A 144,179-nucleotide genomic window follows, 5' to 3' on the forward strand; every position below is an offset into this window, starting at 1 on the left:
TTGTGCCTGTAAGGAGGACTTTTTTTAAAAGTTAAAGGTTTCCCTTGTTCTGCCAGTCTTGAAATTTTTGGCTTTGACAGCTTAGATCTATGTCGCCTTTGATATGATGTAAATGTAGTCCATAAAATCTGTATATCTGTATAGTCTGGAGGACAGAAGGGAAAGGGGGGACATGATTGAAACATTTAAATATGTCAAAGGGTTTAAATATGTCAAAGGGTTAAATAAGGTTCAGGAGGGAAGTGTTTTTAATAGGAAAGTGAACACAAGAACAAGGGGACACAATCTGAAGTTAGTTGGGGGAAAGATCAAAAGCAACATGAGAAAATATTATTTTAATGAAAGAGTAGTAGATCCTTGGAACAAACTTCCAGCAGACGTGGTTGGTAAATCCACAGTCACTGAATTTAAGCATGCCTGGGATAAACATAGATCCATCCTAAGATAAAATACAAAAAATAGTATAAGGGCAGACTAGATAGATCATGAGGTCTTTTTCTACCGTCAGTCTTCTATGTTTCTATGTTTCTACCACAATGTCCTACCTGTCAATGACTAATACTTCACCTTCAACTGCAACAATACACAAGCACACAATAGATTCAAACTTAATGTAAACCACTTGAAACCCGACTGCAGAAAATACGTCTACTGCAACAGAGTGATGAATGCATGGATTGCACTACCTGACTCTGTGGTTTCTTCCCGAAATCCCCCAAAATTTAACCTTAAATTGTCTATAGTCACCCCATTCCTAAGAGGTCTGTAAGGGGCCTGCACATAATAATAATAAAACAAATAATAAAAATAAATTAATTAATTAAAGTTGTGTTTAACTCTAGAGGGTTGAGGAAGTCAACCCTATCCAAAGACAATTTCTTTGGACTTCTTATATTTTCTATTGCATTGATTCTCTTATAGAAGCCGCCCTGAGTCCACAGGAGAAGGGTGGCCTAGAACAGTGTTTCCCAACCTTGGCAACTTGAAGATATCTGGAATTCTGGGAGTTGAAGTCCAAATATCTTCAAGTTGCCAAGGTTGGGAAACACTGGCCTAGAAAGCCAGATAAAAACATAGATAGATAGATAGATAGATAGATAGATAGATAGATAGATAGATAGATAGATAGATAGATACTGTAGATAGATAGATAGATAGATAGATAGATAGATAGATAGATAGATAGATAGATAGACAGACAGACAGACAGACAGACAGACAGACAGACTAGATAGATAGATAGATAGATAGATAGATAGATAGATAGAGAGAGAGAGAGAGAGAGAGAGAGAGAGAGAGAGATAGAGAGATAGAGAGACAGACAGACTAGATAGATAGGCAGGCAGGCAGACTAGATGGATGGAAGGAGGGATGGATGAATAGATGGACGGACGGACAGACAAGACAAGACAGACAGCTAGATAGATTTCCCTGGTCATGTGGTCTACAAAGGCTGTTACCTTCCCACTGAAGGGGTATCTATTTATCTACTGTCATTTGCCTGCTTTCAAACTGCTAGGTTGGCAGGACCTGGGATGAGGATGGAAGCTCACCCCATTGCACGTTTGCGACTCCAACTAACCACCTTCCAGCTGACAACCCAGCAATGACTTCCTGCTGCTTTATTCCTGGATGAGCATCCAAAAAAAGGGGGACAACATCAGGAAACTAAGGAGAAACTTGCCTGACAATTAGAAAAACACGCCAGTGGAAGAGCTTGCCTTCCGAAGTTGTTCGTGCTCTATCGCTGGAGGATTTCAAGAGGAGATTGGACAGCCACTTGTCTGGAATGTAATATTTGTAATCCTGTTTGAATAGGGGTTGGACTAGAAGGCCTCTGGGGCATAGTTCCCTCTAAGCTGAGCAGTGAGCAATCGCTCACTTAAAAATCATCATCAACTCAGAGTTTTCCAAACCTGCCCAGAAGCTGAGAGGGAAAGAGTGAGAGGGAAGGAGAGAGAGAGGAGGAGAGGAAGAGAGAGAAACAGATATAAAAAAGAGAGGAAGGAAAAGAGAAAGAAAAAAAATGGGAGTAAGGAAGAGAGAAAGAAAATCAAAATCTAGCTTGAAACTAGCTCAACTATTTAAGTGGCATTTTGATATTGATAGAGTTGCCCTATTATGAGCTCACTGTTATAGACACACAGTACAGTATTTTATTTTGAAATTCTCTGAGCCAAAACAGGGTAGGTTTTCTATTTGTTTGTTTGTTTGTTTGTTTGTTTGTTTGTTTGCTTGTTTATTTATTTATTTATTTGTTTGTTTGTTTGTTTGTTTGTTTATTTATTTATTTATTATTTCTGTGCCGCCCAGTCCCAAAGGGACTGCCACTCAGACACTATACTTTTCCGCCCACACCCCAAAAAATTAGAGGGAACACTGCTCTGGGGTCCCTTCCAATTCTGATATTCTATTTTCTAATGTTATGAAGACATTGCACACACAGAGAGAGAGAGATTGCCAAGGCATATTTTATTTATTTATTTATTTTATTTATTTATTAGATTTGTATGCCGCCCCTCTCCGAAGACTCGGGACGGCTCACAACAATAAAAAAGACAATGTAAACAAATCTAATATTAAAAATAATCTAAAAAACCCCAATTTAAAAAACCAATCATACATACAAGCATACCATGTATAAATTCTATAAGCCTAGGGGGAAGAGAATATCTCAGTTTCACCATGCCTGACGACAGAGGTGGGTTTTAAGGAGCTTTCAAAAGGCAAGGAGTGTGGGGGAAACTCTGATATCTTGGGGGAGCTGGTTCCAGAGGGTCGGGGCCACCACAGAGAAGGCTCTTCTCCTGGGTCCCGCCAAACGACATTGTTTAGTCGACGGGACCCGGAGAAGGCCAACTCTGTGGAACCTAACTGGTTGCTGGGATTCGTTCGGCTGAAGACGGTCCCGGAGATATTCTGGTCCGATGCCATGAAGGGCTTTATAGGTCATAACCAACACTTTGAATTGTGACTGGAAATTGATCGTTGCATTTCAAGTGGGGAAAGGCCCATAAGTAAACTTTAAGCCAGAACAGCAAAGTTTTAGCTCAATACAGTATTTTCCTGACCTCTTCTGCTAGTTTTATAGCAGCTGAAATGTTAGCTGCCCTGATTTTTTTTCCGTCCCAAAGGGCTGAGGAAATGCTCATGAAGCGTTCAAAACTGCAAGTGGATTTATGAATTATTGGTTGGAAATCTATCCCCATCTTTAAAGCTCCCAGAGCAGCTAGGAAAAATCTAAACGCCGCTGTAAGGAAGATCGATGAACTGCCATGAAAGGGCAGCCGGGGGGAGTGGGTAGCATTCGAAGTAAAGAAGGCTTGAAAGTAAAAGGATTTTCACATTGAGGGTTGAGGCCTTGGCCACAAAGGCTTCTGCAATTGGAGGGTGGCTGTGGGACCGTTTTGAGGCACTCGCCTCAGAGCAAGGTTTGGTTTCTGTACATGCGCAGAAAGCCAAATCTTGCAAGAAGACGTGTGTATGAGAGAGATTTTGATGATTTTTGGCGATTTTTTGCTTCCGCGCATGTGCAGAAGTAAAAAAAAAAATCAAAGAAATCTCGCACCCCTGTATGTCTTTATTTATTCATTCATTCATTTATTTGTTTGTTTGTTTGTTTATTTATTTATTTATGTAAGTTTAATCAGCTGAATTTATCCTACTTGCTAAAAAATGGAAGACACAATAATTAACCCACTCATCCATCCCAATGTTAATATTTTATAATGTTCTACATTGCAAGTAGAAACAAGGTAACAGCCCAGAACAATGTATTTCATATTCAGTCATAGGTTATTATTGTTATTATGACTTATACATCTCTAATATTTCCAAATCTGATAAAAAGATGACTCATTTTTTTGAGTTGTTAGTATTTAAATTTTATGATATACTTTTATCACTGAATTTTATTATATCCCAAAACCATTGACCTCACTTTTAGCATGCCAATTCTTCAATGATTTGATTGGCATGCTTATTTGGAAATTTGCAATTTTGAACATTCCTTTTCTTCAGTGAGTTATTTCTCTCAAAAACTATAATTATTCCTACTTCGGAATATATTTCACCTCTTGTTTGGTTATTCTTCTAATTTAATCTGTTTCAACTTTGGTAATTTTAAGCTGTATGGAATTCAGTTCCCAGAGTTTCCCCAGCCAGCTTGTTGACTGGGGAATTCTGGGAATGGGCATGGAGTGAGGTATCATCAGTACGCCGATGATACCCAGCTGTACATCTCCACCCCATGTGCAGTCAATGAAGCAGTGGAAGTGATGTGCCGGTGCCTGGAGGCTATTAGGGTCTGGATGGGTGTCAACAGACTCAAACTCAACCCTGATAAGATGGAGTGGCTGTGGGTTTTGCCTCCCAAGGACAATTCCAATTTCCCTAGGGATGCCCATGTTACACCAATACTCCACAGTCTGCCTTGGTTGCCGATCAGTTTCCGGTCACAAGTCAAAGTGTTGGTTATGACCTATAAAGTCCTTCATGGCATCGGACCAGAATATCGCCGAGACCACCTTCTGTCACAAGAATCCCAGCGACCGGTTAGGTCCCACAGAGTTGGCCTTCTCTGGGTCCCGTCGACGAAACAATGTCATCTGGCGGGACCCAGGGGAAGAGCCTTCTCTGTGGTGGCCCCAACTCTCTGGAATCAACTCCCCCCGGAGATTAGAATTGCCCCCACCCTCCTTGCCTTTCACAAAACCCACCTCTACCATCTGGCATGGGGAAAATGATTACCCTGGGCTGTTTCCATTTTACGCAAGGTTTGTCTGAGATGTATGATTGTTTTTATACTAAGGGTTTTAAATTGCTTTTTATTGTTGGATTTGTACCGTGTTTTGTGTTGTGAGCCGTTCCGAGTCTCCGGAGAGGGGCGGCATACAAATCTAATAAATAATAATAATAATACTACTACTAATAATAATAATAACAACAACAACAACAACAGCAACTGACTCCTCCACATGCTGTCTAGGGAATTCTGGGAATTGAAGTCCACACATCTTCCAATTGCTGAGGTTGACAAACTCTGTTCCACCTTTCTCACCCCTATTTAGCAGTGGATGCAACTCCAAAGCTCACTTTGAAAAGAAGATCTGCAGTGGAGCCTTGCCCCAAGGACTTCCCAGGCGAGATTAAATTTTTATTATTTATTTATTTATTTTGTCCAATACACAATACATATTGAAGAGGATAGACATGAAGTATTATATATAAAGAAAAGATATAAAAGTAGAGGAGAAGATATATGAAAGGAAGAAAAGATATATGGGATATGAGATAAAGGAGAGACAATTGGACAGGGGACGAAAGGCAGGCTAGTGCACTTATGTACGCCCCTTACTGACCTCTTAGGAATCTGGAGAGGTCAATCATGGATAGTCTAAGGGAGAAATGTTGGGGGTTAGGGGTTGACACTACTGAGTCCGGTAATGAGTTCCATGCTTCAACAACTCGATTGCTAAAGTCATATTTTTTACAGTCAAGCTTGGAGTGGTTGATATTAAGTTTGAATTTGTTGCGTTCTCTTGTGTGGTTGCGGTTGAAGCTGAAGTAGTCATTGACAGGCAGGACGTGCAAGTGGCAGGTCACTGCCATCCTGCCCCTGCCTGCCAAAGAAGGATTCTGCGATGGGGTGATTCAAAGGGCCTGGTGCCTGCCTTGATGGGTGACGCCATTCCTCTCTGCTCCCAGGGCCTTCTTTTGTGATGCTCCGGTCCATCCCCAAAGTCTTTCTGTCTGCTCTTCCCTACAAGGGAATCTGGGAAGATCTGGAGCCTTGACTGCCATGGGAGGCTGCACCACACAGGGTTTGGGCTCCTTTTGAGAGTTGACCACAGTTGACCTCTCCAGAGGTCAGAAAGGGGTGAGCATAAGTGCACTAGTGTGCCTTCCGTCCCCTGTCCAATTGTCTCTCCTATATTTTATATATCTTTTCTCCCATTCATATATCCTTTCCTCTACTCTTCATTGATGTATTCTATTCTCATATCTCTTCTTCTATCCCTTCCCTGATATTTACTACTACACGTTTTATTCTCTTTAACTTTCAATTTGCATTGGACAAAATAAATAAATAAATAAAATAAAATAGAATGCAGCCGCATCGCCCTCCCCTTGATGCCAGAGGAAGATTAAAAAAAACCCTCTCCCCCATTCCAGCAATTATGTTCTGGCAGTGGCCCTGATGTAATTAAGTTGTTTATTCTGTCAGGATTTAATAAATTCCAACCTTCCTTCTTAAAAGACTCCTTGAGTCATGCCCTTGCAAGAGGGGCAGACATGGCTATGGCTGTTAAAACCCTTTCGCATTAACTGGTGGATTCAAGTGATACATATTTTGATGACGTTCAGTCTAGGACTTCTTTCTTTGTGATTTTGGCAGTCCGTGGGATACCTGCGGGTCATCAATCCTAGGTCTAGAAAGCTTAGAACTACCACGCCTCAAACACGATCTAAGTATTGCCCACAAAATCATATGCTGCAACGTCCTGCCTGTCAATGACTACTTCAGCTTCAACCGCAACAACACAAGAGCACGCAACAAATTCAAACTTAATATTAATCGCTCCAAGCTTGACTGTAAAAAATATGACTTTAGCAATCGAGTTGTCGAAGCGTTGAACTCATTATCGGACTCAGTAGTGTCAACCCCTAAACCCCAACATTTCTCCCTTAGACTATCCATGATTGACCTCTCCAGGTTCCTAAGAGGTCAGTAAGGGGTGTACATAAGTGCACTAGCCTGCCTTTCGACTTCTGAGCTTTTGGATTCGCGCTAGAGCCCTTCAGAGAAAAATAATAATAATAATAATAATAATAATAATAATAATAATAATAATAATAATAATAAGCCAGTCAAAGTGGTCCCAGTGGTACTTGGCACGCTGGGCGCAGTGCCAAAGGATCTCAGCAGACATTTGAAAACCATTGGAATTGACAAAATCTCCATCTGTCAATTGCAAAAGGCTGTTTTACTGGGATCGGCAAACATAATTCACCGCTACATCACGCAGTCCTAGGTGCTTGGGAAACATGACTGGGATAAACATAGATCCATCCTAAGATAAAATCCAGGAAATAGTATAAGGGCAGACTAGACGGACCAGGAGGTCTTTTTCTGCCATCAATCTTCTATGTTTCTAAGGGACCTTGGAGGTCTTCTAGTCCAACTCCCTGATTAGGCAGGAAACCCTACACTACTTCAGACAGATGGTCTGAGATGGTTATCCAACATCTTCTTTAAAACTTCCAGTTTTGGAGCATACACAACTTCTGGAGGCAAGCTGTTCCACTGATTTAAGTGTTCTAACTGTTGGGAACTTTCTCCTTAGTTCTAAGTTATGTCTCTCCTTGCTTCGTTTCCACTTCTTTCACACTAGAGTATGGATTTTGGGCTATACATAGTGTTTATATGGTCACCCCACTACAAAAAAGACTCTGGAAAGAGTGCAGAGATGAGCAACCAGGATGATGAGGGGACTGAATGCTAAAACATGCAATGAACGGTTGCAGGAACTGGGCATGGCAAGTCTAGTGAAGAGAAGGACCAGGGGAGACAGGGTAGCAGCCTTCCAATGTTTGAGGGGCTGCCATAGAGAGGAGGAAGGGGGTCAAGTCTACGGAGAGGAGCGGCATACAAATCTAATAAATAATAATAATAATTTAAAAATAAGCAGGGGTGGGCTGCTGCCTGGATGGGGGGAACACAGTGGAGTAGCGTAAATGGAGCTCCACCCCAGAGCACCCAATTTGCATTGAAAGATGTTGAAAGAAAATGCAGGGCGTCCTGCATAAGCGACACCCACAGTGTGATAGTAAAAAATTTGGTAGCCGTTCACTGGGGTCAAGCTATTCTCCAAAGCACCAAAGGAGGAGGAGGAGGAAGAAGAACAAGAAGAAGAGGAGGAAGAAGAGGAGGAGGAGGAGGAGGAGGAGGAGGAGGAAGAAAAAGAAGAGGAGGAGGAGGAAGAAGAGGAGGAGGAGGAAGAAGAAGAAGAGGAGGAGGAAGAAGAAGAGGAGGAGGAAGAAGAAGAGGAGGAGGAAGAAGAAGAGGAGGAAGAAGAAGAAGAAGAGGAGGAGGAAGAAGAAGAAGAGGAGGAGGAAGAAGAAGAGGAGGAGGAGGAAGAAGAAGAGGAGGAGGAGGAAGAAGAAGAAGAGGAGGAGGAAAAAGAGGAGGAGGAAGAAGAAGAAGAAGAGGAGGAGGAGGAAGAAGAAGAGGAGGAGGAAGAAGAAGAAGAAGAGGAGGAGGAGGAGGAAGAAGAGGGGGAGGAGGAAGAAGAAGAGGAGGAGGAAGAAGAAGAGGAGGAGGAAGAAGAAGAAGAGGAGGAGGAGGAAGAAGAGGAGGAAGAAGAAGAGGAGGAGGAGGAAGAAGAAGAGGAGGAGGAAGAAGAAGAGGAGGAGGAAGAAGAAGAAGAGGAGGAAGAAGAGGAGGAGGAGGAAGAAGAAGAGGAGGAGGAGGAAGAAGAAGAGGAGGAGGAAGAAGAAGAGGAGGAGGAGGAGGAAGAAAAAGAAGAGGAGGAGGAGGAGGAAGAAGAGGAGAAGAAGAGGAGGAGGAAGAAGAAGAAGAAGAGGAGGAGGAAGAAGAAGAGGAGGAAGAAGAGGAGGAGGAGGAAGAAAAAGAAGAGGAGGAGGAAGAGGAGGAGGAGGAAGAAGAAGAAGAGGAGGAGGAGGAGGAAGAAGAAGAGGAGTAGGAACAAGAAGAAGAGGAGGAGGAAGAAGAGGAGGAGGAGGAAGAAGAAGAAGAGGAGGAGGAAGAAGAGGAGGAGGAGGAAGAAAAAGAAGAGGAGGAGGAAGAGGAGGAGGAGGAAGAAGAAGAAGAGGAGGAGGAGGAGGAAGAAAAAGAGGAGGAGGAAGAAGAAGAGGAGGAGGAAGAAGAGGAAGAGGAGGAAGAAGAAGAGGAGGAGGAAGAAGAAGAGGAGAAGAAGAAGAGGAGGAGGAAGAAGAAGAAGAGGAGGGGGAAGAAGAAGAAGAGGAGGAGGAAGAGGAGGAAGAAGAAGAAGAGGAGGGGGAAGAAGAAGAAGAGGAGGAGGAAGAAGAGGAAGAAGAAGAAGAAGAAGAAGAAGAAGAAGAAGAAGAAGAAGAAGAAGAAGAAGAAGAAGAAGAAGAAGAAGCTGTGTTTATTTATAACCATTATTTTATTGCAAAATAAAACTGGACAAAAATAAACAGCTAGAATAAGCAGAAGCCTTCATTTTTTTCTGAAAAGAGAAAACAATGACCCTGAAAGGCCGCGCCAGCCAAGGGAGAGGCAGCCGAGTCTACATTTCCCTTTTGACTTAACGGCTCCAGACTGTTGTCTCCATGAGGTGAGTCCCTGCTTGCATGATTCATTACCGAGATGAACTGATCAACAAATTGCAACTTGCATGCCCATCTCGGCTCTCCGCAGGATGATTGACTTCTGCCAGGTTTGCCTACCGCAGGGCACCAGCAGAGCCTATTGCCACCCTCAATGGCTGGCTTGCATTTAGACTCGAGTCTTCCCCCAAAGGGCTTCCCTTCACACACGCTGGGGGTGCCCCAAGCTTTAAACCCTGGTTTGAGTCAGTCTGCTTTATTCAACAGGCCAGGATGGGGTGGGTTTCCACCACAAGGGATTTCGGGATCGTAATTTGCAAACCACAAGAGTCAAAGAGCATCACAGTGGCAATGTTGGTGCAACACGGAAGGCCCAAACCAGCTCCACTTACAACCACAATTGAGCCCAACTTTTCTGTTGCTTCTCCTGCCACAGTTGTTAAATGAATCAATGCCGTTGTTAAGTTAGTAACATGGTTGCTAAGTGAATCTGGTTTCCCCATAGGAATAGAATAGAATAAGATTAGATTGGATTGGATTGGTTTGGAATAGATTAGAATAGGATGGAATGGAATGGAATGGAAAGGATAGGATAGGATACGATAGGATTGGAATAGAATAGAAAAGAATAGAATAGAATGGAATTTAGATTAGATTAGATTAGAATGGAATAAGATTAAATTAAATTAGATTATATTAGATTGGAATAGAATAGATAAGAATATATTAGAAGAGAAGAAAAGAGAATTAGATTAGATTAGAATCAGATAAGAATAGAATCAGATAAGAATAGAATAGAATAGAATAGCAGATTTAAGTCACAATTTTACTTTAAGTAATGTAAAAGGTAGAACCTAAGAAGAGCCCTGCTGAATCAGGCCAAAGCCCATCGAGTCCAGCATTCTGTGTCCCACAGTGGCCCACCAATTGTCCATCGGGATCTTGAGCAGAAAGAGAAGGCAAGTCCCTCCCTTTTCCTTGACCCCAAACAAATGGGACCCAAGGGAATCCTGCCTTTTGAAGAGAAGAGGAGAGGAGAAAAGAGGAGAAAAGAGAAGAGAAGAAAAGAAAAGAGGAGTTGGAAGGGACCTTGGAGGTCTTCTAGTCCAACCCCTGCTCAGGCAGGAGTACCTATACTATTTCAGACAAGTGATTTAGCTTGTCAGAGGGTCACCAAAGGGAATCGCCTGAGTCGGTTGAAAAGGGCGGCATAGAGGTCTAATAAATACATAAAATAAAATAAAATCACATGACCCGGGGGCACTGCAACCATCATAAAAATAAATCTGTTGCTAAGGGTCCAAATTTTGATCCCGGGACCACAGAGATGCTGCATGCAACGGTTGCAACTTGCAAGGGTGAAAAACACATAAATTCTGTTGCAGCCTACCAATAGTGTCTGAATATTGGGGCTGTCCGATGTGTGAGTGTTGTTTCTGTGTGTTCCCTTTTCGGAGGCTGGGTGGGCGAGCGCATTCCAGGCTGCATTTGTTGCTTCTGCCCGCCCGGCTGGTGCTTTGCCTGGGCCGCCTCTTTTCTAAACAATTCTGCTTTGAAAGGGAAAAAGCTGCAGCCAGTGTGTCTGATTCCTTCGTCCGGACAACATCCGACCGGCCACATTATCAGGTCTTGCGGGGACTTATCAACAGACGGAGTTAAACAAGCTTGTGTTTATCTGGGAGAAGCTGTATCAATTGCGCCGGGGACAAAGAACTCGCTGGCACCAAGCAAATCTCTTGCTGGCATGGGAAAGGGACAGGACGGGCCCAGCAAAGAAGGGACCGGCGGAGAAAATCCCCAAGAAGCAGGGCTGCGTTCCCATCACACACACACACACACACACTCACACCGATTAGATTAGATTAGATTTATTGGATTTATATGCCGCCCCTCTCCGCAGACTCGGGGTGGCTCACAACAATGGTGAAGAACAGTACAGAGTAACAAATCTAATATTTAAAAATCTAGATTACAGTTTTAGATTAAAAAGTCCAAAAAAGAAACCCCAATATATAAAATAACAACACACAATCGAATCATACACAAAAACTACATGGGCAAAGGGGAGATGTTTCAATTCCCCCATGCCTGATGGCAGAGGTGGGTTTTAAGGAGTTTACTAAAGGCAAGGAGGGTGGGGCAACCCTGATCTCTGGGGGGAGCTGGTTCCAGAGGGTCGGAGCCACCACAGAGAAGGCTCTGCCCCTGGGTCCTACCAGACGACAGGCAGTTCTGAGAAAGGGGGGGGGAGCGGTGCAGAAGTCTCTTCAATCCAGGGGCCGGTGGTCGCAAAGGCACTTTTTCAAAAGAATAGAATAGAATAAAATTTTATTGGCCACATGTGATTAGACACACAAGGAATTTGTCTGGGTGCAGATGCTCTCAGCCTACATAAAAGAAAAAGATACATTTGTCAAGAATCCTGTGGTACAACACTTAATGATTGTCATAAGGGGTCAAATAAGCAATGAAGAAACAATCAATATTAATAAAAATCTCAGGCTACAAGCAACAAGTTGCAGTCCTACAGTCCTAAGTGGGAGGAAAAGGATGATAGGAATGATGAGAAAAACTAGTAGAATGGAAGTGCAGATTTAGTAAAAAGTCTGACAGTATTGAGAGAATTATTTTTTTATTAGAGTGATGGCGTTCGGGGAAAAACTGTTCTTGTGTCTAGTTGTCTTGGTGTGCAGTGCTCTGTAGCGACGTTTTGAGGGTAGGAATTGAAACAGTTTATGTCCACCCTCTTTGTGACTCGTGCAGTCTACAGGTCCTCAATGGAAGGCAGGTTGGCACTTTCACTGGCTTATGCCAGAGTCGTTGCAGCTCGATTTTTAGATCTTAGTATTTCACTAATTTCTCTAGCTGCTTCTCCTCAATTCTGCTGTCTCCTGGGATTGCGATGTTGATGATCCATACTTTCTATTTCTCCACAATCAGGATGTCTGGTGTGTTATGCTTCAGAATTCGATCAGTTGGAAGTCCCACAGTAGTTTTGCTTGCTCATTTTCAACCACTTTTTTGGGCTTATGATCCCACCAGTTCTTTGCCACTGGTAAATGGTAGTTCCGGCACAAGTTCCAGTGGATCATCTGTGCCACAGCATCATGTCTATGCTTGTAGTCAGTCTGTGCGATCTTTTTACAGCAGCTGAGTATTATTATTACTTTTATTATTAATTAATTTTATTATTTTTATTTTTATTTTTATTTTTATTTTTATTTTTATTTTTATTTTTATTTTTATTTTTATTTTTATTTTTATTTTTATTTTTATTTTTATTTTTATTTTTATTTTTATTTTTATTTTTATTTTTATTTTTATTTTTATTTTTATTTTTATTTTTATTTTTATTATTATTATTATTATTATTATTATTATTATTATTATTATTATTTTCAGCCTCTTCGCTCCTGCCTTCACAACCCAGCCTGAAAAACAATTCATCAAGTTTTGCTACCAGGTATAATTTAATGTCCCCAGCTCTGACACAGGATTACATAATGCTCACCTGTCATTTGCTTTTAAAGCATCAACGAGATGGTTAAACGGAGATGGGGGACTATATTTTCAGGCTAAAAATGGGGGAAGAAAGAGGATGAAAAGCTTCCTTGTTTTACTAGCTGTCTATCGCTGTCCTAATCCATGCTGTAATCAACAGTATATTTTTGTGATGTAAAAGCTGTTTTGCCAAGCCAACAAGAAGCGGCCAATTTCAGCAAGCTGTCTAAAAATACCCAGCTTATAATTTCAACAAGTCAACAAACCTCCTCATTTGCTCATCTTCTCCCCAAACCACATCAAAGAAGGAGTTGCTGGGAAAGCAACAAGTTGAAAGCCTAGCTGACGGCTCTCAATTCGTGTGACTCCATTCGTTAACAGATAAAAAGAATTGGAAGGGACCTTGTAGGTCATCTAGTCCAACCCCCTGCCCAAGCAGGAAACCTACATGATTTTTGACAGAGGGCTGTCCAATCTCTTCTTGAAAGCTTCCAGTGATAACTCTAACCAATAATCAATTCTGTTGTATGTATGATATACTATGAGAATAAAGGCTTTGACTTTCATGAAGCTCCCATAACATCCGAAGGCAACTTCTGTTCCATTGGTTGATTGCTCTCACTATCAGAAAATATCTCCTTATTTCCTGGTTGACTCTCTCCTTGTTTAGTTTCCATCCATTATTCCTTATCTGGCCTTTGGGTGCTTTGGATAATAGCTTGAACCCCTTCTTCTCTGTGGCAGCCCCTCAAATACTGGAAGACTGCTCTCAAACTGCCCAAGGAGCTGCTGATACAGTTCTACAGAGGAATCATTGAGTCTGTCATCTGCACCTCTATAACTGTCTGGTTTGGTGCTGCAACCCAACAGGACCGATACAGACTTCAGTGGACAATCAGAACTGCAGAAAAAGCAATTGCTGCCAACCTGCCTTCCATTGAGGACCTGTATACTGCATGAATCAAAAAGAGGGCGGGGAAAATATTTACTGACCCCTCACATCCTGGACACAAACTGTTTCAACTCCTACCCTCAAAACGTTGCTACAGAGCACTGCACACCAAGGCAACTAGACACAAGAACAGTTTTTCCCTGAATGCCATCACTCTGCTAAACAAATAATTCCCTCAACACTGTCAGACTTTCTACTAAATCTGCACTTCTATTCTATAATTTTTTCTTATCATTCCTATCACCCATTTCCTCCCATGTTGACCGTATGACTGTAACTTGTTGCTTATATCCTAAGATTTTTATTAATATTGCTTCTTCATTGCTTATTTGACCCCTATGACAATCATTAAGTGTCGTACCACATGATTCTTGACAAATGTATATTTTATTTTATGTACGGTGAGAGCATATGCACCAAGACAAATTCCTTGTGTGTCCAATCACACTTGGCCAATAAAAATTCTATTCTATTCTATTCTATTCATGTCTCCCAGTATTTCAGGCAGGAGGTGGTCCTGTAAATAATGGGCCCTGAGTATTCTAGGTTTAGTCTTACTCAGGCTTTATAGAAGGGTACAGTGATACCTCTACTTATGAACTTAATTCGTTCCATGACCAGGTTCTTAAGTAGAAATTTTTTTAAGACGAAGCAATTTTCCCCATAGGAATCAATATAAAAGCAAATAATGCTTGCGATTGGGGAAACCACAGGGAGGGTGGAGGCCCTGTTTCCTCTCAGAAAATTCCTAGAGAGGCCCCATGGAGGCTTCCCCTCACCTTTTGCGGTCCAGTTTCCTCCCAGGAGATTCCTAGAGAGGCCCCATGGAGGCTTCTCCCTGCCTTTTCCAGTTACAGTTTCGGAGACTCGAGTTTGTAAGTGGAAAACGGTTCTTGAGAAGAGGCAAAAAAATCTTGAACACCCGGCTGTTATCTAGAAAAGTTCGTAAGCAGAGGCGTTTGTAGGTAGAGGTACCACTATATTAGTACTTTAGAAGTTGCTCTCCTCCAACTTTAGACCATTATCCCCAGCACGGATGTGGCTACCGGGGGTCCCGAGAAGAACGGGGTGCTTTGGATATTGCAAAGTTTATGGCTTCTGTCTGGACGGTGTTTGTCTCCTGTCCAGACCAGTCCACGTATGGATGGAGAGAGAGCAAGAGAGAAAGGAAGGAAAACCAACCAGGGATTGGCCAAGAATCTGTCTATGCAAACTTTATTCCTCTCGAATGGACTCCTTTGCATTGTAACTCTGGCCCCAACATTTTCTGCCAGGATTTCTTGGCGTGGCTCCAACTGGCCCTCGGCCAGGAAGGAGACAGGATTAAGAAGTTCTTAGCCAGGACTGTACTGAAGTTGGGTTCCCCACCCCACCCCTTGTTTTGTTACCATTTAAGGGGACCCTCGAGTTACACCTCTTCATCCTCTTTCGATTAGGACTGTTATTTTTACTTTCGTTGTGAGACACCAACTTTCCAGCCCCTCTCAACAGTCAGCGGCCAATCTGAGAGCGGTCAGTCTTAAACAAACAAGCAAAACCTTCAAAGGAAATCTTCAACTGGAAATTGCTGACTTGCAGCTTTTGGAGAAAGTGAGGGTTTGCTCTCTCTCTCCCTCTCTCCCTCTCTCGTTCAGATGGTCTGAATTAAGATAATGACTTTGCATTTCACTATTGGTGGAACTTGGTTTCAACCACAGGATGTTTGCAGAGTCTTCGGTGAAATGGGTCGGTGAAGGAGGTTTGCACACACTTATTCCAGGCGTGTCTTGATAGAGGCAGAAAAGGCAACAGGCAATAATAGACAAAATAATAAACTGAATGAAGCAACAGGCAATAATAAGCAAAAGACCAGGATATCTGCGAGACCGCCTTCTGCCGCACGAATTCCAGCGGCCGGTTAGGTCCCACAGAGTTGGCCTTCTCCGGGTCCCGTCGACTAAACAATGTCATCTGGCGGGACCCAGGGGAAGAGCCTTCTCTGTGGCGGCCCCGACCCTCTGGAACCAGCTCCCCCCAGAGATTAGGATTGCCCCCACCCTCCTTGCCTTTCGTAAACTCCTAAAAACCCACCTCTGCCGTGGGCTGCTAAGGTGGAACGGTGATGTGTGCTCGCCCCCGGGGCTCTGAGTGCTTGCGGAGTCGAGCGCAATTCTGCTACTACACCTTATTTATGGGAAGAAAGGATGTTAACAGCTTTGGTTTGTGACAGAAAGAACTTTTGAGAGAAAAGACTCTTGAACTGATTGACGGGGACATGACTATAAAACTGGCAAAAGAAAGATGTGATGCAAGAAAGTCAAGTATACGAAAATACTGAGGATTATTACACAATGGATACAATGGCCACAAGGGGACCAAAGATATGACTTTGCAACATGGAACATGGAAATGAGAAAATATGGATGGCAGCAGCATTTTTAAGATTTGGACAATGATAAAATTATTGAAGAATTCTTCCTCTCCCTGCCCCCCCCCCAGGGGGCACACCCCACTATTTGAGAAGCACTGGACTAGATGAACTCCAAGATCCCATCCTGCTCCACTCCTAATCCATTCTGTTCCATTCTCTACGTAATTTGGGCAAGTGTCTCAGACAAGGCCCACTGGAAGGACACTTGGACAAACGCCTGAAGGAGCAGGGGGCATCTTCCAAGCTCGGCCCTGCTCTCAGTTGGATGCTTCGTTCTCCCCCTCGACTGTGAGTTCATCAGATTTTCCCCCCGAAATAAAGTTCTTGCACTACCAGAGCCAAGATTCCTTCCCCATGAAAAGTGCCAACAGGCCCAGGCCTCCCTCTCTCTCTCTGCTGATATATTTTTGTAAAGATATTCTTTTTGTCTCCGTTGATGTGGGAAAATGTACTTTCCACCACACAATCATAAATTATTCTTTGAGGAAAAAAAAGTTTGGAATTCAGAAGTCTGCATTTTAACGGTCCAGCCTTTTGGCAGCTGTGATGGGCAAATGCTGGGGGAGAGAGAGAGGGAGGGAGGGAGAGAGAGGGGGAGGGAGGGGGGAGGGAGAGAGGGACAGCGGGAGGGAGGGAGAGAGGGAGGGAGGGAGAGAGAGGGAGAGAGAGAGGGAGGGAGAGAGACAGGGAGAGAGAGAGAGAAAGAGGGAAGGAGGGAGAGAGGGAGGGAGGGAGAGAGGGAGGGAGAGAGACAGAGAGAGAGAGGGAGGGAGAGAGAGAGGGAGGGAGAGAGAGAGGGAGGGAGAGAGAGAGGGAGGGAGAGAGAAGGAGGGAGGGAGAGAGGGAAAGAGAGAGAGGGAGGGAGGGAGAGAGAGAGGGAGAGAGAGAGAAAGAGGGAGGGAGAGAGAGACAGAGAGAGAGGGAGAGAGAGAGGGAGGGGGAGAGAGGGAGGGAGAGAGAGAGAGGGAGGGAGAGAGAGAGGGAGAGAGAGAGGGAGGGAGGGAGAGAGAGGGAGGGAGAGAGAGAGGGAGAGAGAGAGAGGGAGGGAGGGAGAGAGAGAGAGAGAGAGAGAGGCGAACAGGAACAGCAGCAGCAGCAGGGAAGGGAGAGGCCTGGAAGACGCTGGGCTCCTTGGTGGCAGGGGAATCATGGGATCATTTTTTGGAAACTCCAGAATTGCCAAAATTTATAATGAAGTGGGCCAGCACTGCGTTGACAGAAAAATCAATGGAATATTTCAAGTCGTTAAAATCCAACTTTGTAGCCCAAGGGGGATCGAATCATATGCAATATTCAAAATCATTTCATTTTGCCAGAAGGGAATTATGGGGTTTTCTCTCTGGTCTCACTCTCTTCTAGCACTGATAATGTTACCTTGTTGGACAATGAAAGGTTTGCAAACAGCCAAGCTCAGAGAGCACTAAGGATAAGAACCAAAGAACCTAAGAAGAGCTCTGCTGAATCAGACCAAAGCCCATCGAGTCCAGCATTCTGTGTCATACAGTGACCCACAAATTGTACATGGGGATCTTGAGCAGAACGAGAAGGCAAAACCCTCCCTTTCCCTTGACCCCCAACAAAGGATTCCTCAAGGGAATCCTGCCTGCCTCAATCAACATAGAGGCGGCACATGGAAATCCATTTCGATAACCACCAGTATACTTGGCATCCATGAATCTGTCTAATCATGCCTTGAAGCTATCAAGGCTGACAGCTGTCACGACCTCTTCTGGAAGGGAATTCCATCAACCAAGGACCCTCTGGGTGAAGAAATATTTCCCTTGATTTGTCCTCACTTTCTTACGTAGGAGCTTTAGGGAGTGCCTCCTCGTTCTAATATTGTGTGATACAAAAAATATTTTTTCTCTATCCACCTTTTCTATCCCATGCATAATTTTATACACTTCGATCAGGTCACCCCTTAAACGCCGTCTTTCCAGGCTGAAGAGACCAAGGTGTTGCAACCTGGTTTCCTAAGGGAGGGGCTCCAAATCCTTGATCATTCTTGTTGCCCTTTTTTGCACCTTTTCCAGTTCCATTATTGAGGTGCGATGATCAGAACTGTACAAAGTACTCCAAGTGTGTACTCCACATAGTCCTCCTCCTGTACCTCCTTCTCCTCTTTGCAAATCCTACTCCCTTCTGGTAATGATGATGTTACCTAGTTTGGCAATGAAATGTTTACAAAAAACAAGCAAGCTCAGAAAGCACCAAAAAGCCATAAATATCTTCTTCTGTTGGTAAAGTTGGGGGAAAGATCAAAAGCAACATGATAAAATATTATTTTACTGAAAGAGTAGTAGATCCTTGGAACAAACTTCCAGCAGACTTGGTAGATAAATCCACAGTAACTGAATTTAAACATGCCTGGGATAAACATATATCCATCCTGTTGTGATTCAGCCTGAGACTGCTCAGGGACCGCCTGCGTCTCTGCTGGATCCAGGCCCGGAGGAGGACAGTGAACAGGAGGGGGAGGACCAGGCAGACGGGGGAGAGGAAAGTCAGGAAGAGGATGAGGGGGAGCAGCCTGAGAGTCCCGGGGGGGGGGGGGGGCTCTTCCCAGCCAGTAGCCTGGCCTCATTGGATGAGGAAGCACAGGCTATAATTGACATGAGACAGGGACGTGCAGCTCAGAGAATGGACCAATTAGAAAGGTATTGGCATCACTGAATTGGCAACAGCTGGTTTTGGGTGTGGTTCTCCTTAGCAGGGTTTAAAAGGCAGGCAAGCCTTTTCAGCCATGTGGAGTGTTATCAACTAGAAGTTCTGTGACCCTGCTTTGCTTCTCGGCGTCTCTGATCTTGGCTTGTGGCCTAGAAGACTGGAAGACTTGGGGGAGGTGTATGTTTGTTATCTCCAGCGTTGTTTTTGACAGCAAGAATCCTGTTTTACTTCATGGCCTTCGTGAAACATCTTTGAAGTTTCAGCGTGTTCCTGTTTGTAAGGACATTTTCTGTTACCTGTGTTTGCTTTGACTTCTATAAACTGCCTTTGATTTTTACCAGTGTGTCTGGCTTCTCTTTTTGGGTTGGTGTTTGCCTCTGGAGGGACCCAGACAGAACACATCCTAAGATAAAATACAGAAAATAGTTTAAGGGCAGACTAGATGGACCATGAGGTCTTTTTCTGCCGTCAGACTTCTATGTTTCTATGTTTCTATCACTGTTACCCCTCAAGGCTGGGGACAAGGTGGCGGTCAAGATGTAAGCACCGCAGAGAAGCCACTTCTGGGCACTGCAGAGGGAAATGCAAACCCCCATCTTAAGCATCAGCTGAAAAACTGACCCAAAAGATGCTGAGACACTACAAAATGTAGCAGAAGAGCAGGAAAGATGGTTAGGGGATTGGAAGCTAAAACATACGATGAACAGTTGCGGAAACTGGGGATTTCTATTCTAATGAAGAGGAAGATTAGGGGACACATGAAAGCAATTCTCCAGTATTTGAGCAGCTGTCAAAGAGAAGAGGAGGTTGATTGACCTATTTTCCAAAGGACCTGAGGGTAAGACCAGAAGTAACAGGTGGAAGAACATTAAAGAGAGACCCATCCAACCCACAACTAAAGTATAATTTTCTTGACTGTGAGAACAATTAATCAATACAATAGTTTGGCCTCCTGAAGTTATGGATCGTCCATCATTGGAGGCCTTCCAGAAAAGATGGAAGGGTCATTTGTCCAGGCTGGTCTAAGGTCTCCTCCCTTGGACAGGGAGTGGGACTAAATGGACCTCAAAGGTCCCTTCTAGTCCTCAAGGTTCTCATTTTGCAAAGCTGCCCAGAGAAAAGTCCTTGTTCTTCTTTGCAAAGGAAGCCCAGCTGAGCTGCAAACTTTCCCCTCGGCTCCCCCCAGGCGGGAGGGTGGGAAGAGGAGCCCTGCTTGAGCAAAGGGGGGGGGCAGATTGCCCACCCCCGCCTGAGGGAGGCTGGCTGGCGGCAGAGCAGAGCAGAGCCAGAGGCCAGGGCGGAGGGAAGCCTCTTATCACCAGCCGGTCTCCTGGATGTCTGGGCTGGGAGGGGTGGGGGAGGCTGCAGAGCCTGCGGGTGGAGGAACAGAACTCCAGGAGGGAGACGGGGCTGCTGGGGAAGCTCAGGCCTGGCCAGGTGGATCCCCCACACCCTCTAAAAAGGCAGGCAGCCCCCCCCCTAGGAAAAGAGTGGTCCCGGGGAGGGCCCCAACCATCACAATGCAAGAGAGGGAGGGAGAAAAAGGAGGAAGAGAGAGAGAGAGAAAGGAGGGGAAGAGAGAATTAAAGAAGGGAGGGAGGGAGGAAGAAGGGAAAGGGAAAAAGATAGAGAGGAAGGAGGGAAACAGAGAAAGAGGAGGGAGTGGGAGAGATAATTAAAGGGGGGAAAGAGAGGGAGGGAGAAGGAAGAGAGGAAGGCAGAAAACAGAGAGAGAAGGAGGAAGAAGGGAAAGGGGGGAGAGAGTTAAAGGAGAGAAAGAGACAGAGGGAGGGAGGGCAGAGGGAAAGGGAGAGAGAGAGGAGGGTGGGGGAGAGAGAGAGGAAGGAGAGAAAGAGAGAGAGAAGGAGGAAGAAGGGAAAGAGAGAGGAAGAAGGGAGAGAGAGTTAAAGGAGAGAAAGAGAAGGAGGGAGGGAGGAGGGAAAGAGAGAGAGAGGAAGAAGACAAAAAGAGAGGAAGGAGGGAAAGAGAGAGAAGGGAATGGGAGATAATTAAAGGAGGGGATGAGAGAGGGGGAGGAGGAGAGAAAGAGAAGGAGGGAGGGAAAGAGAGAGGGAATTAATTAATTAAAGGAGGGAATGAGAGAGAGCGGGGGTGGAGGAGAGAAGGAGGAGGGAAAGGGAAAGAGGGGGAAGGAGGCAGGAGGCCAGGCAGCGCTCTCTCGGGGTGTCCCCGCCGCATTCCAGCCGGGCGTCTTTGGTGGGGCGACCTGGGAGTCGTCGAGCCCCCCCCCCCCCCCCCCCGACGCCAGGCGCTCCCTCCGCCTGGGATACCCAGATAAGGCGGCCAGTCCCGCGGCCTGTCACGGAGCCCGGGCCGGCGGGTTCTTGGCGGGGGCTTCCCGCAGACGCCCCCCCCCCCATCCCACGGCCGGAGCCAGCGAGCGGATAAGAGGCTGCGGGGAAGATAAGGCCGCCTCCCAAGCCCTCAGCGCCCCCCACCCCACCCCGCCCGAGCTGCCCAGGCAGCCCGAGGCTTCTTCTTCCTGCGGCGCCTTTGGACTGTTCTCCCTGAGTGAGATCCGGGAATGGAAAGGGATCCCCGACGGCGAAAGCGCAAAGGCCCCCCGGGAACCTTTGATGGTGGGGATGATGATGATGATGATGATGATTTTTATTTCCATTTCCATGTTTGTTTGTTTGTTTGTTTGTTTGGTTGGTTGGTTGGTTGGTTGGTTGGTTGGTTGGTTGGTTGGTTGGTTGGTTGGTATGCCGCCCCTCTCCGATGATGATAATAATAGTAAATAAGTAAGTAAGTAAAAATAATAATAAATACTTTATTGTCGTTGTATGTATATATCCCTCGCTACTTCATGGTTCATCTTTCATGGATTTGCTATTTCACAGGTTTTCAAAGGGGGCTTATATTCATTAAACCCATTAAAAATTTTAAATCCATTGAAAATTCATAAAATTCCCTACAATGCTACTGTACTCTATTAAAGAAACTGGTAGAATATCCCATGTAGTTCGAGTTGAGAAACATTATGGAATGACTGTTTAATGCAAAGGGTGGGTTTTAAAAGTTCAAATACTCACTAAATACATAAAAAAATATATTTCCTCTACTTCACGGAAATTCGTTTTTCACGGGTGGTCTTGGAACGCATCCACTGCAAAAAACGAGGGATCAATGTATACCCATGCAACGAAATTCGTATGATGCCAAAGACCAGTCTCAACGTACATAACAATCCGAAAGAACATGCTCAACCCACCACAATTTCCCACCTGAACTCTCCAACTTCCACACAACAGACCAAGTAGTATTGTCCAGCAGTTCACTGATGGTGACCCCTAGTAAGTGCAATTTTATAATAATTAATAATAATGATAATAACAATAATACAAAGATCTGAAAACCAAGCTGCAATGACTCTGGCATAAGCCAGTGAAAGTGGTCCTGGCGGTCCTTGGCAGGCTGGTCGCAGTGCCAAAGGATCTCAACAGACATTTGAAAACCATCGGAATTGACAAAATCTCCATCTGTCAATTGCAAAGGCCACTTTACTCGGATCCGCACATATAATTCACCACTACATCACGCAGTTCTAGGTGCTTGGGAAGCGCCCGACTGGTGATGAAATATGAAATCCAGCATAGTGACCTCCTTTGCTGTGTTGTATTGTTAATAATAATAACGATGATGATGATAAAGTGTTTGACTTGTGATATTGTGATACAAAATCCAGCATATCAATCTTGTTTGCTGCATATTACTATTTTTGCAAATAAAATAACAAGAACAGAGTTCGAAGGGACATTGGAGGTTGTCTATTCTAGGGGTAGGCAAAGTTGTCTTCTATGACTTATGACTTATGGACTTCAACTCCCAGAATTCCTGAGCCAAGGCTCAGGAATTCTGGGAGTTGAAGTCCATTTCTCATAGAAGAGCCAACTTTGCCTACCCCTGGTCTAGTCCAACGGCCTGCTTTTCATATCTCGCGCTTTCTTCTCTCCGGTTTGACTCGTTTTCTGTCCCGTTTTTCAACCATGATCCTTCCAGCCCCTGCAATAGATATAGGGTGGGAGAGACAACCCTCACTAGCTGCGCTAAGGTTCTGATTGGCGTCTGGGGAGCGCTGGGGAAACCCGTTGGTGGAGATTCCTGCCTGTCTGCTGAAGAGCTCTGTGCCATTTGAATGTCTAGACGATTCCAGACAGAGAGGGCCCTAAATAGCCTGGATTCTTGCAGCTGGGAGGTGCTTCGGGATTTCTGCTGAATTTTATTTTATTTTATTATTTTATTTTATTTTATTTTATTTTATTTTTTATTTCATTTCATTTCATTTCATTTATTTTATTTATTCATTCATTCATTCATTCATTCATTCATTCATTCATTCATTCATTCATTCATTCATTCATTCATTCATTTTGTCCAATACACAATAATACACAATGAAGGTAATAGAGAATTGTGGCAGAATTGTACCTGCACCTGGGCAGGTAGCAAAATCACAGGTGCACCCATGGTGTCCTTGCGCAATTTCACTACCTGCCCAGGTGCAGTGGCAGAATTGTGCTGGACTCCGCTAGCACTCAGAGCCGCGGGGGCGAACACACATCGCCCTTCCACCTTAGCAGCCCACCTCTGGCTGTGAGGTGTGGACAGGAGCTCTCAGATACAGATTAACAGAGTTGGAAGAGACCTTGTAGGTCATCCAATCCACCCCCCACCTACCCAACACAGGAGACCCTGCACCATTTCTAGCAGTGAGTCCAGTCTCTTTTTGAAAACCTCCAGTGATGAAGCTCCCACAACTTACGAAGGCAACTTCTATTCTACTAGTTGATTGTTCTCACTGTCAGAAAATTCCTCCTTATTTCCAGGTTGAATCTCTCTTTGTTCAGTTTCCATCCATTGTTCCTTGTCTGGCCTTTGAGTGCTTTGGAGAATAGCTTGACCCCTTACTCTCTATGACAGCCCCTCAAATATTGGAAGACTGCTATCATGTCTCCCCTGGTCCTTCTCTTCACTCGACACTAGCCATGGCCTAGTTCCTGCAAACGGTCATAGTACACTGCTCAAAAAAATAAAGGGAACACTTAAATAACACAATATAACACCAAGTAAATCAAACTTCTGTGAAATCAAACCGTCCACTTAGGAAGCAACACTGATTGACAATCAATTTCACAGGCTGTTGTGCACACTCAACTTTGTACAGAATAAAAAATTCAATGAGAATATTTCATTCATTCAGATCTAGGAAATAATAATAATAATAATAATAATAATAATAATAATAATAATAATTATTATTATTATTATTATTATTATTATTATTAATTGGATTTGTATGCTGCCCCTCTCCGTAGACTGTTCTTTGTTCCCTTTATTTTTTTGAGCAGTATATATTTTAGTTCTCTGTGCTCTTCTTTGCACTCTTTCCAAAGTATCAACATAACACAATAACAGAGTTGGAAGGGACCTTGTAGGTCATCTAGTCCAGCCCCCCCACCCAAGCTGGAGACCCTACACCAATTCTGGCAGATGAGCCATGCCCAGTTCCTGCAATTGTTCTTCTTCTTCTTCTTCTTCTTCTTCTTCTTCTTCTTCTTCTTCTTCTTCTTCTTCTTCTTCTTATTATTATTATTATTATTATTATTATTATTATTATTATTATTAGCATGCATTAGCTGACTAAGTGAAGGAGAGCAAAGATGGAGGTCAACAATAGGAAGCTTCTCAAGGTGAAGCAAACTAAGGACCAGTACAGAAAAACTAACTCAGTGTCGCAGTGCCAAAGGATCTCAGCGGACATTTGAAAACCATCGGAATTGACGAAATCTCCACCTGTCAATTGCAAAGGCCACTTTACACTTTACATATAATCATTCCTGCCTCCCTCCCCCCCAGCCCCCTGGGATCCCTCTGCCCCTCTCTTCTGTGTCCCAGGCAGACAGACACACCCTGATTTGCAACCACCCTCCGTTCCCCTTTTCTTCAAGGGCCTGCAGGGATTATGCGAAGCTCAGATAATGCTGGAAGCTTTGTTTGCAACAGGCCACAAGCTTCTAATGTATCTATAATCTTTTTTAAACCAAAGGACAAGCCAGATGGGGCCAGCAGCCAGAGAGGCTCCCAGGACAGGCTGTCTTCAAACCCCACGGCCCCAAGCCACTTATCTTAAGTTTTGAATTGGAGATTTGGACATCAGGCCTCCTTTCTAAAGTAGCCGGCTCCTTTGGTTTCAGCAGACTCGAGACCCGGGTTGTATTCCCATTGTCGGTCACTGTTTTCAAGTTTAGCAATTTTAGGGTATATGGGTGGCATTCAGCACTCAGCATGCTGGCTGGGGAATTCTGGGAGTTGGAAGTCACACGTGCTGGCTGGGATCTTCCTTCCTTCCTTCCTTCCTTCCTTCCTTCCTTCCTTCCTTCTTTCTTCTTTCTTTCTTTCTTTCTTCTTTCTTTCTTTCTTCTTTCTTTCTTCTTTCTTCTTTCTTTCTTTCTTCCTTTCTTCTTCCTTTCTTCTTTCTTTCTTTCTTTCTTCCTTTCTTCTTTCTTTCTTTCTTTCTTTCTTCTTTCTTTCTTCTTTCTTTCTTCTTTCTTTCTTCTTTCTTTCTTTCTTCTATCTTTCTTTCTTCTTTCTTCTTTCTTTCTTCCTTCTTTCTTCTTTCTTTCTTTTGTCAAGTACATGTTGGAAGTATGTAACAACATAATAATATTTATATACATGATACTAGGAAGAAGAAAATAAGAAAATATTAGATATGGAATATTCATATATACGACATTAGTAAAATAATATAAAGAAACCTTAGGACAGGGAACGGAAGGCACGCTGGTGCATTTATGCACGCCCCTTATTGACCTCTTAGGAATCAGGAGAGGTCGACAGTGGATAGTCTAAGGGTAACGTTTTGGGGGTTAGGTGATGATACTATAGAGTCAGGTAGTGAGTTCCAGGCATTAACTATTCAGTTATTAAAGTCGTATTTCCGGCAGTCAGGTTTGGAGTGGTTTACATTAAGTTTGAATCAGCTGTGTGCTCGAGTGTTGTTATGGTTGAAGCTGAAGTAGTCATTGACAGGAAGGATGTTGTAGCAGATGATTTTATGGGCTGCACTTAGATCGTGTTTAAGGCGACGTAGTTCTAAGCTTTCTAAGCCTAGGATTGTAAGTCTAGTTTCGTAGGGAATTGGAGGTCACAAGTGCCGGCTGGGAAATTCAAGGTCATACTTGCTGGCAGGAGGAGATTGTGGGTGAGGAGTGGTTGGAGAAGGAAGAGGGAGAGAAAGTTTAAAAAGGTAGAGGGATGAGGAGGAGGAGGAGAGAAAGGAAGGCTGAGTGAATAGAAAATAGAAGTTCAGACTGGCAGATTTTGGTACTTCAGATTGAAGTCTAAGCAAGATTATTATTATTATTATTATTATTATTATTTATTATTATTATTATTATTATTATTATTATTATTATTATTATAAGATACTTTTGGCGTTTTCTTTTTCTATTATCATGTTTAGTTTATATGGATGCAATTGTTTGATGCATGGTGGAGAAATATTTTTTTTTTTTAAAAGGAAAGTCACATGTGTTAGCTGGGGGATTCTGGGAGTTTGAGGGTCATGCATGCTGGCTTGGAAATTTTGGGAGTTGGTCCACATATCTTAAAGGAAGAAAAGATGCTGTAGACTGAGCGATGAGAAGGCAAGAGAAAATTCAGAGCCTTTTTGGAGTGCCACACAACTGCTTATTTCTGAATAACGCCTGCACTAAAAGAGACACAAGATTGATGAGCCAAGGTAGCGCAGCAAGTAGAGTGCTGTACTGCAGGCCACTGAAGCTGACTGTAGATCTGTAGGTCAGCGGTTCAAATCTCACCACTGGCTCAAGGTTGACTCAGCCTTCCATCCTTCCGAGTTGAGTCAAATGAGGACCCGGATTGTGGGGGCAATAGGCTGGCTCTGTTAAAAAGGGCTATTGCTAATATGTTGTAAGCCGCCCTGAGTGTAAGGAGAAGGGCGGCATAAAAATCGAATGAATGAATGAATGAATGAATGAATGAATGAATGAATGAATGAATGAATGATAAATAAATAAATAAATAAAAATTGCTTCAGTTTCTGCAACAGACTTTGCTAAAAGAATTCAACTTTTTTTTTTTTTAAGTAGGGGCTGAGTTTCCTTTCCTTGGACTTGGGTGCCTGCCTTGAATGGAGCTGCTGGAAAGGACTTCGGGCTTTGAATGACCATTCTTGGTTCATAAAAGAGATTGCAAACAGGGAGTGTTCGCCGTGCCCGCTTGAAAGGTTTCTGAGCTCTTTTGTGAAGGACTATCTGCCTCTTCCATCTCGGCTCGGCTTCCTGTGGGTCTCCCCAGTCTCGGTTCTCTTCCATTGTGAGCCGCAACTTTTGGAAATGACCTCAGGCGGGACCAGAGACGGCGACTCGGGGCCGGAGGGCCTAACCCAGCCCTGTCTCCAAGCCGTCCAACGAGGGCAGACGTTGGAATGGGGAGAGACAATCAAAGAGGCAGACAGGGAAACTGCATAAGAAGAGCAGAGGGTGGAGGAGGAGGAAGAGGAAGAAGAAGAGGAGGAAGAGGAAGAAGAAGAGGAGGAGGAAGAGGAGGAGGAAGAGGAAGAAGAGGAGGAAGAAGAGGAGAAGAAGAGGAGGAAGAAGAAGAGGATGAGGAAGAGGAAGAAGAGGAGGAGGAAGAAGAAGAGGAGGAGGAGGAAGAGGAAGTGGAGGAGGAGGAAGAAGAGGAAGAGGAAGGAGGAAGAAGGAAGTGGAGGAGGAGGAAGAAGAGGAGGAGGAGGAAGAGGAAGAGGAAGAAGAGGAGGAGGAGGAGGAAGTGGAGGAGGAGGAGGAAGAAGAAGAAGACGAGGAGGACAGTAGGAAAAGGGGGGACATGATCGAAACATTTAAATATGTCAAAGGGTTAAATAAGGTTCAGGAGGGAAATGTTTTTGATAGGAAAGTGAACACAAGAACAAGGGGACACAATCTGAAGTTAGTTGGGGGAAAGATCAAAAGCAACATGAGAAAATATTTTACTGAAAGAGTAGTAGATCCTTGGAACAAACTTCCAGGAGACGTGGTTGGTAAATCCACAGTAACTGAATTTAAACATGCCTGGCATAAACATAGATCCATCCTAAGATAAAAAAGAAAAATATTATAAGGGCAGACTAGATGGATCATGAGTCTTTCTCAACTTCTTCTATTTTTAATTGATTTCTAATTCCAAGACAAGACAAAGACACATACAAAAACACATAACATAAAAAAGGAGCCCAAGCTGCTCCATACTTTTCAGAAGTCTAAGAAATTTAAATGCAAGTCTTGTAGATCATATTAAGGAAAGGTAATAAAAATAGTGAAAGGAAGAAAAAAGTATAAACTATCACTAATTACTATTTACAAAAGTTTGCATAGTTTTGTACCATCTGATATACGTTACAATATTTACAATACCACACGAATCCCAGCGACCGATAAGGTCCCACAGAGTTGGCCTTCTCCGGGTCCCGTCGACCAAACAATGTCATTTGGCAGGCCCCAGGGGAAGAGCCTTCTCTGTGGCAGCCCCGGCCCTCTGGAATCAACTCCCCCCCGGAGATTAGAACTGCTCCCACCTCCTTATCTTCCGTAAATTACTCAAGACCCATCTATACCGCCAGGCATGGGGGAGTTGAGACACCTTTCCCCCAGGCTTTTTTATATTTATGTTTGGGTATGTATATGTTGTTTGCTTTTTTAAATATGATAGGGTTTTATGTGCTTTTTAATATTAGATTTGTTTTCGCTGGAATATTGTTTTTATTATTGTTGTGAGCCGCCCCGAGTCTTCGGAGAGGGGCGGCATACAAATCTAATAAATTGAATTGAATTGAATTCTTTTATCCAGCCACTCATGATAGAACTTATACCAAACTTTGTAATATTCAGATTCTTCTTGTCTCTTTAACTGCCTTGTCATCATGTCCATTTGAGCACAGTCAGTGATTTTATTTATTATTTCTTCTTCTCTTGGAATTTCGGTAGCTCCCACAACTTTTGGTAGCTCCCACAACTTCTGAAGGCAACTTCCGTTCTAGGCAAGCTGGTCTTCACCTGGAGCTATTTCACCCGGAGGCAGGTAAGGGAACATCCCTTTACAATCTTTTCCCTTTGCAGAGATGGAAAAAGAAATGCAGTTGTCGCGATGCTGCTAATTCTTTTAAAATGAAAACCTTATGAATGATGCTGTTATGAAGGGCACGAGCGACACTACAAAAGGCCATTGTGGCCTGTCGCTCCTGCCAGAGGTTAAAGCGACAGACAATGGGGCCATGGTGAGTTGGAGAGCTGGGAAGTGGGCCACACAGTTTTACTTGGAATGGGGGGGTAGGGGCTTCCTATGCTTCTACTTACATCACGCATAGGCTCCGAGTACCACAAAAGACAGATTGTCTCCTGAGCGATGCGCTGTTTGCTTTGGGTGCTAATATGGAATAACAGAGTTGAATGGGACCCTGGAGGTCTTCTAGTCCAGTCCTGTGCTCAAGCAGGAGACCCACTAGCATTGTGGAGCGGGACTCACTGCTCACAGTCACTTATTATTATTATTATTATTATTATTATTATTATTATTATTATTATTATTATTTATTGGATTTGTATGCCGCCCCTCTCCGCAGACTCGGGGCGGCTAACAACAATGATAAAAAAAAACCGCAGCATGTAACAATCCAATTAATAAAACAACTAAAAACCCTTATAGTAAAACCAAACATACACACAAACATACCATGCATAACTTGTAATGGCCTAGGGGGAAAGAATATCTTAACTCCCCCATGCTTGGCGATAAAGGTGGGTCTTGAGTAATTTGCAAAAGACAAGGAGGGTGGGGGCCATTGTAATCTCTGGGGGGAGTTGATTCCAGAGGGCCGGGGCCGCCACAGAGAAGGCTCTTCCCCTGGGGCCGCCGAACGACATTGTTTGGTCGACGGGACCCGGAGGAGGCCAACTCTGTGGGACCTTATCGGTCGCTGGGATTCGTGCGGTTGAAGGCGGTTCCGGATGTATTCTGGCCCTATGCCATGTAGGGTTTTAAAGGTCATTACCAACACTTTGAATTGTGACCGGAAACCGATCGGCAGCCAGTGCTCTCGCGGCCGCATTCTGCACGATCTGAAGTTTCCAAACACTTTTCAAAGGTAGCCCCATGCCCTCATCACTCATGCCCTCATCACTCATGCCCTCATCACCTCGAGGCTCGACTACTGTAACACTCTCTACATGGGGCTACCTTTGAAAAGTGTTCGGAAACTTCAGATCGTGCAGAATGCAGCTGCGAGAGCTATCATGGGCCTTCCTAAATATGCCCATGTCACACCAACATTCTGCAGTCTGCATTGGTTGCCTATCGGTTTCCGGACACAATTCAAAGTGTTGGTTATGACCTATAAAGCTCTTCATGGCATCGGACCAGAATATCTTCGAGATCGTCTTCTGCCGCACGAATCCCAGCGACCAGTTAGGTCCCACAGAGTTGGCCTTCTCTGGGTCCTGTCAACTAAACAATGTCGTTTGGTGGGACCCAGGGGAACAGCCTTCTCTGTGGCGGCCCCAACCCTCTGGAACCAACTCCCCCCAGATATCAGAGTTGCCCCCACCCTCCTTGCCTTTCGTAAGCTCCTTAAAACCCACCTCTGTCGTCAGGCATGGGGGAACTGAGATACTCTTTCCCCCTAGGCATTTACAATTTATGCATGGCATGTTTGTTTGTTTGTATGTATGATTAGTTTTACAATAAGGGTTTTATAGTTGTTTTAGTATTGGATTTACATGCTGTTTTTTATTATTGTTGTTAGCCGCCCAAGAGTCTACGGAGAGGGGCGGCAAAGAAATCTAATAAATAGATAGATAGATAGATAGATAGATAGATAGATAGATAGATAGATAGATAGATAGATAGATAGATGACAAATGCTTATCCAATCTCTTCTGGAAAATCTCCAGGGATGGAGCACCCACAACTTCCAGAGGCAAGCTGTTCCGCTGGTTAATTGCTCTCACTCTGTAGTTCGGAACAGCTGGTTAATTGCTCTCACTCTGTAGTTCTAAGTGGGATCTCTCTTTGATAAGGTGACCAGATTTAACATCGGTAAAGTGGGACACCATTGACACAGGGGTGTTCTTGATTAAAAATTTGGTCTATATGTCGGAAGTGTCACTTTCAAGGCCAACCTTTTGCCGCCACTATAAAATATAAATAATACGAGTGCTGTCTGCTGAATTCAAGAAAATTTATGTATTTATGAAATAAATAAATAACTTACCTAAATTATCTGAATAGCTGATTTGTTGACATTACGTGTTTAACTAGCACTAGCACACAGTACGGTGTGTATCCTCTGAGAGACAGTTACAAAATGTTTTTGTTGTTGCCAATGCCAAAAAATGCCATTGTTCATTAAGTCCAAACAATGGTGGTTGAATTCTAACAACTGATCAACAATGCAAACTTTGATAAGCAGTGCTCGGCAATCAGTTCTCAACAATTATTTGTTATTATTAAAGTTGAACATTATAAAATTAACAAAAATAATATAAAACTCATATCCTGGCGAAATAGCCATAAGGCCGCCAAAAACCATATATTCCCTCCCTGTTCTCCCACCGTTCCTTAGCTTGTCATGCAAAAGGCTCACAGGATTGGCCTTTTCCGGGTCTTGTCGGTCAGACAGTGTCGGTTGGCGGGACTGCATGGGAGGGCCTTCTCTGTGGCAGCCCCGGCTCTCTAGAACCAGCTGCCTCCAGAGATCCGCATCACCCCCATCCTCCTGGCCTTCCAGAAAACCATGAAAATGTGGCTCTGCCGACAGGCCGTTGAGCAATACCATTTAGCTATGACCAAGAAGAAATGAATGATTTTATTTTTAGGGGTTTAAATTGTTTTCATATTGTTTTTATTGTTGTACGTCGCCCAGAGTCTGGAAGGAGTTGGGGGACCAATCAATCAATCAATCAATCAAGCCACCACTTGTGACAGTGAAGATCAAGACTGGGCCAGCTGTGTTAAGTCCCAATGGTAGCCTTCGAGGTTTTTTGGCAATTGTCCAGAAGCCATTTTGACACGGCCTTTTGGGGGATTTTTTAAAACAATTCTCAAACTAACTTTTGGTCTTCACATTTGCCATCTAAATCCTGACCCTGTTTACCTTCTGAGCCCCGAGATCGCCACCCAGCCATATAAGCCGAGATGTCCACCCAACTTGGAAGTGAAGCGCTTGAAATAAAAGACTTTTCCAGCTCAGTCTGGTCAAGCAGCCCTAGCTGATGGCCGAATTCTGAGCTGCAGTCGCCTGGTCGAAACACCTGGGCAGATGCTGGCTGTTCTGGATTTTTTTCTTCCCTTGTTCTTTGCCCCTCGAGCCTGGCGAAGACTTCTGCAGGAGGCAAAACCTGGCACATCCTTTGGTGCCATTTTGTTGCCAATAAAAAGATAACCAGTGCTGGATTTTGCATTCTTTTTCTCAAATATGATTTTTTAAAAAAAAACAACCAATGTCCTTTCCAATATACAGGGGTTTCATTCTGAGATGCCACTGTGGGTTTTATTGCAGTACAGTATTACCAATTACAGTATTAAAACTGAAGGGCGTAAAATACCTGGAATTTTAAGAATTGCAGAATTCCAAAGCTTTTGAGGATAAATGCCTCATCTACCGCCTAGTGGAGAGAGGTGGTAATACAGCAGCAGTGATCAGGTATCTTTAAACATGGTCTATAAAAGAGAATAGAATAGAATTCTTTATTGGCCAAGTGTGATTGGACACACAAGGAACTTGTCTTTGGTGCAGATGCTCTCAGTGTACATAAACAAAAAGAGACATTTGTCAAGAATCATAAGGTACAACACTTTAATGATTGTCATAGGGGTCAAATAAGCAATCAGGAAACAATCAATATTAATAAAAATTTTAAGGATACAAGCAACAAGTTAAAGTCATAGGTGGGAGGAGATAGGTGACAAGAATGATGAGAAAAAATGAGTAGTAATAATAGTGCAGACTTAGTAAATCGTTTGACAGTGTTGAGGAAATTATTTGTTCAGCAGAGTGATAGCGTTTGGGAAAAAATTGTGCTCCATACAGTTTGGGGGTAGGAGTTGAAACAGTTTATGGCCAGGAAGTGAGGGGTCAGTAAATATGTTCACAGCCCTCTTTTTGACTCCTGCAGTATACAGGATATATTATACAGTATATATACTGGACATTAAGATAGTGAAATGGGACTCTTTTTTCCAATAACCCTGCAGTGCAGGTTGATCTGGAAATGACAAGTCAAAACTCCAATCAGTGAATTTTGATGGCTGAGTGGAGATGAGAACTTACTTTTCTTGTCATATTAACTGTCTGGTGTTTCTATCATTCAACAAGTATTAGCAGATGACCTGGATCACTTATTTAGAGCTGGGCTGGCGCAGCGGGTAGAGTGCAGTACTGCAGGCCACTGAAGCTGACTGTAGATCTGTACGTCAGCGGTTCAAATCTAGCCAGTTCTGAGTCTTGCCTTGCAGAATGTCTTATGAAGATCAGAAAATCCGAAGCAATGTGAGAAAATATTATTTTACTGAAAGAGTAGTAGATGCTTGGAACAAACTTCCAGCAGACATGGTTGGTAAATCCACAGTAACTGAATTTAAACATGCCTGGGATAAACATATATCCATCCTTGTTCTGTCTGGGTCCCCCCAGACGCCAACACCAACCAAAAAGAGTATCCAGACACACTGGTAAAAAGCAAAGGCAGTTTATATAATTCAAAGCAAACACAGGGAACAAAAACTGTTCTTACAGACAGGAACACTATGAAGCTTCACAGAGGTTTCACGAAGGCCAGGCAATAAAACAGGATTCTTGCTGGCAAAAACAACGCTGGAGATAATAAAACCCACGCCTCCCCCAAGTCTTCCAGACTTCAAGGCCACAAGCCAAGATCAGAGACGCCGAGGATCGAAGCAAGGTCACAGGACTCCCAATTGATAACTCTCCACAAGACTGTAAGGGCGGGCCTGCCTTTTCAACCCTGCTGAGGAGAACCACACCCAAACCCAGCTGTTGCCAATTCAGAGATGGAAATACCTTTCTAATTGGCCCCGTCTTTGAGCTGCTCGTCGCTGCCTCATGCCTATTATAGCCTGTGCGTCTTTATCCAATGAATCCAGGCTACTAGCTGGGGAGAGCCCCCCCCCCCGGGGGTCTCAGGCTGCTCTCCCTCCTCCTCTTCCTGACGTTCCTCTCCCCCGTCTGCCTGGTCCTCCCCCTCCTGTTCACTGTCCTCCTCCTCTGGGCATGGATCCGGCAGAGCTCCAGCCGGTCCCTGAGGAGCCTCAGGCTGAATCACAACAATCCTAAGATATAATACAGGAAATAGTATAAGGGCAGACTAGATGGACCATGAGATCTTTTTCTGCCGTCAATCTTCTATGTTTCTAAGAACTGAAGATTTTTAGACTGATCTTGTGTCGGGCATCAATCACACTATTGTCAATATAACAAGCCAAAATTCTGCCTGGCTCCAGTAAAAACACAGCAACAGTTAGCCTAAGCATGACTAATTTGCTCATATGGATTCTTTTTTTAAAAAATTAATTTCATTAACTTTACCTTTGTGGATTGACTTTCTTTGATTTGTGGAGTAAGCACTCTGCTTCTGCTAAGTTCTCATATAATTTTACATGGAGCTTAATGGCTCTGCTAGCCATAACAATAATAAAAATTTTATAAGAAAGATTAAAAAAAACGTCTGGATAGGGGACACGGCAGTACCTGGAGACAGCAGAAGAGAAAGGACTGGAGAAAAATCACAAAATACAAAGACCTACAAAAAAAGATATAGATTAGAAAGAAAGAAAAGTAAATGCCAATAATAATAAGGATCTTGGATGCAATTCCAGAATACTGGAAGCACATTGGAATATCAGCGGCATTGACAAAACACAATGGCAGTCAATTGCAAAAGGCAATTTTACTTGGAACAGCTTACAGTCTGTGACAAGAAGCCCATCAAGCAACAGATGTTTATTCTAGGTTCTTGGGAAGGACCCCAAAAGTGGACCAAAAAAGCCAGTCTAAAATTTGGCTGCTGGATAATTGGGTACAATTAAGATGTCAGCCCAGTGCAAAAAAAAACAAAACAATTTCCATGCTTGGCATGATTAGGAAGGGAATTGAAAATAAGTCAGTAAGTGTTGTATTGCCTCTATACAAATCAATGGTGAGACCACACTTGGAGTACTGTGTACAGTTCTGGTCACCGCACCTCAAAATGGATGTAATGGAACTGGAAAAGGTGCAAAAAAAGGGCAACAAGTATGATCAAGGAAATGGAGCCCCTCCCTTATGAAACCAGGTTGCAATGCCTTGGTCTATTCAGCCTTGAAAGACGGTGTTTAAGGGGTGACTTGATCGAAGTGTATAAAATCATGCATGGGATAGAAAAGGTGGATAGAGAAAAAATATTTTCTCTATCACACAATACTAGGACGAGGGGGCACTCCCTAAAGCTCATAGGTAAGAAAGTGAGGACAAATCAAGGGAAATATTTCTTCACCCAGAGGGTTGATGGAATTCACTTCCAGAAGAGGTCGTGACAGCTGTCAGCCTGGATAGCTTCAAGGCAGGATTAGACAGATTCATGGATGCCTGGAATTAAGGAGAAACTTCTAACAGGGAGAGCAATTAACCAGTGGAACAGCCTGCCTGCAGATGTTGTTGGTGCTTCTCATCAGTGGAGGTTTTAAAGAAAAGGGTAGACAGACACCTGTCTGAAATGGTATACGTGGCGAACCTCTGGCACATTGGAGAGCATGTGAGGCATTGCCCGAGGTCAGCTCTAGTGTGCTTGCATTTACTAGTTGATTTTTGGCCGTTTTTGCTCTTCTCCAGGCTTCAAGAAAGCCTCCTGAAGCCCAGGTATGACAAAAAACAGCCCAACAGGCCAATTGGAAGTGTGTTGCTAAAGTTCTGGTTGGCCCATTTAGCCGTTTTCACCATCCCTGGGCTTGAGGAGTCCGTTGTGAGTAGTGTGCGCATGTGCGGGAGACAGCAGGAGTCCTCAAATGCCCCGGGGGGGCAGTGGGGGGGGCGGTTGTGCGCATGCATGGAGGGCATGGGTGACAAAAGAAAGAAAAGTAAATGACAATAATGATAAGGATCTTGGATGCAATTCCAAAATATTGGAAGCACCATTGGAATATCAGCGGCATTGACAAAACACAATGGCAGTCAATTGCAAAAGGCAATTTTACTTGGAACAGCTTACAGTCTGTGACAAGAACCCCATCAAAGCAACAGATGCTTATTCCAGGTTCTTGGGAAGGACCCCAAAAGTGGACAAAAATGCCAAAGCCAGTCTAAAATTTGGCTGCAGGATAATTGGGTACGGTTAGTCTAGCGCAGAGCTCTTCAAACTTGGCAATTTTAAGACTTGTGGATTTCAGCTCCCAGAATTCTCCAGCCAGCTATGATTAGCATGATTGGCTCAGGAATTCTGGGAGTTGAAGTCCACAAGTCATAGAAGAGTGGGGGGTGGTCTCCAACCTTGGCAACTTGAAGCTGGGGGATTCTGGGAGTTGAAGTTCTCCAGGCTTAAAGGAGCCCAGGTGGGAGAGCCCTGCTTCCAGCCTGGCCCAACGCTCAGCAGCCCAGAGAAGGCTAGAAGCCCAGCGCAGCTACAACGTCTCCGGCCGCGGCCGCTCCTCCATTCAAAAGCCCGGCGGCTGGTTGCGCAATCGCTGGGCGGGGCGCCAGGGACCTTTCTTTCATTCAGGAGCAATCCGCCGCCTTCCCGGCGAGGAGGGGTCTGCTGGAACTCCCGAGCCAATCAACGCATCCGAGGGGCGGGGCGGCTCCCTTCCGAAGGCCAATCGGGGCTTCCAGAGCCTGAACTTTTGCTACCCTGAACAAGTTAATCAACCCCGGGAGGGGGGGGGGCGTGGCCCGGCCTCTGGGACCTCGGCGTGGAAGGGGGGGGGGAGAGAAAGAGGCGGTTTAACTCTTGGCGCGCCGGAGGATTTTTTTTTTTTAACTTGAGGGATTTATACTCCGCTTTTTCTACGAGGGCTCGAGGCGGCCTTGCAGAGATGCACGTTTCACGTTTGGATTCTGCAAGGGGCGAAATAGGGGATATATTTATTTGTATTCATTCATTTATTTATTTGTATTCATTTGATGAGCTCATCTCCATGTTTATACTTATTATACCTATTATCTCATACATGTCCGACAAACTAAATACATAATAAATACACAAATAAATAAATAAATATAAATAAATAAATCGATCAATCAATCAATCAATCAAGTGTTGTGGGTCTGCACAACCCCACACTTTCAAGATTGCAAAAAAGAAAGACAAAGAGAGAAAGAAAAAAGAAAGACAGAGAGAAAGAGAGAGAGAAAGTAAGAAAGAAAGACAGAAAGAAAGAAGGAAAAAGAAAGAAAGACAGAGAAAGAAAGAAAGAAAGAAAGAAGGAAAAAGAAAGAAAGAAAGAAAGAAGGAAAAAGAAAGAAAGAAAGGCAGAAAGAAAGTAAGACAGACAGAAAGAGAAAGAAAGACAAAGAGAGAGAGAGAAAGAAAGACAGACAGACAGAAAGAGAAAAAAAGAAAGACAAAGAAAGACAGACAGACAGAAAGACAGACAGAAAGAGAAAGAAAGACAAAGAGAGAGAGAAAAAGAAAGAAAGTAAGACAGACAGAAAGAGAAAGAAAGAAAGAAAGAAAGAAAAAAAATTCAACCTTGGCCACTTGAAGATGTGTGGACTTCATCTTCCAGAATTCCCCAACCAGCATGGCTGGCTAGGAAATTCTGGGAATTGAAGTCCACAAAACGTTAAAGTTGCCAAGGTAGAAAGTTGCCAAAACTGAGCTAGGAAAATGTTGCCCTTTGTCAAACAATCTTTATGTTCTCTGGTGTCTTCTATCCACACACACAAATACACTTTTTATGCAACCACTCAAAAGCTATTTGACATTGGTGTTTCTTTATCCTTTTGATTTTCCCAAGCTAGCCTCAGGCTTCCTGTCTAAGAACTACACTAACTATTTCCATCACTTTAACAGATCAATTAAGTCTGTCTGGATCAAGGAGGGGACATTTCAAGAATGACCACATCAAGGACACCCTCCCCACCCACCCCATTTTCAGGCAACATTTTTCTCAACTCTTAGCAAACTGAAGAAGTGTAGACTTTTGTGATTCCCAGAATTCCCTTGGTGGCATGACTAATTCACACATCTTACAAAGTTGAGAGGTTGAGAAACACTTTTACAGCAATTAAAATCTGAATTTGGCTGGCATTAACTGCAGGAAAGCCATTTACAGGGAGTCCTTGATTTATGACAATTGGGGACAGTATTCCATTGCAAGGGAGTCATGCCCAATTTTGTGCCCAGCGACTGTCCTTCTCCTCTTCTTCCTCCTCCTCCCCCCCACCCAAATTCTGACCTTTTATTTCTTTACTAATGGATTTGCATGCATTGTTTGCTTTTACATTGATTCCTTTGGGAAAAATAGCTTCTACTTACAAACTTTTCTACTTAAGAACCTGCTCACGGAAGGAATTAAGTTCTTAAGTAGAGGTACCACTGTATTGTATTTTCCCAGGGTTCAAAATAATTTAGTCCCAGTAAAGTGACTGGATTCCTCTCTGTAATTTGGGAACCAAATAAGGTTAGTCTTGAGTTTACATCCAAATACAACGGGACTTTTAAACATGCAGACACATAGAGAGAGACGCTTAAACAGACTGTTCCACTAAGAGAACAACTCCCAAACCACGCAAGATCCAAAATTTGCATGTTGGGTTATTTTAAAAGTCTGTCTCCCTGGATTCCTGTCTGTGGGCAGCCGGAGGGCCCTTTCCAGCCCTGCTTTCCAAGGTCAAAAGCTTCCGAGCTGTTGCTTCCTTATTAAGTCAGGCCTGGTGTCACCACCTTTGTTGACAGTGCAGAGTTTGTAATGAGATGTTAGGGAGGCTATAAAAAAACAGCAGAGCTTGGCTTTGTGAGCTGAAACAGAGAGAGAGAGAGAGAGAGAGTCTGCAAGATTATAGGCTATGCCTGCAATGGGGATGGGGTGAAGAATTAGGAGTGGAGGATCAGAATTTCCAAGAGACCTTGGGATCTTTTGCAGAAAAAAGATTATAAATGCCACTCCTTTAAAACCAAGCAACCGTACAGATAGCCCGCAACTTACAATACTGCAATGCTCTCTACATGGGGCTACCTTTGAAGAGTGTTCGGAAACTTCAAATTGTGCAAAATGCATCTGCACGAGCGGTATTGGGTCTCCCGAGGCATTGCCATATCTCATCATCACTCCACGGACTGCATTGGCTGTTGATCGGTTTCCAGACACAATTCGAAGTGTTGGTTGTTATTATTATTATTATTATTATTATTATTATTATTATTAATTGGATTTGTATGCCGCCCCTCTCCGCAGACTCGAGGCGGCTAACAACAGAATAAAAACAGCATGTAAATCCAATACAAAACAGCTAAAAAACCCTTAATTCTAAAACCAAACATACATACAATCATACCATGCATAAATTGTAAAGGCATAGGGGGAAAGAATCTTTCAATTCCCCCATGCCTGACGGCAGAGGTGGGTTTTTAGGAGCTTGCGAAAGGCGAGGAGGGTGGGGGCAATTCTAATCTCCGGGGGGAGTTGGTTCCAGAGGGTCGGGGCCGCCACAGAGAAGGCTCTTCCCCTGGGTCCTGATTATGACCTATAAAGCCCTACATGGCATTGGACCAGATTATCTCCGAGACCGTCTTCTGCCACACGAATCCCAGCATCCGGTGAGGTCCCACAGAGTTGGTCTCCTCAGGGTCCCATCAACCAAACAATGCCGGTTGGCGGGACCTAGGGGAAGAGCCTTCTCTGTGAAGGCCCTGGCCCTCTGGAATCAGCTCCCCCCGGAGATTCGCACTGCCCCCACCCTCCTTGCCCTCTGAAAGAGTTTGAAAACTCATCTTTGTCACCAGGCCTGTGTTTTAGAATTTTTAAGTTTTTAAATTGTATTAATTGGATCTATTGTACTGTTTGTCTTCTATATATGCTGTGAGCTGCTCCGAGTCCTCGGAGAAGGGCGGCATGCAAATCCAATTAAACTTAAACTTAATAGTTCATTTAGTGACAGTTCAAAGTTATAACGGCATGGGGAAAAAGTGACTTATAACTGTTTTTCAGCCGACATCTCGATGGAATGGTCACATGATCAAAATTCAGACATTGAGCAACCGACTCCTTGAGCTGGGGTGGCGCAGTGGTTAGAGCGCAGCACTGCAGGCTACTTCAGCGAACTGCTAGCTGTAGTTCAGCAGTTCAAATCTCCACACTGGCTCAAAATTGATTCAGCCTTCCATCCTTCCGAGGTGGGTAAAAGTCAGCCTATTAGCCACCCATTTAGAGAGGGCTGTAAAAGATTGGTTGATTGGATTTGTATGCCGCCCCTCTCCGTAGACTCGGGGCGGCTAACAACAGTGAGAAAAAAAAAAACAGCATGTAACAATCAAATATTAAAACAACTAAAAAAAACCCCAGCCCCTTATTATAAAACCAAACATACATACAAACATACCATGCGTAAATTGTAAAGGCCTAGGGAGAAAGAGTATCTCAGTTGCCCCATGCCTGACGACAGAGGTGGGTTTTAAGAAGCTTACGAAAGGCAAGGAGGGTGGGGGCAATTCTAATCTCTGGGGGGAGTTGGTTCCAGAGGGCTGGGGCCGCCACAGAGAAGGCTCTTCCCCTGGGTTCCACCAAGCGGCATTGTTTAGTTGACAGGACATGGAGAAGGCCCACTCTGTGGGACCTAACTGGTCGCTGGGATTCGTGCAGCAGAAGGCGGTCCCGGAGATAATTATGAATCGGTATGATGTTCTCCAAAGTAGAGCAGAGAAGGATTCCCCCTGATCCCAGGCCTTCCTTGGAAAGGAAAATGCAACAAGAGAAAGGCAGGAGGACCATGCCAGTTATAAATCAGTGTTCCACAGCCATGACAACTTGAAGATGTGCGGACTTCAACTCCAGGAAAACTGGACAGAGGTGTTAAACAGGCCTAAACGTAAACACTGGAGCCAATGGGGTCTCCTTTGCTGCTTTTACCCCTTAGCTTTTCCTATCTAGCAGGACTTCCCTGAAATCAAATTTGGGAAGGGGAATGAATACCTATTGCAATTTTTTTTAAAAAAACCCCAACTTTAAAAATGCTGTCCAGAGAATTCTGAGAGCTGAAATACACATCATAAAGTTGTCAAGTTTGAAAAAGACTGACTTTCGACATTGCACATTCTTGTATGCACAATGAAATATAAATGAAAGCATTCTCCTAGAAGGTGGAATGATAAATAGCAGTTAATTATGTTTATGAATGGAGAATATGTTGCCGATTCTGATATACATCATGCAATAAAATAATAAAATGATAATAAGTAGTTTTTTGTGCATGATATGACTGTATGTATGTTTTTATATATTGGGGTTTCTTGTTTTTAGACTTTTCAAATGTATTATTGTTATTTTAGATTCTAACTATTAGATTTGTCATTATATATTGTTTTTATCATTGTTGTAAGCTGCCCCGAGTCTACGGAGAGGGGCGACATACAAATCTAATAAATAATAATAATAATAATAATAATAATAATAATAATAATAATAATAATAATAATAAAAATTAATAATAATGTTCCAGAGAGCAACAGCAATTTTTCTCCCAAGTCTCCCCTTATTCCAATATCATTTCTCCCCCCACCCCCCGCATTGTAACTCTGTCCAAACAAAAGAAAAACTCCCATTGCTGTTCGCTTGCAGGTTTAACTTGTTGCTCAAGAGATCCATTCTAAAGGGTTGCACAAATCAGCACACTGACTATATTGGCTGGATTCATGCTATGCAATAAACCAGAAATTAACCAGCACTAAAACTTGCCCAAATGATTAGGTTTGCAACAAAACTGGTTGAGAGGTTAATTCAGCCTTTCTGACTCTAGAAAACGGGGTTCAAGCCAGAGTTTTCTGTTCTGTTCTGTGCTGAACTTCACAAGTTGCTGATTTTTTATTTATTTTTATTTATCTATTTATTGGATTTGTATGCCACCCCTCTCCGTAGACTCGGGGCGGCTAACAACAATAATAAAAAACAGCATGTAAATCCAATACTGAAACAACTATAAAACCCTTATTGTAAAACTAATCATACATACATACAAACAAACATACCATGCATACATTGTAAAGGCCTAGGGGGAAAGAGTATCGCAGTTCCCCCATGCCTGATGGCAGAGGTGGGTTTTAAGGAGCTTACGAAAGGTGAGGAGGGTGGGGGCAATTCTAATCTCCGGGGGGAGTTGGTTCCAGAGGGCCGGGGCCGCCACAAAGAAGGCTCTTCCCCTGGGTCCCGACAAATGACATTGTTTAGTTGACGGGACCCGGAGAAGGCCCACTCTGTGGGACCTAACTGGTCGATGGGATTCATGCAGCAGAAGGCGGTCCCTGAGATAATCTGCTCCGGTTCCATGAAGGGCTTTATAGGTGATAACCAACACTTTGAATTGTGACTTTGGTTCTACCTGCCTAAACTGAGACTCAAAACGCCTTCTGTCACAAAGCGATATGGATGGATCTTGACAGACTTGTACAGTGGGCCCAAACAAACAAAATGAAGTTCAATGCAGAGAAAAGTAAAATCCTACACCTAAGTAAGAAAAACCCAAGACATAAATATAGACTTGGTGAAACCACACTCAACAACAATGACTGTGGGAGAGATGGTTATGACCTATAAAGCCCTTCATGGCACCGGACCAGATTATCTCCGGGACCGCCTTCTGCTGCACGAATCCCAGCGACCAGTTAGGTTCCACAGAGTGGGTCTTCTCTGGGTCCTGTCAACTAAACAATGTTGCTTGGCAGGGACCCAGGGGAAGAGCCTTCTCTGTGGCATCTCTGGCCCTCTGGAACCAACTCCCCCCAGAGATTAGAATTGCTTCCAACCTCCTTGCCTTTCGTAAGCTTCTTAAAACCCACCTCTGCTGCCAGGCATGGGGGAACTGAGATACTCTTTCCCCCTAGGCCTTTACAATTTTATGCATGGTATGTCTGTATGTATGTTTGGTTTTACAATAAGGGTTTTTAACTGTTTTAATATTGGATTGTCATATGCTGTTTTACTACTGTTGTTAGCCGCCCCTAGTCTACTGAGAGGGGCGGCATACAAATCCAATCAAATCAATCTTGGAGTCTTGTGCAGCAGCGGCCAAAAAAGCCAATGCAATCCTAAATTGCATCAACAGAGGGATACAGTCTAACACTAGGAAGCTACTAATACCACATTGTAAAACCCTAGTTAGACTACTCCTAGAATACTGCATTCAGTTTTGGTCACCCCACTACAAAAAAGACATTGAAACTCTAGAGAAAGTGCAGAAAAGAGCAACCAGGATGATTAGGGGACTGGAGATTATAGCATAAAAAGAGTGGTTGCAGGAACTGGGCCTGGACATAGATGAAGAGGAGGGCCAGGAGGGACATGATAGCAGTCTTCCAATACTTGAGGGGCTGCCCCAGAGGGGAGGGGGGTCAGGCTGTTTTCCAAAGCATCAGAAGGCCAGACGAACAACAGATAAAAACTGACCAAGGAGAGATTCAACCTGGAAATAAGGAAGAACTTTCTGATGGTGAGAGCGAGGGAATGGCTGTGGAGGTTTGAATGCTCCAATGCTAGAGACTTTCAAGAGCAGACTGGACTGCCATTTATCTGGGGTGGTAGAAGCAGAGGTGGGTTGCTAAGGTGAAACGGTGACAGGTGTTCACCCCCTGGCTCCGAATGCGAGCAGAGTCCAGCGCAATTCTGCTACTGCACCTGGGCAGGTTGCGAAATCACGCGCGGACACACAGATGTGCCTGTGCTAGTGGAGTCCAGTGCAATTCAGCTACTGCACCTGGGCAGTAGCGAAATCATTTGCAGACCTGCAGGGGTGCCCATAGCTCTGAGTGCTAGTGGAGTCCAGTGCAATTCTGCTACTGCACCTGGGCCACAGGTGCACCTGCGTGTCGGGGAGTGATTTCACTACCTGCCCAGGTGCAGCACCAGAATTGAACTGGACTCTGCTAGCACAGCCACAGGTTCACCTGCATGTCCGTGGGTGATTTCGCTAGCTGCCCAGGTGCAGTTGCAGAATTGTATTGGACTCAGCTAGCATTCATCACAGGCCACCGTTCCCCCTTAGCAGCCCACCTCTGGCTAGAGAGTGTCCTGCCCCAGCAGGGGGTTGGACTAGACGACCTCCAAGGGCCCTCCGCGCTCACCCCACCCGGGGCTCCGGCGGCCTCCCTGTCCTGGGCGGCTGGGCCTCCTTCCCCGGGGCCGGCGGAGCGAGCGGGGCCGCGGCGCAGAGCGGCGGGAGGCAACCGGAGGCGTTTTCCTTTAAGAGGGAAGAAACCCGAGCGCTTGTTTGCGCAACCCTCCCGCGCCGCCAAAGTGTCTAGACTGGCACATGATGGGAGGGAGCCAATGACTCCGCGCGCGCCGAGGGGGCCCCCAGCGCTCCGTGCGCCAGGACACAAAAGGCAGCGCCAGCCAGGACGGCCAGGGAGCGCCCGCCTCGCCTCCGGGGAAGCCCCGCCGCCCGACCCGGCTCCAGCGCCCGATTCCAACGCCGCCCCGCCGCCACCGCCGCCGGGCTTCACTCCGCGCGCGGACCCGACCCGCCGCCGCCGCCTCACTCCCGCCCCGGGACGGGGAGAGCCGAGCCGGCCATGCCAAGCTCCGCCGGCCCGCGTCCGAGCGCGGGAGGCGGCCTGCTGCTGCTGCTGCTGCTGGTCCGCGGCCGAGTCCGGCCAACTTCGTAAGCGGCCGAGGGAGCTCCAGCCAGCCCGCCGTCGAGGGGGCCCGAGCGGGAGCGCAGACGCCGCGTGGAGGCCGTCTCGGGCTCGGCGTCTCCCCGAGAAGAGAGCGAGCGAGAGAGTCGAGGGGGCCGGCGGGGGCTTCGGCCGCCCCTCCCGCGCCTTCGGGGGGGCTGCCGCTCTATGCCGTGGCCGCGCTCCCTGATGCGACCCTCGGCGCTTGGCTGGGCCGGCCGTGCGAGCCCTTGGTCCGGGCGCCGACGCCGCCGACGCCGCGGCGGTCACAGCAGCAGCAGCCGTCGGCGGCTTCCCCTGATGCGGCGCCCGTCCGGGAGGCTCTGAGCCGGAGCCAGCCAAGGGCAGCCCGGGCGGAGCGCATGTTCAGGTCCAAACGGGCAGGGCTGGTGCGGCGCCTTTGGAGAAGCCGCGTCCTCCCCGACGGAGACGGAGGACCGGCGGCGGGAGGAGGAGGAGGAGATGCGGCCGGCAGCAGTCTCCGAAAGACCGAGGAGCCCGGCGCGAGGAGCGAGCGGAGGCGGCCGGTGAGCACCGGAGGCGCCGTCGAGGAGCCGGCCGCTGCGGAGGGCTCCATGGTGCGCGGAGACGGCGACCTCCTGGCCGAGGAAGGCGAAGCGGCGGCGGCGCAGGAGGCCGAAGAAGGCGGCGGGCGGGCGCCGGAGAGCGACGCGCGGACGGTGAGCTGCTGCCTCTTCAAGGAGCGGGGCTTGGACGTCCCCGACGGCCGCCCCCTGGACCAGGAGCTGAAGAGCCTCACCTACTCGCTCCTCAAGCGCCTCAAGGAGCGCTCCCTCGACAGCCTCCTGGAAGCCGTCGAGTCCCGCGGAGGGATGCCCAGCGCCTGCGTTCTGGTTTCCCGGGCCGAGCTGGAGGTCAGGCTGGGCGGCCAGCCGGCCCCGCCACAGCTGCTGCTGGGCAAACTCTTCCGCTGGCCCGACCTCCAGGGCCCCGCCGAGCTGAAGGCGCTGTGCGAGTGCCGGAGCTTCGGACTCCCCGACGACGGGCCCACCATCTGCTGCAACCCCTACCACTTCAGCCGGCTGTGCGGGCCAGGTAAGGCACCTTTCTTCAACGGGCGGGGTGGTGGCGTAGTGTGTCCCCCTGGAGGGGGAAGCCCACCGGTGCTGTGCCTGTGGCGCCCCTACGTGTCCGAGCATGATTTCACTACCTGCCCAGGTGCAGTGGCAGAATTGTGCTGGACTCTGCTAGCACTCAGAACCACACACCTGCCTGTCCGTGCGTGATTTCGCTGCTTGTCCAGGCGTAGTGGCAGAATTGCACTGGACTCTGCTAGCACTTAGAGCCACACACCTGCCTGTCCGTGCACGATTTCATTACTTGTCCAGGTGCAGTGGCAGAATAGGGCTAAACTCCACTAGTACTCAGAGCCACACACCTGCCTGTCCACACGCGATTTCGCTACCTGCCCAGGTACAGTGGCAGAATTGCGCTGGACTCCGCTAGCACTCAGAGCCACAGGGGGTGAGCACACGTCACCGTTCCAGCTTAGCAGCCCCCCTTTGGGCCGGGCTCTTGGGCTGGGGTTGTGGGTCTGCATTCCTTAGGGTGAAGTTGTGATGCAGCCTGGCCCAGACTAAACAAATCTTGTTGGGAGCAGCTGCTTGGGCTCTCCCGAGACAGAAGGTGGGTTAAGTGGGGCAGGCTGGGAGGAAGGTGGCCTAGACAGATTCTGCCTGGGCTTAGCCAGCTCTAATGCCAGGGGTCTCCAAACTTGCTGGCTGGGGAATTCTGGGAGTTGAAGTCCACCAGGCTTAGGGGCCAAGGTTGGAGACCCCCTGCTCGAGAAAAAGTTGTGACTCCCACAAAAAACCCATTGAGGATATGCAGGGCAGAAGCCACCTCTGAAGATGAAGCTGCTGATGGGCCTTGTCCAGACTCTGTTGGACCACACCTCCCCCCCCCTCAATTATCTGTGCCACCCCCCTTTTGGTTCTGGGCTGGCTCCAACCCAGAAGGTGGAGAGGAGAAGGTGGACTGGAATCCTCACCTCCTCTTGCACTCTGAACCAGGAGGAGAGAACCCACCCCCCTCCTCGGTAGCCCCACCTCCCTTGCCTCCAGACCCACCCACCTTGGGAATGCTGAGACCCCAACAGGTCTGGACAGGAGGAAGATTCTGCAGTCCTGCCTTGAGGGCCTCCCTCGCCAAGTGCGTAAGGCAAAGGTCCCCAAACTTGGCAACTTTAAAACTTGTGGACTTAGCTGCCTGGAGAATTCTGGGAGCTGAAATCCACAAGTTTTAAAGTTGCCAAGTTTGGGGACCCCTGACATAAGGGGTGGGTGGGTTTTATTGATTGATTTTTGTCCAATACACAATGAGGGTTTTAGTGGGTATACACATAGTAAAATACAGAATGAAGGTTATAGAGGATATACTATTATTACTATTACTATTACTATTACTATTACTATTATTATTATTATTATTATTATTATTATTATTATTATTATTAATTAGATTTGTATGCCGCCCCTCTCCAAAGACTCAGGGCGGCTCACAACAGTAATAAAAACAATATAGCAGTGGAACAATTCTAATATTAAAAAACATATAAAACCCTATCATTATTTAAAAAACCAACCAGCACATTCATACCAAACATAAAATAAAGTATAAAAAAGCCTGGGGGAAAGGTGTCTCAACTGCCCCGTGCCTGGCGGTGTAAGGGAGTCTTGAGTAGTTTACGAAAGACAGGGAGGGTGCGGGCAGTTCTAATCTCCGGGGGGAGTTGGTTCCAGAGGGCTGGGGCCGCCACAGAGAAGGCTCTTCCCCTGGGGCCCGCCAAACGGCATTATTTAGTCGACGGGACCCAGAGAAGGCCAACTCTGGGACCTTATCGGTCGCTGGGATTCGTGCAGCAAATATAGTAAATATGTATCTATAGTAAATATATATCTAAGAAAGAAGAGAAGATATAGGAATGTGCCACAATGTGATTTCCATCTCTGACAAGCTCTTGACAAGGGCACCTGATCTGGTAAGGATTTAATTGTGCTCCGAAAGTTGACAAAGTGGCTCTTTTGCACGTCTCAATAACCCAAATGCATTTGAAGAATGTTCTTCTGAGGATTCTTCCAAGAAGCCTCGGAGCTGCTTCAGCATCTCTTTCGTGGTAGTTGGCAGCTTCCTTGCTTTCTTCAGCTGGAAATGTTAGCTTTCAATTTACATTGCCCACTCCATGAAAATTAGAAGTGATGGTTTCTGGCAAGTGGCGTTTAAGAATAGTAGTTTTGGAAGTCTCTTGTAAAGACTCCGAGATGCCTCCAGCAAGGGGTGACCTTTCTACTTTTCTATCATCTCAAATTCCCTTAAAAGAGGATCTTGAGTGGCAGATGCCTTCAGAAATTTGCCATCTCAGCCCCTGAGTCCTTAGTTCAGTTTTGCTCTGAACCAAGACTTTTTCATACGTGGAGATTCTTCACTTGAGAACTGGGACATCTAGTAACATCTCCAAACCTGGCCACTTTAAGTGGACTTCAATTCCCCACATTTTGGGAGCTGAAGTCCATAAGTTTTAAAGTCACCAAACTCGATCACTTTAAGACTTGTGGACTTCATCTTCCAAAACCCGCCAAGTCTTAAAGTGACCAAGTTTGGAGACCTCTGCAGTAGCGTCTTGGAGGGGTGAATTACATTGCTGGTGGAAGCTGCCATCCTTTCCTGGTGGCAGAGAACTTCTTCCATAAACACTAAGCATGTTAGAAGTATTTAACCCCATAACAATTGTCTGCTGTCATTTTCTGGTACTATAGGTCAGAGGTCTCCAACCGTGGCAACTTTAAGCCTGGAGAACTTCAATTCCCAGAATTCCCCAGCCAGCAAATGCTGGCTGGGGAATTCTGGGAGTTGAAGTCCAGATATCTTCAAGTTGCCAAGGTTGGGAAACATTGGGCTAGGGAATTCTGGCACTTGAAGTCTGCCAGGCGTAAAGTTGCTAAGGTTGGAGACCTCTGCTATAGGTTACAGTATACAGGTAATCCTCAACTTCCAACAACTTCATTGACCATTTAAAGTTACACCACTGAGAAAAGTGGCTTGTGACAGTTTTTCACACTTGCGACCATTGCAACATGGGCCATTCTTTGTCAAGTGAACCAGGTAAAATTGAAGCCTTATTTGAAAAGAAACCATCACAAAAACAACATATATGATAGAAAAAAATGTGTTCTTTCTAATGAAATAAAAATGAAGATGATTGAAGGTGAGAAAACAGAGAGCAGTAGAAAAAACTTGCTCTTTCTAATGAAGATGATTGAAGGTGGTGAAACAGCTCTCTGTTTTCTCACGTTCAATCGTCTTCATTTTTATTTCATTAGAAAGAGCACTTTTTTCTTTCATGAGTGTTGTTTTTGTGATGGTTTCTTTTCAAATAAGGCCGCAAAAATCAGTCAAGTGGACACCTGGTCCACTTGACAAAGAATGACCCACATCCCTATGGTCACAGGATCAAAATTCAGATGCTTGACAACTGATTCACATGACTGTTGCCATGTCCCGGGGATCATGTGATCAACTTTTGCAGCCTTCTGAAAAGCAAAAGTTCAATGGAGAAGTCAGGTTCATTTAACAATCGTGTTACTAATTTAACAACTGCAGTGATTCACTTAACAAGCAAGAAAAGTTGTAAAATGGGACAAAATTCATTTAACAACTATCTCACTTAGCCACAGAATTTTTGGGCCCAGTTGTAGTTGTAAGTTGAGGATTATCTCTACCGTGGTTTCTTTTAAGGGAGGTTTGTTGAATGATGGTCTTTTATATCTCTGGATACTTTTTATATCTTTAGATACTTTTTATATCTTTAGATACTTTTTATATATCTAGATACTTTTTATATCTCTAGATACTTTTTTGACTTTTGAAATGATTGTTGTCGGTGAGATGGGAAGACATTTCCAACTCTAATAATAATCTAGACCAGTGTTCCCCAACCTTGGCATTCGCTGGCTGGGGAATTCTGGGAGTTGAAGTCCAAATATCTTCAAGTTGCCAAGGTTGGGAAACACTGATCTAGACAAAGGCAGAATTGGGAAACCAGGCTTGATCCTAACAGAATTGGGAGAATTGGGAAACTAGGCTTGATCCTAACATGAAGCCATGGTTTGTATGGGTGGAAAATTACGTCTCCAGAGAACTTTAAAACCCCAAGTCCCACACTGCTAATGTGCTCTCAAGGGCTTTCAACAGTTTGAGAGTCACCCAATTCTTGTGAAATCAAGAACGAACATGCATAATCCCAGATGGAGTCCTTAGTCATGACACTACTTGTGGCAACTGTTTGGTTTTATTCCTTCACTGAATTGAGGTCCTGCCTTTTCCCTAAGTTTATTTCCCCCAACAACAGCCTTGGCAAAAGGATTAAGGAAAAATAATATGATTGGCCCCAAGTCACCTTCCTGGGTTTCTGTGTCTAAGGTTGATGACCTAAGTCCTAGGTCAAGGTTCCTCTATTTTGACAACTTGAAAATGGGTGAACTTCAACTCCCAGAAGTCCCCAGCCAGCATAGTTGGCTCAGTGTAATGAGTGTAGCTGGCTGGGGAATTTTGGGAGTTGAACTTCAAGTTGCTAAGATTGAAAAACACTGTCCTAGGTCATTACCAGCAACTGACAGCATCTTCATAGCACTGCCCAGCCACTGTTGGTGATACAAAGGTGTCTACCACAAAGGTTGGATGACTTTAAAGGAGCATTTTCCAGATGTGGGGACTTCAACTCCCAGAATTCCCCAGCTGGCCAAGTTTGAGAGACATTGCTCCAGAAGATTCTCTAAAGTCACTAGTACGTGAATGATCTTTATCCAATAATTGGACCAGTGCTAAACTTGGCTCTTTGGCTGCAAGAACCAAAAGTAAGAATGGACAATGTTTGTATATGTTCTTTAGGAACTGAGCACCAGTTTGTGTTGTGTTAAAGAAATCACTCCCACTTCTAACAAGTTCACACCTGAAGAACACGAGGGCCCTAAGAGATCTCTGCACTCTGCATATCTCCTGAAGTTGCCACCTGATTGCAATTTTTAATCTGAGATAAGAAAATTGCTCAGTGTAATGAGACTTAATTGCAAAAAATAATTTTACCAAAAGCCTCAGTGAGTTTTTGGAGTGCATTTTAAATCTTCCTCCATGAAGGTTACAAATCTGGGAACTCAGAAGACCATTCATCCCCAATATGACATGCGTTTATATTTATTTATATCTCTGTATTTGATCTCCTCTTGGTTTTATGGTCTTCTTGAAACTGGGTCAGTCTTGAGCTCTTTAAGAATCCAAGGTCAGTCTATACTGTGGCCATTGTTGCAGTGAGTTTTACACACAACAGTTAACTCTTGGTCGGTCTTTGAGGAATTCCCAGATAAAGTCTGTCGTGTTTCAGAGATTTGTTTTGTGGGGAATTTGTGGCTGCGGGTCCCATGGCTTGAAGGGGCACTTGAATATTGCCAGTATCTAAAGAAAAGAGGGAGGGAAGGAAGAATAGAGAGGGGAGGGAGAGAGAGAGAGGAATGAGAAGGAGGGAAGCAGGGAAAGAAGGAGAAGAGGGAGAAAGGGAAAGATAAGAAGGGAAGGAAGGAAGGAAGGAAGTTAGATAAATGACATTATTATACCATCCAAAAAGTCCCGCAGCAAATGGAACACAATATCTTTCTATACTCTGTGTAAGCTGGAGGAGTGATTTGGGATGAACATTTTATCTTGTATATTTTCTATCTGAAAATATGTCAGAATCTGATTTGTTGTTTCTGGTGATTAAAACATCATCATCAAGAAGTTTGGATAAATATTTGGAGCCTGCAAAAATTGCCTGAAATCCCCAAAATGATTACGAATGGGTCATTCTGTTCTAGCTTTCCCCAAATAGGAAACTCACTTTTCCTCCCATCTCCTCTTTCTGTTTGGGATTTTGCTTCTGGGTTCATGAAAATTCATCAAGGGTTTTGACACTGCTTGTGCAGGGCCCAGAACACACAGTTTAGACTGAAAAGTCTTCAGCAGCGGACGGGGGAATTCCACACAGTCCCCGTCTGGCTGCAGACAATAACTTCAACATGACCATCAACAAGGTTGGGGGCCTTGCAGATGTTGCTGGACCACAATGGCTAGGAATCCCTCCTCACTGGTCCAGCTGGTCTGGCTCCTGTCTCTCTGACTCAGCACCCCTTGGGTGGCCATCCCTCCCCCTCTCCCCTTTTGCACAATCCACGGACTTTGGAACTGGTGGTTGAAGTAGGACGAAGGAAGAGTTCTCCATTGACCTTAGCTGGCCAGCTCTTAAACAGAATAACAGGCTTGGAAGAGGGACTTTGGAGGTCTTCTAGTCCAACCCTTCCTGTTCAAGCAGCAGACCCGGTGATGGTGAACCTATGGCATAGGTGGCACGCAGAGCCATATCTGCTGGCACACGAGCTGTTGCCCTCGCTCAGCTCCAACATGCATGTGTGTGCTGGCCAGCTGATTTTTGCCTTTCACAGAGGCTCTGGGAGGGCGTTTTTGTCTTCCAGAGAGCCTACGGGGTGGGTGGGTGATATTTTTACCCTGCCACAGCTCCAGGGAAGCCTTTGGAGCCTGGGGAGGGTGAAACACAAGCCTTCTGGGCCCACCAGAAGTTGGGAGACAGGCCGTTTTCAGCCTCCAGGAGATGGGGCAAGCTGTTTTTGCCCTCCCCAGGCATTGATTTTATTTTATTTTATTAATTAGATTTGTATGCCGCCCCTCTCCATAGACTTGGGGCGGCTAACAACAGGAAAAAGACAATATGAACAAATCTAATATTAAAAGTAATGTAAAAAACCCCAATTTAAGAAACCAATCATACATACAGACATACCATGCATAAATTTTATAAGCCTAGGGAGAAGGGAATATCTCAGTTCCCCCAAGCCTGACGACAGAGGTGGGTTTTAAGGCGCTTACGAAAGGCAAGGAGGGTGGGGGCAACTCTGATATCTGGGGGGAGTTGGTTCCAGAGGGTCGGGGCCGCCACAGAGAAGGCTCTTCTTCTGGGTCCCGCCAAACGACATTGTTTAGTCGACGGGACCCAGAGAAGGCCAACTCAGTGGGACCTAACTGGTTGCTGGGATTCATGCGGCAGAAGGCGGTCTCGGAGATATTCTGGTCCAGTGCCATGAAGGGCTTTATAGGTCATAACCAACACTTTGAATTGTGACCGGAAACTGATTGGCAACCAGTGCAGACTGCGGAGTGTTGGTGTGACATGGGCATATTTAGGAAGGCCCATGATAACTCTCACAGCTGCATTTGCCCCCCCCCCCAAACTTCTAGTGGCAAGCTCTTCCACTGGTTAATTGTTCTTCTAACTGTCAGGAAATTTCTCCTTCGTTCTTGGTTGGTTCTCTCCTTGGTCAGCTTCCATCTGTTACTTCTTGTCCTGCCTTCAGCTGCTTTGGAGATTAGGTTGAAACACCCCCACCCCTTTTTCTTGGTGGTAGCCCCTCGAATATTATGCATCCTGTCACGCATAATCCTTCCTTTTGTTAAGACTAGACACACCCAGTTCCTGCAACCATTCTTCATCTGTTTTATCCTCCAGTCCCCCTGTCTCTTTTAGGGTCCATGCATTAAATGAACTTTGAGCCTTTGAGTGGTCCATTGAAATGCAAAGTATGTTTTGTGTTTATTTGCATTTTACTTTGCGGCTGGTCAGTGGTCCCCTGTCTGGCAGTCTCCCCTCCCTGGAAATATCTTTTTCCCCCCCCAAATTCCTAAAGGCAAAGAATGTAAAACCTGCACCCGCCGCTGGATTCCAGCCAGCAAAGAGTTAACTTTTCTATCAGGGGTTGGTATTATAAGAAAGAAAGTAACCGATTTCCTTGAGAAGAGGGGTGAGGGGAAAACTTGCAGGAATGGGATCTGTTAGATTCCAGGCTGGCTGGGTAAAAGGAGACCCATCTTAAAGGCCCGGAAGCCAGAAGGATCCCAGCTCCTACTTATGTGCAATTAGATTCTTTTCTTGGGGCTGAACAAGAAAATAAAAATAATAATAATAATCTTGTTTGCTTAGTTGAAAGTTTTTGCAGCGCCTTGCAGAAGGGGCAAGTAGATCGAAGGAGGGAAAATTTGCAGAATGCAACTTTTGCACACACACAAAAAAAGATGCTTTCCCCCTTTTCCTGCTCAGGGTTGCCATGGGAACAGCTTTGCCCCCCCCCTCACTGCCCCCAGCCCCTGCAAAGGCGGCTGAAGCAGAATAGCTTCTGTTCACTGGAGCAAGGCTAAATCCGAGGGAGGGGAAGGGGAGGCAGGCAGGCTGACCGACTGACCGGGGCTTGTCCGAATTCATCCCTTGCTTTGGCAGCAAGGAGCCCTTAGACCTGGATTGGTCATTTTTTTTGAAAGGTGGCCTCCGAGAGAGAATCAGAATAATGCTGGAAAAGGGATCTTGGAAGTCTTCTAGTCTAACCCCCAGCTCAAGCTGAAGACCCGATATCATTTCAGCCTCCAGTGATGGAGCACCCACAACTTTGGAAGGCAAGCCGTTCCACTGGTTAATTGTTCTCCCCGTTTCTCCTTAATTCCAGGTTGCTTCTATCCTGGATTAGTTTCCATCCATTTCTTTCTTGTCCTGCCCTCTGGTGCTTCGCAAAATCATTTGGTTCCCACTTCTTTGTGGTAGCCCCTCAAATGCTGGAAGACTGCTATCATGTCTTCTCTTCTCTAGACTAGCCGTGCCCAAATCCTGCAGCCATTCTTCGTATTTTTTAGTCTCCTGGCCTTTGGTCATCTTCAGATGCTCTTCTCTGAACTTTTCCCAAGGTCTTTTTTGTAGTATGGTGATAAGAAATGGATGCAGTGTTCCAGGTGTGGTCTTACTAAGGATGTATAAAGTGGTACAGTTCGAAAGAGTGAGTCTCTTGGTTTTTCCCCAGGCTCTTCAAACTTTTTAAAACTTTGAAGAATAACTCCTGGAGCCCACCCACCCCCATTGTAAAATTGTAGCCCTTCCTTCCTTCCTTCCTTCCTTCCTTCCTTCCTTTCTTCCTTCCTTCCTCTTATCACTTTCCTTCCACCTCCCTTTCATCTCATTATTTTCCTTCCTTCTTCTCTCCCTCTATCCCTTCCTCCTTCTTTCTTCCTTCCATCCCTCCCTCCCTTCTTCTCCTTATGTCCTTCCTCTCCTTTCTTCCTTCCCTTCCTTCCTCTCCTTCCTTCCTTCCTTCATCTCCTTCCTTCCTTTCTCCCTTCCTTTCCTTCCTTCCTCTCCTTGCTTCCTTCCTTGCTTCCTTCCTTTCTCCCTTCCTTTCCTTCCTTCCTTTCCCTCCCTCCCTCCCTTCCTTCCTCTCCCTTTTCCCTTCCTCTCCTTCATTCCTTCCTCTCCTTGCTTCCTTCCTTCCTCTTCTCCCTCCCTTCCTTCCTGTGGCAATTATATCCCGAAAATTACAGGTAGTCCCAGACTTGCAACAGTTGGTTTAATGACTGTTCAAAGTTACAATGGCATTTTTTAAAAAGTGACTTGTGACCATTTCCCCCACTTAATGACAGTTGCAGCATCCCATGGTCACATGATCCAAATTCACTTGGCAACAGACTGGTATTTATGACAGTTGCAGTCTCCTGGAGCCAGGTGATGATCCCCCTTAGTGACCTTCCGACAAGCAAAATCAATGTTGAAGCCAGACCGATTCACTTAACAACCGTGTTACTAACTAAAGTAACATGGCATCGGACCAGAATACCTCCGGGACCGCCTTCTGCCGCACGAATCCCAGCAACCAGTTAGGTCCCACAGAGTTGGCCTTCTCTGGGTCCTGTCGATGAAACAATGTCGTCTGGCAGGACCCAGGGGAAGAGCCTTCTCTGTGGCAGCCCCGACCCTCTGGAATCAACTCCCCCCAGAGATTAGGACTGCCCCCACCCTCCTTGCCTTTCGCAAACTCCTTAAAACCCACCTTTGCTGTCAGGCATGGGGAAATTGATTCCCCTGGGCCGTTTCCGCTTTACGTATGGTGTGTATGAGATGCATGATTATTTTTTATATTACGGGTTTTAAATTGTTTTTAACCATTGGATTTGTACTATTTTGTTGTTGTGAGCCGCTCCGAGTCTCCGGAGAGGGGCGGCATACAAATCTAATTAATAATAATAATAATAATAATAATAATAATAATAATAATAATAATAATAACTGAGCTGCAGTGATTCACTTAACAACTGCAGCAAGAAAGGCATAAAATAGGATAAAACTCACTGAACAAACATCTTCGCTTGGACCAGTGTTTCTCAACCTTGGCCGTTTGAAGATGTGTGGACTTCAATATCCAGAATTCCCCAGCCAGCAACGCTGGCTGGGGAATTCTGGGAGTTGAAGTCCACACATCTTCAAATGGCCACCGTTGAGAAACACTGGCTTAGACACAGAAAGGGGGGAATTCTGGGAGTTGAAGTCCACACATCTTCAAACGCCACGTTTGAGAAACACTGACTTAGATACAGAAAGGGGGGAATTCTGGGAGTTGAAGTCCACCGGTCTTAAAAGTTGCCAAGGCTGGAAATCCCTGGATTATACCCAAAAGAAAGAAAAGGGGTTTTTTTTTGGAGATAGAGAAAAAAAAGTGCTTTCTTCAGCCAAAAACAGATGGGAATTGGAGAGAAAACCCACGTAGGCAAATCTCTCTCTCTTTCGGACTGGCGTTTATTATTCCCTTTCAATTGAGATCATTTTCAAGTTGGGCTTGGCAAGAAAGCTTCCCCCCTTTCTTTCTGAAGGAGTTTCTCCCCCACCCCGCCCGCCCCCCTAAACCCACTATTTAGGTGAAGAAGTGGTGATAATATGCAGTTTGCATTTGGCTGGCGCCAGCTTGACTGGCCCTTCTATCTGACGGCCTGTCTTAAAGCAACAGCGCCCCTTATTTTTAAAAGCGGATCTTTATGGCAAGCCAGGGATTTTTGTTGTTTTTTTTTCTTTTTTTCTAAAAAAAAAAATTCCTCCTTTTGCAAACATGTTTTTCAAACTTGCCAAACCTGTACCGAAGAAGAAGAACCAGCTTACCTGAGCCTGAATGTCTTGGGGTTTTTTTAAATGAATTTTTCCTCTTGCTCCAGTAATATAATGCAATTAGATGCGAGTAAGAATCCAGGAAAATGTTTCTTGGATGCAACTTGTCATTGGTTCCATTTCATGAGCATGTTTGTGAAAGGGCAGGGAGCTGCTTTCTGTCTCTCTCTTTTTAAAAGTCAATTAAAATGGGAGGGGGGGAATGACCCCAGAGACCCTAACATTGCTGTTAGCAATTTCCCTTTTTCTTGGTTCTGCAAGGTGAATTAGGACAGTTTATTTATTTATTTATTTATTTATTTATTTATTTATTTATTTGTTTATTTATTTATTTATTTATTTATTCATTTGTCCAATACACAGATACATAGGAAGAAAAATAGACATGTAGTAATATATATAACGGTAAAGTGAACTTATAGGAGAGGATATATGAAAGAAAGAAAATACAGTGTTCCCTCGATTTTCGCGGGTTCGAACTTCGCGAAAAGTCTATACCACGGTTTTTCAAAAATATTAATTAAAAAATACTTCGCAGGTTTTTCCCCTATACCACGGTTTTTCCCACCCAATGACGTCATATGTCATTGCCAAACTTTCATCTGCCTTTAATCAATATTTTTTTTAATAAACTTTAATAAATAAACATGGTGAGTAATAATCTGAATGGTTGCTAAGGGAATGGGAAATTGCAATTTAGGGGTTTAAAGTGTTAAGGGAAGGCTTGTGATACTGTTTGTAGCCAAAAATAGTGTATTTACTTCCGCATTTCTACTTCGCGGAAATTCAACTTTCGCGGGCGGTCTCGGAACGCATCCCCCACAAAAAGCGAGGGAACACTGTATATATGATAAGTGAGAGAAAGGAAAGACAATTGGACAGGGGACGAAAGGCACACCAGTGCACTTATGTACGCCCCTTGAAGATATTTGGACTTCAACTCCCAGAATTCCCCAGCCAGGAATGCTGGGAGTTGAAGTCCAAATATCTTCAAGTTGCCAAGGTTGGGAAACACTGAATTAGGAGATGAGCTTTCCTTCGGGTTTTTTTTAAAAATTTGTTTGTTTTGCAATATCAATTTCTTTTCCTGTTATGCTCTGAATTCAGCCTTTTGTCTCTTTCCCATCGGGAGTGATGGAATTCTGTCCCTTGACTATTTACTGGGACACCAAATACCATGTTCCTTGTAACAGAGACACAGAAACTTAAAGGGGAAAGTTTTGGCTGTCTTGAGCATGGCTGGACGTATCCGGAGGAAGTATTGCTTTTGCCAAAAAAATGACAGTGTTGTTAGGAATGTTTCAGCTTCAGAGTTAAACCAGTTTTGTTTTGGTAGCCAGTTTTGGCTATTTTAGTTCCCTGCTGAGTTCTGGGGCTGTGTTTACCCAATGCAAAATAATACGTGGTTTGCTGAATTAACTCCATCCACACAAATTCTTTAAAAATACCTGAACCATCCATCAAACCTACTGGATCTGGATTTGCACAACATATCAATCCTTTAACCTAGTGCATTTTAGGCTGTGTGTTGTGCAAAAGCCAGCTCTGTTGTTGTAGTCATGGTTTGAATGAGCTCAAGGTTTTGGGAACTGTCCCGTGGGCCATAATTAAAGTCCCTTTGAGCCTCTTGCAAGGAGGGAAAATTTCTTTCTTTCTTTCTTTCTTTCTTTCTTTCTTTCTTTCTTTCTTTCTTTCTTTCTTTACTTACTTACTTACTTACTTACTTACTTACTTACTTACTTACTTACTTACTTACTTACTTACTTACTTACTTATTAGATTTGTATGCCGCCCCTCTCCACAGACTCGGGGCAGCTAACAACAGTAAAACAACAACGTAAACAAATCTAATATTAAAAAATATAAAAACCCCACTTTAAGAGATCAGTCATACATATAGTCATACCATATATAAATCTTATAAGCCTAGGGGAAGGGAATATTTCAAGTCCCCCATGCCTGACGACAGAGGTGGGTTTTTAAGACCTTAGGAAAGGCAAAGAGGGTGGGGGCAACTGATATCTGGGGGGAGTTGGTTCCATAGGGTCGGGGCCGCCACAGAGAAGGCTCTTCCCTTGGGTCTCACCAGATGACATTGTTTAATCGACGGGACCCGGAGAAGGCCAACTCTGTGGGACCTAACTGGTCGCTGGGATTCGTGCGGCAGAATGGCACTTACTAGATTCACATGTTGTCCTAAACACCCTGATTCCATTTGTTTAGTCTGGATCTGGTGCATGGTCTAAATTAGGCTTCTGTCTCTAATGAATCATGCCCTAGTATGGCATATGGACATGCCATTACAGTGGTACCTCTACTTAAGAGCCTAATTCGTTCCGTCACCAGGTTCTTAAGTAGAAAAGTTTGTAAGAAGAAGGAATTTTTCCCATAGGAATCAATGTAAAAGTAAATAATGCGTGCAAACCCATTCGGAAAGAAATAAAAGTTCAGAATTTGGGTTGGGAGGAGGAAGAGGAAGAAGAGGAGGAGGACAGTCACTGCTGAAGGAAGAAGGTGAGGGGAGGGGAATAAAAAAAATCCAAAACTTTAAGGCTTAAAAATAATTCAAAAGAAAAGGATTTAGGGGTAGTGATTTCTGACAGTCTCAAAATGGGTGAACAGTGCAGTCAGGCGGTAGGGAAAGCAAGTAGGATGCTTGGCTGCATAGCTAGAGGAATAACAAGCAGGAAGAGGAAGATTATGATCCCGCTATATAGAATGCTGGTGAGACCACATTTGGAATACTATGTTCAGTTCTGGAGACCTCACCTACAAAAAGATATTGACAAAATTGAAGGGGTCCAAAGACGGGCTACAAGAATGGTGGAAGGTCTTAAGCATAAAACGTATCAGGAAAGACTTAATGAGCTCAATCTGTATAGTCTGGAGGACAGAAGGAAAAGGGGGGACATGATCGATACATTTAAATATATTAAAGGGTTAAATAAGGTCCAGGAGGGAAGTGTTTTTAATAGGAAAGTGAACACAAGAACAAGGGGGCACAATCTGAAGTTAGTTGGGGGAAAGATCCAAAGCAACATGAGAAAATATTATTTTATTGAAAGAGTAGTAGATCCTTGGAATAAACTTCCCGCAGACGTGGTAGATAAATCCACAGTAACTGAATTTAAACATGCCTGGGATAAACATATATCCATCCTAATATAAAATACAGAAAATAGTATAAGGGAAGACTAGATGGACCATGAGGTCTTTTTCTGCCGTCAGACTTCTATGTTTCTATGTTTCTATGTTTCTAAAAAAAAAAGAGGGACTCTGAGACAGCGCCTAGAGAAAGGAAAATGCTCTGTTCGCTCTGGGTTTCTGTGAGCGTCTGATCAGTATCCTATCCTTTGTTCAACTAAAAGTGACTTCATTGAGATAGAAACCACCTTTCTAAAACCTTGGATGATGGCTCATTTCCCTCCCTTGTCTTTTTCAGAATCGCCACCCCCTCCTTATTCCCGGCTGTCTCCAAAGGATGAGCAAAAGCCATTGAGTAAGTATGTTCTCCACCCCTCCTGCAGTTTTCTAAGCATTAGCAAGAGAGGCCCACTTGGGATGTTCACAACTGGAGGCCTATATTTCGTGGGCAACTTTTGTCTCTTTTCCAAATGGAAGATGGCCACCTTTGGCTTCTCTCTCTGTGTGTAATACAAAGTGATAGCAATAGCACTTAGGTTTATATACCGCTTCACAGTGCTTTACAGCCCTCTCTAAGCGGTTTACGGACTCAGCCTCTTGCCCCCAACAATCTGGGTCCTCATTTGACCCACCCCAGAAGGATGGAAGGCTGAGTCAACTTTGAGCCTGCTGTGATTCGAACTGCCAAATTGCTGGCAGCTGGCAGTCAGCAGAAGTAGCCTGCAGTACTGCAATCTAACCACTGGCCCACCGTGGCTCATAATGTAGACCTAAAACATAGAATAATAGAGTTGGAAGGGATCTTGAAGGTCTTCTAGTCCAACCCCCTATGCCATTATGGATAAATGATTGTCCAATCTCTTTTTGAAAGCCTTCAGTGATGGAGCACCCACAACTTCTGGAGGCAAGCTGTTCCACTGGTTAATTGTCCTCACTGTTATGAAGTGTCTCCTTAATTCCAGGTTGCTTCCCTCTTTGATTAGTTACCATCCATTGTTTCTTTTCCTGCCCTCCACGCTTGAATACTTTGATTCCCCTCAACCCCCGAATCTTGAATGGCTTGTACTGTGAAGTCCATATCAATAGCAATAGCAAAAAGACTTATAGACCGCTTCATAGTGCTTTTACAGCCCTCTCTAAGCCGTTTGCAGAGTCGGCCTCTTGCCCCCAACAATCTGGGTCCCCATTTTATCCATCTCGGAAGGATGGAAGGCTGAGTCAAACTGGAGCTGGTGAGAACTGAACTGCTGAACTGCGGCCAGCAGTCAGCCGAAGTAGCCTACAGTGCTACATTCTAACCACTGCACCAGCTCGGCTCAGCGAGTGTTTTTGTAGATTTGTTTTTTAAAAAATATGTTTACTGAATATATACATTAAAACAGGATACAAAAAAGCAAAAAGGGTATATATAATGTACATTCTAACAATCATAATCAACTTATCTAAAGAGGATGGGGGGAAGAAGGCCAGGAAGAAGGAAGAAAAGGGGAGAGAGGGATGGGAGAGAAGGAGAAGAGATAAAAGAAAAGAAGAAGAAATAGAAAAACAGAAAGGAAAGGAGAAGTAAGAAGAAGAAAAGAGGGGCCAGCATTAGAGCTGGGGCTTTAATGCTTTACAGCCTGTAGTACAAACATGTGGGTGGTGTAGATTTCCCTAGGGTTTTAACCGTGCATTTTAGCGTAGTTGTTAGTTCCAATAACTATCAGTAGTTTAAGGGTTTATTCACTCAGTTTATTTAGGGTTCAGAGTTTGTATCCATCTGTATTTGCTGTCAATCGTATCAGTTAGATATTAGTGTGGTTGTAGATTATGCAAAGGGTAGCAAAGTATCCAGGATGAGACTCTCATGTTACCCATTGCAAAGTCAGTGAGAAGACTCTGCTCAAGGTCTGGTCCTCACAACAATCATGGCACAGACTGAATTATCAAAACCAGCATAGCAAAAGTGGTTTCAAGAAGCAACAAGGCCTCTTCAGTTTATTGGAGGTTTTGTTTCAGTATTCGAATAGGTTCAGACAAGTCCTTGACCTACAACTATTCGTTTAGTGACCATTCAAAATTACAACGGCATTGGAAAAAATGACTTACAGCCATTTTTCACACTAGGACTGTTGCAGCAATAATCAGAATTCGGATGATTGGCAGCTGGGGTGTATTTATGACAGTTTGCAGTGTCCCGGGGTCACGTGATCTCCTTTTGTGACCTTCTGACAAGCAAAGTCAATGAGAACTTGCCAAACTAGAGATATCAAAAGCAGGAAGAGGGTGATTGTGATCCCGCTGTATAGAGCGCTGGTGAGACCACATTTGGAATATTGTGTCCAGTTCTCAAGACCTCACCTACAAAAAGATACTGAAAATATTGAACGGGCCCAAAGACGGGCTACAAAAATGGTGGAAGGTCTTAAGCATAAAACTTATCGGGAAAGACTTCACAAACTCAATCTGTATAGTCTGGAGGACAGAAGGGAAAGGGGGGACATGATCGAAACAATTAAATATGTTAAAGGATTCAATGAGGTTCAGGGGGAAGTGTTTTTAATAGGAAAGTGAACACAAGAACAAGGGGGCACAATCTGAGGTTAGTTGGGGGAAAGATCAGAAGCAATGTGAGAAAATATTTGACTGAAAGAGTCGTAGATGCTTGGAACAAACTTCCAGCAGACGTGGTAGATAAATCCACAGGAACTGAGTTTAAGCATGCCTGGGATAAACATATATCCATCCTAAGATAAAATGTAGGAAATAGTATAAGGGCAGCCTAGATGGACCAGGAGGTGTTTTTCATCTTCTATGTTTCTATGTTTCTAACCATGGTTTAGCCACCTGGTTTACCGAATGAACTGCCATTGGTTGAATTCACACAGCACACAAAATTAAGTGTGGGCGTGTGCTTTTCTGAAGCAAGGGCCTTTAAATAGCCTCTTTGAAAACTAATGGCTGGGACCAGAAGAGTGAGTTTTACAGTAAACTGCAATGACATTGGAATTTCAACGGGCACTTAGTGCCCGATGAAAGGATATAAGTTGTAGAATATTGATATTGTCATGAACATTTCATTATTTCTCATCATGGCAATCGTGATGGTGCAATTAAACTTCATCTGGTTTTTATGTGGATCCCCGTAGAGGCCAGACAAAATGTTCAGTTGCCCTCTTATGAATGCTACCTTGATTTTTTTTAAAAAATTTGACCATCCCAATGGAAATTTCTATACTTTTGCGGTTCTACTTAGGCTTTGTGATGCACTAGAGGAGAAAAGACGAATCCCAAGTCTTGGTGATGGTGAATCGGTTGGGGGGCGGTAAAAATGCAAGAAGTGCCTTGGAGAAATGGCAGCAACCTTGTTTTAAATGCTTGGGAGGTATTCCAACCCCCCCCCCCCCAAACTCTCCTGCTTTGTTTTCTTAAGCATCAAAGAAAACATAGTCAAAGTAACAAGGGATAAAAATGTGACCTACTTAAAAACTGAGATGTGCCAAAGATAGTGTTGTGGTTAGCTCTGGCCCAGCTCCTGCCCCAAGGACTGTGGATGTGGGGGAGACATCCACATGCTGCTGGCCTGTTTTGCTCCCGGTGGGATCAGATGATGAAGGCTCCTCTGACCAAGAAGACATGAGTGACAGAGAGGAGGAGAGTGTGGCAGACAGCTCAGAAGGAGATCAATTATCTAGCTCCTCCTTGGATTCGGAACAAGAGTTAATGATACAGCCACGCATGCGGAGAGCGATGCATAGGCAGCAACAACTGAGAGATTATTATCAAAGAAAATGAGGCCACCTGTGGTTGGGTGAGGCTGTGGTAGTTAGTGTTGCTGCTATAAAGAGCAGCCTGTGGGTTTGGCCATTGTGGAGGATTATCTGATCATTGTGTTTCGTGCCTGCTTTGCTGACTTTGACCTTTGTGTGCTGATTTTTCCCCGCTTTGAAACTAAACCAAAGCAAAGTGTGTTTCACTTTGTGAAAGAAGAAGGACTGTGAATTGCCTCACAGCTGCAATCTAAGTATCACAGAACTGATAAGGGACTTGTACAAATTACCAGTTTGTTTGGAGATGAGTGCTCTTTGCTATACAAAAAGAGGGCTTAGTTTAAGTGAATTTTCATTATAAAGAACATTGTTTTGAATTTTCAAACGTGTGTGTGTCTGAAATTTGTATCTGTGAATTTTCGGGAGGATTCTACCAGAGAGCTCGACAGAACAAATAGCAGCCTTCCAAAATATATATCAAAAAGAAGAACTAGGGATGAAACTATGGCAGTGTTCCAATATTTGAGGGGATGCCCAAAAAAAAGAGGAAGGTGAAAGTTACATTAGGATTCCCAGTTCCCATGCGCCAGGAAGAGACTTCTGACCAGTGTGAAATAGAAGAGTTACGATCACAATTGAGTCCCAATATTCCTGTGGCTAAGCAAGGCAGGTGTTTAGTGGGTTGCGTCTTTTTTGCCATAGTTGTTGAGCAAATCGTAGCAGTTGTTAAGTGAAAATCATGTGGCCGTTAAGCGAATCTGGCCTCCCCCACTGTCTTTATATTATTGTACTATTTTATTGTTGCAAGCCGCCCTGAGTCCCATGGGATTGGGCCACATATAAATAAAATACATTAAATTAAACTGAACTTAGTTATTAGAAGCTGAATGGGAAAGGTACAAACGGTGACCCAATGACCTCTGGACAGGCCAGTTGCCCGGGCCTTGATTTTTGATCAGTTTTGATGCAGCACCAGTCATAGGTCCGTACAATTTTGAAGATAACTTTTCATTTGCAAAATAAGAAATTAGCTACAGATAATCCTCGACTTACTACAGTTTGTTTTAGTGGCCATACTTATAATGGCACTGGAAAAAAATGACTTAAGGCCAGTTTGTGTGTTTACAACTGTTGCCCCATGGTCACGTGATCAAAATCCAGACACTTGGCAACTGACATAGGCTTATGACTGTTGCAGTGTCCCAGAGTCACATGATTCCCTTTTGTGATCTTCTGACAAGCAAAATCAATGGGGAAGCCAGATTCACTTTAGCAATTGTGTTACTAACGTAACAGCTGAAGGGATTCACTTAACAACTCTGGCAAGAAAAGTCATAAAATGGGGCAAACCTCACTTAACAATTGTCTTGTTTAGCATCATAAATTTCGAGGTCAATTATGGTCCTAAGTTGAGTATCGTGTCCACCCTGGATAATAATGGTTTATTTGGTAGACAGGAAACTCTGAATTCGTGTATTGGAACTTTGCTTTTTCAGCAAACTGTGTTGAAAAAAACCGGGGGGGAACGAACAAAATAATTAATTGAATTTGGACCCGGCTTTTGGAGCATATTTTTAAATAAAGTGGCACAAGTGAAGGAGAGAGAGGGAGAGACTCAACAAAAGACTTTTAACTTGTTAAAACAAAGTTTTCTTGGTCTCTACAGGGGAGGAAGGAAGGAAGGAAGGAAACAAGAATAAACAGCTTCAAGAATTTTAATAGTGATAATTAAGTATAGTAACAATGAGTTGTTTGGAGGCTTAGTGTAACTTTAGCCATGGCGCTCCAAGTTCCTACTTGTTCAAACCACTCAACCTTGGTTATTTTTGGAGTGTTTGTGCATTTGGAAAAGAGAACCACTGCTCTTCATTCGTATCTGCCATTGGTGTGCCGTGGTTAGGTGAAAAGCTTTGGTGAACTGCAGCTGCATATCCTAGCAAACAAGACAGACTGAACTTATCTTCTAGGGCAGTGATGGTGAACCTTTTTTCCCTTGGGTGCCAAAAGCACATGCCAACACCGACAATACAGTGCTCCCCTACTCCCAACCCCGTGCATGAATTCATGACCTCAGGGACCGCCTTCTGCTGCACGAATCCCAGCGACCAGTTAGGTCCCACAGAGTGGGTCTCCTCCGGGTCCCGTCAACTAAACAATGCTGCTTGGCGGGACCCAGGGGAAGAGCCTTCTCTGTGGTGGCCCCGGCCCTCTGGAACCAACTCCCCCCAGAAATTAGAATTGCCCCCACCCTCCTTGCCTTTCGTAAGCTACTTAAAACCCACCTCTGTCGTCAGGCATGGGGGAATTGAGATACGCTTTCCCCCTAGGCCTTTACAATTTTATGCATGGTATGTCTGTATGTATGTTTGGTTTTTATATTAATGGGTTTTTAATCATTTTTAGTATTGGATTATTATTGTACACTGTCTTATTATTGCTGTTAGCCACCCCGAGTCTCCGGAGAGGAACAGCATATAAATCCAATAAATAATAATAATAATAATAATAATAATAATAATAATAATAATAATAATAATAATAATATAATGACCACCACCACCACCGCATTCTCCCATTTCCCGACTTCCGGTGGGCCTGGTAGGCCTGATTTCTGTCCTCCCCGGGCTCCAGGCCAAAAACAGCTTCCCATGCTGCCTGGAAGCCCTCTGAAGGCCAGAAACAGCACATTTTCTGACTTCCAGTGGGCCTGGTAGGCCTGTTTTTCGCCATCCACAGGCTCCAGGCCAAAAACAGCTTCCTATGCTGCCTGGGAGCCCTCTGAAGACCAGAAACCGCACATTTCCTGACTTCCGGTGGGCCTGGTAGGCCTGTTTTCTGCCCTCCCCAGGCTGCAGGCCAAAAACAGCTTCCCATGCTGCCTGGAAGCCCTCTGAAGACCAGAAACAGCACATTTCCTGACTTCCGGTAGGCCTGGTAGGCCTGTTTTTCACCATCCACAGGCTCCAGGCCAAAAACAGCTTCCTATGCTGCCTGGAAGCCCTTTGAAGGCCAGAAACAGCACATTTCCCAACTTCCGGTGGGCCTGGTAGGCCTGTTTTTCACCATCCACAAGCTCCAGAAGCTTTCCTGGAGTCTAGGGAGGGTAAAAACAGCCTCCCTCGCCCTCCCGGAGACCGAAAATGCCCTCCCAAAGCCTCCATGTGAGCCGAAAATCAGCTGGCCTCTTCACACATGTGCGCTGGAGCTGAGCTAGGGCAACGGCTCGTGTGCCGGCAGATATGGCTCCGCATGGCACCTGTGACACATGTGTGCCATAGGTTCACCATCATAGTTCTAGGGCAGTGATAATCCTGTTACTACCTTAACCGTTGCAATGATTCAGGCCAAAGCCCATCGAGTCTAGCATTCTGTGTTCCACAGTGGCCCACCAATTGTCCATTGGGATCTTGAGCAGAAAGAGACGGCAACCCCCCCCTTTCCCTTGACCCCCAGCAAATGGGTCCCAAGGGAATCCTTCCTGCCTCAACCAACATAGAGGCGACACAGGGAAATCCATTTCAATAACCACCGATACACTTGGCATCCATGAATCTGTCTAATCCTGTCTTGAAGCTATCCAGGCTGACAGCTGTCATGACCTCTTCTGAAAGGGAATTCCATGAACCAAGGTCCCTCTGGGTGAAGAAATACTGTAGCAAAGGTCATAAAACAGGGCAAAAGTCACTTAACAACTGTATTGTTTGCAATGGAAATTTTGGGCTCAATTGCAGTCATAATTCCATCTGTACACTTTCCCCCCTCTTATTGATGCCTTAAGGGCTAGCCAGAGTTATTATTTTGTGCTTACTAGGAAAGAAGCAATTCTTCCTTTGGGAAAAGTCTGGAGACTTTTCTGGTAGGTAGATCTTTTAATGTGCAGGATTCAATGTCGATTTTGGCAAGACTTTCCGAAGAAAAATACCTTGTGCACTAAATACCTATGGAGATTCTCAGCTAATCCAGTTTATGGTTGTCCCAAAGGTTCTTTTTCAAAAGGCAACTGGACTGTCTTTGTTTCTGCTTGAAGATATTTTGCTTTTCATCTAGAAAGCTTCTTCAGTTCTCCAGAAGGGCTGGAAAAGGCTTTCTTAAAAGGCTCCTGCAAAGATAAGGATTGGTTGCTACTATTACGTGTCATTTCTCCCCCCCCCCCCCCAACTTCCTTGCTCTTTCCTTTAAAAAGAAAGTAGTATTTTGTTATTGGGGATGAGAACACGTTTTATAGAACATATTGGGGTTGCATGCAAAGGAGATGAACTCACTTAAGAATATTTTATACCAGTATTTCACCTTTGTTTTAATGCAAACCTTTGCATGAGTCATATTTTCATGTTCCATTATTTAATCTTAGACTATCATACTGCATTTTAACTCACCTCATTTAAGAATACACATTGGTTGGACTAGATGACCCTTGCAACTCTGTTTATCTACCGTATCTATCTAATCTATTCTCCAAAGAACTAGAAGGCAAGGAAAGGAACAATAGTTGGAAAATAATCAAGGAGAGAAGCAATCTGGATTTAAGGAGAAACTTCCCAATAGTGAGGATAATTAACCAGTGGAACAGCTTGCCACCAGAAGTTGTAGGTGCTCCATTGCTGGAGACTTTCAATAAGTGAGCTGCTCCAAGTCCTCGGAGAGGGGCGGCATACAAATCTAATAAATTATTATTATTATGTCAGTACAACACAGCAAACGAGATCACTATGCTGGATTTCATATTTCATCACCAGTCTGGAACTTCCCAAGCACCTAGGACTGCGTGATGTAGCGGTGAATTATGTTTGCCGATTCCAGTAAAGCAGCCTTTTGCAATTGACAGATGGAGATTTTGTCAATTCCGATGATTTTCAAATGTCCGCTGAGATCCTTTGGTAAAGCGCCCAGTGTGCCAAGAACCACTGGGACCACTTTCACTGGCTTATGCCAGAGTCGTTGCAGCTCGATTTTTAGATCTTCGTATTTCACTAATTTCTCTAGCTGCTTCTCCTCAATTCTGCTGTCTCCTGGGATTGCGATGTCGATGATCCATACTTTCTTTTTTAAATTATTATTATTTTTCATTATTATTTTCATTATTATTTTCATTATTATTTTATTATTATTATTATTATTATTATTATAATATATAATAAGAATAAGAAGAATTATTATTATTATTAGAAGTGGGTTGGACTAGAAGACCTCCAAAACCCCCTCCCCAAGCTTGTTCTGTTCTATTCTATTCTACTCTACTCTACTCTACTCTACTCTACTCTACTCTTTTCTTCTCTCTGCTTCTATGTGGCTGCTTTATGGGGAAGGAGATAAGTCGCATGAGTGCTCCCTCCTACAGCTGTGTAAGCCCCTTTGGGGAATTGAATCAGAACCATTGCACAGCCTTTGTGAGCCTGGTAAAATTACTGGTCATCAAATAACACAAGCCTGTGTTTCCTCTGCTTCCTAGACCTTTCAAATTCCACATTGTCCTACACTGAAACGGAGGCCACAAATTCACCCAACATCATCGCCGGAGACTTTTCTGGTAGGTGGATCTTTTAACGTGTGGGATACAATGTTGGTTTTGGCAAGACTTTGCAAAGAAAAATTACCTTGTGTACTAAATGTCTATGGAGATTCTCAGCCATCTGGGTCATGGTTGTCCCAAGGGGGTTTTCTCAGAAGGCAACTGAACTGAAGAAGCTTTTTGGATGAGAAGCAAAATTTTTTCAAGCAAATAAAAAACCAATAGTTTAGTTGCCTTCTTAAAAAGCATCTTTGGGACTTTGTATATTAAAGCTGCAACAAAAGTGGTCTCAATATTAAATAACAGGAATCAAAACACCTTCACAAGAAAAAGCTACTTAATATACAGGTAAATCCTTGATCTACAGCAATTTGTGACTATTCAAAGTTACAACAACATTGAAAAAAGTGGCAGGTCTGTTTTTCCCAGTTGTGACTGGTAGGAAAGAAAAGAAACAGAAAGAAAAGACATAGATTCAATGTATTTGATGGTGGTGCTGAAAATCAGTAAGCAATCTTTTATCTTTCATTGCCAATGTTTGCTCCTCAAATACATTGCAGATGTATTTTGTGTAAATATTTCTATTTGTCTGAATAATTGTTTCTCCAAAAATTGCTTGAAAGTAAGCTTCACCTCTTTCTATCCTGAAGCTTGATGCTTGAGAAATTTCTCTGAAATATTAAAAATCTGTTTACTATTTTCAGGAAAAAACAATTCCCCAAAGCCCTCTCTGTATATCACACAAATTGCTAAAAAAATTTCCAACTGAATATCGTAGTTAGTTAATTTACTTCATTGATTTATAAGCCATATCAAAGTGCAGAATTCCAAATTATTATTAAAATCCAATGTAAAATGGAATTGGAATAAAATACATTGCTCAAAAAGATAAAAGGAACACTTAAACAACACAATGTAACTCCAAGTAAATCAAACTTCTGTGAAATCAAACTGTCCACTTAGGAAGCCTTCTGCCGCACGAATCCCAGCGACCGGTTAGGTCCCACAGAGTTGGCCTTCTCCAGGTCCCGTCGACTAAACAATGTCATTTGGCGGGACCCAGGAGAAGAGCCTTCTCTGTGGTGGCCCCGACCCTCTGGAACCAGCTCCCCCCAGATATCAGAGTTGCACCCACCCTCCTTGCCTTTCGCAAGCTCCTTAAAACCTACGTCTGGTCGTCAGGCATGGGGGCATTGAAATTTTTCCCTTCCCCCTAGGCTTATAGAATTTATACATGGTATGCTTGTTTGTATGATTGGTTTCTTAAATTGGGGTTTTTTAGATTATTTTTAATATTAGATTTGTTTACATTGTCTTCTTTATTGTTGTTAGCCGCCCCGAGTCTTCAGAGAGGGGCAGCATACAAATCTAATAAAAAATAAATAAATAAATAAATAAATAAATAAACACTGATTGACAATCAATTTCCCATGCTGTTGCACACATTCAACTTTGTACAGAACAAAGCATTCAATTAGAATATTTCATTCGTTCAGATCTAGGATGTGTTCTTTGAGTGTTCTCTTTGTTTTTTTGAGCAGTATACAATTTAAGATGAAATGGGAGTAAAATACAATAATTTAATATGTAGATAAATAATATAGTACGTTACTGTTTTGAAACACATGCCAATGCACGTGTGTGCGTGTAAAATCTATACGTACAGAAATATATGTTTCCTGTCCCATTTCACAAAGTATTTCTGCCCTGTTTAGCAACGAGTCCAGTAATGGCCTTCCTGTTTTGCAGGACTTTGTTCGCTCAGGAACTTTGATAACCTCGTTCTCACCCCTCTCTTGTTATTGTTTGTGAAACTGCTAGTGTAGGGAAGTAGGGAAAAATTAACATTACTGATTGTTGAACCTTTTTTTAAAAAAAGTTACTTTCCAGGTTTGTGCGTGGTTTAGATTTAGAGTTTTCACTAAGATGCACGTGGCTCCTTATACAGTGGTACCTCTACCTACGAATGCCTCTACTTACAAATTTTTCTAGATAAGAACTGGGTGTTCAAGATTTTTTTGCTTCTTCTCAAGAACCATTTTCCACTTACAAACATGAGCCTCTGAAACTGTAACCGGAAAAGGCAGGGAGAAGCCTTTGTGGGGCCTCTCTAGGAATCTCCTGGGAGGAAACAGGGCCGGAAAAAGCGGGGAGAAGCCTCTGTGGGGCCTCTCTAGGAATTTCCTAGGAGGAAACAGGGCCGGAAAAGGCAGAGAGAAGCCTCAATGGGGCCTCTCTAGGAATCTCCTGGGAGGAAACAGGGCCGGAAAAGGCAGAGAGAAGCCTCCATGGGGCCACTCTAGGAATCTCCTGGGAGGAAACAGGGCCGAAAAAGGCAGGAAGAAGCTTCTGTGGGGCCTCTCTAGGAATCTCCTGGGAGGAAACAGGGCTGGAAAAGGCAGAGAGAAGCCTCCATGGGGCCTCTCTAGGAATCTCCTGGGAGGAAACAGGGCCGGAAAAGGCAGAGAGAAGCCTCCATGGGACCTCTCTAGGAATCACCTGGGAGGAAACAGGCTTGGAAGAAGTGGGGAGAAGCCTCCCCGGGGCCTCTCTAGGAATCTCCTTGGAGGAAACAGGGACTCCACCCCCCTGTGGCAGAAAGCAGTCCTGTAAGTAATGTGGTCTGAATTGAAGTCCACAAGTCTTAAAATGACCCCCAGCTTAAGGGCACTTTGGTGCGTTGAACACAGATGGTCTAACAGCTTCTGACATTGGAAATGAACGTCAGAACGTGCAGGTGGTCCTTAACTTTAGGACCACAATTGAGCTGGAAATTTCTGTTGCTAAGTAACAGTGGCTAGATGAGCTTTGCTCTTTTTTACAACCTGCCTTGCCAGGGTCGTTAAGTGAAAGACTTCAGTTGTTCAGTTAATCTGGCTCCCCCATTCATGTTTATTATTTATTTACTGACTGACTGACTGACTGACTGACTGACTGACTGACTGACTGACTGACTGACTGACTGACTGACTGACTGACTTACTTACTTACTTACTACTTACTTACTTACTTATTTATTAGATTTGTATGCCGCCCCTCTCTGTAGACTCGGGGTGGCTCACAACAACAACATTGCTTGTCAGAAGGTCACAAAAGGGGATCATATCACACAAACACACACAAACACACAAACAAACATACCAGGACACTGGGAAGGCCATAAATCTGAATCAGTTGGCAAGTATTTTGATCCCATGATCACGGCAATGCTCCAAAAGTTGTAACTGAAAAATGGTCTTTAGTCCTCTTTTTTCATTGTAACTTCGAACAGTCATTAAACAAACTGTTATAAGTCAAGGACTACCTATATCCTTTTTTAATTTCCCAAACATAGGCATATGGTATTCCACTAAATTATACTTCATCAATTGTCAGAATTCCTTTTCTGTGTGTGAACTTTCCTTTATCCACCCTGGATCGTTTCCTACTTAATTGCAAGTGGCTCCTAAAAGCTGCTCGAGCAAAGGAACTCCTTACTCTAAAAGATGGTCGGAATTTAAGGTCCAAAAATGGAGCTGGGCCCATTTCCCACAGCCTCTCGCGCGCAGGAAACAGCAAAGGCTTGAGTGATGCTTGTACTTTCTTCTCTCAAGATGGATTGTGTGCCAGCTCGGAGAGGAAAGGTTGAGAAAGCTTCCAGAAATTTGATTCCAACGTGTAGGAATGTGAGATATTTTGTGGGCCTCAGGAAGGGACATGTGCTTGCGTGGTAGAACTCGGCCTGTCTTGGCTTCTGACTCAACTCTGAAGCTCAAATAAATACAGTTTCTGACCACTGACCTAGAGGGAGGGAAGGAGGGGAACACCGTGGGACCTCTACTTAACGCCTCTACTTAAGAACTTTTCTAGATAAGAACCGGGTGTTCAAGATTTTTTTGCCTTTACTTAAGAACCATTTTCTACTTAAAAAGCCGAGCCTGGAAAAAATTCCCAGGAAATTTGAGAGCGGCATGAAGGCCTGGACAGTTTCCTGCCATTCCCCCTTTAATCCCAGCCATCTCGGGCTTTTCTGGGCTGCCAGAGGAGCCTTTCGGTGGCGCTTAAGGAGGCTTTGGCAGTCCAGAGTGAATGAAGCATTTTCCTTTCTCTGGGCGCTTGGAGAGGGAATAAACCACTTCACTGTGGTGACTCCCTCGCACTGCGTCCAATACACCCGGTGCGAGGTTGCTTCCCAGAGCGTCTGGGCGTGGAAAGGCAAAAGGGTGCGCTCACCTCACCTTCTTCCTTCGGCAGCGACTGTCCTCCTCCTCTTCCTCCTCCTACCCAAATCCTGAGCTTTTCTTTCTTTCCTAATGGGTTTGCACGCATTATTTGCTTTTACATTGATTCCTATGGGAAAAATTGCTTCTACTTAAGAATGTTTCTACTTAAGAACCTAATCACGGAACGAATTAAGTTCTTAAGTAGAGCTACCACTGCATAAGGTGCTTTTACTATCAACTTTTCGGCTGTGAGTTCTGACCCACCTCCCAATTTTCTCTCTCTCTCTTTAAATGAGCTGTGGATGATTGGTCCAAATGCTCTTTACTTCCAGGGCAAAAGGTGATGGTTTCATGTGGCGTTTTACCTTTGCATAACCGTCAAAAGCACACACATACACAAAAAGTGGGCTTAAAACTTTCCTGCTAGAACAAAATAACGATCACTTGGTAACCAAAATGGTAGTGTAATTGGATATTCCCAACTCCTACTGTGGAATTTCAAGCGGCTCAGCTTTTCATAAGAGTCTAATGTGGGTTATTTATCTTTCCCCAGTGGGCAGGGTTACATCTATAGGATAAGAGCCGGGCTGCGGCTTAACCCTTCAGTGGCCAGACTAAAGCAACAGTTGGTATCCGAGATTGGTTGCCGAGATCAGCTTTCCCCGATCTGGGAGGCACCAGATGTGCTTTGGCTGAAGTTGCCTGAATTGGCAAGACGGATCGGACAGAGGCTGGCGCTCAATTGGTGGGACCATCACCCCGAGTTTCTTAGATAGGGCTGCCCTTTAAGTTGATTCCTAGCAAGGTCCATTGGATGAGTCCGATGAATAAGTGGGAGGAAATCAGCGATAGGATTGATGGGGAAAAAAATAGTAGAAAAAAAAGTGCAGACTTAGTAAATAGTTTGATGGAATTATTTGTTTAGCAGAGTGATGGCGTTCAAGAAAAAACTGTTCTTGTGTCTAGTTGTCTTGGTGTGCAGTGCTCTGTAGCGACGTTTTGAGGGTAGGAGTTGAAACAGTTTGTGTCCAGGATGCGAGGGGTCAGTAAATACTTTCCCCGTCCTCTTTTTGACTCGTGCAGTATACAGGTCCTCAAGGGAAGGCAGGTTGGCAGCCATTGTTTTTTCTGCAGTTCTGATTCTCCTCTGAAGTCTGTGTCAGTCTTGTTGGGTTGCAGAACCAAACCAGAGAGTTATAGAGGTGCAGATGTCAGACTCAATGATTCCTCTGTAGAACTGGATCAGTAGCTCCTTGGGTAGTTTGAGCTTCCTGAGTTGGGGCCAGAGGAACATTATTTGTTGTGCTTTTTTGATGACGTTTTTGAAGAGCTGGTGTCCTCCATGGAGATGTTGAGGGTTTTGCTTTCTTTTCTGGATGGGAGGGCTGCCTGGCCTTTTGCCCACCATCCCAATTGCTAGCTGGAGAATTCTGGTCATTGAAGTCCATGCATCTTAAAAATTGCCAAGATTGAGGTAACTATTTGAAGATCTCCAGCAAAAAGGAATGGAGGTCCTCAGGTTTGAGAATGGTATTAAACATTTAATTTGACCACCAGGAATCCAATAAAAATGCAAGTCAAAGAGAGGCAGGGCAGAAGACCTTGCCGGTGGGTTTGTGGTCTCCTCCCCTTGGCCTATCACTTTCTATAATATGGTGAGGAGAAAGCAGAAGGAATTCCACTTACCTTTCTCTTGTTGTCTTTCATGTGTTGACCCGTCTTTTGGAACTGTTGCATCTTGGACCCTGGAAACGTCCTTTCCTTTCCCCCTGCCGCCAAATAACACCCCACTTGAGAGAAGAGCTAAATAATGCAAATTTGAGAGCAAGTTGAAGATTCCCTTTTGTGGACCACATTTTGTCCTTGGCAGAATGTTTATGGGTTGCTTAGTTTGCACCAAGTGTCAATACAAAAATATACCCTTGGATTTCAATTTGACTTGACAGTCTATGAAGATTGTCCAATACTAACTGGCAGATTATTATTATTATTATTATTATTATTATTATTATTATTTATTAGATTTGTATGCCGCCCCTCTCCATAAACTCGGGGCGGCTTACAGCAATGATAAAAACAATATATAATGACAAATCTAATACTTAGAATCTAAAATAACAATAATACATTTAAAAAGTCTAACAAACAAGAAATCCCAATATATAAAAAAGATACATACAGTCATATCATACACAAAAAAACTACATAGGCAGGGGGAGATGTTTCAGTTCCTCCACGCTTGACGACAGAGGTGGGTTTTAAGGAGTTTACGAAAGGCAAGGAGGGTGGGGGCAGTTCTAATCTCTGGAGGGAGCTGATTCCAGAGGGTCAGAGCCGCCACAGAGAAGGCTCTTCCTCTGGGTCCCACCAAATGACATTGTTTAGTTGATGGGACCCAGAGGAGACCAACTCTGTGGGACCTAACCGGTCGCTGGGATTCATGCGGCAGAAGGCGGTCTCGTAGATACCCTGGTCCGGTGCCAAGAAGGGCTTTATAGGTGATGGCCAACACTTTGAATTGTGACCGGAAACTGATCGGCAACCAATGCAGACTGCGGAGTGTTGGTGTAATATGGGCATATTTGGGAAAGCCTATGATTGCTCTCGCAGCTGCATTCTATTGGACAAAGTCCAGCAATTCCTTGTTCTCTGCTTGTGGCCAATCCTGGTTTTTCAATTCAGACTATCTTGCACATTTATTATTATTATTATTATTATTATTATTATTATTATTATTATTATTATTATTATTTATTAGATTTGTATGCCACCCCTCTCCGAAGTAACATTTGCGGTTACCAGTAATCCTTACAACCGATCAATTAGGGACCGTTCAAAGTGACAACAGATCCTCTCCAAAGTAGTAGTAGTAATAACAATAACAACAACAACAACAGAGTTGGAAGGGACCTTGGAGGTCTTCTAATCCAACCCCCTACTTAGGCAGGAAACCCTACACCACTTTAGACAAATAGTTATCCAACAGCTTCTTTAAAACTTCAAGCGTTGAAGCATTCACAACTTCTGGAGGCAAGCTGTTCCACTGTTGTTCTAGCTGTCAGGAAATTTCTCCTTAGTTTTAACTTTTGCTTCTCTCCTTGCTTAGTTTCCACCCATTGTTTCTTGTTCTACCCTCAAGTGCTTTGGAGACTAACTTGACTCTCTCTTCTTTGTGGCAGCCCATGAGATATTGGAACGCTGCTATCATGTCTCCCCCAGTCCTTCTTTTCATTAAACTAGACATACCCAGTCCCTTCAACTGTTCTTCATGTGTTTTAGACCCCAATCCTGTAATCATCTTTGTTGCTCTTCTCTGCACTCTTTCTAGAGTCTCAACATCCTTTTTACATGATGGCGGCCAAAACTGAACGCAATATTTCAAGTGAGGCCTTACCAAAGCCTTTTAAAGTGGTATTAACACTTCACGTGTTCTTGATTCTATCCCTCTGTTAATGCAGCCTAGAACTGTGTTGGCTTTTTTGGCAGCTGCTGCAAAAGGGTGGCTCATATTTAAATGGTTGTCCACTAGGACTCCAAGATCCAAGTGCTCCAAGTACAGTGATACCTTGTCTTACAGATTAATTGGTTCCGGGATGAGGTTCTTAAGGTGAAAAGTTTGTAAGACAAAACAATGTTTCCCATAGGAATCAATGGAAAAGCGATTAATGCATACAAGCCCAAAATTCACCCCTTTTGCCAGCCTAAGCGCCCATTTTTGCACTGCTGGGGTTCCCCTGAGGTTCCCCTCCATAGGAAATCCCACCTCCAGACTTCTGTGCTTTTGCTATGCTGCAGGGGAATCCCAGCATCGCAAAAACAAACGCTTTGCTGGCAACGGAGTGGGGTTTCCCAGCGAAGGGAGCATCAGTGAAATTGCAGCATCGCTAAAACACCGAAGTCCTCGAAACCCCACCTCTGGATCTCTGTGTTTTTGTGATGCTACGATTTCCCTGAGGCTCCCCTCGCTGGGAAACCCCACCTTCGGACTTCCGTTGCCAGCGAAGCACCCATTTTTACGCTGCTGGGATTCTCCTGCAGTATTACAAAAACACGGAAGTCAGGAGGTGGGGTTTCCCATGGAGGGGTGCTTTGCTTGGCAACGGAATCCCAGCAGTGGCAGTGGGTTTGTAAGGTGAAAATAGTTTGTAAGAAGAGGCAAAAAAATCTTAAACCCCGGGTTTGTATCTTGAAAAGTTTGTATGACAAGGCGTTTGTAAGACGAGGTATCACTGTACTTGCAAACTGGTTCCAAAGTTGCAATGCGCCTACTCACAAGACTGCATTTTTGGGGCCTTGGCAGCTGCCCTGAATTCATGGTCATTTGCATCAACCACATGACTATGATTTACAATGTTTTTGCTGAAAACTGGCATTTACCTCCGGGGTTTGGCAAAAAGGCCTCCCTAGCAAGCAATGGGGCTTCGCTTAATGATTGCAACAGTCACTTTACAACTGTATCAAAACAAAGTCAGAAAATTGGGTTGGTCCCATGATGATCTGCTTTATGACTAACTTGTCCTAATGGGAAGTCTCCTTTATGGCCATATAATTTGATGGGCAGGATTGTTGGTGCCATAAATTAGCTGACCTTTTTAATTGACGCTTCTTGCAGTGTTCTTGAAAGGGTCTATAATTTGTGAATTTCCACTTACATTAAGTTTACTCAGTTTCATCGTGAAAACAGAAACAAAACCAGCAAGCTGCTTCAGGTGCAAGTTGGACAGAATCCTTCACCACGCAAGAGGCATTTTCAGCCAGAAAGCCTGTTTGTATGGGGATTGTGTCTCCAAATGTTTCTGGGATGCCAAATTAGGAAATGCCGCCTTCTGCCGCACGAATCCCAGCGACCAGTTAGGTCCCACAAAGTTGGCATTCTCCAGGTCCATCGACTAAACAATGTCGTTTGGCGGGACCCAGGGGAAGAGCCTTCTCTGTGGCGGCCCCGACCCTCTGGAACCAACTTCCTCCAGAGATCAGAATTGCCCCCACCCTCCTCACCTTTCGTAAGCTCCTTAAAACCCACCTTTGTCGTCAGGCATGGGGGAACTGAGATATTCCTTCCCCCCTAGGCCTATATAATTTATACATGGTATGTTTGCGTGTATGTTTGGTTTTTTAAATAAGGGTTTTAAAAATTATTTTAAATATTAGATTTGTTACATGCTGTTTCATTATTGTTGTTAGCCGCCCCGAGTCTACGAAGAGGGGCGGCATACAAATCTAATGAATGAATGAATGAATGAATGCAAAACTGGGCCGTCCTTGACTTACAACGTTCCAAAGTTACAAATGGCAGTGGGAATAAAAGGGGACGGATGACTGTTTTTCATACAACCATTTGTGTCTACATCAGGGGTGTCCAACCTTAGCAATTTGGCCTTCAGAAATCATGGACGTTCCCATCACTGGAGGCTTTGAAAAAGAGACTAGAACAGTGAGGGGGAACCTTTTTTTCCTTCGGGTGCCAAAAGAGCGTGCGCACGCATTGTCGCGCATACATGAGTGCCCACATCCATAATTCAATGCCTGGGAAGGGCAAAAACAGCTTCTCCTGCCTCCTGGAGGCCCTCTGGAGGCTGGAAACGGCCTGTTTCCCAACTTCTGGTGGACCCATTAGGCTCGTGATTTGCCCTCCCCAGGCTCCAAAGGCTTCCCTGGAGCCGGGGGAAGATTAAAACACACTCCCCGTCCACCTGGAGGCTCTCTGGAAGCCAAAAACGCCCTCCCAGAGCCTCTGTATGAGCCAAAAATCAGCCGGCGGGCACGCACATGCATGTTGGAGCTGAGCTAGGGCAATGTCTCACATGCCAGCAGCTATGGCTCCGCGTGCCACCTGTGGCACCCATGCCATAGGTTCGCCATCACTGGACTAGACAGTCACTTGTCTGAAATAGCATAGGACCGTGATGGCGAACCTAGGGCACGCCTGCCACAGATGGCACACGTAGCTATATCTCACACAAGGTGTCCTCTGTTGGATTCAATGTGCACCTGTGCCCTGGCCAGCTGATTTTCAGCATTCTAGAGAGTGGGGGGAGGCCATTTTTGCCTTCCCCAGGCTTTTGGAAAGCCTCCAGAGCCTGTGAATGGCAAAAAATGGACCCAACAGGCCTACCGGAAGTCCAGAGGCTTTAGTGAGGCCTGCACACTTGCGTGGGGTGGAGGTTGTGTGTGTATGCGTGGGAGGGAGGGCATTGTATAATGGATGGCCACACATGTTCATGCTATTGTGCACTCACACACACTTTGGGCACCAGAGCAAAAAAAGGTTTGCCATCATGGGTATAGGACAGTGATGGCGAACCTATGGCACGGATGCCACGGGTGGCACGCAAAGCCATATCTGCTGGCACGTGAGCTGTTGCCCTAGCTCAACTCCAATGTGCATGTATGGGCCAGCCAGCTGATTTTTGGCTCACACAGAGGCTCTGGGAGGGCGTATTGGGCTTCCAGAGAGCCTCCAGGGGGATAGGGGAGGGAATTTTTACCCTTCCCTAGCTCCAGGGAAGCCTTTGGAGCCTGGGGAGGGTGAAACATGAGCCTACTGGGCCCACCAGAAGTTGGAAATGGCCGTTTCTGGCCTCCAGAGGTCCTCCGGGGACAGGGGAAGCTGTTTTTACCCTCCCCAGGCATTGGGTCATGGATGTGGGCACTCGCGCATGCGTGATAGTGCACATATGCTCTCTTTCGGCACCCGAGGCAAAAAAAGGTTCACCATCACTGGTATAGGATCTCCTGCTTCAGTAGGGGATTGGTCTAGAAGAGCTCCAAGGTCCCTTCCAGATTTTATTCTATTCTGTTCCTATTCCCATTCCCTTCCATTCCAGTTCAGTTCTAGTTCAGTTCTAATTCTATTCTATTCTATTCTATCCAATATTCTATTCTATTTTATTCTATTCTATCCAATATTCTATTCTATTCTATCCAATATTCTACTCTTTTCTATTCTATCCAATATTCTATTCTATTCTATCCAATATTCTATTCTATTCTATCCAATATTCTATTTAATATTCTATTCTATCCAATATTCTATTCTATTCTATTCAATATTCTATTTAATATTCTATTCTATTCATTCTATTCTGACTTCAACTCCCAGAATTCCCCAGCCAGCCACGCTGCCTGGGGCATTCTGGGATTCGAAGTCCACACAGGTCTTAAAGTTGACAAAGGTGGACATCCCAGTCTTAAAAAAAGAAAAGAAACAGGGAATCAGAAGTTGGAAGGATCCTTTGTAAAAAGAAAAGAAAGCAGAAGATGAGAAAGATGAGAAAAAAAGTTTAAACTTTCCAAGTCCAGCGGACAAGAGAGACTCTGAAAACCAAATGCTTGGTGACTCTCCCCCCCCAACCTTCTGACCTGAACAGAGGCTGCTTGTGAAGATTCGGCTCTGGGAAACGGCACACCGACGGCTTCTGGTTATGCTCTCAAAGCCGTGGACCAGCTGAGGGACTTGAGGGTGGATTCCTGGCCTGGCCTCTGAGCTCCTCCAACCTCGCTCCGCACTCTCCACCCGTTCCCCTTTCAGGGGGTTTTTTTTTTTCTTTTGCAAACCAAAGAAGCCAAAATATTTGGAAGGCGAAAAGGAGCTTTTAAAGGCGGAAATATATTACTCAAATTAACGCCCTGGATGCCAGCATCCCTCTCTCTGTCTGACTGTGGTGGCGAGAGCCAGCCGGTCGGGGGAGGGGCAGAGTAGGAAAGAACATCAAAGGCTCCGGATAAACCTTTGAACGTTTTCATTTGCCCCCTTCACGCCTGGTTTTCGTAGCATAGAAACAGAGAAGATTGACGGCATAAAAAGACCTCATGGTCCATGTAGTCTGCCCTTATACTATTTCCTGTATTTTATCTTAGGATGGATCTATGTTTATCCCAGACATGTTTAAATTCAGTTACTGTGGATTTATCTACCACGTCTGCTGGAAGTTTGTTCCAAGGATCTACTACCCTTTCAGTCAAATAATATTTTCTCACGTTACTTCTGATCTTCCCCCCAACTAACCTCAGATTGTGTCCCCTTGTTCTTGTGTTCACTTTCCTATTAAAAACACTTCCCTCCTGAACCTTATTTAACCCTTTGACATATTTAAATGTTTCGATCACGTCCCCCCTTTCCCTTCTGTCCTCCAGACTATACAGATTGAGTTCATTAAGTCTTTCTTGATACGTTTTATGCTTAAGACCTTCCACCATTCTTGTAGCCCGTCTTTGGACCCGTTCAATTTTGTCAATATCTTTTTGTAGGTGAGGTCTCCAGAACTGAACACAGTATTCCAAATGTGGTCTCACTTTTGAGTTATTCCCTTTCTTACCCTCCCCCCCGTCCTTGGACTCCACAAAATCTTTGATAATGGGCTCTCTCTTTCCGTCCTGCATAATCAGGGTCCTTAGGTGGCCCATCACCCTGGAAGACCTCTGGCCACCCTCTTGCTCTTTTGGCCCAACTGTTGTCATTTTAGGACCAGAATTAACAGATTAACAGTTGAAAGGAACCTTGTAGATCATCAACCCATTGGGGAGGTTAAAATAAACCTCTTGGATTCCTGGGAGAGGTTGGGGCAGAAATGAAATAATTAAATAACCAGTGAGATATCAGAAAAGGGCTCTTAAAATCCTTGCAGAATGTTGTATGTGAGATATTATTATTGTTGTTGTTGTTTGTGAGATATTATTAATTATTATTATTATTATTATTATTATTATTATTATTATTATTATGTCAATACAATGCAACAAATGAGATCACTATGCTGGATTTCGTATTTCATCACCAGCCGGGCGCTTCCCAAGCACCTAGGACTGCGTGATGTAGCAGCGAATTATGTTTGCCGATCCCAGTAAAGCGGCCTTTTCAATTGACAGATGGAGATTTTGTCAATTCCGATGGTTTTCAAATGTCCGCTGAGATCCTTTGGCACTGCGCCCAGCGTGCCAAGGACCACTGGGACCACTTTGACTGGCTTATGCCAGAGTCGTTGCAGCTCGATTTTTAGATCTTTGTATTTCACTAATTTCTCTAGCTGCTTCTCCTCAATTCTGCTGTCCCCTGGGATTGCGATGTCGATGGTCCATACTTTCTTTTTCTCCACAATCAGGATGTCTGGTGTGTTATGCTTCAGAATTCGGTTAGTCGGAAGTCCCGTAGTAGTTTTGCTTGCTATTATTATTATTATTATTATTATTATTATTATTATTATTATTAAAATTTTTATGTCGCCCCTCTCCGAAGACTTGGGGCGGCTCACAACATGATAATAATACAATGCATTACAAATCCAGTACAGTGTTCCCTCGATTTTCGCGGGGGATGCGTTCTGAGACCGCCCGCGAAAGTTGAATTTCCGCGAAGTAGAGATGCGGAAGTAAATACACCATTTCTGGCTGTGGACAGTATCACAAGCCATCCCTTAACACTTTAAACCCCTCAATTACCATTTCCCATTCCCTTAACAACCATTTACTCATCATTATTACTGGTACTCACCATTGAATAAGACACTTAGTGACCCTGATATTTATAAACATAATTATTTATTAACAATATTTTTTTGTTGTTATTTATTTGCAAAAATTATTAGTTTGGTGATGACATATGATGTCATCGGGCAGGAAAAACCGTGGTATAGAAAAAAAACTTGTGAAGTATTTTTCAATTAATATTTTTTGAAAAACCGTGGTATAGGCTATTCACAAAGTTTGAACCCGCGAAAATCGAGGAAACACTGTAATAAAAATTAAAACCAATATAAAACATTTATAGCATAGCCAACATTATAAGAAAATCTCCAATTACACAATCATAATCGTTTGCCCAGGTTCGCCTGGTGCGCCAGTTGCGGCCCTATTTGGACCGGGAGTCATTGCTCACAGTCACTCATGCCCTCATCACCTCGAGGCTCGACTACTGTAACGCTCTCTACATGGGGATATGTTTGAAAAGTGTTCGGAAACTTCAGATCGTGCAGAATGCAGCTGCTAGAGCAATTATGGGCTTCTCTAAGTATGCCCATATTACTCCAACACTCCGCAGTCTGCATTGGTTGCCGATCAGTTTCCGGTCACAATTCAAAGTGTTGGTTATGACCTATAAAGCCCTTCATGGCATCGGACCAGAATATCTTCGGGACCGCCTCCTGCCGCACGAATCCCAGCGACTGGTTAGGTCCCACAGAGTCGGCCTTCTTCGGGTCCCGTCGACTAAACAATGTCGTCTGGCGGGACCCAGGGGAAGAGCCTTTTCTGTGGGGGGCCCGACCCTCTGGAACCAGCTCCCCCCTGAGATTAGGATTGCCCCCACCCTCCCTGCCTTTCGTAAACTCCTTAAGACCCACCTGTGCCGTCAGGCATGGGGGAACTAAAACACCTCCCCCTTGCCCATGTTGTGTTGTTGATTGACTGTGTGCCTGTTTTTTATATATATATTGGGATTGTTTTAGGAAATTACTAATTTTAAATTGTAATTAGATTGGTGGGCATTAGATTTTTATTATGTACTGTTTTTTATTATTGTTGTGAGCCGCTCCGAGTTTGCGGAGAGGGGCGGCATATAAATCCAATAAATCTAATCTAATCATACACATTCCACTGAATATGAGATCGTTTGGCTGTGATTGGGGTGTTTCTTAATTTATGGGGAGAGAATAACACTCACCTTAACATTCCTTTTCTAATTTAATAATCCAGGCTAGAAAGGTGGGGGAAGGTTGCGTATTTAAATGGCAGCAATTTAAGATTCTCACTGTTTTGCAAGCTTTATTTATTTATTTGCCTGTGGAAAACTCAAAGAGATTGCCATGGTGGGCATACGTTTTGTGCTTAGGGAGGGGGGCTACTTTTGACTGGGCTTTGCTATTTGCCTGGGAAGGGGAATGAATGGAGATCAAAGGAACCAGCAAGATTTATATTCAGAGTTGAGCCCAGGGGAGAATTTCACTCCAGATTTGCTGCTTAAGGCTGAGAATTTAAGGTGGAACAGATTCTCCAGTATCCATGTATTACTACTGGAAGATAGTAATTTCTGCGTGCCTTTAGTTGGGATTTTGCTTCTCATACATGAAGGCGAATATTTATGTCCCAGGTTAATATTGCAGGATGCAATCTGGGTCCGTCATCAGAACCAGAGGCTTCGTTTTCCAGCCTTCGGACTGCTGGAGCCTCATATACAGGGGGTGGACAAAAATATGGAAACACTTGACTTTTTGGCATCATAATGTTTGAACATGTTCAAATCAATCAAAACTTGACATATTTTAATGTTTTTTAAAATTCTGTTATTTGATATGTTTTTTTAAACTACCTTTTTAAACAGAAATTTAAGGAAATTGGTTATTATTATTATTATTATTATTATTATTATTATTATTATTATTATTATTATTAATTAGATTTGTATACTGCCCCTCTCTGTAGACTCCGTAGTTATAACCTTCTAGAAATGGCAGACCTCTCAGATTTTCAAAGAGGCCAAATTGTTGGTGCTCGAATGGCAGGCGCTAGTGTAACAGAAAGTGCCCGAATGTTTGGCGTTTCAAGAGGTCATGTCTCAAAAGTAATGACTGCTTTTGAAAGAGAAGGGAAAACGTCCTCAGCCAAGCACAGGTCTGGTCGAAAGTCGAAGTTGTCTGAGAGAGACCGTCAGACTCTAAAGTGAATTGTTAGAGTGGATCGCAAGACTACAGCTCCTAAAATCACTGCAGAGCTCAATAGACATGTACAGAACCCAGTTTCCATAAAAACTGTTCAAAGGGAGCTTCGCAAATCTGGATTGCACGGAAGAGCTGTAAGGTGTTTCCATTTTTATGTCTACCCCCTGTATGTAGGACAGATGGGAGCAAACTGACCAGATTGCAAGAGCACAAGCCAAGTGAGCAGTCCGAGGAGGAGACCCAAACTCCTTGGTTGCCTCACTTAGCAATGAGCAAGGACATGCATTCAATTTTGCAAACTCCTCCATTTGTTGGACGAGCAGGAACAAAAACAGCCGGGGAAGTGATGGAAGCTTGTGGGAAAGTTGGACCACAAGTTGCCAAACTGAGAAACTCCTGCTCTAGTGGTTGCGAAGATTAGATAAAAGCCCAAAGAAAAGCAATAGATTAATGCCTGAGATCTAGAGTAGAGTAGAATACATCCTGAGTTATGAAGACTGTTTTATGAATCTTTCCGGCTGGAAGAAGGGAGCTCCAATAACTAGTCATTTTTAGTTTAAAGAGGGCAGAGAACAGCTCTATATTCTACCCCTTGCCAAATATTTATGGGACTGGCCCACTGCCGGTAGACTGACCAACCCTGGCAGGCGGTATCCTTCCGTTTCTTCCTTTTGGAAGTAAATTATGTTTGCAAAATAATAAATAAAGTGAACCTTGTTTTACAGTTGGGAAATGCTGCTGGATGAAGCTTGCCTCCCCCCCCCTTTTCCTGTAAAAACAGTGTAATCCCCCACCACCACCTTCCTTGTTGACTCTTGCTATGCACGACAAAGAGAAATGGAAGCATAAGTGTTTCTCAACCTTGGGCGTTTGAAGATGGGTCGACTTCAACTCTGGCTGGGGAATTCTGGGAGTTGAAGTCCACCCATCTTCAAACGCCCAAGGTTGAGAAACACTGCTTTAAGACATTAGCTTTTTCCTTAGATGAATCGTGATAAGTGAAATCATGAAAAAGAAAAGTACTGTGCTGTATACAGTTGCTAGAAGTAAACACCCAACGATCATTAGATGCAAAGAAATAATTCTCAGGATGGAACTGGGATGAGCTAGGTGATGGTAGGGGTTTAAATCTTTTAATCTGCAGTTATATTTGGTTACTTGACTGCTTTTAAAACTCATTGAATTTGGTCCTCGACACATTTTGATATGAAAAGTTTGTCCTCATATTCATCATTTGTTTGGTACTCAACGTGCAAGCTCGAACTTGTTGGTGTTTGCTGCCTTGTGACTCACTACTGAAAACGGAAAAGTGACACCTTAGTCATATGGTTTATTTGGTACTTGTCATTTTTAGTACTTGTTGAGCCTCTTGGAACCAATTAGCGACAAATACCGAGGTACCCCTGTAATTATTCTGTTTCTGGTCTCTGGAAGACATGGGTTATGGCGTCACTCTGGTGGGATGGGATAATGCTCGTTTAATCTTTGAAAAGCACACTTTTTAGCTGAACTAGGAATCCTAAAAATTGTCTTTTTGCAACCAGATATCAGAGGCTGCAAGGGTGGACTCCGAGACTTGTATGCTTGCTTCTGCTGGGTCCTGTAGCTCAGGGGTCTCCAACCATGGTGAATTTACGACTTATTGTGGACTTCAACTCACAGAATTCCTAAGCCAGCCAATAACCAGAAATTCTGGCTGTTAAAGTCCACAAATTTATAAAGTTGCCTCCATTGGAGATCCCAACTGTAGCTGGTTTTTAGACTGTTCAGCTTGAAACTGCCCTAAAGAACTTATTTTACACAATTTGTCATTCAATGGATTGGGGCAAAGTTACGTTGTCCGGAGTAAGAGTTGACCAACATCAACACTAATCAAGATAGCCGTAGAATAAGGGCTATCCTGTTTATTTCGGCGAACTGAAATCACAGCAACTTTTAGGTGACAGTATACTCACTACAATTGCCACAGTAAGGTGTGTGTTTGTTATTTTGTAGAGGGATGCAACAAATGAATTATTTGCCTTTGTAACAATTGCTTCCAGTTGAGTTGCTTTTTTCTGAGCTACCCACGATATTATTATTCTCTCTAATCTTCACTGGGCACCAGTCTTTCCCACAACCCTCGGCTGATTCCTGCTTTCCATCCCCCAGCACTTCTTTGGCTTGCTGTGAAAAAGGCACAATTGAAACCAGCTGGTTGTGAAAATTAGATTTCCCTCTTGAAAGCTGCAGGAAACATGCTGATAGAAAGTTGCTTAGACCAGTGTTTCCCAACCTTGGCAATTTGAAGATATCTGGACTTCAACTCCCAGAATTCCCCAGCCAGCATTCGCTGGCTGGGGAATTCTGGGAGTTGAAGTCCAAATATCTTCAAGTTGCCAAGGTTGGGAAACACTGTCCTAGACAGCAAGGAATTCCAACTTCATGACTTACTTACTGACTTACTGACTTACTGACTTACTGACTGACTGACTGACTGACTGACTGACTGACTGACTGACTGACTGACTGACTGACTGACTGACTGACTGACTGACTGACTTACTTACTTACTTACTTACTTACTTACTTACTTACTTACTTACTTACTTACTTACTTATTTATTAGATTTGTATGCCGCCCCTTTCCATGGACTCGGGGCGGCTCACAACACAATAAAACAATTCATAACAAATCTAATAATATACAATTTAAAATTTAAAATAGTTAAAAAACCCATTTTTAAGCAGACATACCTACAAACATACCATACATAAATTATATAGGCCCTGGGGAGATATCTCAGTTCCCTCATGCCTGACGACAAAGGTGGGTTTTGAGAAGTTTACGAAAGGCAAGGAGGTTAGGGGCAGTTCTAATCTCTGGGGGGAGCTGGTTCCAGAGAGTCGGGGCCGCCACAGAGAAGGCTCTTCCCCTGGGGCCCGCTAACCAACATTGTTTAGTTGACGGGACCCGGAGAAGGCCAACTCTGTGGGACCTAATCGGTCACTGGGATTCGTGCAGCAGAAGGCCGTCTCGGAGATATTCTGTTGTAAACTTCAACTCCTAGAATTCCATGTTAGCTGAGGAATTCTATTTTCTGAGTAATAACCTATAAAGCCCTGCATGGCATCGGACCAGAATACCTTTGGAACCATCTTCTGCCGCACGAATCCCAGCGACCGATAAGGTCCCACAGAGTTGGCCTTCTCCGGGTCCCGTCGACTAAACAATGTCATCTGGCGGGCCCCAGGGAAGAGCCTTCTCTGTGGTGGCCCCGGCCCTCTGGAATCAACTCCCCCCAGAGATCAGAACTGCTCTTACCCTCCTTGCCTTTCGTAAGCTATTGAAGACCCACCTATGTTGTCAGGCATGGGGAAATTAAAATACCCCTGGGCTTATATTGTTTAGGTATGGTATGATTGTGTTGCATGGTTTTAATAATGGGTTTTTAGATGTCTTTTAATGTATTGGATTTGTCACATTGTTGTTTTTGTTGTGAGCCACTCCAAGTCTCCAGAACCGGGCGGCATACAAATCTAATAAATAATAATAATAATAATTCTGGGAGTTGCATAAGTCTTAAAGCTGCCACAATTACAGTTGTGTATGGCATCTTCCATACTCTCATTATCGTAGTCTCTTACTTTGTGGTCTGCTGCCTGGATGTGACTGATGGGAGTTTTAGTCCCGCCTCATTGCGAAGCAATCTAGCTGAATTGCTTTTGAAAAGAACCCTTCATTTTTTTGCATCCAGACACTCTAGTACAGGGGTCCTCAAACGTAGCAACTTTAAGACTTGTGGACTTCAACTCCCAGAATTCTCCAGCCAGCAGAATTCTGGGAGTTGAAGTCTACAAGTCTTAAAGGTGCCAAGTTTGAAGACCTCTGCTCTAGTAGAATAAACACAAACTTGCTCTGGGAAGGAATTCCCAAAACAGAGTGTTGTGGATACGGAGATCTTTTGCAGATTGGGGGGGGGGGATCAATTTGCATAGGCCAACAGGCATCTTGGCTCCGTGGGGTGCTGGCGCAAGGCATGGTTTCAGTAGTTCAGCCATTGTACATTGATCGGGCACAAGGAACAGTCTCCAAATTGGCTTTGCGAAGAAATGCAACTGCAGATAAATCAGTCACAGTAACTTGGAAGCAGTTTGCTATTTGTGGTCTTTGCCTGAATTTTGATTATTTGGCATGGAGTATCAGAAGATGCATAGTGTGTGGTTTTAGGTGGGTGTGTTGTTTAGTGATTTCGGCCACAGCTTAGAGATGCTCTGTGTATTAACAGGCAGGAGCAGATCTTGAACAAGCAGCTAGATCCTCGTGTTTGGTTCTTCTGAGCACCTCCAGGCTTGGGTCACTTGAGTTGTGCAATCCTCCAGTGCCTGCTACCTTGAGGAAGGGCAACGGTGTCACTACAACTAGGTTATTTAGGCATTATTTGGTACCTGAATAGCTTGCTCCACCAGTTTTGTTTTGTCTTTCTTTTTCTTTCCTTTCCTTTCCTCCATCTTCCCTTCTCTCTTCCCTTCTTCCTTCCCTTCCCTTCCTTCTTTCATCTTTTCCCTCTCCTCTCCCCTCATTTCATTTTCTTTCCGTCCCCATCCTGTCCTGTCCTTTGCTGTTTCTTAAAATAAATACAGTGGTACCTCTACTTACGAACTTAATTCGTTCCGTGACCAGGTTCTTAAGTAGAAAAGTTTGTAAGAAGAAGCAATTTTTCCCATAGGAATCAATGTAAAAACAAATAATGTGCGATTGGGGAAACCACAGGGAGTTTGGAGGCTCTGTTTCCTCCCAGGAGATTCCTAGAGAGGCCACATAGAGGCTTCTCCCTGCCTTTCCGGCCCTTTATCCTCCCAGGAAATTCCTAGAGATGCCCCACGGAGGCTTCTCCCTGCCTTTTCCAGTTACAGTTTCGGAGGCTCAGGTTTGTAAGTGAAAAATGGTTCTTGAGAAGAGGCAAAAAAATCTTGAACACACGGTTCTTATCTAGAAAAGTTTGTAAGTAGAGGTGTTCGTAGGTAGAGGTACCACCGTACTTGGTACTACTTTGTTTTTGTGAAAACCAGTGGAAAAGTGAGTTGGTTGCGAATTCTGTGGTGAGTGTGTCTCTAACAAGATCTCTCTGGTCAGGTAAGAGTACACCAGATTGCGTGTGTTGATGTGTCTCTTTCTTTGATAAAGGAAAACCCTGAAACCTTGGTGTACACAAACAAAATTGTAAAGCAAAACAGCAGATGCCAGTTTGGTATAAACCACCAGATTGTGACTTGGGAAAGTAGGTCAAAGCGCAGTCACAAAACTAGGTTGATCCAACACTGTCAACACAACTAATATAATTAAAATCTGAGCATATACGGAAGAGAATTCAGGAGTTGTGTTTGTGTCTACCTGACAAGGAGAGAGAGCGAGACCGCGAGAGAGAGGATTAAGAGTTGTTTTATATACTGCCTAGATTGTAACATACTGAGCCAAGATAAGAACATTATTTAGCAATTCTTCTATTGCTATTTTTTCCATCAGTAAGAAAAATATTGGTATTATCAGCGGTTGCATTTTAGAGACCTAATAACATTTCCTTAAGGGTTTGAATAGTAAATATTTAAAGTACTATTTAAAATATGTACAGTAGACTCAAGTTTTAAAACTTTTATCTGCCTCCTATCTAGTAAGGCTGAATAATTTTGAGAATAACTCGAACCGGTCTTCCCAAGTGCTAGTTTTAAACCCCATTGATTGTATAGTCTTTGTGAACCATGTCTTTTTATTGGCTCAAAAGGGGTTACCGCTACACACAGTGGTTCTCAACCTTTCTAATGCCACGACCCCTCAGTACAGGTCCTTGTGTTGTGGTGACCCCCAACCATAAGTCTAGTGCCAATTTTCCCAACAGAGCTTTAAGCTGATTGGCAGGGAGGTCAGAGGGACACTCCCACTGTAAACTCCTGATTGGTCAGATTGTAAAAATGTGTTCCAAGGCGCCAGAATAGATGCTTTAGTTCCTAATATCATGGGAAATTTGTCTTTGCCCAGGATCTTAGACGGTCCCTGTGAAATGGTTGTTTGACCCCCAAAGGGGTCCCAACCCCTAGGTTGAAAACCACTGCACTAATGACCACAGTGGAACCCAACGCTCTCTACATGGGGCTACCTTTGAAAAGTGTTCGGAAACTTCAGATTGTGCAGAATGCAGCTGCGAGAGCAATCATGGGCTTCCCAAGGTATGCCCATGTTACACCAACACTCCGCAGTCTGCATTGGTTGCCGATCAGTTTCTGGTCACAATTCAAAGTGCTGGTTATGACCTATAAAGCCCTTCATGGCACCGGACCAGATTACCTCAAGGACCGCCTTCTGCTGCACGAATCCTAGTGACCAGTTAGGTCCCACAGAGTGGGTCTTTTCCAGGTCCCATCAACCAAACAATGTCGGTTGGCGGGACCCAGAGGAAGAGACTTCTCTGTGGCGGCCCCGGCCCTCTGGAACCAACTCCCCCCAGAGATTAGAATTCCCCCCACCCTCCTTGCCTTTCGAAAGTTGCTTAAAACCCACCTCTGCCGCCAGGCATGGGGGAACTGAGATATACTTTCCCCCTAGGCCTTTACAATTTTATGCATGGTATGTCTGTATGTATGATTGGTTTTTATATAATGGGCTTTTAACTGTTTTTAACTGTTTAGTATTGGATTTTGTTATATACTGTTTTATTGTTGTTGTTAGCCGCCCCGAGTCTGTGGAGAGGGGCGGCATACAAATCCAACAAATACATACATACATACATACATACATACATACATACATACATACATACATACATACATAAATAAACATTTCCACTGCTAAGCAAGGCAGTTGTTAAGTGAGTTTCCCCCATTTTACGACCTTTTTGCCAAAGTTGTAAAGCAAATCACTGCATTTGTTAAGTGAATGATGGGGTTGTTAAGTGAATATGGCTTCCCCCATTAATTTCGGAAACTGACTAGGGAGGGTACAAAGGGTGACCCCCGGGACACTGCAACATGCCAATTCCAAGCACTCAAATGTTGATCCCTTGACATTTGGAGATGCTAAGCGGTCATTAAGAGTGAAAACTGGTCATAGGTCACATTTTTCAGTGCGGCTGTAACTTCAAATGATCACTAAGTTATAAGTTGAGGACTATCTTTATAAACCCCTTCCTCTGTAGGTCATTTCCAGGTGATCCTACAAGGAACACTTTAAAAGCTCACTTTGTGTGTGTGAAGCCAACAGATCTGAAGTGGTCTCCAAACTGCTAAAGTTAATAAATACACAGTTTTATGCCTCAGCAGGTTAACAAGCTTACCTGTGGCTCTGGGAAAGTGATTTCCCCCAACCCAAAAAGCGGGCAAGATTGCAAAAATGTGCTTGGTGAACCCCTTATTTAAGTCAAATGAAGTACCTCTTATTCCAGCCGTGAAAAATGTGAAGTAAGACTGGCTGGATATTGTTGTTGCTGTTGTTGTTGCTGTTGTTGTTGTTGTTGTTGTTGTTGTTCTTCTTCTTCTTGTTCTTGTTCTTCTTCTTCTTCTTCTTTGTCTTCTTCTTTGTCTTCTTCTTTGTCTTCTTCGTCTTCGTCTTCTTCATCTTCTTTGTCTTCTTCTTCTTTGTCTTCTTCTTCTTCGTCTTCTTCTTTGTCTTCTTCTTTGTCTTCTTCGTCTTCTTCTTCGTCTTCGTCTTCTTCATCTTCTTTGTCTTCTTCTTCTTTGTCTTCTTCTTTGTCTTCTTCGTCTTCTTCTTCGTCTTCGTCTTCTTCATCTTCTTTGTCTTCTTCTTCTTTGTCTTCTTCTTCTTCTTCGTCTTCTTCTTCGTCTTCTTCTTCTTCGTCTTCGTCTTCTTCTTCATCTTCTTTGTCTTCTTCTTCATCTTCTTTGTCTTCTTCTTCATCTTCTTTGTCTTCTTCTTCATCTTCTTCTTCTTTGTCTTTGTCTTCTTCTTCTTCTTCTTCTTCTTCTTCTTCTTCTTCTTCTTCTTCTTCTTCTTCTTCTATGCCTTTCTTGCTGCAGTTAAGTGAATCACTGCAGCTCAGTTGTTATTATTATTATTATTATTATTCTCATCCTCATCCTCATCCTCATCATCAGTAGTAGTAGTAGTATCATCTTAATGGCCCTGTAATCCCTTGCATGGGGTGGAGTCGGGGCAACTGAATGGAGCTGCTTACTGGCCGGATGCCCTTCCTGTCGCCTAATGCAGAGTTCGCAACTAATATGTACACATTGTGCCCAGAGAGAGAAATGTCTGCTGCTACCCAGGATCAAACTCACAGCCTGTCAAGCTGGATTTCCTCATTTCGTTATGCTTTCATTTGGAGAAAAGGGAAAAAATGCTGTCCCGAGAAAGCCATGGAGATGTGGCAGCTCCAGGCCTCTGAGCAACAGAAGGGACCTCTGAAGGCCTTCTAATCCAACCTCCTTCATAAGCAGGAGACCCCAAATGAAATGGCTCCTGTTCTAGACAGGGGCTTCTTGGTTGTAAGAGATGAGCCAAGGGAAAAAGTAAAAAGAGAGAGAAGTGGGGGGGGGTAAGAGGGGGCAGGTAGAGGAGACAGCCTCGGTCCTGTCCGATGATGAAGAGCAAGGCATGCTTGAGGCCTCTATAGAGGAAAAACTTGTTCTTCTACCATAACTTCTCCTGCCATGTTTTCTCTCTCCTCCTATATTCCTTGCAATTGGGTGTTTGGGTGTGTGTGTGTGTGTATGCTACATTTACAATGAGATTGGGGCCAAATTTTTGATGATAAAGGAGCTTTTGAGGCCCAAATGATGATCTTGTAGATAGGTTTCCAACTGCTAGCAACCACAGTGATACTTTTGCTAATTAGACTTGCTAGAACTACTACTTACCCTCTTTCCCCAAAAATAAGACGTATCCCGAAAGTAAGGCATGTCAGAGGTTTTTGCAGAATTTGCTAATATAAGGCACACCCCGAAAATAAGGCATAGTCACGTTTACATACGGTATGGTGGAAAAACATACGGTACCATTCAAAGCTGTTCATAGCAGTACCGTAATAATGTGGCATCCCCTGCTGGCCCCTTCCATTGTTTTGTACCGTCCAGTACAGCAGACACAGTCTGCTGCTGTCTCACCACCATTATAGTCTCCACTACAGTGGGTAGACTGTAGTTCCTCTGGTGGCCGGAAGCTGCAACAGCGGGAGTATACTGTTGTACCATATAAGTGCCGTCGTTTGTGTGTGTGGGTGCCATACTGACAAGGTACCGTACCATAATCAGTGTACCGTACGGTACACTTTCTTTGGGGGTGTCAGCTTTTCTGCCTGTGAATTTGTCTTATTTGAGAAATATAAGGCACCCCCCGAAAATAAGACGTAGCACAACTTTTGGAGCAAAAATGAATATAAGACACTGTCTTATTTTTGGGGAAACACGGTAGTTGTAACTCTGGCTTTATCTTGTTTTAATTTCTTACATCTAATCGATTACACGTTGCTGTTATTTCATTGCATTTTGTGGTATAAGTTGTAATCTGTGATTTGCAACAATAAAACTTGCTAGGAGCCCCCACTGTTTCTCTCCTGGGGTTCCTGTGGAAGGAAAACGATTTCTCAGGGCAGTGAGGACTCTTGAGGGTGGACGTCAGAATTATAGAAGTGTTGCTCTTCTCAAATAGACTAATATTTTCTATCTCTCTTGGGATGGGTGCTGTTAGGACTCTGTCCATAACTGTTAGATTGGCAATATATTGGCTGCAGGTGTTGCAGACTGCCACAAGAGGGAGCTTGAGTTTATAGCTTATTTCTCTGAATCACCCTCTCTGTTTCTCTTTGTCTGTATACTCACTGTTAGGTTAGCTCTGCAATCTCTCTGTATTGTAGTTATATATTACAGTACTGTATAGCTAAAATGTGTTTAGGTTTGATAACTTTATTTGCTGATTATGACAAAGACAACTATGTACTTGCTAATATTTGGATTGTTATTCTGGCTTATTATGCGCATGCCTTTAGTCTGTTTATCCAAATATGTTATTTCTCAAAGTAAATTTTAATTCAAGTTGGTATATCTGTGTGTGGCTGAGTACTTATTCACAATTAATCTCAATCTAAACATTTCTGTGTGTGCAAATCCTTGGTAAACAAGGATTACTCTGCTCATACATTAACAGGTGCAAATTATGGAGCCAGTTTTTCTGTCTTTACAAGAAGCACGCTTTGATAAATCATCTCAAATGGGGAAGACCCAGATAATAATAATAATAATAATAATAATAATAATAATAATAATAATAATAAAAATTTATTGGATTTGTATGCCGCCCCTCTCTGCAGACTCAGGGCGGCTAACAACAATAATAAACATAACATGTACAATCCAATAATAAAAAAACAACAAAAAAACCCTATTATAAAACCAAACTTACACACAAACATACCATGCATAACTTGTAATGGCCTAGGGGGAAGAGCTATCTCAGCTCCCCCATGCCTAGCGGTATAAATGAGTCTTGAGTAGTTTACGAAAGACAGGGAGGGTGGGGGCAGTTCTAATCTTCAGGGGGAGTTGGTTCTAGAGGGCCGGGGCCGCCACAGAGAAGGCTCTTCCCCTGGGGCCTGCCAAACGACATTATTTAGTTGACAGGACCCGGAGAAGGCCAACTCTGTGGGACCTTATCTGTCGCTGGGATTCGTGCGGTAGCAGGCGGTTCCGGAGGTAATCTGGTCCATTTCCATGTAGGGCTTTAAAGGTCATGACCAACACTTTGAATTGTGACCGGAAACTGATCGGCAGCCAATGCAAGCCACGGAGTGTCGAAGAAACGTGGGCGAATCTTGGAAGCCCCACAATGGCTCTCACGGCTGCGTTCTGCACGATCTGAAGTTTCCGTACACTTTTCAGAGGTAGCCCCATGTAGAGAGCGTTGCAGTAATCGAGTGACTATGAGCAATGACTCCCTATCCAATTAGGGCCGCAACTGGTGCACCAGGTGAACGTGGGCAAACGCCCTCCTCGCCCAAGTTGCGAACCCTCTCTGAGGGGGTCAGTAGTTCTCCCCCCCCAGGGTGATGGACGGACAGATGGAATTGTCCTTGGGAGGCAAGACCCACAGCCACTCCGTCTTGTCTGGGTTGAGTTTGAGTTTGTTGACACCCATCCAGGCCCCAACAGCCTCCAGGCACCGCCGGTGCAAATCACTTCCACTCCTTCGTTGACTGGACAAACCCACTGGGCCCCATAGCTTTGCTGCGCCGATTAGCAGGCCATGGTAGCCTCAGATAAACCAGTTCTTCTCAAACTTGGCAACTTAGTGGACTTCAACTCCCAGAATTTCCCAGCCAGTTTGGGAGCATGAAGGCCTCACATCTTCATGTTGCCAAGGTTGAAACATCCTATTACAAGGTATAAATAGTGACCTCTAGTGACAGAACATAGTATAATCAATGGCAAACCCCACCCCCACCCCAAGAATAATTATCTGTGCTCTTTTTATTAGATAATTTTCAAGCTGGTGAGCTCTGAAAGTACTTAGGGAATCAATCAATGAAATACTGCATTTTAATATTTATTTTGCAAAAGGTATTATTTCTTCAGTTTCTGAGCTGGTACATTATCAGTGGAATAAGCAGGTACATTATCAGTGGAAAAGTTGGTACATTATCAGTGGAATAAGCAGGATTTCTGAAAAATCACCCAAGCTTTTTCAATGCACTACATTTTGCATGCTCAAATCAGGAGGCCCAAAGTTGTTTCTCTTTATGGGGTGGCCTCATCCACCCGCCCCCTATCAATACTATGTATGTATGTATGTATGTATGTATACACCTTAGCTAATTTATTCAACAAATGTGGCAACCTTGTTTCTTCCTTTCCCTAATAGTATCAAACATGTCATTTGGCGGGACCCAGGGGAAGAGCCTTCTCTGTGGCGGCCCCGACCCTTTGGAACCAACTCCCCCCAGATATCAGAGTTTCCCCCACCCTCCTTGCCTTTCGTAAACTCCTTAAAACCCACCTATGTCGTCAGGCATGGGGGAATTGAGACTTTCTCTTCCCCCTAGGCTTATAAAATTTATGCATGGTATGTCTGTAGGTATGATTGGTTTCTTAAATTAGGGTTTTTAAATTAACTTAAATTATTGGATTTGTTTATATTGTTTTATTGTTGTTGTTAGCCGCTCCGAGTCTACGGAGAGGGGCAGCATACAAATCTGATAGATAGATAGATAGATAGATAGATAGATAGATAGATAGATAGATAGATAGATAGATAAATCTGAATATAGACCTCACAGTTTATGGATTGTAATTTTAGTAGTATTGACAATGCATAATTGATACTGGATTTTATCATGGATTTTATCTATTATTTACCATTTTATCCTACTATTTTTGATTGTGTATTCACTGAGTCTTTTTATTTGTTTTGATCTATGACTGTAATAATAAATTTGAACTTTGTCATAGAATGCGATCGTGTCCTGGATTCATTTGACCAAACTCAGTTGTGACTCTCCCTCCTGAATAATTGACATGAGGCAGGAGACACAATTCCAAACTGCTTTGTAGGAGGTGATCTGAGTGGGGTCAAACCAGGTGGGGGTTGCTACTTACTGCTGCTACCCGGTATGATGCGTGCACAGGACACATGTGTGAGATTTTGGCGGGTTTTTTGCTTCCGCACATTTGCAAAAACAAAAATTTGCCGAAATCACTCTCACGCGCGCCCTCTCACTGGGGTGCGCACGCCGGCAACACGGAACTGCTCGTGCAGCTCCATTTTCAGTATCATACATAGTGTGGCCCGTACCAGCAAGCAAACCAATACTGGGTCAAACATATCAATCTCAAGTCCCTATGACCCCACCCACCCCAATAGACCTAATTCCAGTCCCCTTGAAGCCAGTTGGCTCTTGTCTGGCATCAATTTGCCTTGACCGTTAGTAGCTCAGATTACAGTGGTACCTCTACTTAAGAACTTAATTCGTTCCGTGACCAGGTTCTTAAGTAGAAAAGTTTTTAAGTAGAAGCAATTTTCCCCATAAGAATCAATGTGAAAGCAAATAATGCGTGCAAACCCATAAGGAAAGAAATAAAGCTCTCGGAATTTGGGTGGGAGGAGGAGGAAGAAGAAGAGGAGGACAGTTGCTGCCCAGAACGAAGGGAGCGTTTCTTTTCTCTGGGCACTGAGCCGCCCCGAGTTTTCGGAGAGGGGCGGCATATAAATCCAATAAATCTAATCTAATCTAATCACTGGCAGAGGTTTATTCCCTCTCCAAGCACCCAGAGAAAGGAAAATGCTTCGTTCACTCTGGACTGCCAAAGCCTCCTTAAGCACCACCAAAAGGCTCCTCTGGCAGCCCAGAAAAGCCCAAGATGGCCGGGATTAAAGGGGGAATGGCAGGAAACTGGCCAGGCCTTCGTTCCGCTCTCAAATTTCCTTGGAAATTTTTCCGGGCTCGGGTTCTTAAGTAGAAAATGGTTCTTAAGAAGAGGCAAAAAAAATCTTGAACACACGGTTCTTATCTAGAAAAGTTCTTAAGTAGAGGTACCACTGTATTTATATGTAGGTTGTGTGGAATAACCTTGTAGTGCTCTTGAACTCTATCCTGCCTCCTGATTTTTTTGCACATTGTTATAATTGCAGGTAATCCTATGACCACAACTGCTAAGTCGTTAAGTGAACTTTTGCTCCCATTTTATGACCTTTTCTTGCCACTGTTGTTAAGTGAATCACTGCAGTTGTTAAGCGAGCCACTTCACCCGGTTGGTCAGTGAATCTGGCTTCCCCATTGACTTGACAGAAGGTCACAAAAGGTGATCACATGACCCTGCAACAATCATAAATAGGAATCAGCGTCCAAGACTCCAGATTTTGATCATGTAACCATGGGGATACTGCAAGGGTCGTAAGTGTGAAAAACGGTCACAAGTCCAGTGCTGTTGTAACTTCGAACAGTTGCTAAATGAACTCTTGTAAGTCAAGGACTACCTATGCTGGCTGGAGAATTCTGGTAGTTGAAGTCCACAAGTCTTAAAGTTGCCAAGTTGAAGATCTCTGGCCTAAAGGCTTTCATTTGCATTTCCTGGGTGGTTTTTTCTACGTAGATTTATTTATTTATTTATATATTGATTGGTTGATTGATTGATTGATTGATTGGATTTGTATGCCGCCCCTCTCCGCAGACTCGGGGCGGCTAACAACAGTAATAAAACAGCATATAATAATAATCCAATACTAAAAACAGTTAAAAACCCATTATTATAAAACCAAACATACATACAGACATACCATGCATAAAATTGTAAAGGCCTAGGGGGAAAGAGTATCTCAATTCCCCGATGCCTGACGGCACAGGTGGGTTTTAAGCAGTTTATGAAAGGCAAGGAGGCTGGGGGCAATTCTAATCTCTGGGGGGAGTTGGTTCCAGAGGGCCGGGGCCGCCACAGAGAAGGCTCTTCCCCTGGGTCTCGCCAAGCGACATTGTTTAGTTGACGGGACCCGGAGAAGACCCACTCTGTGGGAACTAACTGGTCGCTGGGATTCGTGCAGCAGAAGGCGTGAATGTGTAATTCACCAATTTTGTGAAAAGTGACATAGCACTTTGTCTTTTTGGCATTTTATAGCAATAGAGTATGGTATGTTTTTTTTAAATGTAGATTTAGAAACGATGCAGTATTTATTTAATATCTGATGAATATGTAATGTATATAATTCCCCTCCTTGCTTTCTTTTAGTGTCCCCCCCCCCTTTTTTTGTTGAAATTTGTTGGTATTTTATTTTTCAGTGTTTGTGTATGCATGTATAGTTTTTGTAGAACTTGTTAAGAGCAATAGAATGTAATATTTTGAAAAACAGAGAAGCCCTCCGTGTATGAATAGAGCTTTTCTGTTGCTTGTGGTTTGGAAGGGTTTGCCTGTGACTTAACACAGAGGCCAGCAGTCAAGGCCCAAACCTCCATTCTCCTCTTCAGCCCCTTTTATGTGGGTCCTCTGAAGTCTTCTCCAACCCCGCTTGTGGGCACTGGGGACTCCAGTTTTCACTCTCAAATGGTAAACACGTTAAAATCACACTGCCGGTCCTTAGATCAGTGTAACCCACTTTGCTTTTTAAAGAAAGAAAACTGCAAAGCGAGGTTGGTATTTTTATATATCTTCTCTTTTAATATTAGATTTGTTGCAATGTTATATTGTCTTTGATTACTGTTGTGAGCCGCCCCGAGTCTTCGGAGAGGGGCGGCATACAAATCTAATAAATAATAAAATAATAATAATAATAATAATAATAATAATAATAATAATAATAATAATAATAATAATAATAATAATAGAAACACAGAAACATAGAAGATTTACGGCAGAAAAAGACCTCATGGTCCATTTAGTCTGCCCTTATACTATTTCCTGTATTTTATCTTAGGATGGATATATGTTTATCCCAGGCATGTTTAAATTCAGTTACTATGGATTTACCAACCACGTCTGCTGGAAGTTTGTTCCAAGGATCTACTACTCTTTCAGTAAAATAATATTTTCTCATGTTGCTTTTGATCTTTCCCCCAACTAACTTCAGATTGTGTCCCCTTGTTCTTGTGTTCGCTTTCCTATTGAAAACACTTCCCTCCTGGACCTTATTTAACCCTTGAACATATTGAAATGTTTCGATCATGTCCCCCCTTTTCCTTCTGTCCTCCAGACTATACAGATTGAGTTCATTAAGTCTTTCTTGATACGTTTTATGCTTAAGACCTTCCACCGTTCTTGTAGCCCATCTTTGGACCCGTTCAATTTTGTTCATATCTTTTTGTAGGTGAGGTCTCCAGAACTGAACACAGTATTCCAAATGGGGTCTCACCAGCGCTCTATATAGCGGGATCACAATCACCCTCTTCATCACGTCCCCATAAAAGAGGATGGGGTGTGGAATGCAGAAAATCCTAGTTTAGTGGGCCACAGCCCTCCCCCCCTTATCTAATATAGCCATTTTCCTCCACTCCGTTGTCCGTTTCTCCATTGCAGCACAATGCCCAGGATCCACTTCGATAGTGGGATGGGGGGGTAATTTCACCACCAGTCCCCCCTGGGTCAAGTTGGCTGTCACGGGAGGCTCATCCCACATATGTGCAGCAGAGCTAGTGGACAGCGATAGGCCATGCTTCCACAACAGCTAACCTGACCCTGTTGTTAAATTACAGTGGTACCTCTACCTACGAACACCTCTACTTACGAACTTTTCTAGATAAGAAATGGGTGTTGGATTTTTTTGCCTCTACTCATGAACCATTTTCCAATTACAAACCCGAGCCTCCGAAACTAACCAGAAAAGGCAGGGAGAAGCCTCCGTGGGGCCTCTCTAGGAATCTCCTGGGAGGAAACAGGGCTGGAAAAGGCAGAGAGAAACCTCTGTGGGGCCTCCCTAGGAATCTCCTGGGAGGAAACAGGGACAGAAAAGGCAGGGAGAAGCCTCCGTGGGGCCTCCCTAGGAATCTCCTGGGAGGAAACAGGGCCGGAAAAGGTGGGGAGAAGCCTCCGTGGGGCCTCTTTAGGAATCTCCTGGGAGGAAACAGGGCCGGAAAAGGCAGGGAGAAGCCTCCGTGGGGCCTCTCTAGGGATCTCCTGGGAGGAAACAGGGCCTCCACCCTCCCTGTGGTTTCCCCAATCTCATACATTATTTGCTTTTACGTTGATTCTTATGGGAAAAATTGCTTCTTCTTACAAACTTTTCTACTTAAGAACCTGATCACGGAACAAATTAAGTTCATAAGTAGGGGTACCACTGTGTATGTGGGTATGTATATGTAGTTCATAAGTAGAGGTTCCACTGTATTTGAATCCCACCACCGAGCAGGACTTAGGAGTCTGCCTGGCCCAGTGGACTATACCTGCCTCGAGGTTCTGTTCTGGCAGTTCCTGCCCCTCTTTTGCCCACATTGGCACTTAAAGGTCTGCCTCAGACTCTAAGAATCGGGACCACTCATTCAGTTCTAGTGAGATTGGTTTATTTTTCAATCCTACACACAAGAATCGAGTCAACTGAAGGTCAGCAAGAGTTAAAGCAATTAAGTAGGGGCTGGGCTTGGATTGTTTGTGGCTATGTAAGGATTCTAGACTGAGTCTTCGCTTGACTCCACCTCCTCCAGGCTCTGCCTGCTCTTCTACAACTTGGTTGCTTTGCACGTTGGAATTACGGGTGGAGGCTTCCAAGAAGATTTCTCCCTCCTCCTTTTTTTCTCTCCAAATGTTGTAATTACCTGCAAACCTTGTGGTTCTCTGAACGGGGCAGCGGGAGCCAAGGCATGGATTTTTTTTTTAAAAAGTCATGGAATTGCAGTCCATTGCATTCAGGCCGCCGATCCTAAAACAAGGCTTAAATGACAGGCCCGACTGCGGCTTCTCCTCTTCCCTTTTCAGATTTTTTTGCCAAGTTGCAATTGACTTAATGAAATCCTGCTATTTTGTGCAGCGTTGGGGATATCTTTGGCAGATGTTGATTTAACCCGAGTTTGGATCTTATTTTTCTCCTTTTTCTTTAAAAGCGAGCAGATCCCTTCGGGGAAGGAGGAAAGAAAGTGGGGGCTCCGGTTCCTGTTCGGGAGGCACCCAAGAGAGGAACCTTGGCCCTCCCTTCCCTCTTGCTCCCTCCCCAAAACACAGTCGGAAACCTTACAAAAATAACCCGTAGTAAACAGAACGTCCAGCGTGGGCCTTTTGCTGGGATCCTTCACAGGATTCCGACAACAAAACAGATCAGATATCCTTGTCTTGCTTGGTTATTATTCTCTGACTCTCCTTTCAGTGCCCCGAGGCTTATTTTATTTGGAGCTGTTTCTTCTGGTGTTCTCCTGGGACCTGGGATTACAAAGATCAAGGTTTGCCCAGATCTTAATCAAACTGTCCTCTTTATCACAATTTGGGGATGGAAACATTAGAAAGAAGTTCCAGTCAAGAATTTAGGTCCTCAACAAAGATGTCCTTTGGTCTTCTATGCCAGTGTTTCCCAACCTTGGCAACTTGAAGATATTTGGACTTCAATTCCCAGAATTAATAATAATAATAATAAAAGCAAAGATAGTACCAATAATAATAGACATTTTGGGTGCAAGCCAAAAACAACTGGAGCACCCATTGAACACCACCAGCAATGACAGCCTCCTTCTTGGTCAATTGCAAAAGGCAGTTGAATTCAATGTTCCCTCTAAATTTTTTTCGGTGTGGGCGGTAAAGTATAGTGTCTGAGCGGCAGTCCCTTTGGGACTGGGCAGCATAGAAGAATGAATGAATGAATGAATGAATGAATGAATGAATAAAGAAAGAAAGAAAGAAAGAAAGAAAGAATAAATAAGAAAACATTCCCTTCTTTTTTTATTAAAAGAAATTAATAATAAAACAAAACCAAAATCTATTACTATTATTACTATCTTCTCCTCTTTTTCCATCCCTGTCTCCTCCCCCCTTGTGTGTGTGTGTGTGTGTGTGAACTCTTGAACCATTTCCAATAACAGGTGAGATATTGGAAATGGTTCAAGAGTTCACACACACACACACACACAAACGGCTGGGGTTTTTTCTCTCTGTTATTATATTATTTGGGTGCTTTTTACCATATGCTTTCAATCAAGAGTCATTTCTCTCTCTTTCTCTCTCCTCCTCTTGCTCCCTCTCTCTTTTTCTCACTTTTTCTCTCCCTCTCTTTCTATCCCTCTCCCCCCTCTCTCTTTCTCTCTCATTTTCTTTCTCTCTTTCTATTGCTTTCTTTCTCTCTCACTCTTTCTTTCTATCTCTTGCTTTCTTTCTCTTCTCTCTCTTGCTATCTCTCTCCCCCCTTCTCTCTCTCTCTCTTTTTCACTTACTTTCTCTCTCCCTTTCTCTCTGTCAGCAAGAGGGCTGTGAGAGCGCTTTCTCCGAGCGCTTCGGGAACGCCTGCCCTGCCTCTACTGCAGCCCCCTTGCTGAAAGTCCAGGACGAAAGCGCTCCCAGCGAAGGGGCTGCGAGAGAGGTGGGGCAGGCATTCCCGAAGTGCACAGAAAAAGCCCTCTCTCGCAGCCCCCTGGCTGGGAGTGCTTTCGGCCCGAGGAGAAGTCGCAGCCGCCACCGCCATGGGAGAAGTCGCGCCCCAAGGCAGGAGGTGGCGTAGGAGGAGAGGGGGCAGATTGGGCGGGTGGGGGGCAGGGCCGAGAAGCCAGGGGCGCGAGGGGGCGGAAGCACTGTGGGGAGGCAGGGGCGGCCGCGGCTCCCTTTCCTCCTACTGCCAGCACCTCCCCGCCCCCCCCACGGGCTGGCAGGGGGATGGGGAGCGCGCGCCCGTGGAAAAGGGTGCACGGGGGGGTATTTTGGTGCGCGCACGTGCGCAGCTTACAGGGAACGCTGGTTGAATTTGGAATATCATACATCCCGCAGCATTATCGTTAACACCATCAAATTTCCCAGGTCCCAGGTGACTCGATAGGATGATAAAAATGCCAGATCCACGCTGGCTGAATGTGCCACAAATCATAATAGTATGTTCTGGTGGGTAGAGCGAAATCTCCCTAACCCAGGGAGAATTTGCTGTACCCACGTACAGCGTCCGATCTCTGCATTTCCATGCCTTCGTCCCATTCCTTGACATTCTCTCCCTCAACTTCTTGTCTCTTTCAATTCTTCCATTTTTAAAAATTGGGTGGTCTGGATGGCCTTTAAAGGTGTCCACAATCCCTAGGATTGTGCTTTCCACCCTGTTTGGCCCCAGCATCGTAAGAAGCAGGAGGGAGTTGGCAAGCACCGGCTACGTCCATGCCCTCGGCCCCGCAGCCTCTGAAGGAAGTGGTCAGCTACACTAGAAATGTCCTTGCATCCACAAAACCAATTAATAACAACAATAGCAACAGCTGCTGGCAGCTCGCCCCGGTCTCCTAGGAGCAGGGAGATAAAAGTGGCCTGGGGGGCAAGGGAAGCTGTTTTGAAATGAGCTGATTTATTATGGTGAGTCTCTTGGGCCTTTATGAAAACCTTTCCTTGGTTGTGCTGAGTTAGCGGTTACAGAATGAGAAAGTTGCCTGCATGACACCAGCTAAACCAGAGATTTGAGGTTTGATATAACATACTGCCATTAGTCATCCTGCTTGAACAACATGGAGTTGTAGAGATGACCTTTCATAAATTGGTGCCCTCCAGATGTATTAGAACTAACAACAACAACAATAACAGAGTTGGAAGGGACCTTGGAGGTCTTCTAGTCAACCCCCTGCTTAGGCAGGAAACCTTACACCCCTTGAGACAGTTGGTTATCCAACATCTTCAGTGTTGGAGCATTCACAACTTCTGGAGGCAAGCTGTTGCACAGATTAATTGTTCTGCCAGGAAGTTTCTCCTTAGTTCTAAGTTACTTCTCTCCTTGATTAGTTTCCACCCAGTGAGCCGGAGTGGCGCAGCAGGTAGAGTGCTGTACTGCAGGCCACTGAAGCCGACTTGTAGATCTGAAAGTCAGCGGTTCAAATCTCATCACCGGCTCAAGGTTCACTCAGGCTTCCATCCTTCCGAGGTGGGTAAAATGAGGACCCGGATTGTGGGGGCAATAGCCTAGCTCTGTTAATAAAGTGCTATTGCTAACATGTTGTAAGCCGCCTTGAGTCTAAGGAGAAGGGCGGCATAAAAATAAAACAAACAAACAACAAACAAATAAATAAATAGCTAGCTAGCTAGCTAGCTAGCTTCTTGTTCTACAACAGAGGTCTCAAACCCAGGCCACTTTAAGACTTGTGGACTTCAACCCCCAGAATTCCACAGCCAGCTTTGCTGAGGTAAGGTGTTGAGCTTTGCTGGCTCAGGAATTCTGGGAGTTGAAGTCCACAAGTCTTAAAGTGGCCCAGGTTTGAGGCCCCTGTTCTACAACAAGAAGTGCAGAAGTCCCAACACTTCTGGAAGATTCACGTTGGGGCGATTGTTCAGGACTCTTTCTTGGCACATGGTGAAGGAGGCCAAGATTACACAGTGAGATTGTTTGATTCCCTTTAACTCGAGGCTCATCTCTGAGACCTTTAGAGTCAGCAGCCCTAACAACACATCCCTAGTAGAAACATAGAAACATAGAAGACTGACGGCAGAAAAAGACCTCATGGTCCATCTAGTCTGCCCTTATACTATTTCCTGTATTTTATCTTACAATGGATATATGTTTATCCCAGACATGTTTAAATTCAGTTACTGGGGATTTACCAATCACATCTGCTGGAAGTTTGTTCCAAGGATCTACTACTCTTTCAGTAAAATAATATTTTCTCAGGTTGCTTTTGATCTTTCCCCCAACTAACTTCAGATTGTGTCCCCTTGTTCTTGTGTTCACTTTCCTATTAAAAACACTTCCCTCCCGAACCTTATTTAACCCTTTAACATATTGAAATGTTTCGATCATGTCCCCCCTTTTCCTTCCGTCCTCCAGACTATACAGATTGAGTTCATTAAGTCTTTCCTGATACGTTTTATGTTTAAGACCTTCCACCATTCTTATAGCCCGTCTTTGGACCCGTTCAATTTTGTCAATATCTTTTTGTAGGTGAGGTCTCCAGAACTGAAGACAGTATTCCAAGTGTGGTCTCACCAGCGCTCTATGTAAGGGGATCACAATCTCCCTCTTCCTGCTTGTTATACCTCTAGCTATGCAGCCAAGCATCCTACTTGCTTTTCCGACTGCCCGACCACACTGCTCATCCATTTTGAGACTGTCAAAAATCACTACCCCTAAATCCTTCTCTTCTGAACCACATCCATCATCATCAATGTGCTTGGAATGTGCCTGCTGCCCAAAGAAATACTCCCTGTGGCTTCTTGGAAGCTCCTTGGCTATTTTGCCAAGAAAGGGCCTTCTCAAGCCCCATTGACCCAGAAAGCCCTGATTTAGAGCTGCCCTTCCGCTCACCACAATCACAGCTGGAGAGCCCCTGTGTGTCACACGCAAAAGGTATGCCTCGGTTTTCCCCCTCTCCCTTCCAGGCAACCTTTAAAAAAATGTGAGGAAGGGTCTTGAAAGAAGGGGCGGGGAAGAGAAGGGAGCTTATGGCTGCCGCCCAGAATGACTTAACTCTGAAGGTATGCATATGAAGAGCTGGCTTGTACAAACAAGCAGATTTGAGGCTGTGAAAACGCAACTCCAGCCTTGCCCCCAGCTGGGGTGGCATGGCGCAGCTTGGCATGTCACGGATCATTTGCCCCGGGACGCGCCAGTATCACCTGGCGGTAATGAAATAGCGCAAAGAGAAGAGTTTGAAGGAGAAGCAAGCTGGTTGCCGGCCATGCCTCTTGTAAAACTCAACCCAGACAAGGCGGAGTGGCTATGGGTCTTGCCTTCCAAGGACAATTCCATCTGTGCATCCATTACCCTGGGGGTAGAATCATTGACCCCCTCAGAGAGGGTTCGCAACTTGGGTGCCCTCCTCAATCCACAGCTCACATTAGAGAAACATCTTTCAGCTGTGGCGAGGGAGGCGTTCGCCCAGGTTCGCCTGGTGCACCAGTTGCGACCCTATTTGGACTGGGAGTCACTGCTCACAGTCACTCACGCCCTCATCACCTCGAGGCTCGACTACTGTAATGCTCTCTACATGGGGCTACCTTTGAAAAGTGTTCGGAAACTTCAGATCGTGCAGAATGCAGCTGCGAGAGCAATCATGGGCTTCCCCAAATACGCCCATGTTACACCAACACTCCGCAGTCTGCATTGGTTGCCGATCAGTTTCCGGTCACAATTCAAAGTGTTGGTTATGACCTATAAAGCCCTTCATGGCACCGGACCAGATTATCTCCGGGACCGCCTTCTGCTGCACGAATCCCAGCGACCAGTTAGGTCCTACAGAGTGGGTCTTCTCCGGGTCCCGTCAACTAAACAATGCCGCTTTGCAAGACCCAGGGGAAGAGCCTTCTCTGTGGCGGCCCCGGCCCTCTGGAACCAACTCCCCCCAGAGATTAGAATTGCCCCCACCCTCCTCGCCTTTTGTAAGCTACTTAAAACCCACCTCTGCCGCCAGGCATGGGGGAACTGAGATACTCTTTCCCCCTAGGCCGTTACAATTTTATGCATGGTATGTCTGTATGTCTGTTTGGTTTTTATTATAATGGGTTTTTAATTGTTGTTAGTATTGGATTATTATTATATGCTGTCTTATTATTGCTGTTAGCCGCCCCGAGTCTTCGGAGAGGGGCAGCATACAAATCCAATAAGTAAGTAAGTAAGTAAGTAAGTAAGTAAGTAAGTAAGTAAGTAAGTAAGTAAGTAAGTAAGTAAGTAAGTAAGTAAACAAACAAACAAACAAACAAACAAACAAAGGTTTCCATCACCACTGGGGGCACGCCACTGGAGGTTTTTCATGTACAGTGACCCCTCGTTTTTCGCGGAAAAAAAGGTTCACTATCATTGATATAGGGTCTAGACTAGAAGACCTCCAAGGTCCCTTCCAACACTGATATTCTTTGTTCTAGATTTTGTTCACCACTGCCAACTGTCTTTGGAGACATTTCTTTTTTTTTTAGAGGAAGACAGCAATGGAATTTTGCATGCTATTTTGTTCTTTTGAGTCCAACCGAGTCCAAGCCTGGAGTTTTGCATGAAACCAGAGAATGACCCAGGCCTTGAGTTGCCTGATGTCCAGTCCTTCCTTTCCATCTTTCCTCCAATTAATACTGTTTTTCTTGACTGGCTTTCAGCAGGAACTGTTTCTTCCACCACAAAATCGGGCATTTCAATAGTAACCTTTTGAGTTTTTGAACTTTTCCTTCAGAGTCAAGGCTGAGTGCCAAGTCCCATGAGTTTGGGAAACCTCAAAATGCTCTTTGTCTTTGATCACCAAGAGGGAATATTTTCTTACCTTCGGATCCCATAAACATCTGTAGTAAGATTAATGTGTCAATAGGATCCTGATACATAGCTTTTTTTAAAAAGAAATGCATGTACAGTGGTACCTCTACCTAAGAAAGCCTCTACTTACGAACGTTTCTAGATAAGAACCGGATGTTCAAGATTTTTTTTGCCTCTTCTCAAGAACGATTTTCCATGTACAAACCTAAGACTCCAAAACTGTAACTGGAAAAGGCAGGGAGAAGCCTCTGTGGAGCCTCTCTAGGAACCTCCTGGGAGGAAACAGGGCCAGAAGAGGCAGGGAGAAGCCTCTGTGGAGCCTCTCTAGGAATCTCCTGGGAGGAAACAGGGCCAGAAGAGGCAGGGAGAAGCCTCTGTGGAGCCTCTCTAGGAATCTCATGGGAGGAAACAGGGCCAGAAGAGGCAGGGAGAAGCCTCTGTGGGGCCTCTCTAGGAATCTCCTGGGAGGAAACAGGGCCAGAAAAGGCGGGGAGAAGCCTCCGTGGGGCCTCTCTAGGAATCTCCTGGGAGGAAACAGGGCCTCCACCCTCCCTGTGGTTTCCCCAATCACACGCATTATTTGCTTTTACATTGATTCCTATGGGAAAAATAGCTTCTTACAAACTTTTCTACTTAAGAACCTGGTCATGGAACGAATTAAGTTCATAAGTGGGGTACCACTGTAGGTATGTATGTGGATATGTATATGTATGTATATATATATTTATGTGTGTGTGTGTGTGTGTGTGTAAATTTACGAAAACACACACACACACATATATATCTCCACCCAAATATACAAATGCTCAGAATCACAATATCCAAGAAATGCCTCCAAAATCATCCAAGAAATATCTAAGAAATGCCTCCAAAATCATTAGCTTTGGTATCAGTAGATGGATGGCGGCCAGAATAGGACATAAATCTGGAATATGAGTTGGAATAGTCACTTGCAAGAGCCTAAAGGGCCAGCAATTCCTTGTTGTAGATTCCTGTTGCTTCTCAAGGTTTACCCAAGTAGGTTCATCTTGCTTGACTGAATTGGCCCATATTTCCCTGAACCATCTCAGTTTAGATCAGAGGTCTTCAAACTTGGCAACTTTAAGGCTTGTGGACGTCACCTCCCAGTGCTCTCCAACCAGCTATGGGGAGTTGAAATCCATAAATCCTAAAGTTGCCAATTTTGGGGATCTCTGGTTTAGAAGCTTCTCCTCATTTCTTATTTTTTGGTGTGATGATGATTAATTTAGGACTGTTGTTTTCAGGCCAGGCCTTCGTGCTCCTTCTGTATGGCAGGTGGTGTTCGATTCAGGAGAACATGGTTTTATCAATAACACATCAGCCAATTTGATAATACAGTGTTCCCTTGACTTTCATGGGGGATGCGTTCCAAGACCGCCCGCAAAAGTCAAATTTCCGCGAAGTAGAGATGCGGAAATAAATACAGTCTTTTTGGCTATGAACAGTATCACCAGCCTTCCCTTAACACTTTAAACCCCTAAATTACAATTTCCCATTCCCTTAGCAACCATTTAGATTATTATTCACCCTATTTATTTATTAAAGTTTATTAAAAATATATGTATTAAAGGCGGACGAACGTTCGGCGATGACGTATGACGCCATCGGGCGGGAAAAATCGTGGGATAGGAAAAAACCCCCCGCAAAGTATTTTTTTTTAATTAATTTTTTTTGAAAAACCGTGGGATAGACTTTTCACGAATGTTGGACCCGCGAAAGTCAAGGGAACACGGTATAAATTTCAGAAGAACAATTCACACTTGCACTCTCCCCCTGTGACTGATCATCTTGAGCATTCTCACAAAAGCAGGCTTTTCAATGGTTGAAATAGGCTAAAATCATTTTGGGGTGGGGGTGGGGTTGTTTTTGGTCCAAACAAAGTTCTCCGTCCAGGATTTTGCCTGGGGAAGAAAGGGGTGTTCAGATCTTCCCCTCCTCCCTCCCGTTGGAAAACTGCAGAGTTACAACTCATGTTAATCTTTAGCAAAACAACAGCAGTTTAGGGCTGGTTCCCTGGGCAAGTTATGTCTGTTTTTCCTGCTAGTGAAATTTGAGATTGACGAGGGAGGTGGGTGGAACAGAGAGAGAGAGAGAAAATAGGCCTTTATTTAAAAAAAACCAGCGAGTCGGTCTGTTCTCTCAAGCGAAATGATGGTATCGGTTTGACTTCAGAGTTAATTGGACTTGATGGCATCAAGGTACAAGGTCGGAAGGGCAAAGTCCTGAGATAGGTTTGTTGGGAAGCTGTGAGCCAAATCCAGGCTTTTTCCCACCAACCAAGAACGTTTGGCTGATGTTTCACAGAACCTGGAGTTGGGCGGAGGGGGGAGGAGGAGGAGTCCAGCCAGAGATGGAAAAACTACTCATGGCATGCAAGCTGCAGATAGGAGGAAAGGAAGAGCCTTCTGTAGCTCCGTTTGCTTAGTTATTTAAAGATGGCATCTCTTAAAGAAGCAGTCGGGGCTGCTAGAAAGGACCAGAATATCTCTGGGACTGCCTTCTGCCCCATGAATCCCAGTGACTGATCAGGTCCCACAGAGTTTCTATGGTCCACGTTTTGGCCAGCCAGGAAGGACAACTCCGTGACGTCAAAGCTCCGCCCCTGGAATTCCCTATTGGGATTCCCCATCTCCGTTTGAGCCTCCCGACCGGCCAACATCTCCACGGCTCTTCTGCGAAGGTGGGGCTTCTTGGCGTTCTCCCAAACCTGAACCCAAACTTTTGCCGAACTTCCTGGTTCGGCGTTCACGGCAGCGGGTTCGTAAAGTGAAAAAAGTTCGTAAGATGAGGCAAAAAAATTCCGAACCCCGGGTTCGTATCTCGAAAAGTTCGTATGACGAGGGGTTCGTATCACAAGGTACTACTGTACTTGGTTTGACAGATGCAGCTTCATCTTTGGGGGTCATTTCCGGATTGAGATTCCCAGGGATAGAAGCTACTGGGCAACCCCCTTCCTTGGGGTCATTGCTCAATCCATTTCTGGGGTTCTGGAAGGAAAGTGCAGGTTCTAATAGGCCTCCCCTCACTCTGAAGGCCTTGACATACTGGATTGGTGCCAGCAAAGTCCATCATGCAGCCAGGTAAATCCGGATAAAGCTGTCTATGATGTCATATTTTTATTTTATTTTTATTTTTATTTATTGTTAGAGTTGGAAGGAACCATGTGGGTCATCAAGTCCAACCCCCTGCCTAAGCAGGAACCCTATAGCATCCTCTTAAAAATGTCCAGAGTATTGGAGTTCACAACGTCCGCTGGTAGGTTGTTCCACTGGTTGATCTTTCTGACCGTCAGGAAGTTCTTCCTTATTTCCAGGTTGAATCTCTCCTTGGTCAGCTTCCAGCCGTTATTCCTTGTCCGGCCCTCCGGTGCTCTGGAGAATAAAGTAATCCCCTCCTCTCTGTGGCAACCCCTCGTATACCTGTAGACTGCTATCATGTCCGCTCTGGCCCTCCTTTTCTCTAGGCTATCCATGCCCAGTTCCCACAGTCTCTCTTCGTAAGTCTTGGTTTCTAGACCCCTGATCATTTTGGTTGCTCTTTTCTGCACCTTCTCCAGAGTTTCAATGTCTTTTTTGAAGTGTGGTGACCAGAACTGAACACAGTACTCCAGGTGTGGTCTGACCAGGGCATAGTAAGAGTTCCCTGGTCTTGGAGTGTATTCCCCTGTTGATGCAGCTTAGGATTGTATTGGCTTTTTTGGCTGCTGCTGCACATTATTGGCTCATGTTTAGTTGATTATCCACCAAGACTCCGAGGTCTCTTTCGCCGTCGCTACTGCTGAGAGGGGTTTCTCCCAGGCTGTATGTGTGTCCAGGGTTTTATATTATGCTATATTCACAGAGAGCTGTGGAAGTGGCTGCTTGGCTAATATCAGACCTACCTCAGCTTGGGCTTCTAAGTAAAAATGATCCTTAACTCCTTTTGTTGAGAAAGGTATAGCTTAGAATAGAGCTGGAAGGGGCCTTGAAGGTCTTCTAGTCCAGCCTCCTGCTCAAGCAGGAAAATCTATACCATTTCAGACAAGTGACTGTCCAGTCTCTTCTTAAAAACCTCCAGTGATGGAGCGCCTACAACTTCTGGTGGCAAGCAGTTCCACTGGTTGATTGTTCTCCCTGTTAGGAAGTTTCTTCTTCATTCTAGGTTGCTTCTCTCGTTGATTAATTTCCATTCATTGTTTCTTTTCCTGCCTTTTTGGTGCTTTGGAAAATAAATTGCCCCCCCTCCTCTTTGTGGCAGCCCCTCAAATATTGGAAGACTGCTATCTTGTTAATATTCTCCCCCCCCCTTAGACAAGCCAACCCCAAATCCTCTGGTTTCTCTTCAGATCGTATAAATGTTTCACCTTTTACCAAACCCTGCAAATGTTTTTCATGTGATTTAGTCTCCAGGCCTTTGATCATCTTTGTTGCTCTTGGTTTACTAGAGGTCAGGTGATTTACAGTGGTGAGAAGCCAGAACTAAGAATTCACGCCAGATTTTCGCCCGTTAACTTTCTTCCCTTCTTTTCCATTGTTTGTCTCTCGTTGCCCAATCAAATTCAAAAGAGATGTTTTGGAAACTTTCACTCTTATCTCTTGGCATTCTTCTCCCAGGACCATGACCTTGAAGTCTTCATTCACTTTCCGCCCAGCCCTGGTGCCCTTATTTATTATTTATTTATTAATTAGATTTGTATGCCGCCCCTCTCCGAAGACTCGGGGCGGCTAACAACAATAAAAGACAATGTAAACAAATCTAATATTAAAAATAATCTAAAAAAACCCCAATTTAAAGAACCAATCATACATACAAACATACCATGTATAAATTCTATAAGCCTAGGGGGAAGGGAAAATTTCAATTCCCCCATGCCTGATGACAGAGGTGGGTTTTGAGGAGCTTGTGAAAGGCAAGGAGGGTGGGGGCAGCTCTGATATCTGGGGGGAGTTGGTTCCAGAGAGTCGGGGCCGCCACAGAGAAGGCTCTTCCCCTGGGTCCTGCCAGACGACATTGTTTAGTCGACGGGACCTGGAGAAGGCCAACTCTGTGGGACCTAACTGGTCACTGGGATTCGTGCGGCAGAAGGCGGTCCCGGAGATATTCCGGTCCGATGCCATGAAGGGCTTTATAGGTCATAACCAACACTTTGAATTGTGACCAGAAACTGATCAGCAACCAATGCAGACTGTGGAGTGTTGGAGTAACATGGGCAAATTTAGGAAAGCCCATGATAGCTCTCGCAGCCCTTCCAGCTCCCAGGGTTCAGGGCGGACCGGCAGTGAGGAGGCGCTTCTGACAGCTAGGCCTCGAGCAGCCATGTTGGTTCAAAGTTTCTCTTCCTTTGGCCTGACCTGTCCTTCCTCTCTCTCCCCAGATGCCAGCCTGTCGCCTGACGCCGTGAAGCACAGCCACTGGTGCAGCCTCGCCTACTGGGAGCATCGGACACGCGTGGGCCGCCTCTACACAGTGTACGAACAGTCCGTCAGTATATTTTATGACCTACCTCAAGGAAACGGCTTTTGCCTCGGACAGCTCACCCTGGAGAACAGAAACGAGACGGTCCAGAGGACTCGGCACAAGATCGGCTACGGGATTTTGCTCAGCAGAGAAGCGGACGGCGTCTGGGCTTACAACCGAAGCGAACACCCGATCTTCGTCAATTCCCCAACGCTGGACATTCCCAGCTGTCGAACCTTAATCGTGCACAAAGTGATGCCTGGGTATTCGATCAAGGCCTTTGACTACGAGAAATCCTGCCTCTTGAAGCACGCCACTGACTTAGAGTACCCAGATGGGCCCTATGACCCAAACAGTGTCCGGATCAGCTTTGCGAAAGGCTGGGGGCCCTGCTACTCCAGACAATTTATCACCTCTTGTCCCTGCTGGCTAGAAATTTTGCTCAACACAAACAACAGGTAGCTGCTGGATGCTGAGGAGCGAAGCCCTGAGGACCCCAAATATCACCTACCTAGATTTAATATAAAGTTTTATATATATATATATATATATATATATATATATATATGTATGAATATATATATATATTATATGAAAATATATATATTATACTTGTAATTATGGAGTCATTTTTACAATGTCATTATTTATGTATGGTGCAATGTGTATATGGACAAAAAAATGGAAAATGCACTTTGGCTAAAAGTCTTTCAGTACTACAGTTGTTGTTTTTTTAAAAAAAAATGATGGAAAAAATATACAGCAAATATTGGAGTATTGCCAGGATTTTGGCTGTGTAGGTTTTTTAAAATAATATCCAGGCCAAAAGCTAGTACCAGTTGCTCATTGATAATAAACTATTTGCATTTATAGGTGCCCGCATTGTCTGTTTTTAAAAATTATTTTAGAATAAAGAAAGAAAGTGGGTAGAGGAACTATTTATGACTTTAAGAAAATATATTTCTGGAATAACTTTAAGACTTGTGGATTTCAACTCCCAGAATTCTGCTTTAAAACTATCATTAGTGCCTAGCTGGCTAAGGAATTCTGGGAGTTGAAGTCTTAAAGTTGCCAAGCCTTGCATTTCTCAAAATGGAGTGCGTAGATACACTGAGAAAAATGCCCCGTACAGCGATATGTCAGAGACAAAACACTTGCACATCTAACTTCAGCTTAAACATGTCCATCCTCAAGGAGTCTTCTCATCTCTTTGGTTAATTGTTCTGAGCAACTTCCTCTTTTCTGTATTGTATTGACAGTTCTGTGCTAGCAAAAAATTCAGAAGAGAAGAATTTAGGGGTAGTGATTTCTGACAGTCTCAAAATGGGTGAACAGTGTGGTCAAGTGGTAGGGAAAGCAAGTAGAATGCTTGGCTGCATAGCTAGAGGTATAACAAGCAGGAAGAGGGAGATTGTGATCCCGCTATATAGAGCGCTGGTGAGACCACATTTGGAATACTATGTTCAGTTCTGGAGACCTCGCATACAAAAAGATATTGACAAAAATGAACGGGTCCAAAGACGGGCTACAAGAATGGTGGAAGGTCTTCAGCATAGAACCTATCAGGAAAGACTTAACAAACTCAATCTGTATAGTCTGGAGGACAGAAGGGAAAGGGGGGACATGATCGAAACATTTAAATATGTTAAAGGGTTAAATAAGGTTCAGGAGGGAAGTGTTTTTAATAGGAAAGTGAACACAAGAACAAGGGGGCACAATCTGAGGTTAGTTGGGGGAAAGATCAGAAGCAGCATGAGAAAATATTATTTGACTCAAAGAGTAGTAGATCCTTGGAACAAACTTCCAGCAGACGTCGTTGGCCAATCCACAGGAACTGAATTTAAACATGCCTGGGATAAACATAGATCCATCCTCTGACAAAATACAGGAAATAGTATAAGGGCAGACTAGATGGACCATGAGGTCTTTTTCTGCCGTCAATCTTTTATGTTTCTATGTTTCTGACTGTCATCAGAATCTGCCTTCTGGGAACTTGTGATAGTAATAGCACTTAGACTTATATACTGCTTCACAGCACTTTCCATCCCTCTCTAAGCGGTTTACAGAATCAGCATCTTGCTCCCAGCAATCTGGGTCCTCATTTTACCAACCTTGGAAGAATGGAAGGCTGAGTCAACCTTGAGCTGGTGAGTCCTGAAACTGCTGGCAGTCGGCGGTCAGAAGAAGTAGCCTGTAGTACTGCATTCTAACCACTGCACCACTCTGATGTCCAGGTAGGCAATGATAAAAGATGTGTGCTTAAGATGGCAGGAACCAAAACTTTGTGCTGCTCAGATTTAATTGTTTTGTGAAATATTCTACTTTGAAAGTTCCATCTTGGAGTTAATGTGCCATCTTTTTTTAGAGCGTGTTAGGAGCTCCAGAACAAATTCAACAAAGAATAGTTGAACTGAGGATAAGAATGAAAAAGATAGTGGATATCAAAATGCCCAGGTGGAAGATAGAAAAAAAGTTCAGGATGGTATTTGTTGAAGAAGCAGATGTGGGAAAATTGGCTGGAGAAGTTTCTTAACAATGGAAGTTGTTTAACAATTCAAGCCACAACTCCAGCGATTGTTTCTTTAATGACAGTTTTAAAGTAGAGTCTAGAATTGGCATGGGCCTTGTCTATGTTGCACTGGGATGCCCATCAAATGTTTTCAGCCCCCATTCCCAATTAACATGGAGATTCCGGAAATTGTGATCCAGTGCAATTGGAAAACGCTAAGTGGGAGAGTCCGATTAGATGGCCTCTTAAGGTTCCTCTATGCCTCATATAAACATGGGAAGGGTAATCCAGCACATTTTGTGAGCATCAGGCTGAGCACGGTTGTTTTTGGTTGATAGAAGACCTGGTGCTCGGGAGGCCCAGAAAGTCCACAGATGGCTGTCCTCAATGCCTGCCAGTCTCCCACCTGATTCAATTCTTCAAAAATTCTGAACTAAAAAGAAAAACTCAAAGCAAAAAGTGGCAACTTTATTTACAGGAAATGCCCTGGAAATACAGTGGTACATCAGTAACTCGGCTGCTTTAAAAATAGCTGGATTTGGTACTTGACACATTTAGAAACATAGAAGACTGACAGCAGAAAAAGACCTCATGGTCCATCTAGTCTGCCCTTATACTATTTCCTGTATTTTATCTTACAATGGATATATGTTTATCCCAGGCATGTTTAAATTCAGTTACTGTGGATTTACCAACCACGTCTGCTGGAAGTTTGTTCCAAGGATCTACTACTCTTTCAGTGAAATAATATTTTCTCACGTTGCTTTTGATCTTTCCCCCAACTAACTTCAGATTGTGTCCCCTTGTTCTTGTGTTCACTTTCCTATTAAAAACACTTCCCTCCTGGACCTTATTTAACCCTTTAACATATTTAAATATTTCGATCATGTCCCCCCTTTTCCTTCTGTCCTCCAGACTCTACAGATTGAGTTCATTAAGTCTTTCCTGATACAATATTTTGGCATGAAAATGTCCAGGAACTCCTGATTTGTTTAATACGCAATGCACAAGCTAGATTTTGTGTTTGCTTCCTCACTACTCTTTCCAGCCAAAATAAAGGGTCTCGTGTTGGTCATGTGCTTTTGTTTTTAGTACTCATCAGGAACCAATTGATGATGAGTACTGGGGTACCACTGTATTTTGCTAAATTGACATGATGGGGCTAACCACATTGTATGACCACAGGCCTTGGACCCCCATCTTGTCTTAGGAGACACGGAGTTGCATTTCAGAGTCCCTTGGTTCATCGTTTTGAGAGAAAGAGCACTTTCAATGTGTACCAGCAGGAATGTGTAATAGAGATAATAAAGTATGTGTTGTTTGGTTTTAAATGATGGGGTTTTATATGTTTTTTCTCTTTTAATATTAGATTTCTTCCACTGTAACATTGTTTTTATTATTGTTGTGAGCTGCCCCCAGTCTTCAGAGAGGGGCGGCATACAAATCTAATAAATTATTATTATTATTATTATTATTATTATTATTATTAATTAAATTATTAAATTATTATTAATTATCATGAGATCCTATGTGTGAATTGTGATGTCCTTTGTGTGAATGGATTTCCTTGGCTTCCATTCCTGCTGGTACACATTGAAGGTGCTCGTTCTCTCAAAACGAAATGCAACTCCGCGTCTCCTAAGACAAGACGGGGGTCCAAGGCCTGTGGTCATACAAGTCACGGGACAAGTCAACACATCAGTGTGCAATCAAGGCAAATGTGCGTAGCGCACCAAAGCAGGTAGAGTTTTGATTACTTCATTGTGCCCTTTTAGTCACATCACAAGCGCGCACACACAGAGAGATGGAGGTTTTCTGCATTGATGCTCCAGCATCTATTCATGGAAGGTGTGGACTGGACCAGAACCAAACTGCCTGGTTTGTAGCTAGCTAACCCTATTCTTGGCAGCTCTACCTTCCTTCAAAACAACGGTCTCTCCCCACTTCTTTGCATTCTGTATGTTCTGTCTGGGTCCCCCCTGACGCCAACACCAACTAAAAAGAGTATTCAGACACACTGGTAAAAAGCAAAGGCAGTTTATATATTTGAAAGCAAACACAGGTAACAAAAACTGTTCTTACAGACAGGAACGTTATGAAGCTTCACAGAGGTTTCACGACGGCCAGGCAATAAAACAGGATTCTTGCTGGCAAAAACAACACTGGAGGTAATAAAACCCACGCCTCCCCCAAGTCTTCAGCCTTCGAAGCCACAAGCCAAGATCAGAGACGCCAAGAATCGAAGCAAGGTCACAGGACTCCCAATTGATAACTCTCCACAATACAGTAAGGGCGGGCCTGCCTTTTCAACCCTGCTGAGGAGAACCACACCCAAACCCAGCTGTTACCAATTCAGGGATGGAAATACCTTGCTAATTGGCCCCTTCTTTGGGCTGTCCGTCTCTGCCCCATATTTATGATAGCCTGGGCGTCTTCATCTAATGAATCCAGGCTACTCGCTGGGGAGAGCCCCCCGGGGGTCTCAGGCTGCTCTCCCTCCTCCTCTTCCTCTTCTGCCTGGTCGTCCCCCTCCTGTTCATCGTCCTCTCCCTCTGAGCATGGATCCGGCAGAGTTCCAGCCGTTCCCTGAGGAGCCTCAGACTGAATCACAACACTATGGGATGCTCGGCTTGGTTTCCCTTCTGTCCTTCCTCCTAGGATGTTGGGAAACCTTCCCCAGCCAGGCAGGGGGAGGCTTCAAGCAGGGAGTTAGCCTTGAATCCTTGCGTAATCACAACAGATCTAGAACTGTCCTCCTTTAAGCTCTGAGAGCCTTATCTGTCTGTTCCCAGGTGAAGGCTGGCAGTCCTGAATAGTAAGTCAAAATATAATAAAGTAGTTGTCAGCTTAAACTCTACACATTCTGTATCTTGCTTGTGCCTGGCTGAAAATTTAAAAAGGGGGGGGGGGGAAAGACATTGATAAACTAGAGCCAGTTCAAAGGAGAGTTACAAGGAGGGTGAGTGGTCTGGAAACCATGTCCTATGAGGAACGGTTAAAGGATCTAGGGATGTTTAGTCTCCAAAGGAGAAGACTGCGAGGAGACTTGATAACTGTCTACAAATATCTGAAGGGCTGTCACAGAGCAGAGGGATCAGCATTGTTCTCATTAGCACATGGAAGGACTAGAAACAATGGAATGAAACTGCAAGGGAGTAGATTTAGATTAGATATCAGAAAAAAAATTCTAACAGTAAGGATGATAAACCAGTGGAACAGTTTGCCACATGAGGTGGTGGACTCGCCTTCACTGGAGGTCTTCAAACAGAGACTGGACAGTCATCTTTCTGGGATGGTTTAATGTATCCTGCATTGAGCAGGGGGTTGGACCCGATGAGCCCCGAGGTCCCTTCCAACTCTATAATTATATATCTTGGCTGGCTTCACCCTGGATGCACCAGCACTGTCTCCTCCTGTCCCTTCTGAGGATTAATCCTGTCTCATCAGGGTTTTTGCCCTCCCCTCCCCAAAATCTGCCTCAATCCTGAGGTTGATCTGGAAGGGAAAAAAATCAAGTAAAATGAAACAAAAACCCAGTCTTGCAGTTGCATTGAATGCCATTAAATTAAAACAGCCCCTCTATTACACAATCAACCTCAACTATTTCATAGCTCCCATTTGGACAAACGACGAGCATTGTTAAGGGCTGTTCCTTTGCAAACCTAAAACTTTTTTTTTTTTAACAATAATCAAATGCATCTCTTTGGCAATCTCTTTTTAATGTGTGTGTTCCGTATAAATGCAGGGACTTGGTGATAATAAACACATAATGGAGACAACGGGTGCCCCACCGCTTGCCTCCTGGTCCCTCACTCAGGATGAAGGTAAATCGATGCAGAGGCTGATTGATTGATTTCAACCAGTGTGCCGTGGCACACTAGTGTGCCGCGAGACATAGTCAGGTGTGCCGCGAAGAAGGAAGCTCAGGTTCCGGTCTCGCAACTTTTTGCTGAGAGAAAGAGAGAGAGAAGAGAGAGTGAGAAAGCAAAGTTATGTCCAGAGACAAGAAAATATTGGAAAAAAATAAATAATTGGTTGTGTCAAATAACAAATACAAAAATAGAATATACGCCAGAGTTTTTTCTACTGGGTATTATGAGAGGTACCTATTCTAAAAATGTAAAATATTTAAGCTTGCATATTACAACAGCTGTAAGGATTGTATTTGCACAGAGCTGGAAAAATCCGCAAATACCTGAAGACAATGAAATCATCAAGAAAATATACGACTGTGCAGAGATGGACAGATTGACAATGGAGCTTAATAATCGAAAAGAATCGGGCTATTATGAAACCTGGACAAAATGGTACCAAGGGACAAAAAATAAAAACCTAAAAGAAGCATTGAAATAAAATATTAAGAAATTTAAAAGCAATTAAAAGACAATATTGATACGAATGTATATATGATGTAGATTCATCTGTAAATATGATCATGTACTCTTTTTTTAAAAATGGAAAAATTTAATAAATATATACTAAAAGAAAAAGAAAGCAAGAGAGAGAAAGAGAAAAAGAAAGCAAGAGAGAGAGAAAGAGAGAAAGCAAGAGAAAGAAAAGAGAGAAAGCAAGAGTGAGAAAGAAAGCAAGAGAGAGAGAGAAAGAGAGAAAGAAAGAGAGAGAGAAAAGGAGAGGAAGGGAGAGAGAGACAGAGAAATGAGCAAAAATGGGAGGAAAAAAGAGAAATGAGAAAATGATTGAGACAGAGAATGAGAGGAAAGAGAGAAACAAAAGAGAAAGAGAAGTGACTCTTGATTTAAAGCATATGATAAAAAGCACCCAAAGAATAAGAGAAAGAAAAAACCCAGCCCTCACCTGTTTTTGGAAATGGTTCAAGAGTGTGTATACACACACACACAAGGAGGGGAGGAGACAGGGATGGAAAAAGAGAGCAGAGTGTCTTAGAGTGTCATTTTGTGTCATTTTGGTTGGTGGTGTGCCCCAGGATTTTGTAAATGTAAAAAATGTGCCACGGCTCAAAAAAGGTTGAAAATCACTGAACTAAACGGATGTCTTTTTATGCCTGATGATAGATGAAGCAGCAGCAAAATCTTGCCTTTATCCAAAACCAAGCTGGCTTCTCCCAGGATTTGTGAACTCGAGTCTTCCTTGTTCCTTGCACTATTTAAAAAATTAAATTAAATCCAGGGTACGGTGGAGGGAGATTAACAAGAGCCCTGTCTCAGCCAGGACACCCTTAGAGTTTGCATTGTGATCCCAGCTCCAGTCTTATTTTTATTATTCTAGGCAGACGTCCAACTCGTCTCTGGCAAAGGAGACTGGACCAATTTGAACATGTTGTCCTCCTGGGAGGGCTCCCACAACTCCACAGAGGCCCACATTTTGGATGGGGGGAGATGTGCTATGGACCAGAGATTCCTCTAGTGCAGTGTTTCCCAACCTTGGCAACTTGGAGATATTTGGACATCAACTCCCAGAATCCCCCAGCCAGCGAATGCTGGCTGGGGGATTCTGGGAGTTGAAGTCCAGATATCTCCAAGTTGCCAAGGTTGGGAAACACTGCTCTGGTGTGAAGGGCCAGGATAGGGCTTTTAATCCAACTGCTACTCAGTCAGAAATCTACCACTCCTTTTTTTATTTTTAGAGGGCCATACAAATCTAATAAACTAAACTAAACAAACTAAACCGATCGCTCCCACCCAGGGGTAGGCAAAGTTGGCTCTTCTATGACATGTGAACTTCCATTTCCAGAATCCCTTAGCTAGCATGATTGGCTCAGGAATTCTGGGAGTTGAAGTCCACAAGTCATACAAGAGCCAACTTTGCCTACCCTTGGTCTAGAAGACCTCCAAGGTCCCTTCCAACTGTTATTCAGAATGGGCTTCTTATTTTTGCATTTAGTGAGATGTGTTTGTTTGTTTGTTTATTTATTTATTTATTTATTTATTAAATTTGTATGCTTCTCCGTAAACAATGTCGGTTGGTGGTCCCAAGGGGAAGAGCCTTCTCTGTGGCGGCACCGGCTCTCTGGAACCAACTCCCCCCGGAGATTAGAACTGCCCCTACTCTTCCTGCCTTCCGTAAACTCCTCAAAACCCACCTTTGCCGTCAGGCATGGGGGAATTGAAACATCTCCCCTGGGCATGTTTAATTTATACATGGTATGCTTGTGTGTGTGTCTGTTAGTTAGTATATGGGGTTTTTTAAAGCTTTAAATATTTTAACTGATTGGATTATTTATGATTTGTACTACTTGCTGTGAGCCGCCCCGAGTCTTCGGAGAGGGGCGGCATACAAATCCAAATAATAAATAAATAAATAAATAAATTGTTTAGTTGACTGGACCCGGAGAAGGCCAACTCTGTGGGACCTAACTGGTCGCTGGGATTCGTGCGGCAGAAGTCAGTCCCGTAGATATTCTGGTCCAATGCCATGAGGGGCTTTATAGGTCATAACCAACACTTTGAATTGTGACCGGAAACTGATTGGCAACCAGTGCAGACTACGGAGTGTTGGTGAAACATGGACATACTTGGGAAAGCCCATGATTGCTCTTGCAGCTGCATTCTGCACGATCTGAAGTTTCCAAACACTTTTCAGAGGTAGCCCCATGTAGAGAGCGTTACAGTAGTCGAGCCTCAAGGTGATGAGGGCATGAGTGACTGTGAGCAGTGAGTCCCGGTCCAGATAGGGCCACAACTGGTGCACCAGGTGAACCTGGGCAAACGCCCCCCTCGCCATAGCTGAAAGATGTTTCTCTAATGTGAGCTGTGGATCGAGGAGGACACCCAAGTTGCGGACCCTCTCTGAGGCGGTCAGTAATTCCCTCCCCCAGGGTAATGGACGGACAGATGGAATTGTCTTTGGGAGGCAAAACCCACAGCCACTCCGTCTTATCAGGGTTGAGTTTGAGTCTGTTGACACCCATCCAGACCCTAACAGCCTCCAGGCACCGGCACATCACTTCCACTGCTTCGCTGACTGGACATGGGGTGGAGATGTATACTGCATATTGATGATACCTCACCCCATGTCAAAGGTGACATTAACAAGTGAGGATGGTGAGGGATTAGCTATGGAGGAGTAAATGTATTGCAACCAAAATCAAGCTGGTAGCAACCAAGAGGGAAGTTTGAGAGAGGCCTGACTAATATTTAGCCTGCACTGCTCCAAATTGCACTTCCAAGAGGTGGGCTGGGAATCTTCCCTGCTGGCTCACTGCGAAGAGCTGAGCTGCTGTAGCTGGTTAATGTATGACATCTGAAACCTTTCGGTTTGTTCTTCAGCAAACACGCACATCCTGTCCTTTGTGGCATTTGTGGGTTATTTGATACTGTTGTAAAACTCCGCTTTGGCGTGGCAAACAATGAAGTCGTAGATTAGGATGTTTGAGTCTTTCTGAGTCTTTCAGGATTTATCAAATAGTGGAAGGGGTGGAGGGGAACCTGTTTGTCTCCATCTTCCTTCTCTCTCTCTCTCTCTCCCTCTCCCCCCCTCCAATCTCTCTCAAATGCAGCTTTTATACAAAGTGAGTGTTGCGGAACAATTATCTCTCCCTCCCACGCCCAGCAAAATGTTGCTTTTGCTCTGAAAAGTCACAACTTCTCTAAACAATGAGTTGGTGTTTACTTGAGCTGGGGAAACAAATGAAGAGAGACATCCTTGAAGACTGTTCCTGCACCAGAGCCTACAAAACTTTGGCCAGACCCATCCTTGAATACAGCTCATCTGTCTGGAATCCATACCACATCTCGGACATCGAAAATGTCCAAAGATTCTTCACCAGAAGAACCCTTCACTCCTCCACTCGAAACAGAATACCCTACGAAAATAAGACTAACAATCCTGGGTCTAGAAAGCTTAGAACTACGACGCCTAAAACACCATCTAAGTATTGCCCACAAGATCATATGCTGCAACATCCTGCCTGTCAATGACTACTTCAGCTTCAACCGCAACAACACAAGAACACACAACAGATTCAAACTTAATATTAACCGCTCCAAACTTGACTGTAAAAAATATGACTTTAGCAATCAAGTTGTCGAAGCGTGGAACTCATTACTGGACTCAGTAGTGTCAACCCCTAACCCCCAACATTTTTCCCTTAGACTATCCACTATTGACCTCTCCAGGTTCCTAAGAGGTCAGTAAGGGGCGTGCATAAGTGCACTAGGGTGCCTTCCGTCCCCTGTCCAATTGTCTCTACTTTATCTCATATATCTTTTCTTTCATATATCTTCTCCTCTATTTTTATATCTTTTCTTCTAGCCTTTTCTTTATATATATTACTACATGTCTATTCTCTTCAATATGTATTGTGTATTGGACAAACAAACAAACAAACAAACAAACAAAATATTTTTCCAAAGCCAAGCTGCAGCCTTCATCTTAAGACCTGAAAGCATCGTGCCTGGAGAACCAGGGGCCCAGGAATCTCCACTGGGTCAGTTCACACTTTACTCGGGCATCCGATGGTTTCTGTGGTAGGAAGCCAATTCTGATTTCAGCACATACAATGGTACCTCTACTTAAGAACGCCTCTACTTGAGAACTTTTCTAGATGAGAACCGAGTGTTCAATATTTTTTTGCCTCTTCTTAAGAACCATTTTCTACTTAACAACCCGAGCCCAGAAAAAATTCCCAGGAAATTTGAGAGTGGCACGAAAGCCCGGGCAGTTTCCTGCCCTTCCCCCTGGGTTCTCTCCTTTCACCTCAGAGTCCCTCTTTTTTTTCTTTTTTTTAGCCTTAAAGTTTTGGATTTTTTTGATTCCCCTCCCCTTCCTCCTTCGGTAGCGACTGTCCTCCTCCTCTGGAAGATGGAAGAAGGAGAGGAGAGGAGAGGAAAGGAAAGGAAAGGAAAGGAAAGGAGGAAGGAAGGAAGGAAGGAAGGAAAGGACGGAGGAATGGAAGGGAAGGAAAGGGAAGGAAGGGGAAGGAAAGGAAGGAGGGAGGAATGAAGGAAGATGGAGGAAGGGAAGGGAAGGAAGGGACAGAGGAATGGACGGTAAGGAAATGGAAGGAAGGAGAAGGAAAGGAAAGGAAAGGAAAGGAAGGAAGGAGGAAGGAAGGAAGATGGCGGAAGGAAAGGAAGGAAGGGACAGATGAATGGAAAGTAAGGAAAGGGAAGGAAGGGAAAGGAAAGGAAAGGAAAGGAAGAAAGCAGGAAGGAAGATGGGGGAAGGGGAGGAAAGGAAAGGAATTAAATGAAAGTTGGGGAAAGGAAGAGGGAAAGAGAAAAAGAAAGAAAAGAGGGCATTGACTTCCAACTCTTCCTAGCTCAACACAAGATAAACACAACCCAACCTCAACTTGAGGCTGGAACTGATGCCGACCACTGGCTGCAAAGGCCCTTCAAAGAGCCCACTCCAACTCATGGAGAACAAACTATCAACAGTCCAGTTCTGATAGCTTGAAACTCCACAGACAGAGACTGTATATCTTTCAATGCCAGCGGTTGGACGGAAAGTGCGGAGAAAAATTCATAGTTTTCTTAGCCTTTTTTTTTTTTTTTGCATCTACGTAAACAAATTAAGAGGCTCCACAGAGTCTTCTCCAGCTTGGGTATCTGCCAGATGTCCCAGCATTGTCAACATCAGGCTCTGCTAAGTTGGGGGACTCTGGAAGACTTCCCCACCCCCTCCATAGAGGAAAAGTATACAATGCCTTAAATATGTTCATAACAGACAGAAGTTCAACAGGCACGGCCTGTTGCACGGGGGCAACAACAACGTCTTTGCTTGGATTCAGGCCAGCTTCAGCGAAGTGGTTTTTCCACCCTAACAGCTTTGGCTTCCTGCTTTCTCCGTGTTCTCACGCCGCTCCCGTCTACCCGGCTGCAGGGACGCTTCTTTGAGCAAAAAGCAGGCTGCCAGCCCCGATTATCCACTCTCCCCTCACCCGTCCCTTTCCTGCCTGCCCCCCCTGCTGGTAAAGCCTTCTGCTCTTTGGATGGAGACGCCGGCTGGAGGGCGAGCGCAGTGCTGGAGGCCTTCCTTCTGGTCAGCAGCTGGGGTGGCTTGACACCGGTTGGGAAAGGCACCCGAAGGATTGATCACACATACATGTACAGCGTTCCCTCGATTTTAACGGGGGATGCGTTCCGAGACTGCCCGCTAAAGTCGAATTTCCACGAAGTATTTTAAATATTTTTATTGATTTTTAACTATTATTATTATTATTATTATTATTATTATTATTATTATTATTATGTCAGTACAACACAGCAAACGAGATCACTATGCTGGATTTCGTATTTCATCACCAGTCGGGCGCTTCCCAAGCACCTAGGACTGCGTGATGTAGCGGCGAATTATGTTTGCCGATCCCAGTAAAGTGGCCTTTTGCAATTGACAGATGGAGATTTTGTCAATTCCGATGGTTTTCAAATGTCCGCTGAGATCCTTTGGTACTGCGGCCAGCGTGCCAAGTACCACTGGGACCACTTTCACTGGCTTATGCCAGAGTCATTGCAGCTCGATTTTTAGATCTTTGTAATTCACTAATTTCTCTAGCTGCTTCTCCTCAATTCTGCTGTCTCCCGGAATTGCGATGTCGATGATCCATACTTTCTTTTTCTCCACGATCAGTCTGAAGTTGGAAGTCCCAGAGTAGTTTTGCTTGCTCATTTTCGACCACTTTTTCGGGCTTATGATCCCACCAGTTCTTTGCCACTGGTAAATGGTAGTTCTGCATTATTATTATTATTATTATTATTATTTATTAGATTTGTATGCCGCCCCTCTCTGCAGACTCGGGGCGGCTATATACACACACAAGTTTTGATATACAAGTTGCCAATTTTGGGGATCTCTGGTTTAGAAGCTTCTCCTCATATCTTATTTTTTGGGTTTGATGGTGATTAATTTAGGCCTGTCATTTTCAGGCCAGGCCTTTATCCTCCTTATGTATGGCAGGTGGTGTTCGGTTCAGGAGAACATGGTTTTATCAATAACACATCAGCCAATTTGATAATACAGTGTTCCCTTGACTTTCGCGGGGGATGCGTTCCGAGACCGCCCGTGAAAGTCGAATTTCCACGAAGTAGAGATGCGGAAGTAAATACACCATTTTTGGCTATGAACAGCATCACACGCCTTCCCTTAACACTTTAAACCCCTAAATTGCAATTTCCCATTCCCTTAGCAACCATTTAGATTATTACCATGTTTATTTATTAAAGTTTATTAAAGAAAATACTTATTAAAGGCAGATGAAAGTTTGGCGATGACATATGACGTCATCGGGTGGGAAAAACCGTGGTATGGGGGGGGGGGACCACAAAGTATTTTTTAATTAATATTTTTGAAAAACCATGGTATAGACTTTTTGCAAAGTTCGAACCCACGAAAATTGAGGGAACACTATATTTCAAGCAGCATTTCTGAACTTTAAGATAGATGGAACTTCACCTCCCTGGCCAGCTTAAGATGTGTGGACTTCAACTCCCAGAATACTTCAGCTAGCAAGGCTGGCTGGAGAATTGTGGGAGTTGAAGTCCCCACATAGCCAGTGTGCCAGCTGGTGAATAGCGGGAATGGAAGTCTGCACATCTTGAAATTGTTGAGGTTATGTATTGCTGGATAGTGGCAAAAAGTCAGAAGCCAGGGAGCACCTTTTGTGACTAACAAATGGCATTCAGATGCATAATTCTTAGACTCCTGGCTTATATTTTTGCCACGATGCATGCCATCTCCCTTGTGCTCCTTACCACTGTGCCAAACCTACGTTTTAGAGATGACATATAGCCTCCCATCCCACTTTATTTCCTGTAATAAAGTGTTCTGCCGACGTGTCTCAACTGCCCGTAATTACAGGGTAATTAGTCCAGGAAGACACACACCACACGAAAAAAGGAAAACCCAAAAGTTTTTATCAATAGAAAACCAGAAACAGCTCCCTTTTTAAATGTCAAAGGGATTTTCTGGTACCCACAAGGCACAGGTTAAATGCAATCCAATTGCTCACCCAATAACTGGGAAATTGAGTCCAATTCTAAAGCCCAGAGAGTCCACACAAACAATCCTGAACAGCAAAAACCACAATCTTGACGAAACAATGAATCAGATAAACTGACATGAGGCTAAAACACCAGGCTGCACTTTTATCTGTAGCACTAATTACAGCAACCCCAACCAACCACAGGTGGCCTCATTTTCTCTTGTAATAATCCTTCAGTCGTTGTCTCCCATGCATCACTCTACACATGCGTGGATGTGTCATTAATTCTTGTTCAGAATCCAGGGATGATACAGATGATTGATCTCCTCCTGGGCTGTCTGCCAAACTCCCCTCTTCCCTGTCACTCACGCTTCCTTGGTCAGAGGAGACTTTATCGGCAGATTCTACTGGGAGCAAAACAGGGCTGCGGCATGTGGATGTCTCCCCCACATCCACCTGCACATTCCTTGGGGCAGGAGCTGGGCCAGAGCTAACCACAACAGAAAGCAGATTTTAAAAAAAATTGTATCCATGTACCTCTTGAAAGATGCTGCAGGCATCATTGTTCAAAATGGCTTGGAAGTGATTCCGCTACCACTCAGAGCCACAGAGGTGAGCACACGTCACCGTTCCACCTTAGCAGCCCACCTCTGTCTCAGGCCCCTATGAAGCCAGATGTTCTTCAACCAGGGTAGGCAATCAGAAGTAGCCTATTTCTTCTAGCTCTTTCCCAGAAATTGTATCTGCCAAGCTAATGAGAGACCCCTTGTGGATCATGTGAGACAAAATTTTGGAATGCAAAATTTGGTAAGCAGCAGAAGTCTTTGCTTTGCTTTGCTGAATTATTAGAAGATGAGCTGGGAAACAAAGGGCCCAGATCCATTAGGAGCCTCTTTGTGTCAACATTCAGGGATCTGAATTGCACATGGGGAAGCATACACTGGACTCCATTTAAAGTTGGACTCTCCCGTGCAATGGCTGCCGATTGGTTTCCGGTCACAATTCAAAGTGTTGGTAATGACCTTTAAAGCCCTTCATGGCATTGGGCCAGAATACATCCAGAACCGCCTTCTACCGCACGAATCCCAGCAGCCGATAAGGTCCCACAGAGTTGGCCTTCTCCGGATCCCGTCGACCAAACAATGTCGTTTGGCGGGCCCCAGGGGAAGAGCCTTCTCTGTGGCGGCCCCGGCCCTCTGGAACCAACTCCCCCCCAGAGATTAGAACGGCCCCCACCCTCCTTGTCTTTCGCAAATTACTTAAGACCCACCTGTGTCGCCAGGCATGGGGGAGTTAAGTTATCCTTTCCCCCTAGGCTATTACAAGTTATGCATGGTATGTTTGTGTGTATGTTTGGTTTTTTATAATAAGGGTTTTTTAGTTGTTTTTATTAATTGGATTGTTCATGTTGTTTTACCACTGTTGTTAGCCACCCCGAGTCTGCGGAGAGGGGCGGCATACAAATCCAATTAATAATAATAATAATAATAATAATAATAATAATAATAATAATAATGGAGGAGCTACAAAAATCAGAAACACAAAATTGAACAGGTCCAAAGATAGGCTACAAGAATGGTGGAAGATCTTAAGCATAAAACTGATCAGGAAAGACTTCATGAACTCAATCTGTATAGTCTGGAGGACAGAAGGAAAAGGGGGGACATGATCGAAACATTTCAATATCTTCAAGGGTTAAATAAGGTCCAGGAGGGAAGTGTTTTTAATAGGAAAGTGAACCCAAGAACAAGGGGACACAATCTGAAGTTAATTGGGGGGAAGATCAAAAGCAACATGAGAAAATATTATTTTACTGAAAGAGTAGTAGATCCTTGGAACAAACTTCCAGCAGACGTGGTTGGTAAATCCACAGTCACTGAATTTAAACATGCCTGGGATAAACATATCCATCCTAAGATAAAATATAAAAAATAGTATAAGGGCAGACTAGATGGATCATGAGGTCTTTTTCTGCCGTCAGTCTTCTATGTTTCTATGTTTCTAAACACGCCTCACTATGTTGTCTGTTTTATGCCAACAGCAGCTGTCAACTGCTGATCCCACAGCCGATTAAATTTCCTGGCCACTTTGATCAGTTCTTATTGTCAGGTTGAAAGGACACTGTGCGTGGCTCAATTCTGTCATGTAAACTATAAAATGCGAAGCAGTTTGATTGACAAATCTGTTACTTGACTAGCTAATCAATATCAATTTTATGGATTTAGATGTTTTATGTTGGTATTAAGTACCATAACGATTCTGTTCTGGTTTGCCGCAGAGGGAGCTGGGTTGATTCTAAGCTTTTCATGAATTTCAGTCTTACCGATAACTTTTCTCTCTTGTCGGGTATGAAAATCAGGACCACACAGATGTAGATTTAGATTTAATTGGATTTGTATGCCGCCCCTCTCCGAGGACTCGGGGCGGCTCACAGCATGTACAGAAAAACAATAAACAATAATAACAATCCAATTAATATATTAAAAAACAATCTTTAAAATTCTAATTAAAAAATGATCAATATCATTCATTCAACACTCAAACTAAAGCATTCATTGGTCAGGGGGGGAGATCTAATGACCCCAGCCCTGGCGGCAAAGATGAGTTTTTAAACTCTTTCGGAAAACAAGGAGGGTGGGAGCGGTACGAATCTCCGGGGGGAGCTGATTCCAGAGGGCTGGGGCCCCTACAGAGAAGGCTCTTCCCCTAGGTCCTGCCAGCCGACATGGTTTGGTCGACGGGACCGTAAGGAGACCAACTTGTGGGACCTCACCAGTCGCTGGGATTCGTGCGGCAGAAGGCGGTCTCGGAGATAGTCTGGTCCTGTGCTGTGTAGGGCTTTATAAGTCATAACCAACACTTCGAATTGTGTCCGGAAACAGATCCAAGTTTTTCCTTGGAGACGTGGCTTGACAACCGCTTGAATTTCCCGGCTGTGTTTTACCCAATGCACGGCCAGTATGTAGATCGAGTTAATTTGCATACATAACTGTTCTGCCGGCATGTTTCAACCACCCGTAATTACAGGGTAATTAGTCCAGGAAGACACACACCACACCATAAAAGGAAAACCCAAAAGTTTTTATAAACAGAAAAGCAGAAACAGCTCCCTTTTCAAAATGTCAAAGGGATTTTCTGGTACACACAAGGCACAGGTGAAATGCAATCCAATTGCTCACCCAATAACTGGGAAATTGAGTCCAATTCTAAAGTCCAGAGAGTCCACACACACAATCCTGAACAGCAAAAACCACAATCTTGATGAAATAATGAATCAGATAAACTGCCATGAGGCTAAAACACCAAGCTGCACTTTTATCTGTAGCACTAATTACAGCAGCCCCACCCAACCACAGGTGGCCTCATTTTCTCTTGTAATAATCCTTCAATTGTTGTCTCCTATGCATCACTCTACGCATGCGTGGATGTGTCATTAATTCTTGTTCAGAATCCAGGGATGATACAGATGATTGATCTCCTGGGCTGTCTGCCAAACTCCCCTCTTCCTTGTCACTCACGCTTCCTTGGTCAGAGGAGGCTTCGTCGGCAGATTCTACTGGGAGCAAAACAGGCCTGCAGCATGTGGATGTTTCTCCAACATCCACCTGCACATTCCTTGGGGCAGGAGCTGGGCGAGAGCTACCCACAACAGATAGATAGATAGATAGATAGATAGATAGATAGATAGATAGATAGATAGATAGATAGATAGATAGATAGATAGATAGATGCATCTCTTTTATAGTCCAAGAAACTAGGGAGGGTCTCTTCTGAGACTCTCTCTCTCTCCATTATACTGCTACAGACTATGCCCTCTCTTATGTGACCTTCCCTAGGCGCATTTCTTCACATTTCGTCTTTCAAGGTTTTTCTCACATGCCATTACAGAACCAGAGGGAAAAGGACAAGATAATGTTTCTGATTCATTCCATTAAAAACCTCTTAAGATCCCAAAAGCATTTCAAAAGGAGAGACAATAATTGCAATCGGTGCAATCAGCACATTCTTCTGGGAAGGCTCCCTTATCCAGAACGTGGACTTCTTAGTCCTTCTTCACAGCCAGGGCGAAGGGTTTAAGACCAGTGATGGCGAACCTTTTTTTCCTTTCGTGCCGACAGAGTGTGTTTGCATGCTATTGCACATGGACATGTGCCCACACTTGTTGTGGGTAGCTCTGCCCCAGCTCCTGCCCCAAGGAATGTGGAGGTGGATGTGGGGGAAACATCCACATGCCGCAGGCCTGTTTTGCTCCCGATAGAATCTGCCGACGAAGACTCCTGTGATGAAGGAAGCATGAGTGACAGGGAAGAGGGGAGTTTGGCAGACAGCCCAGGAGGAGATCAATCATCCTTATCATCCCTGGATTCTGAACAAGAATTAATGACACATCCACGCATGCATAGAGTGATGCATAGGAGAGAACAACTGAAGGATTATTACTGGAGATAAGTGAGGCCACCTGTAGTTGGGTGGGGCTACTGTAATTAGTGCTACAGATAAAAGGAGCAGCGTGCTGGTTGAGCCTCGTGGAAGTTTATCTGATTCATAGTTTTGTCAAGATCATGGTTTGCTGTTTCCCTGTTCTAGACTGTGTGTGGAATTCTGGACTTTGGAATTAGACTCAATTTCCCAGTTACTGGGTGAGAAATTGGATTGCATTTAACCGGTGCCTTGTGTGTACCAGAAAATCCCTTTGACATTTAAAAAGGGAGTTTTTTCTGCTTTTCCATTGATAAAGACCTTTTGTTTTCCTTCTATCATGTGGTGTGTGTCTTTTTGGACCAATTACCCTGTAATTACGGGTGGTTGGGACACGCTGGCAGAACAACATCCATAATTCAATGTCTGGGGAAGGCAAAAACAGCTTCCTTATCCCCCTGGGGGTCCTCTGGAGGCCGGAAATGGCCTGTTTCCCAACTTCAGGTGGGCCCAGTAGGCTCGTGTTTTGCCCTCCCCAGGCTCCAAAGGCTTCACTGGAGCTGGGGGAGGTAAAAACGTCCTCCCTCATCTCCCCCAGATGTTCTCTGGAAGCCAAAAACGCCCTCCCAGAGCCTCTGTGCGAATCAAATATCAGCTGGCCGGCACACACATGCATGTTGGAGCTGAACTAGGGGCAACGGCTCGCATGCTAGAAGATATGGCTCTGCGTGCCACCTATAGCACCCGTGTTATATGTCCGCCATCATTGGTTTAAGTCATCAAAAATCATTAGTGGCATAAGCTTTCTCTGTCATACAGTGTTGCCACTGTGCTACCCATCAAGCTGTGTGGTCCTGATATGACAGCTGTAGGACATACAAGTAATGTGTAACAGAGTTGGAAGGGATCTTCTAGGTCATCAACTCCAACTCTCTGCTCAAGCAGGAGTCCCTACACCATTTCTGACAAAGGGTAGTCCAATGTCATTGATTAAAGCTTTCCTGCCCTCCCTTTTTTTCAAGGTCACTCCTCCCATGGGAAACTGTTCTGTCGGGCTCTCTGGTAGACTCCTCCCAAAAATTCACAGGTACAAACTTCACACACACACACATTTGAAAATTCAAAACAATGTTCTTTATAATGAAAATTCACCCAAACCAAGCCCTCTTCTGGTATAGCAAAGAGCACTCGTCTACAAACAAACTGGTAATTTGTACAAGTCCCTTATCAGCTCTGTGATACTTATCTTGCAGCTGTGAAGCAATTCACAGTCCTTCTTCTTTCACAAAGTGAAATGGTTTAGTTTCAAAGCGGGGGAAAATCAGCACACAAAAGGTCAAAGTCAGCAAGGCAGGCACGAAACACAAAGATCAGATAATCCTCCACAATGGCCAAACCCACAGGCTGCTATTTATAGCAGCCTCACTAATTACCACAGCCCCACCCAACCACAGGTGGCCTCATTTTCTTTGATAATAATCTCTCAGTTGTTGTTGCCTATGCATCGCTCTCCGCATGCGTGGCTGTATCATTAACTCTTGTTCTGAATCCAAGGAGGAGCTAGATAATTGATCTCCTTCTGAGCTGTCTGCCACACTCTCCTCCTCCCTGTCACTCATGTCTTCTTGGTCAGAGGAGCCTTCATCAGCAGATTCCACCGGGGGCAAAACAGGCCTGCAGCATGTGGATGTCTCCCCCACATCCATAGTCCTTGGGGCAGGAGCAGGGCCAGAGCTAACCACAACAGAAACCATCCACCAGTGGCACTGCTGCTGTGATTGGAGGATGGTTGCGTTGAATGGCTAAATTCCAGAACTGTCTGACTATCGAAATGAAGTGCTAAGTTAGATGATGTACAACAGGGATGTCAAACTCAAGGCCCGCGGGCCGGATCTGGCCTGTGGGGAGCTTAGATCTGGCCTGCGGGGCCACCCTGGAAACAGCGAAGGACCGACCCGTAATGCTTCTGCTAGAAAAAATGGAGCTTTGGGTGGGCAGAGGACTGCAGGAAGCTATCATAGGCCCGGGAGTGGGAGGGCATGTGCAGCCCCCCCCCAGGCTCTGTTTTCACTGGCAGAGGGCTAACAAAACAAACAAACATTTTACAAGGAAATGGAGCACCTCCCTTATGATACCAGGTTACAACGCCTTGGTCTCTTCAGCCTTGAAAGATGGCGTTTAAGGGGTGACTTGATCGAAGTGTATAAAATCATGCATGGGATAGAAAACGTGGATATAAAAAAAATTATTTTCTCTATCACACAATACTAGGATGAGGGGGCCCTCCCTAAAGCTCATAGGTAAGAAAGTGAGGACAAATCAAGGGAAATATTTCTTCACCCAGAGGGTCGTTGGTTGATGGAATTCACTTCCAGAAGAGGTCGTGACAGCTGTCAGCCTTGATAGCTTCAAGGCAGGGTTAGACAGATTCATGGATGCCAAGCATATAGATGGTTATTGAAACGGATGTCCAGGTGCCGCCTCTATGTTGGTTGAGGCAGGCAGGATTCCCTTGAGTACCACTTGTTGGGGGTCAAGATCTCTTTCTGCTCAAGATCCCCATGTACAATTTGTGGGCCACTATATGACACAGAATGCTGGACTCGATGAGCTTTGGCCTGATTCAGCATGGCTCTTCTTAGGTTCTTTTGTTCTTATGTTCTAACTAAAAACAAAACAAAAGGAGACATATTTCCCTTTTTCGTTTGAGCTTCCAAGAAGGGACAGGAAAGGAGAAAGAGGAAAGAAAAAGAAAAAAGCCTCTCAAATATTGGAAGACTGCTATTGTGCCTCCCCTGGTCCTTCTTTTTTCTAGACCAGCCATGCCCAGTTCCTGCAACCATTCAGCAATCTTCCCTTATCGGCTGCCTTCTCCAATGGATTAAAATTATCTCTGGCATCTCAGTTTGTTCAGAGGAAACTAGAAAAGCTACTATAACATTTAAGATGTTTGGCATTTAGATATTAAAAAAATTATGGGGTCTATATCAATGGACAGTCTGGAAAAACAGAGTGCAATGTCTGGATATCTTCCATTTGGCAAATTGGGAATTGGCTTATCAGCACAGTTGTCAAAGAATAACAACGGGTAAGCCATTAAGAATTATGCTTTGTTTATTTGATCTGTATTCTAAGTCAGTGTTTCCCAACCTTGGCAACTTGTAGATATTTGGACTTCAACTCCCAGAATTCCCCAGCCAGCGAATGCTGGCTGGGGAATTCTGGGAGTTGAAGTCCAGATATCTTCAAGTTGCCAAGGCTGGGAAACACTGTTCTAAGTGACACAAAGGAGAATAAATAACAGAAAACATTTAGGAAAAGTGTATTAAATTTGTGACTCTGAATGTAGCATTGACAAGAGATTATTTGCGAATCCATAAAAACAGATTTGGTTTTTACAGTGTAAGTTTTGGATTTCTTTTAGTAAGGGAAAATGTCACGTATAGAATTTTCCAAAAGTTCTCCTAAAATAATGAATTATGATTCATTTAATAATAGATTATGGATCTATGATCACATAGAAACAAGCAAATCTATTACTTGAAACCAACATGGGTTTGTCAAAAACAGATCATGCCAGACAAAACTTAATTCATTCTTTGACAGTAACTGTGAACCAGAAAATGCTATGGACATAGTATTCTTGGACTTCAGTGAGGCATTTGACAAATTAGACTATAGTCAGATGGGGTCACCGACATGCACACACATGCTTTTGCACATGTGTAGGAAGCAAAATCTTGTGAGAGGACACACGTACAAGAGAGATTTCAGTGATTTTTTTTTTTTTTGCATTCGTGCATGCGCAGGAGCAAACAATTGATAAAATCTCACACGCACCCCTTGCAAAATTTTGCTTCCTGTGCATGCCCAGAAGCAGAATTTTGCTGGAACATGAGTGCATGCCGGAGACATTTTTGCTTCTGGTATGCAGTGTAGCGCACATCGGGTAGCAACCTGATACTGACTATGATCTACTTACTGGTAAGATAGAAACATTTGGGATAAATAGTATCAACACCAAGTGGATTCATAACTGGCTGACCAACCATACTCAATGTGTAGACCTCAACAGAAATACAGTGATACCCCGTCTTACGAACTTAATTGGTTCCGGGACGAGGTTTGTAAGACGAAACAATTTTTCCCATAGGAATCAGTGGAAAAGCGATTAATGCGTGCAAGCCCAAAACTCACCCCTTTTGCCAGCCAAGGCGCCCGTTTTTGTGCTGCTGGGATTCCCCCGAGGCTCCCTCCCATGGGAAACCCCACCTCCGGACTTCTGTGTTTTTGTGATGCTGCAGGGGAATCCCAGCAGGGGAATCCCAGCAGCGCAAAAACGGATGCTTCGCTGGCAACGGAAGTCTGGAGGTGGGGTTTCCCAGCGAGGGGAGCCTCATCGAAACTGCAGCATCGCAAAAACATGGAAGTCCTTGGAGAGGAGTGGCATACAAATCTAATAAATTATTATTATTATTATTATTATTATTATTATTATTATTATTATTATTTATACTGCACCGATAACACGGTACTTAGAATATCGCATCTAGTTTGCTTACTGGGAGACAAAAACGCTGTTGAGGCTCTAGAAAGAGTATGGAGAAGAGTAAGAAAGATTATAAGGGGACTGGAGGCCAATCCACATGCGGAAACTGGGAATGTCTACTCTAACCAAGACAAGAGAAGTACTAAAGTGACATGATAACCCCAATATCTGTGGGGCCATTACAGAGAGGACGAATATCAACCTATTCTCCAAAGCAACTGAAGGATGGACAAAAAATAATGGATTGAAATTTATCAAAAAGAGATCCAATCTAATGTTCTGACTGAGAGCAATTAACCAGTGGAACAGCCAGCCTCCAGAAGTTGTGGGTGCTCCATCAGTGAAGGTTTTCAAGAATGGTAAAGGTCTCCTGCTAGGACAGGGGGTTGGGATAGACGATCTGTAAGGTCCCTTCCATCTCTGTTATGATTCTATATTCAGTACTTTCTTCTCGTTTTCCCAATTTACAATGCAAAAAAAAAAGAGGTGAATTTGATTCGACCAATGTTGTATTTATTTTATTTATTTATTTATTATTTGGATTTGTATGCCGCCCCTCTCCGAAGACTCGGGAATCAAAGGAAAGGGGGAGAAATAATGAGAATAGAATAAAAGGGTGGATCTTCCTGAAGGGAATTAATGAATTGCATGCCTGGAAATGAAAGTGTCATTTTAATTATGAATGAAAGACTAAAATGTATCTTAGAAAGCCTGAATTGGGGCTTTCTGAGTTGGTGATAGAACTTTCCGGTAAATAGTGATAATGGAAGAAGCGGACAGGAGTGTAGGGAGAAACTACAATATTCTAAATTAATGGGATTCCGGTAAAAATTTTTGTTAGGAATGAGAGAATTCACACAACACAATAGCCATAAAGAAAAGAGAGATCAATTCTAACTAATATTTTGGTGATGGCCCAAGGATGGAGGTGAGGTGGGCTGACAATGAAATATAGGCAGTCCTCAATTTATGACCACAATGGAACCCAAACTTTCTGTTGTTAAGTGGGAAATTTGTCAAGTGACTTTTGCCTCCTTTTATCACCTTCCTTGCCATGGTTGTTAAGTGAATCCCAGCAGCTGATAAGTTAGAAAGTTAATATAGAAAGTTAAGATAAGTTAGCCGCCCCGAATCTACGGAGAGGGGCGGCATACAAATCGAATAAATAAATAAACAAAATAAATAAATAGAAACCCGTTTGTTAAGTGAATCTGGCTTCCCCGTTGATTTTGCTTCTCAGAAGGTTGTAAAAAGGGATCGCGTGACCTTGGACACAACAGTGGTCGTAAATATGAATCAGTTTGCCAAGCATCTGACTTTTGATCACGTGATCATGGGGATGCTGCAAAGATCGTAACTGTGAAGAACGGTCATAAGTCACCTTTTTCAGTGCCGTCGTAACTTTGAATTTATTTATTTATTTATTTATTGGATTTATTGGATTTATATGCCACCCCTCTCCGCACACTCGGGGCGGCTAACAACAGTAATAAAACAGCATATAATAATAATCCAATACTAAAAACAGTTAAAAACCCATTATTATAAAAAACCAAACATACATACAGATATACCATGCATAAAATTGTAAAGGCCTAGGGGGAAAGAGTATCTCAATTCCCCCATGCCTGGCGGCAGAGGTGGGTTTTAAGCAGCTTATGAAAGGCAAGGAGGGTGGGGGCAATTCTAATCTCTGGGGGGAGTTGGTTCCAGAGGGCCGGGGCCGCCACAGAGAAGGCTCTTCCCCTGGGTCCCGTCAAGCGACATTGTTTAGTTGACGGGACCTTGAGAAGACCCACTCTGTGGGACCTAACTGGTCGCTGGGATTCATGCAGCCACTAAGTGAACTGTTGAATGGCCACTAAATGAACTGGTGTAAGTTGAGGGCTACCTGTATCTTGGCCCAGCCCAGATCCTTTGACATGCTGCTTTCACAGAGAGGCCCACAGAGTCAGCCTTCTCCAGGTCCCGTCTGTCAGTTGGCAGGGCCATGGGGAAGGGCCTTCTCTGTGGTGGCTCCGACACTTTGGAACCAACTGCCTCCAGAGAGCCACACTATCCCTATGCCTACCTGGTTGTTCCGGCAGGGTCTGGGACCATGAATGACTAAATGTATGAATGTTAACTGAAAGGTTATTATTTGTTTCTATATTCTTATTTTGATATTGTAATTTTCATACTGTGTTAAATTTTGCTAGTCGCCCAAGTCCAGTGGACTCTGGGCGGCTAACAAAATTTAAAACAGTATGAAAATTACGAGGCATATAAATCCTGTTAATTAAATTAAATTATCTTGGCTCTGCAAGGGGGGAAAAAGTGGTTAAAGGAGTAAAAGTTACACAAGGAAGTATTTCCTTGACGTGGAAGAGGTCAGTCTTTCCTTTTTGTCTGCCCAGCTCAGCAGTGGCTTCATTGCGTCTTCTTTGGAATTGAACCACTGCAACTGCACCACTTTTGAATGAATTTCTTGGACAGGTCAATGTTTGCCTTGCAATCCTGTTGACCCAACTCTTCTCCAAGAGGATGTAGTGGTTTAGCTCCCAAGGTAAATAGAGATCGTTTGGAAAGGAAGCTGAAAAGGGTTCCCATTTCCCAGGGACTTACTTACAATGCCCAGTTCTTGCCTGAAAGGTTTTTCCTTCGCTCTCCTTTCTTCATAATAATATCAGAATAACAGAGTTGGAAGGGACCTTGGAGGTCTTCTAGTCCCACCCGCTTCTCCTAGGGCAGTGTTTCTCAACCTTGGCAGCCTTCAAAGGGGTGGACTTCAACTCCCAGAATTCCCCAGCCTACATGGCATAGAAACATAGAAACATAGAAGACTGACGGCAGAAAAAGACCTCATGGTCCATTTGGTCTGCCCTTATACTATTTCCTGTATTTTATCTTACAATGGATATATGTTTATCCCAGGCATGTTTAAATTCAGTTACTGTGGATTTACCAACCACGTCTGCTGGAAGTTTGTTCCAAGGATCTACTACTCTTTCAGTAAAATAATATTTTCTCATGTTGCTTTTGATCTTTCCCCCAACTAACTTCAGATTGTGTCCCTTGTTCTTGTGTTCACTTTCCTATTAAAAACACTTCCCTCCTGAACCTTATTTAACCCTTTAACATATTTAAATGTTTCGATCATGTCCCCCCTTTTCCTTCTGTCCTGCAGACTATACAGATTGAGTTCATTAAGTCTTTCCTGATACGTTTTATGCTTAAGACCTTCCACCATTCTTGTAGCCCGTCTTTGGACCCGTTCGATTTTGTCAATATCTTTTTGTAGGTGAGGTCTCCAGAACTGAACACAGTACTCCAAATGTGGTCTCACCAGCGCTCTATATAAGGGGATCACAATCTCCCTCTTCCTGCTTGTTATACCTCTAGCATTGCAGCCAAGCATTCTACTTGCTTTTCCTACTGCCCGACCACACTGCTCACCCATTTTAAGACTGTCAGAAATCACTATCCCTAAATCCTTTTCTTCTGAAGTTTTTGCTAACACATAACTGCCAATGCAAGGGAAGCTGGCTAGGGAATTCTGGGAATTAAAGTCCACCAATTGAGAAACATTGTTTTATCTAGGGCAAGATTTGGGGTGAAGAGGGAGCAAAATCCCCACTTTTGAGGTCTCTATCGTTCGCTTGACTGGTTTTGGAATTTCACAACCACATTTGTGTATTTTTTTTTTTTAAAAAGTACTGTTGGTGCTTGTGGGGACCTGTGGAAATGCTTGTACAGTGGCACCTCTACCTAAGAACACCTCTACTTACGAACTTTTCTAGATAAAAACCGGGTATTCAAGATTTTTTTGCCTCTTCTCAAAAACCATTTTCTACTTACAAAACTGAGCCTCTGAAACTGTAACTGGAAAAGGCAGGGAGAAGCCTCCGTAGGCCCTCTCTAGGAATCTCCTGGGAGGAAACAGGGCCGGAAAAGGCAGGGAGAAGCCTCCGTAGGCCCTCTCTAGGAATCTCCTGGGAGGAAACAGGGCTGGAAAAGGTGGGAGAAGCCTCTGTGGGGCCTCTCTAAGAATCTCCTGGAAGGAAACAGGACCAGAAAAGGTGGGAGAAGCCTCCGTGGGGCCTCTCTAAAAATCTCCTGGGAGAAAACAGAACCTGAAAAGGTGGGGAGAAGCCTCCGTGGAGCCTCTCTATGAATCTCCTGGGAGGAAACAGGGCCAGAAAAGGCGGGGAGAAGCCTCCGTGGGGCCTCTCTAGGAATCTCCTGGGAGGAAACAGGGCCTCCACCCTCCCTGTGGTTTCCCCAATCGCACGCATTATTTGCTTTTACATTGATTCCTATGGAAAAAATTGCTTCTTCTTACAAACTTTTCTGCTTAAAAACCTGGTCACGGAACAAATTAAGTTCGTAAGTAGAGGTACCACTCTATCTCTGTCCTCTGGGTTGAAGACCCTTCACTCCATGTTGGGGATTCATGCAGCTTTAGAAGGGCTGGCCAGAGGGACAAAATTAGGGTGCCCCACTGTTTATGAAACCATTTCTCTTCAGGCCAAATTATCCTTTGTTGCAACTAAACAGCTGAAGTGTTTTTTTCCGGTGAGACCGGTCTATCAGGGCAACCTGGTTTACCCAACTATGGGATGGAGTAGACATGGTTCTTGCTTTTGCCTTTCAGCTCCAATCCAGGAGCCTCTGCAGGCAGTTGCTTAGAAACATAGAAACATAGAAGACTGATGGCAGAAAAAGATCTCATGGTCCATCTAGTCTGCCCTTATATTATTTCCTGTATTTTATCTTAGGATGGATCTATGTTTATCCCAGGCATGTTTAAATTCAGTTCCAGTGGATTTACCAACCACGTCGGCTGGAAGTTTGTTCCAAGGATCTACTACTTTCAGTCAAATAATATTTTCTCACGTTGCTTCTGTTCTGTAGGTGTTCCTCATAAAGGCAGAGGTGCTATGGAATAAGTCCTCCCCCAAAAAACATCCACTCAGGTTTACTGCCCAGCGTCAGGCCCATCTGCAGGGAGAGCTCTGACTTAGATCAAAGTTAGTCCAGAAGTCAAAAATAAGGACTTTGAAGTGAAATCACGGAAAGGGCAGCGGCAGCCTCGCTTGTTTTGACAGCCATTTGAAAAAGCGACTTTATTTAATTTCCTGTGGGTAAGAGATACTAGCACAGGGGAGCGAAATCCAACAAAGCTTCCTTCTGTCTGTTAAACGCCAGTGAAAAGCACAATTAGAACCCTGGCGCATGTCGAAGGAGCCGATTTCGCCACTAATGGGTTCCACATTGGAAGCCAAAACATCCCCTCCGGACATGCTTTCACCCCATTATAGTTTTTCTCTTTCTTTCTTTCTTTCTTTCTTTCTTTCTTTCTTTCTTTCTTTCCCTCTCTCTCTTTCTTTGTTTTTTTCCTTCCTTCCTTCCCCCTCTCCTGCCTTTCCCCCTCCTGCCTTTCTCCCGCCCCTTCTCCTCTCTTTCACTTACGCTCTCCTCTCCCCTCCCCTCCTCCCTCTCTTTCTGTCTCCCTTTTCCTGCCTGCTTGTTACAGTGTTCTGTTAAACAGAGTTAAATTACACACCCTTAAATGCAACAGGGAAAGCAGGCGCGTCTGCAGGCTTTCCATTTTACCATTGTGGTCTCCAGTTTGACACTCTTTTTTGGACCATATCCAAAGATGGGCTGCTAAGGTGGAACAGTGACGTGTACTTGCCCCTGAGGCTCTGAATGCTACGGTAGCAGAGTCCGGCACAATTTTATTTATTTATTTATTAGAAACATAGAAGATTGACGGCAGAAAAAGACCTCATGATCCATCTAGTCTGCCCTTATACTATTTCCTGTATTTTATCTTAGGATGGATATATGTTTATCCCAGGCATGTTTAAATTCAGTTCCTGTGGATTGGCCAACCATGTCTGCTGGAAGTTTGTTCCAAGGATCTACTACTCTTTGAGTCAAATAATATTTTCTCATGTTGCTTCTGATCTTTTCCCCAACTAACGTCAGATTGTGTCCCCTTGTTCTTGTGTTCACTTTCCTATTAAAAACGCTTCCCTCCTGAACCTTGTTTAACCTTTTAACATATTTAAATGTTTCGATCATGTCTCCCCTTTTCCTTTTGTCCTCCAGACTATACAGATTGAGTTCATTAAGTCTTTCCTGATACGTTTTATGCTTAAGACCTTCCACCATTCTTGTAGCCTGTCTTTGGACCCGTTCAATTTTGTCAATATCTTTTTGTAGGTGAGGTCTCCAGAACTGAACACAGTATTCCAAATGTGGTCTCACCAGCGGGATCACAATCTCCCTCTTCCTGCTTGTTATACTTCTAGCTATGCAGCCAAGCATCCTCCTTGCTTTTCCTACCACCCGACCACACTGCTCACCCATTTTGAGACTATCAGAAATCACTACCTCTAAATCCTTCTCTTCTGAAGTTTTTGCTAACACAGAACTGCCAATACAATACTCAGATTGAGGATTCCTTTTCCCCAAGTGCATTATTTTACATTTGGAAACATTAAACTGCAGTTTCCATTGCTTTGACCATTTACCTAGTAAAGCT

The 144,179-nt window shown here is 44.1% G+C and overlaps 1 protein-coding gene and 1 long non-coding RNA gene across 2 annotated transcripts in view; one reads left to right on the plus strand and one right to left on the minus strand.

Annotated features, from left to right (window-relative positions):
* LOC139172872 (uncharacterized) overlaps window positions 1-1,763 on the minus strand; it is a 2,058-nt gene extending 295 nt beyond the window's left edge. The window contains exon 1 of the long non-coding RNA XR_011559946.1: window positions 1,685-1,763. This is a non-coding gene — a long non-coding RNA (uncharacterized lncRNA). The remainder of the gene's footprint in view (window positions 1-1,684) is intronic.
* Window positions 1,764-44,417: 42,654 nt separating this feature from the next.
* Window positions 44,418-115,126, plus strand: SMAD6 (SMAD family member 6). Its single transcript, XM_070762154.1, has 4 exons — window positions 44,418-45,793; window positions 60,211-60,267; window positions 69,111-69,188; window positions 114,186-115,126. Exons 1-4 carry the CDS (start codon window positions 45,100-45,102, stop codon window positions 114,728-114,730), a joined length of 1,374 nt encoding a protein of 457 aa, XP_070618255.1. The 5' UTR covers window positions 44,418-45,099; the 3' UTR covers window positions 114,731-115,126.
* The last annotated feature ends 29,053 nt before the right edge of the window (window positions 115,127-144,179 follow it).

Source organism: Erythrolamprus reginae, chromosome 10 (genome assembly GCF_031021105.1).
Source record: "Erythrolamprus reginae isolate rEryReg1 chromosome 10, rEryReg1.hap1, whole genome shotgun sequence".
In the NCBI taxonomy this organism is placed as follows: Eukaryota; Metazoa; Chordata; class Lepidosauria; order Squamata; family Dipsadidae; genus Erythrolamprus; species Erythrolamprus reginae.

Bases quoted from the DNA above. Each gene is read 5' to 3' on its own strand.
- SMAD6 (XM_070762154.1), top strand. From the start codon at position 45,100: ATGTTCAGGTCCAAACGGGCAGGGCTGGTGCGGCGCCTTTGGAGAAGC. The intron at 45,794-60,210 runs GTAAGGCACCTT...TGTCTTTTTCAG, and splicing joins CAGCCGGCTGTGCGGGCCAG to AATCGCCACCCCCTCCTTAT. The intron at 60,268-69,110 runs GTAAGTATGTTC...TCTGCTTCCTAG, and splicing joins GGATGAGCAAAAGCCATTGA to ACCTTTCAAATTCCACATTG.